General features: G+C 37.9%; 1 protein-coding gene and 3 long non-coding RNA genes across 11 annotated transcripts; 1 reads left to right on the top strand and 3 right to left on the bottom strand.

Moving 5' to 3' along the window:
- Positions 1 to 9099: 9099 nt before the first annotated feature.
- On the bottom strand, positions 9100 to 13830 carry LOC111942456 (uncharacterized). Its single transcript, XR_015289823.1, has 4 exons — positions 13598 to 13830; positions 12909 to 12976; positions 9641 to 9755; positions 9100 to 9254 (listed from the first exon to the last, which is right to left on the bottom strand). It is a non-coding gene; the product is annotated as an uncharacterized LOC111942456 (long non-coding RNA).
- A 41547-nt stretch (positions 13831 to 55377) lies between these two features.
- Positions 55378 to 94675, top strand: LOC111931003 (uncharacterized). 7 transcript variants are annotated; one of them, XR_015289818.1, is made up of 8 exons: positions 56119 to 56348; positions 56441 to 56548; positions 57283 to 57415; positions 60805 to 60966; positions 80094 to 80191; positions 88681 to 89375; positions 90705 to 90870; positions 92209 to 94675. It is a non-coding gene; the product is annotated as an uncharacterized LOC111931003 (long non-coding RNA). The 7 variants fall into 7 exon arrangements; XR_002865393.2 differs by lacking the exons at positions 56119 to 56348; positions 90705 to 90870; positions 92209 to 94675 and adding an exon at positions 55806 to 56055 and having other exon boundaries at positions 88681 to 89603; XR_015289821.1 differs by lacking the exons at positions 56119 to 56348; positions 80094 to 80191; positions 88681 to 89375; positions 90705 to 90870; positions 92209 to 94675 and adding exons at positions 55378 to 55645; positions 61178 to 65657.
- On the bottom strand, positions 58651 to 61689 carry LOC147651935 (uncharacterized). Its single transcript, XR_015289822.1, has 2 exons — positions 61400 to 61689; positions 58651 to 61312 (listed from the first exon to the last, which is right to left on the bottom strand). It is a non-coding gene; the product is annotated as an uncharacterized LOC147651935 (long non-coding RNA).
- On the bottom strand, positions 64270 to 110393 carry SH2D4B (SH2 domain containing 4B). Of its 2 annotated transcripts, none has more exons than XM_023929301.2 (8): positions 110061 to 110393; positions 105710 to 105869; positions 104493 to 104640; positions 96781 to 96925; positions 88797 to 89004; positions 87618 to 87745; positions 67660 to 67880; positions 64270 to 64446 (listed from the first exon to the last, which is right to left on the bottom strand). In XM_023929301.2, the coding sequence occupies exons 2-8, from the start codon at positions 105808 to 105810 to the stop codon at positions 64354 to 64356; spliced, it is 1044 nt and encodes a 347-aa protein (XP_023785069.2). In that variant the 5' UTR covers positions 105811 to 105869; positions 110061 to 110393; the 3' UTR covers positions 64270 to 64353. The 2 variants fall into 2 exon arrangements, with proteins under 2 accessions (XP_023785069.2, XP_086755961.1); XM_086899835.1 differs by having other exon boundaries at positions 109884 to 110214.
- Positions 110394 to 111212: the final 819 nt, after the last annotated feature.

The raw sequence follows: 111212 nt of genomic DNA, 5'->3' as shown, positions 1-111212 counted from the left end.
GTGATTATCACTATAAAAAATAATATAAACCCTATACTGAGGGTAGATCATGTTATGCTGGTGATTACTCCTATTTACACAAACTCAAGAGCTGTATGGGTCCCAACTCCTCTAGTATGGAAAGTTCAGCACCATTTTAGCAGTTCTTTTAATTTACCTATTATAGATCTGAGGATCCCTTTCAGGAAAAAGTATAAACAAAAAAGGAAAATTATAAAACTGGGGAGGGAGTAGGGGACAAAAATAGAAGGTTTTTTTTTAAAAAAGAGTGGTTTTCTTAGGGAAGAAAAAATAGGACAATTATTCTCTTCTTGTAGGAAACAATTTCCAATTATGAGCTATCAGCAGGAACCTCAATTTATGCCTTATTGCTATACAGTATTGAAAAGACCAGATTTACTACAACTGTCAATGGTTTGTTTTAACTAAGGTATAGTTCTCTCTACCTTTTAAAATGGACTTAAAATGAGGAAATAAATATCAGCTGTAGTGCATTGCTGACTGCAGTGTGTAGTTGAACCATCACAGTAAATATTTTAATGAAGACTTGAAAAACAAGCTGCAGTATTAGTTATGCAGTAATCATCTTCAGGTTGTCTGCATTTTTAACTCCAGCTTTCTTCACTCAGGGGACTTTTTCAGGAGGGTTTTGCTAAAATAATTTCCTGAGCCTACAGGAAACTCTTAATTACCTAACCTTGATTTTAACCATTGCTAAAAGATAATCAATTTCATCTTCCAAACAAAATAGGTTAATTTAGCTTATAGAATGTGTCTGAATATTAATTGTGTCTTATTTACATATTCTTCATAATTAGCAGGTATGTAATAAGGGAGAAAAAAATTTATAAAGCCCTTGATTGAATGGAGGAAGAAAAAGAAGGGAACAGAAAATCTTCCAAGGAATGGTTGAGGAAATGAGGTAGGTGAAATTGCAGTACTCCCTGCACAAACGTTTTGACCACAACTGCATACATTTGTTCTGTGTTTGCAAATATACTTATAAAAATACAATCCTGCATTTATGTAAAAAGATATCACTGCTGCTTCTGACAACAAAGGTTATCTCATTAGTCAAACCCCTGGCATTCCAGTCTCAGGCTGTCATCAAAAAGACATATATGAATCCATGGAACACACCATAAACACGTGCAATGGATCATGATTTTGTAACAAACCATGCCAAGAGCTCTAGTTTGTGTAAACATGTTTCATTTCTCTGTGGAAATATACATGTGTCTAATCTGATGGTTCAGACTTTCATGTTTACTTAGTCCCTGTTCAGTTTTCAGCCCAGATCTGGTGTTAATACAGTCACAATGGAACCCTGTTCAGAAGTTGTAACACTGCATTTTCTTATTGCAAGTTTAAGGGTGGAGCAATTTTTTCCATGGCAATTGGTTGAGCTGCTGCAAGTGTCTCGTTCATATCATCTCATTCACCACTTAGGGTTTGCAGCTTTCCCCAAAATTAGTGACTGTGACTAAACAAGTTTTATTTAGTTACACAACACATAAATTTCAGAGCATTAATGTGGCTTTGTATACTAACATATACACACACAAAATACAAAAGCTCTGATCTGCTGTGCTAAATATATTAAATACAAAGACATTCCTCTTCCTCAAAATCTTTGCAGTTTATTACAGATTTGGCTTTTGAGAGCTGAATATAACAAATGTTTTTTCATGACTGAGAATATCTATAAAAATTACTTTTTCCATAACCATTTCCCAGTTAACTATTCTGCTTAATAAACGAATAAATAGACTAGGACAGCTCAACTGGGTAGGACTATAAATTTCTTTTGCCTTTGGATTATATTTCATCTGGATGTAATGTTTCTCTCTCTCCCTTATTTCGCTTCTGTTGTAGAACTCAATTTTCAAGTTCCAATGACTTCACCACAGAAAATAATACAGCCTTGACAATAAGGTTTTATTAACCTTTATTGTTCTAAAGCCTACATCTGAGATGAAATCCCACAGCTTTAACTGTCAAAGGTTAAGTAAGTGATTGCTGCTTCTAATGGGTATCTGAAAGATACTCAGTTGTATTTTCCCTTAGACACACACTACTGAAGGAAAATACAGATTGCAATAACTGGAGATAGAAGACTTTTAAATATAAAATAAATCCCTGGCACAGTATTTTTTAGGAAACTGGACCTTAGTTTAAAGGGGAAACTCTTAAAGTTAAATAGTTTTGTCTTGCCTTCTCTTGCCTATTGTATCTAATTTTTTCTGCTAGTTTACTCAGCTAAAACCAAGGAGCAAACTTGCACTTTATTATGGGGGAGAGGTATTTCAGAAGGGATTTTTTTCCTGCATTATCACTGAACCACACTGAACTTTCATGGAAAGCATAGCACAGCCTCTTGTTTTAAAAAGAAGCAGCAGAATGGGTCTCTGCCTCAGGAAGGGAAAGATGTATACACATAATGATCATCAAACAGTTTGACCTTTTTCCTACTTATTTTGTTGCAAATTCTCAAGTGAAGCCATAGATAAAGCCTAAATGAGGGCTGAAAGAAGAGATTTTTTCCAACACAGAATCAGAGCATAGAATCCTCTTCTGAAAGTAAATTTCTCCCCCTACTTTTATAAAACCCAGACAGTAGGTGAAGCCTGCATTAAGGAGGCCAGGAGAGTTAATGAAGCCAGGGTGGGGCTTAGGGAGCTCTTTCTAGGAGGGAAACCTTGAGTCATACCTTCTGATTTCTTCAACTGAATTGTTTTCTGAAAGTGACCATTTAAAACAGGGCTATAATTAGAGGCTGTACAACAGTGCAAACCTTCTGCTCTGTGTTTTGCCACATATCACAGCAATTTACAAAACAGCACAAAAATTTAACTGGCTTTAGGTTGGGTATGCTAATCTTCCTATGACTGATAAGATACACGTGTAACTTTTGGGCATTTTAATCTGCAAATTGTTGTTGCCCTGGAGCAGAATAGAGGCAATCTTTGCAGTCAGAGAAAATGTGCTGCTGTCTGCACACAGGATGTGATCTGTCTACAACACATCACAGGATGCAAGGGGGGAAAGAAGAGTCTTGTTCCCAACCATCTGCAAAATTCCCAGTGATGGCAGCAGTGTCAACCTTCAGCTCAGCTAATGCAATAAAAGTTCTTACCCATTGATACAAGTAACATTTCATTAGACAAATCCTGAAGTGCACATTGATCATATTTTGATTTGAAAAATTTGATTTTTCATATTTTGAAAAATTCAGTCATCTTCATCACAGGTAACAGCCTGTAACTTTTATGTTTCTGTTCTCTTTATGAAAAGACTCAAAAACTATACGAAAGTGAACATACTTCCACGTGTAATTCCTTGTATGAGAATCAAAAATAAATAGATAAAGGTTCTTCTGCTCATTAACTTAGTTTCCTTTCCCAAATATTGGCTTGTGCTTCATAGGCTCAGTGAAGCAGTATATAAATGAGGCATGAAAAGAGAACTCCTTGCCCATCACAGTGTGGCACAGGTTGTGCTCTCCTGTAGAGTGCCAGGTTATGATACCTACACCAGAACCAGGCTGCCCAGCGCTGGATGAGCCACAAAACAGAAAAAGGCTCAGAGAGGATGACCACAGACACTTCTCTCCCTCATTTGCTATTTGGAGCAAATACAAGGGCAGGGCCTGCAGGCACAAACTGCTGGATGTTCCTTCTAAATACTCTGAAATTTAAAAAAGGCAACACATGGACTTTGGCCTGAAAACCCTTTGCCACAGAAAACAAGTACTGCACTCTTCTGTGATTCTGACATTTGATCTCTTTTGTGCTAGGAGCTCTGGGAGAAGCTCTGCTTTGTCCTGCTCCTTTAGTGATAAGAATGAGGGAAAAGGTATGTTCAGAACAAGACAGAGAAACGATCAACAAAGAGACTATATAATAACATGTGATTTCCCAGGGTAAGAGCTGCTAGAAAATTTAGACTGGAACATCAGAAATGTGAAGCAGTAGGAAATAAAAGGAGGAATTATATACATTGAGATGCCTAGATGCTATGCAAATTCAATAGTAAGGAAGAAGCTTAAAGGAGAAAACTATTTTTAAAGATCCAAGGAGAAGTTTTTCCCTTTAAAATTCCGTAAGACTTGAAATGGGTTAAACCATGCATCCATACAATTTCAGGCTGAGATAAAAAGTGAAGTTACTTAGAGCATCATTGTTTTTATTAGCACCATGCTCTGACCAGCTGAGTTAAGGCTTCTCATTTATGTCTATGCCTATGCATATACTTATATTTACATGTAAATCAAGGACAAGTTTCTGTTACAAGCAAACAAAAAAGAAACCTCATTCACAAATGCTTCTGGTACCTCTGGACAGCTATTTTTAAATCAGGTTAAAGGTTTCTGGATTAGATAATGTTCATAAAACAGGCAAGCATGAACTCAGCTGCCAGTCACAACAGGGAATAAGCAGATGGGTGATGCTGATGTAGTGGAATGGAGAAGTCCCTGTACAGCCTGATGTGTTCAGTGGGAGAGCAAGAGAGTGAGAGCACTGTTAGTCCCAGGAAGGGGCAATTCACAGTCAGTCAGTTTCAAACTAGAAGTTACACTGGGCAATTGCAATGATGTCTCCAGCATTTCAAACTATAAATAGACGAAGCACTCAGCATTCTGTTCAAGTTTCCTACTTTTTCTCTTAATTCCTTTTGATCTTTTTCTTTAAACTGCTACAACCAGTTGTTCAAGGCTCAAACACATACACATTTCTATGCCATTAAATTTATAGCTTGTGTTTTTCTTTCCATCCAATGCCAATCTGATGCAATTTTTTTTCTTTAGCCTTGATTTGTCAGCTCATGTTCCTTTTTAGGTGTATTTTTTATGTAAGCACATGAGCAAAGGTGTCTTTATCTACCTTTCATCATTTAAGCCATGCCTACACTATAAGCTTCTGATAAAACAAAAGCTGAAGTTCAGTAACTTTGAATCAAATGTTCCATTACTACAAGGCCTAAGAGGTTGGAGTCCTTTTAAATGTAGTACAAAGCTGTCTTGAGTAATTTGAACTTCTGCAAGAATTATTTCATTGTTTCAAATCCCCATTGTTGTTCCCATGCGTGATTAAAGTAAAGCAATGTTTCAATGATTTCTTATACCAGACTTACAGTGCTTTCACAACTAAAACAAAACAAATTCTGGAAGGGACAGGGAGTATTTTCTGAATTTCTAAACTCAACGATAGACATAGATTAAAAAAAGAAAAAACCCAACAACAACAAAAACCAATCAACCAAAAACATTCCCCCAAAGAACTTCAGCAAAAAAACCCCAACCACCCAACACTGGTGGGAAGACTGCCAGCATATCTAATAGAGCAAATGTTGACAAAGTTATGTTACCATCTATAAAATGATCAGAGGAGGTAAATACCCATTAAGCAGCATTGTCTGGTTGTCTAGTTCTAAGAGAAATAAGCAGTTGCCTAAGGCTGACAAGATATTCTGGTGTCATCAGTCCTTGCTCCCACAAGCCCTACATTTTCTTCTCCTTCTGCCAACATTAAAGCAGGTAGCAGTGACATGAGGCAACTGCTGCTACTGATATTAGTGTGTGCAATATGTGCATGGTGTGCACATGTGTGAGAAGAAATAATAAAGCCTTCATGAAAATTACAGCTTTTAAGCTTTTCTCAATCAAAACTGTCTTTAAAAAGAATAAAATATTTTCAGAGCCATACACTACTGTTTTCATCATCCTCTGCTTCTTAGCAATGTCCACTTGCCTCATAAAACTAATAATATAATTTACACACACCCATGGGTCAGACTGTAAGAGCATTCATGCACTGCAAAGTAGAAAGAATTGCCCAAAGAAGCAATTATAATAGTCTTTCTACAGAGATACAAACTGTGGGACAGTCAACCTCATTTTGAGCCAGTTAAACAGAGTTGAATTGAAATGCAAATATGTTGATTCCACAACTGTTTCTGTGGATACCTGTTAAAGAAATTTCCTCCAAAAGCTATTAAAGAGTACATTGGTTTTGCATCAAACCATACATGAGAACACAAAGGCTGTGTTAAATAAAGATAAAGGAGAGGAATAACCTTGTTAAAGTCATGACTGTATGAAACAAGGCTGTGCATTTACCACTACTTGACTGTAATTACTTGTAGAAAAACAGTATGTTCCTTGGGAATTAATACAGTGGCTGCTGGATTCTTTTATACTTGAAATCACTGTTCATTTTGCTTTTAACCATTTTTATTTCCATTTCAGAGTTTTGGAGGGCTTTATTTAATATATGGCAACATAAGTTCAATAAGCACATGCCAGCAAGAAGGAAATAACCAGGGTAGGTGTGTTATTTGAACTCTGGCTGTAAGGACAGCAGTGAACAGTGGAGATTTGGAAGTACTTGGGAGCACATCCAGACATTTTTTGGAACTTCATTTAAATCCAGTTTGCATACTCATTTCAACAGAGACAAATACAGGAAGAACCTCAATGAATTTCCACCGAGGCACAGCCTAACATTTTTTATTTGTAGTGGTGTCATGAAAGAATAACCAGAGCTATAATTAAGATCAGGTGGGAAATAGAGTGACATAGAACTCTGCCAAAATGGGGCAGTTGCAGAATTTATAGATCTCTTGATTATTTAACTCTTTCACCAAAATTCAGCCAGATAACCTGAATATGATAATGAACATGAGCAATTGAAAACCTCCAGACAGCACATCCATTTACAAAGAATCCTCTCCCTTTACATAATCCACTCTGTTCTTCATTAAACTGTGCTGACTGGCAAGGCCATCAGCTGCAGGTTTCTTAGCTAGCAAGGTCTCCTATGGGATGCTGACTGCTTTGTTTCCATGGGAGACTGAGGCTGAGATTGGAGTATCCTAACTGGACTCTCTCTATTTCTGTAGGACACACATTTTTTTGAGGGAGAGGCTCCTTCTTATTATACTTTCTTTCTTAAGTTTTGAAATCTTGATAGTAGGTGAGGCCCACAGATAGGTCTGAAAAATAATTATTGCCCTGGAATAAATTCCCAGTACCATTCTGTCCCAGGAAATGAGTTTTGCCCTGTGTGTTCCAAATACATCCTCATTCCTTTATCAATAAATGATTAAATAAATAAATATTGAGGATAGTACAATTTTCCAGCAGGAGTTTACAAAGATTTATGGTATAAATTAAGGTTTTTGAGTCCCTGACCTCCAGTTTAGTTGCTGTGTTATTTATATTGCTGAATTCCCAACGTTTATCACAATCAATATTGAAATGACATCACATTACTTTTCCTGATACAAATTAGACTTAAGTCAGAGCTTTTAGCTTCAAACCATTCTGAAAAGCCTGAGGATGTATTGATTGTCATAAGACACAAGGCATCAGGTTTTCACCTCTTCCAGACTGTTACTTAGAGAAGGAATTGTTTAAATGGCTTTAAAATGTAGATTGTAATCAAAATAAGTGATGCAAGATTACTAGATCCTTTCAGTTTGGGAAACAGATATAAATCTCCTTGGCTCTTGACATTTCTGTTTTCAAGACACAAGACACAAACTCAGCTAACCTCTCTCAGCAGCTATTTTACTCCAGTGGCTTCATAGCCATCTGTTTCTAGTGTCAGCAGTGTATCAGAATTGAAATTCAGACTCCATCCTGAACAGGGAGATGAGGCTTTGGAATAAATACCATCATCCAAAATATGTCCCACATCTCCAGAGCAATAATAGCAGGGAAGAAAAGAGTGGTGAGCTCTGAAAATGGGCCATTCATCCAGTTGCAATGATTCACAGTTTTGTCTTGAATACATTGCTCGCATCTGACATTGTCTTTGGACTGGCCTTGAATTTCAGTGCCTACAAAATATAAATTGCTTGTACATGTTCTGTTTACTCTGGAGCAAATTGCTATGGTTATAGTACAATCAGGAAGTACATAAAAAGCACAGAGCAAAAAATGGATCAGAGAAAGCTACCACATGGTCATAGAAAAAGTAATGATCAAAGTAAAGGAGGTTCGCTAACAAGAACAAAAACAGCAAGAAGAAAGAGTTGTTTCATTTCAGTAGTTACTGGGGCTCAAACTGTTACATTTGCAGATCTCTGTATACAAATTAAGCACTGTTTCAAACAGTATAATCAAGAACCACTCTGCGCTTTATAGCCTCTAGAGGAGTGTAACTAGAAATGTACACAGGGAAAAATGGCAGTTTCACTAAAAAAGTGAGATTTAAAAATACATATTCATTCAAACTGTAAGTGAAGACCGAAGTCTTCAGAACTCTTGAAGCAATAAGAAACCTTGTGTTTACATGGGATTGTTAATATCTAATACCAAAAATAAAGAACATAAAAATACATTTCAAAATGTTAAAATAGAGAATTTTGATGTTGTTTGAATATTCCAGTATTTACCCTAAGCAGAAGTTTAACCAAATCAGGTTTGGGTTTGGTTTTTTTTGTTTGTATTGGTGGTGGAATATTGCCCTCAACAAGACTCACCACATAGTTCAGCTGCAGGGCTAGAAGTGTTAATCTAAATGAAATTATTTTGACACATGCTATTCCCTTTTCATGGCTTTTAGCAAAAGGAACACCTGTAAGTCAATGAATATGTGTGGTAGAAGATAATCACCTCAAAAGGTCCATTCCAACCCAAACTATTCTATTAATCCATGATTGTGGAGATTCTGAACAAGAATTATAGATACACAGAATGCAGTACTGGATTACAGGTGTACATGTAATAGTAAAATCTATGTAACACCCCCTTGGCCCATGCAATGCCTAAAAGATGCTTTTCTCAGTTATCTATGTCCTGCTCAGATTACTATTTACTGTATTTACTCTTCTCCATAATGTCTGAGGAGATGTTGTAGCTCATGGAAACTTTTGCAGCTGTGATAGTTAGCTGTCATTGATCACATTTTTATAAAAGAAGAAAATTAGGAAATTGTATCTTTGTCAGTATTTGTTGCTGTGACAAATATCCTGTATCAACTGCAATTGCAGTATGAGGGTTGAAATAGTGTTTTGAGCTTTGTCCCTTGCATTACCATTTTTAGATGTATTATCTACCTCAGCTTTTAATACCTGCTGCAATCATGCACATACTCTGTGAACTTCAGTGGATTTACTTGTTAAAGATAAGCTACTTTGTATAGAAAAGACTTTATAATGAGCCCAGTGTTGGGCAGTGATGCATAGAGACCCACTGCACTAAATTTTCTGGAAGCTGATGAAGATAGCCTTTGGTCCCCATGGATTTTCTGTATTAAAAAAAAAAAAAAATCAAAGTAAAAAAGATTGTTCCTTTCCTCCTGGATTTTTAATGTAATTTACACTAAAATAAAAATTAGAAGCCAAACCCAACAGCCCACCTATACAGGTATATGAGTTTATAACAGAAAAAGACAAAGGACATATTGTAAAATCCATGTTACAGAGTAAGAAAGAGGTAGAAAGATATCAGCAGCTTTACCTAAAGTAAAACAAGAAATACACAGCAATAATAATGACTGGCCTCCAGAAGCCAGAAAGTTATCATTCCTGCTAGAATGCGTGAATCTTCTTTGGTACCGTAATCAAGTCTCTGTCAATGATATACACACTGCTGCAAAATGCCAGCCATGAAGGAAAAGGAAAAAGTACTTACCTTGTTCATTATTCCCTCTTCTGACAGGACTGGAAAGAGCAGTTTTCTTTAATACCAAGGTACTTCAATTACTTTTGTAGCACAAATACATTCCTCTTATTTTCTGCTTCTTTGGCTATAGAGGAAAGAAAGGATTGCTGTCCTGGATTGTGGAGACAATGACTATGTTTTGCTCTCCACAAGAATTTGGAGCCTATGTCTTTGCAGGTGCAATTTTTCAGTCTTCAACCAAAACACTGCAAATTACTTTCATCAAGTCCTGTAATACTTTTAGCTATAACATTGTCACAAGTGTTGAATGTACTTAGCCCTGTGCTAAACATGAGAAGTTTGCTCACTCCTACAGACTACTGACACTGCAAATAACACCTAAATTCTACTCTAGGTAGTGCAGTAAAGGCTTGGAGATAAAAAAATACAGAAATGGAATCTCTGTTCATCTATATATATATCCTTTAAAGTGCTCACTGCAGGTAAGTGAGGAAGAAAGCAATGTTCTCATGATTTCTACTTGTTCTTTCCTATTTACCATTTAACTTTTACATAGAAATAAACTTGTAAAACAAAAGTGCAAAGTTAACTTGACCTTAAACATCCTTCTCTGCTTTTGCTAAGCCAAAGGTGATTTAAGAGGAATTCAGAGGTAAAAAAACAACCTATTATATCACCATAACACATATGTCTGAACACATATGTAAGATTCAGTTTTGAAGCTCTTTCAAAATATCACTACAAAGCAGACACAGTAAAGATAGTACAGAGAGCAAATGTCCTTTCCAACAGAAAACAGTGTTCATTAATCCATGTAAGCAAAAGAATGCAGCATAATTCATCTTATCAACAGCTCAACAGTGAGCACAGTGCAAGACTTGAAGTGCCCCAACACACTGTAAAATATAAAATTTTATATATATTATAAAAAGATAAAAAGATAAAAAGATAAAAAGATAAAAAGATAAAAAGAAATATAAATAAATAAAAATATAAATATAAATATAAATATAAATATAAATATAAATATAAATATAAATATAAATATAAATATAAATATAAATATAAATAACAAATTGGGAACAATGTTATATAAGAGTTAGCATAATAATTATGAAGGGAGTCCTATATATGTATTTATTATCAAGGACACACAAAGCCACTTAGATCTATTGTTGATTTTTCAATATGGTTCTGTTCTATTAAGGGCAGAAAGATGAACTGTGCCAAAGGGCAGACAAGCATGGGCAAGTGCATGACAAAATTATGACAAGGGTGAAAATTACCAAAGCAGTCACATTTGTCTTTCAACATCTGAATTGACATTTTCAACACCAATGTTTCCATCCACCCACAGCTGAAAATTAACCAAAAGCTTTGAAAACCCTTACTGTAAATGTTTATTTTCAACTGCATAATATGTGGGTGCTCCCATGGTCCACCTTTGACAAAGGTGTCCTGAATAACACTCTCAATGACAGAAGTGCAAGAGTAAACAGTGTGAGTGACTGATATTACACAAAACTACCTGGGAGGACATTTGCCCCACATAGTTCATGTTACAGTGAAAGAGAATCATCAGCTGGATTAAATAATTGAGAAACTACAGAGACTTCTGAAACAAAGAAGCCAGCCTGAAAAGAATTCTTGAAGCACAAACTTGTAAGAGAGGGGAGACACAGAGGTGGCCAAAACATGTTTTGATGGTGCTACAAGTTGTCACAGAAGTGGCACAGCCTCTGTCAAGGCCTCACAGAGCATCTTCATCATCAGCCATGATGAGCAGTCACAACCCAACCGAGAGAGTGAGATCTTGGGGTGCACCAAGTGGGCACCCAGACCTGGAGGGGCGACACACATCACTCAGGGAGCTCCTGGGGGAAGGGGGTCTGAGCCCATCACCGAGGGTAGGATTAGTTACAAAGGTGTTTCAAATTTGTGGGCATTTGTTAACATTTTGTAAGTGTCTATTTTTGTGGTTTATCTGATATTGATTCTTAATATATAGTTTGCTGGTTGTTAATTATGTGTTGTTAAGTTTTCAATAAAGTGGTTTAATCCTGATTTTGGTTTAGAATATGTGATCTCAGCTCTGTGAAGTATAGTTTCACATATCTCAGTATTTCATTTCTTTTCTCCCTGACATACCAGCTGGACAGTTTATAGAAATGAATTCCTACCAGTAAAAAGAAAGAAAACAAAAAAAATTTCAGGTCAAAAGTATTCAGCTGAGGTAGGGGCACGTTTTGTGTACATGATACCACACACTTCACAAGAATACTTTGAAACCTGAGAACAAGAAATCCCTAAATTCCATCAGTTAGAAACAATCATATAACTAACTTTATACTTTTTTACAATTCCGTAAAAATTATTTAGCTATTGCTCCAAACACTTCCAGGGAAAAGTTAAATATCAGTAGTGTTAAGGAAACCTCTCTCTCTCTGACCATCCAGGAGCCATTCTTGCAGTCCAGCTCCCACAACCTGAGCTGGGACCAAAGCCCCTTTGCAGCTGCATGCCCACACTCAGTCAGAGCAGGTTTCCATACCCCAGGTTTCCCATAGCAGTCACAGACACGCAGATCCTTCAAATGGTTTAATCTTGGTGTAATAATTAAATCACAAAACAACAGCTTGAGCTGGTGCCTCCAAGGAGGGACCCCAAAAAAGGAACCCCTGAGCTTTTATTCCCTCACAGTCTAAGTGCACAAAAGTCTGGGATCTTCAGTTCCTGCTGTGCCCCTGAGTGGTCCCCACCAGGTCCCCAAAGCCTCTGTCATGCAAAAGACCAGCAAAGGACTCCTGTAGTGGGCTCCCACCACCCAGAGCTCAACCTGCAGCTCCCATTGCAGCTGCACCCTGAGCTGCCCACACCAAGTGTGTTCCTCCAGTTAGGAGCTCTATAGCAACTCAGAGCCTTTAAGTGAAGAATATTCCAAGTTCTTGAATGGGAACTAATTCTGGAGGCACATTATGTAATCCTTCTGAGAGAACTCTATCCCAGCTCAGTTTTAGGGATTTCTGTGAACTAATTTAGCTGCCATGATTCCAGTTTCCCCATCAATGAGGAGATGCAGTGACACCTGATTACCTTCAGCTCCAAAGGTAGAAACTTTTACCACCTTTAGTGGTCTTCAATGCAGAACAGCCCATGAATCTGCTGGTTCACTCATTTAATGACTGAGTAGATTAATCAGTTCACAGAACTTGTTAAAACTAGTCAAGAGAGAAGAGTAAATGGGGATAATTGGCTAAATTCTAGCTTTTGAAAATACCTTGGGCTCTGATTCATGACTGAGGAGCTTGCATTGAGGTGGCAATCCTGCAGTCCTGCCCCAGCTTCCTGTAAGGAAAGTGAAACTATTTCTGTGGCAGCTGCTGAATAACCACAAATTACAGCCTGGTGTATTTCAGAAACCCAGAGGGTGGTCTTGGTTTACCTCAGTACCCTGGGCCCTAAGACTGTGATATTTCAACTTTTGCTTGTTGTAGAAATACCCAAACAGCTCAGATCCACAGAGGGTAGAAGGTGCTACATCAATCTGCCTCTATTATGTGACCCTCATTTTTTGCAACTGTTATTGCAATAATAACTTAAGTGCATGAAAATTTCAAATATTTATAGACCTACTTATTTTTCAACTACTTAATTTCAAATTAATAGAATTTATTTATAGTTTCCTTCAGGTTATTTATTCATCAATCCCAGATTTGTCATATGCTGGCCCTTTGATTTTTATGCTACATATCTAGTATTTCCTGAGTCAGATGATTATTTTAATTGCAGTTATATACTAGTAACACATACTACTACTAAAACAGTGTATTTTCAAAGCTGAAAATTATTCCATCTATGGTGAGTCGTCAGTTACAATTGTTTCTCACACTACATCTTTTCATATAAATCTCATGAAATCAAAATGGGATTTACTACTAGAATTTTCCCACACATTTAGAAGCTTACCTCTTAATCCTACAATTACAGCCCAAAACACCACATTTGATTATTGCTGAAGACAGGACAGGTTCAATTATAACAGGTTTGATAAACCCATTGTGTTCTTCATGAATTCTCTCTCACACTGACACAGTTTTCACACAATGTCAGAGGTGAATTTCGAGACAGATCACACAGATGTCTCCCATGTCTACCTTCCTTAAACCAAGCAGAGAAAGGGGCCTGGAAACCTAAAGAGCTGTATGCAATTGCTCAGTCTCAGCTATTAGTACTGTCCTGTTGAAGGACAGTATGATGATCCCATTGTTACAGCAGAGCTTTCAGAAGTGTTTCCAAGATGAATATGAAATTCATAGAATGGGTATTGTGAATCTAAGGCAGTTTAGAAGTGCATGGCAACTGTGGTGTAGAACATGTCTATTTAATAGCACTTGCAAATCACTATCCACAAGTATTTATCCTCACAGCTCTGCAATGCAGTGCTGTGAGAAGGAAGCCTAGTGATTCCCTCAGTGTGGGAGCTCCATTAACAGCACATCAACAGGCTTAAATAGCGTGCAATATTCATAGCCAAATTCACCCAAGCAAGTTTTGAAAACAAAGCCTAGAATTTTATTTTTTTTTTCTGGCTCTAGCACATCCTAGTGCTAACCTTCAACAAAATTTTCAGTCTAAATTCTTTGAGTTAAAACTGAGTTTGACCAATACTGCAGTAGAGAGGGCAAGCACAATATTGCTAGGAACTGAATTTTACAGTACTGACTTATGGAAAAAAAATGGGGAGTCCTAAGTAATGGCAAGGGGTGGGGTGCAGGGATGTTTGGGGTTTTTTTAATTTTCATTTTCATTTGTGTTTTGTTTTGTTGTTGTTATTGTTTTCAGGGGGTTGTTTGCTTTTGCTTTTTTGTGGGATTGTTTTGGGGTTTTTTTGGCAGAAGAAGCAACAGAAACTTTTTAGAGGCTTTTAGCTACACTTTGTAGTTCCCACTGCTCTGAGTATTTAGTGTTCAGGCAGAAGATAATTTCAGATCTAAATAATATGATAGATGAAAGTAGGCACAGCAAATTTGAAACACCACTGGTCTTAGTTCTAACCCATTCTGTGTCTTGCAGTTTATGCTGTATCCCAGAAGTTTCAGCTACAGGTGCTGCTTCACCATTGAAATCAAAAAGTGAAAGCAATGCACATTATCCATCTGAAAAATCAACTTTTTTTCAAAACCTATTATCTTTACTGAAGGAAATTATGAATCAGGTGCAAAAATGTACTATGTTAAAATATCATAAATTAATGTAAAAAATAAGTTTGAATGAAAAAACTCTTCCATTGGACTGATTATGATTAGCTTTCCAAAGCAAAATAATCTGCAGCAGAAAATTGGAAGGAGGGAAATGAATATCTCATCACATTCCTTTCCTAAAGATATCATCAAAGCTGCTCAATAAAAACAGATTCTGAAAAAGTAAAAAGAGACAGTGGCAAGTCTATTTGCAAGTCAGTATTCACCTCTTCAGCAATGTCTCAGAGAAGAAACAATAATTGCTACTTGATTACTTCAAATTATTGACTTGCTCTACTGACTTGTTCTGTGTCTTCACCAGAAAATGGACAATAACTGATTTAAACCTAGGTTGTTAAGACCCATACTTTTCCTTACTGTCAGAGAAAGCAAATTAAAATTAAACCTTTTTTCCTCTCTGTTTTGCATGTAACAGTTATGGCAGTGGAAGGCATTATGATCTCAAGGAACATCCTAAACCATATAAGTATTGCCACCTGATAATAGCATCATAGTTACTATAACATATGGATTTTTAGACATATATTAACTTAGTGTCCTAGTGGTCCTTTGTGCAATTTCTATTTAAATGAGATTTTTTGCAAGGTTACTGAAGATAGTGGAATGTTCCCACAGGTCACAAAGGACAGACATAAGCACATAAGTGATACTGCTGAGGACTCAGGGTGGTATTCATCCCATGACATTGCATTTGGCTGATGATCTATAACTACAGGGATCCTTTGCCCCCACTTATAACTCATTCCAGCATTCCTCCTTTCTTCCTACTCTGCAAATGAAGCACTGTGAATTGCTGCTTCATCATCCTGACACCTTGCACCAGCTCACTGCATTGTCTGCCACAGCTACCCAAATTTGAAATACACTTCTGCTGCCTTGGGGCTCTATCAATACACATCAAGGTAAAAGGAAAGGAAGGAATAAGATTTTTTCACACATAGGTAATACATTGATTCTATGAACATAAATTCCATTTGTAAAACCCCTGTATTTGTTTCTGCATTTTTTCCAAAGGATTACCACCAAAAGGATTGCCAAGCACCACAGACTTTTTAAAACCCTGCCCAAAGTTCATTATGGTCTGTAAATGAAAATCACACCTCCCTGACAATTTCCACAGTACATCAGTCTCATTGCACCTACAAATATTCTGCCAGAAATTATTTTAATGGCTTTCCTCCTCCACATAAACATTCCCTTCTCACAAATTGTGTTTCTTACATAAATATCTGATTTGAGAAATAATCTGGTTTAGTCTAGGAAAATAAACAAAAAACTTCTTAAATCTTAGCTCAGTATTAAGAAGTGTGAGGCTTTTGGCTTTTTCTACGTATCATTCATAGTTAATTTGAAACGAAAGACTTTTCATACCAACACCTTTACCACTGAAAACCATGCATGGCATTGTAGATGTGGTGAGCAAGGATTAAGTTGATACAAGGAAGTCATTACTTTCTTATTAGACCACGCATACATTGATAGACCTAAATTCTTATACAAAATTCTGTATACAAATTACCACTTAGGCTGTGTCATACACACTGAGACCTGGCTGCTGTCATTTCAGGGGTCCCAAGCCAATGATCAAAGCTCTTTATTCATCCCCAAATTGGATAGAAACACGTTAGAGGAGAGTACCCAGTAGCCTGTGACAATGTGTAGCCACACTGACCTGGAGGCACCAGAGCTTTGTCTCTGCTTGGCCCTGGCTGCTGCTGCTGCAGGCACCAAGGAGCTGTGGCTGAACTTTGAGAAGGGAGCAGAGGTTATTTCCTCACAAGTAGGTACATGTTGCCACTCTAGGATAAAAAAATTACAAACTTGCCACTAATGAATGTCCCTTCTTAAATGATGTGATAAATTAGAGTCAGTGTTTTCTGTTGCATAGTAAATAGACACAAATAAAAATACTATTTTTGTGTATGCCACTTGCCACATTCTCCTACTTAACACTTAATTATCCCAACAATGTTTATTTTTTTCCTTCTCAGCAATGAAATCTGATTATTTAAGAGGAAATTAATTGAATTACACAGTTTCACTGATGCCCTGTTTTTTCATTCAGTTCAAAGTGTGTAATTTTTCATTTCCTTTTGGATAAAAAAAAGGCATCTGAGAGATCAGAAGTAGAAGGACCAGTAAAGTCTGATATATTCACACGTCCACACTTTAGGATACTCTGAGGGAACAAAATGGGATATGAAACTGCAGTCTTACTGAAGTAAGCAGTGAAATTACCATCTCCTCTTTCCAAGACTCTTCCAACTTCTGCTGCCACTTGGGCCTGGTTGTCTCATCTCTCCTTTTCATTGTCTGACACTGTCTGCTGGAGCTGCAGGCTTGCAGCTCCCTGCTGTAACTCTGTGTTCTCACATCTAGGTCTGGAGCCTCTTCTCCCCTGAGCAGGCTCAGAACTTGGTACAGAAACAATCTCTCCAGTCTTCTTGGAAGAGCATTGACTCCTTTGAGTCATTGACTCATTAATGAGACAACTGACTTATTGACAAAGAAATTATATTCATGCATATTTTAGCATGTAAACCCAGAGGAAACAGTGGATTTTGACAATATATGCTTCTGATAATTTCTTTTCATGAGTTTTTAAAACAAATACTTCCATCTGCTCATAATGTAACGCAAGGCAGACATAACACATTACAAAACAAGTAGACAGAGATTTGAATCAAAACACTCAAAGGAGAAAGAAAGCAGATCTTTCTAAGGAATTTCTTAAGTATGCTGGTCAGTCAAAAATATTTCATACAGCTAGTTCAATAAAGCAGTGCAATTAATGCAGTTTTAAAGGAACACTCAAATTCAGTCATGGCTCAAGCTGCTTCTACTGAACATGGCCATCAATGGGAAATAACAGAAAGGTTCTTGATTTCAATTAGCTTTGTATCTGAACCAAGATGTCATTAGTAAGTATAATGGATATTCTTAAAAATTTAGAGATGACATAAAGTCTGCCCTCATGTTTTACAATCTGTTGGAAACTTTCCTTTGAGGAAGGAAAAACAATATGTTGCATACAGCTTGTGGAATTGCCTCTTGCTGATGGTGTTGAATATCCTAATTGTCACCAGCACCCTGAGGCCCAAGGTGTTTCACTTTCACCTGAAACAGCTACAGAGGAGAACCAATCCTCTAAAAACTCACATTGAGAACACGCTATTTCGTATTTCCATTCTGCTCTCCTGGAATTCCTTCTCTGTTGCCAAGTGTTGTCTCATCCAGAGTTCCATTTCTTCTTGGAACCTGTGGTTGAGGACCTTTATTTTGTAATGTGACCAGATTGCACATATACACCAAGCAGAAAAAGAAGGATTGTAATTCTAGGCCAACATTTCTAGGTAGATTCAAGCCAAAGAGCAATGATTCATCTGATATAACTCTTCCCCAAGAGCTCAATTGAATAATGCTTCAACAGGTAATTAAAACATTTCTTTTAATTCCTTCTACAAAACATATCCTCTACTCACCAGAGAGTATTACAAAAACTAAGAACATTTGAGCTTGTTCTTACAGAAGCTGAGCTAGTCCAAACCAAAAATAGCTAAATGAAAGGATACACATAGCTGCACATACACGCCTCTCACCATAGCCCTGAGAAGGAGAATTTCAAAAGGGGTGTACAGAGGTATGAAAAAATTCTATGTGTGTGTCTCATACCACAGCTTACAATTTGGGCAAGCTATGGCACTGCAGAACAGGACGTCTGGTGTGTTTTTGAACAGGGTTTGTATCAGGCAAGAAAGGCAGTAAATTGGATATCCATTATTAGTCTAATTAAACATTCTTTTCTAATCAGCAGTGAAATTAAATTGTTTCTTCAGATCATGGAAAAATTAAGTGGTTTATTTCATGTGCACTGTCTTCATACTTCATACAAAAAACCCACTTTGATGGGAAATCCAGAAGAAAATACATTCTATTTTTGTTGGGTACTTTTTGCTGTTTTCTGCTAAAAAGAAGAAATATGTTTGGCTACGAAACCCTTTAAGAGTTGTTTTTCCTCTGTAAATGTAAATGGCAAAGTTGTAGAATTTCTAAATTTAAAATAAATCACAAAACTGCTAGATTTGTATAGGCAAAAATTGCATTAAACTTTATCATTACACACAGTTCAATCTGTCATCTTAAAACACATTCAATCCTATTTTCAGTATCCATGTAGAAGTCTTAGAATAGTAGAAAAATTAAACTCTTTTATTGCTTACATGTTTCACTGATTAGATAAGAATAAAATGAAGGCTGGTATTGGTATTTGTTGAAAAATAGCAAAGTCCTTTGATTTACAAATTTTGGAAAGTGAAGTTATGTCTACACATTCAACCCCTTGTCACCCTGGTGAACTCTGCCCTTTTTGACCTGGCTGGGAAATGATTACCAACGAGGGAAGCTCTTTCATGCTCTCAGTGGACCTCAAAAATACATCTGAAATCAAACAGGTACCATGGGTTTGACTGACATGGAGATTTGTTCATTGTGCAAAGCTTGCAACACATGAATTTACAAACAGATATCACTCTGGAACCTGATGACAATCTCTTCATTATACATGCTCCTTTGGTGATTTGGCTGCTGTATATTTTCACTAATGTATTCAGAGACATAGTTCATCTGCAAATGAGATGCCCTTTTCAATTACATTTCTGGGGAAAAAGGGTTGTCTAGAAAACTTTTTGACAGTACTTGGGAAAGAGTAAAAATAATAAATTCTTGAAAAAGTGAAAGAGGTTTTTTCAGGAGTGTTTATGGTTGTTTGTTGTTTTTTTCCTGCTGGTTAATTTAATTTTTGGTTACTGGATTAATAGTCTTCCCCCATATATTACATTCCTTCAGTATTCTTATTCAATATTCCTTCAACTACTTGAGTGATTTTGTAATTGACTGCCACAATGCTTGTAGCTATATAGAAAAAAATTTGCTGTGATTAAATCCAAATTAATTATTTCCACCCAAACACTAGTAGAGTAGAATTTGCTTGGGGGGGAAAAAATGCTTTACACTCCCTTAGCTGTCTCAAACAGAAAACTCATAACCCCTCCCAGAGAAAGGGTTTTTAAAAAGCCAACTGCAATGCAAAGAATTGAACATGGCTTAATCAGAATTTTGAATTATGTATGACGGGTCGAATCTGGTAAATTTGGCAACTCTGGAGCATGAGCCAAGGGAGGTTTCAAAGTAAACCTCTGTAACGTGATCATGAATGCCTGGTGATCACAGTGGGAACCCCTCTCAAACTACATAAAGGTGAGAAGGCAGGGAAAGCCATAAGGGCACAGCTTCAGCCAGAGAGAAGCATTAAGGACTCTAATTCCCTTTTTCCTGGGGCAGGGATCACACACTCGCTGGCAGGATCATGCCAGGACACCCTTTTGCTTTGGTAGTGTGGTAGAGGAGCTGGAGAGCAGCCATGGGCTGCTTTTGCTCCTGCACATATATCTTGCAAAGATATTTCTGGTTTCTAAGGAAATAATTCGTCTGGATTAGTGGCTACCACAATTTCACAGTGGGCATTTTAGCTGTCAGAAACTTCCATCAGCAAAGCCAACTTTCCTGCAGCCATGACCAGGAAACAGATCAAGGTGCACAGTCTGGGTTCCAGCTGGAAGACAACCCCCATGGTGTACTTTAAAGTAAAAAAAGCAAAACCTTGTGATAGACTGGTTCTGGAAAAGGACTTAAAAGTCTTCCCTTGTAATTTGTGCTTGGTAAGAGACATTTTTGTCACCATCTTTACAAGTGTCTGCATAGGGAAGCATAAAGAATTAATTTTGCAATAAGGGTTCTTACAATGGATTCTGACATTCTTAAGGCATGTTAGAAGATTCAGAAGTAGCAGCAGGCCAGCTGCACTTTCTGAATAAATAAATAATGTAAAAACAATTCTTGTTTTTCATAGACACTGCACAGTGTAGCACACAGTATTTATTTTTTCATTTTGCAGTGTGGATGTTCATGTTTACAATGGCATTTTGTCTAGGGAAGTGACAGTTATGACAACTGAGGACAATGTCTAGAGTGTGCTTCGCAATTATTGTGCTGCAATGGTAAAAAAGAGGAAAAAACAATGAAACCAATTAACTACATTAACTGCAGTGCCCCAGTCCAAACATTTCCCTCTGTATCCAAGCCTTCCTCTTGGAATCTACAGTCAAGGCTCCGGTATTTGAGCATCAAACTAAAACAAGCGACAGTGGTGCTCTTCATACCACTGACAGGAATAATCCTCTTCACTGAAATCTGCTCTCCTTAATCTGTTATTGATACAGTTGAAGCTTGTTTGAAATTCAATTTCACTGATTTGAAAGCAGGGTTTTTTCAGTGGTCTGCCAGAGGAATTGGTTAAATGTGAATACACAAACCAATTACAAACTTCTTTCCTTCCTGTGAAGCTTTTTAGCGCAAATGAGACTGGAGGGAGTAGAGGAAGGTACTTCCCTGAAAGTGTAAAGTGGGTCCATACTTGCCACTCATTTCTTATTTAAGAAGAATGTTGATTTTTATGCCAGAAGTGCTCTTTCTATTGGGTAGAAGCATTTTTATGCTAAATTCAAACACAGGGAAGCAAAATAAAAAACCAAACCACAGCAAAAGTTATTGCTGTATGCAGATTAGGAAGCCATATTCTGTAAACACAAATAATGCAGCCAACCAAATCAGGTCTTAAGGTCATAACAAGTCAGGCTTGTTCTGTATTACATCTTTACTGAAAGGTTTGATCTATGACATTTTCATAATGACATCTGAAAAAGACATCAGGAATGTAAGGCACAGGGAAGCAGTGAAAAGGATACATACAAACAACACATAAAAATACAATTTACCAGCATTTTGCAGATTGATAAGCAGATATTTTCTAGTCAACATTCCATCAAGAGGCATAGTAAATAATTAGAAAACCTTTTGCCCTCTTGAGCCTTGAGTTAAATTTAGTGATGTCACCACATAAAGGAAGTTCAACATATTTCTTTTGGATCTGAGGGAAAGTCATTCATATCACATGAAATGAAAGTGTGTGCAACTGTCAAAGAGTGAAATAGATTACAGCACAGGCTAGGACACCCAAAGTGGGAAATATGCTTGGATATAAACAGAAGTTGAGTGATGCAAAAAAGAGTGAAGTATCAAGACATGCAAACACAATGCAGTAGTTCTGAATCCCACTTCAGACAGCATTTTGGATTTTCTAATGCTCTGATGGGTTCTCTGATGTTTCCAAAACCTCAAAACCAAGTCATAGAAAAGGCTAAAAAGCTCCTGACATGAAGAAGTGGTGGGAGCAAAATATGTAATCTAACGTAAAAATGGGGTTAAAAAAAAAAAAGAAGTAGCTTTTCCCATGGATATATAAAGAGTGTGTTATTAGCTGCTCTTACTACAACTGTTTTTCATTCTCTGAAATCCAATTTCTGCATCAAAGAATTAAGTCAGAAACGGGACTTTTTCTTTTAAAACAAATAATTTTACTGAATGCCTACTCTATGAATTCTTCACAAGTGTTACGCTAGAAATGCACTGTTTCCTTCACTGAGGTTTCTGAAAAATTCTAAAATTCATTCCACCCTGTTCAACTTCTAAGTATTGAGTCAGGACTCTATAAATCGACTAAACTCATTGTAGTAATGCTAGTACTGAGTTGAAGGCAAATAAATTCTTAGCTAATCCACTAATACCTCTCTCAACCAACTCTCATGAGACAGACCCAGCCGGCAAACAATCAAACATTTCCCTGAATGCAGTAAGATTTTATCTAAAGTAGTGTAAATACATCATCATTACAAATTAAATCTCGGCCCTCTTGATCAGCCATAAGTAAGTTAAGAAAGATTTGATTCTCGCTAAGGATTTGAGGCATTTCTTCCTCCTCCCAGGCCTTCATGTTTAAACTTTAAAAATTAATACAAAAATTAATACTAATACTTTTTTTTGCTCTGTATTTTCCCACCAGTGAGGGATGAGATAACACACCACAAGGTATTATCTGATTTCTCTAAAGGTGACAAGAATGGTTTCAAGATAGGAAAGGTATTTCCAAGTAAACTGTGGTACAGAAGAATGCAGACTACCCACTAGCCTCATGTGATACAGTCATTGATTTCAACTTTAGAACTAAAAATATCTCAAATCATATTAGTCTTAGATTTTTTCTGGTTAAATAGAATTCGGTTTTAGTAATTATAATTAATTTTTAATTACCATTTATGAATGAATGATTGAAATGTGAGGTGAAATTGCTGAGGCTGAGGGCAGAATGAGGCCTAACTTTGTCTTTCCATGTTTACATACATCAGGTTCACCCCTTGAAAATTTCACAGACAACTCATCTCCAAAGTGCTCAGTACTTTAAATCATAGGAAAATTATGCTTGCTACCTTCTTTGCTTCTTTGTCACAGTATACAATTCTTATTCTATATGCTGCTATTGCTAGTGGACAAAGTGCCTAAATACATGTTAGACACCCCTTCCACCCTGGTTTTGTGAGTTAAAGTTACAGCCACACCCAGAGCTTTATTTACCATGGGCTTAACAGCAGGTGTGTCAGCAGTGCTAAAGCTCAAATCAGACTTGGGATTCATCTCATGTTAAAAAAATTAATTTTTATCTCATGGTCAATTATTCTATACTACATGAGCATTTCCACCCAGCATTAAGGTACTTGCATTTTAACGTGGGAAAAAATGTGCCAACTGAAAGGGAGTTTAGAAAATTTAATTTAGAATGCTTTTTGAGATTAGAGAATTTCATTTAGAATATTGTCAATAGCTTCATTTTCAGAAGCAGGAAGTCCTTTAGCATGACTTCATATTTCACAGTATTCTTAGAAAAGGATTAAATTTGTTATGGGCCAACACTGAAGTTCTATACATACAATTATGTACGTTGATAAATGCACGTGTTTAAATTTGCACTATAAACATAAATTAGCAGCACAAAGTCTCTAAATGCATTAAGGACAATAAAACCTCTCTCCCTCACAAGACTGAAATGGTTTCTATTCATTCATAGGAGTTGGATGGAAGGTAGGAACCCACTTATCAACCTCATGAAGGTTGGGGGTGGGTTGTTAGTCAAGCAGTTCAAGCAATTCAAAGGCTCTAACTGCCCCAGCCCTACCCCAAAGCTCTCCCTGCGGCACTCCAGGGTGCCAGGCACTCACAGCCATCTCTCTTATTCACATCCCCTCCACAGAAAACCCAGTGACAACACCCTGGGGACCCCAGCCAGCAGCTCCACAATGTCCAGCAGCCCCCAAACCCCCAGGAGAAAACCTGACCCTGAGTCAGATGTCTCATATACAGCGGGAACAGCAGAAATAAAACTACTCAGACAACCAACTTTTGGGAGATGGTACACAGAAGGTACAATTATTGGGAGGTTAAATTGACTCCCAAGTAAGAATATCTTGGCAAGTAACCTCGAATTAATCCCTCATAGCTTGCTGGAAGCTACTCCACCACAGTAAAAATTATTTGGTTTGGGGTTTTCTTCAGCTGAATTAATTCAGAAAGTTATTCTCAAGAGGCTGAGGTGGGATAGAAAGTGAGCCTAAAATCTGAATGAAAATGAAATGGAAAAAAAAAATGCTGAAAAAAAGCCCCAAACAGATTAATAACATTTTTTCAAAATCTATAATATAAAAAATAATTGAGTCCTGAATTATTAAAAAAATTGAATCTAGGGTTTCCCATGGATATACCCCGCCTAGACAAAGGAGCCTATCTCCAAAGAAACTGGGACAATAAAAAACCAGCAGGATCTGGGCCTTAGAAACCTGCATTATGTCAGTCCTGGAAAGAAAAAATAGTTTCTAAGAACACTTTTCTCAAAACAAGTACTGACAGGTTAAAGAAAACATTCTGTTTCTGCAGTTCCTTCCTAACAAAAGAAGTGCTCACATAAACACCCATACATTAAAGGCAGATAATCAAATCTGTGCCAGTTCTGTAAGTTTTTGACATTTCTTGTTTGACAAACATGCACAGCAATGCCACAGAGCGCTGGAAATTTTTCAAACTTCAGTGAGAAATTTAAGACATTCCTCCAAAATCTACTTTTTTCCCACTTTCTCACACATGCAAGTGTGCCACCTCTTTCTCTCCTTCCTCAACAAAATGATTACTTTTCAAGTAAGATTATTTCCATAGCTCTCTGAAGTTATGATGGAACAGACTGAGCTGCTGCTTCATTTTCTGCACATCCTCTGTGTGGACTCAGCATTCTGAGAAGAAACTGAGAAATGAGCAGTGACAGTCAGGGCCTGCCTCCTTGCCCTTGAAGGGTGATACCATACAGCCTAATGCAACACGACTTTCCCTAGTGCTTGCTTTGCTTGATATTAGAGAGAAGTGTCTGGTTTTGTCCAGAGCCTCCTGCATTCTTTTATGGCTTTGTGCCAGACCCTTATCCTCCAATGTACTTGATCTTGAAAATACTTGAACTTTGAAGCACGCCAATTAAAAAAAAAAGTCAATTAAAATGTCAATATAATGTCAATTAAAAAAAAAAAAATAAAGCTAGGCTTCAGGGTGACAGAGAACTCTCTAAAATACCAAAGGGTTTTAAATTATGAACAAAATAAATAGAAACGTGGATTTATTTTTTTGTTAAAAAATATTTCAAATGTTTGGGCCTACTATGATTTATCTAGGGGAACAGCAGCAGCTCTGCAGATACACCATAAATATTGCTAGCTGTCACACAGAAATAAGGAGGTGAGTTATTGCTCCTCAATCCCTTAACAAAGACATATAACATAGACTACACACTCTGACTTCAAGGAAGTTAATATAGGACTTTTTGTTCTTGAAACTGAGAAATACGAAGCTGTGTGAGGTTCTTTCAGGGTTGTTTTTCTTTTCTTGCTGTGAAATGTTTGCTTTCACTAATGCTACAGGGTAGCAATAATTGTTCATGTGTTAGCAGCAAACAATCAAATGATTTCACAGCTATGCTGCATAAATAAATATTTTCTTCAAATTACCCCACACAAGTTAAATACTGGTGTTAATGGTCTTCTAGAGCTACTGCCCTGCAAGAGTTTTGGTGACACGTGATGACAAGAAAATCTCTTTATAACACTTTTTAATTATATAAAGGTGGACATTTATGATTTTTGACAGGTTATCACGTAATTGCAGTGGAAGTCTGCGTTGTATTTACTTGAACACCTGAAGAATTTGACAGTATTGAAATTACTACAGTGATTCCACAGAAAACAGTTGGTCTGGTCTTCTATTGCTTAAGTATCTCAAGCTGATTTACACCAGTGAAGAGGAGGAGAAACAGACAGCACCTAGACAGATGAAAACACATCACTAAATCTTGAAAGTTTACCAATTGTCATCAAATTCTTACATTCCCTGAGCTTCTTTTTATTTCAATCTAGCTGTCACTCCTTTAGCTTTCTGTATCCTTGACTAAAAGTAAAAAGTACTAATTATGAAGAGAGACCTTTTATACTATTCAGTCCAATGTCTCTACTTTGCAGATGTCACTGCCACTTAGTCTGGGTGAATGGGAGGTTGTGAAATACAGCTTTTTACCAGTGATATCATCTTCTTTTCCACACAATTAGTCTATAAACAATTAACATGAGTCATCACCCTATTTAGAGGCTGGCATTGCTGAACTTCCATTCATACAGAATACACTTAGAGAAGGATGAACCTTCAAAGCATGTCCCTTCTTGCTACAGTAAAAAGGGCAAAAATGTTTGGAGAGAGGCATTAAAACCTGACAATATTGCACATTATGTACTCTACTACAAAGCAAAGAGAAGCAGGTAGTCAGTTTGTCACACATCCCAGGTTTGGTTGCTTAAATGGCATAGGGCAGGATATTAGAGTGAGAAACTTCAATATTCTGTGACCAGCATTATTTTGACCCTTAAGCCACTGGAGTGTGGGAAGCAAATCAATCTCTAGGGATCTGACACAGTGACAGGAAACCTAAACAGTGCCTAACAGGTAGAAGCCAGCCTTTAACATCCCTTGTTCTAGGCTATGAAAAACTGCATGGTTTCTTTGCTTCTCCTATACCAGATATCCCATAAAACTGAATCAATGACAACAAAGCAACCAGGAACTTTTGAGGAGACTTCCCTCACATACTCAAGGCAGTTTTTTACCCATATAATTGATGTTTTTATTAGGTGAATAAAAACCACAAAAACAACAACAACAGAAAGTTAATGTCTGGATCCTGTCAGAGTATTCTAAAGAGGGAGCTCAATATTTGTGCCTTTCTTATAAGTTACTTCAGCTGTCACTCAGCATTATCTGTTATGAAAACAAATTCTGCCTCTCACACCTGTACTGGTAGATTACAAGACCTAGAACATCTTTGTGCAATCATGCAAAACTCTGCACCTCAATTTATGCTTAAATAAAGCTACTTTTTTGCCACATTAATCAGTAAGTCAAGAAATCACAAATTTGAGACAAATCCAAGGAGAAGCTGTGGATAATTACCAGAGACACAGGCCATGGAGAACAGCAGACATAGGAAGGTGTTTTCCCAAACACAGTTCTTACAATGCAATAATATTGTACACAATAAGCTTTATACCATCTTGTAAAAAATATGTATAAAGCATTATTTTTCACCTTTTCAGATATGTTAAAAGCTTACATTTCAGATATGTTAATAGCTTACATTTTGTAGCCTTAATCATCAAAAATATTCACTTGAAAAGATTTATCTAAGTGAACTTTGCTCCCAAGGGATGAACAACAAAGTTGTTTTTGTCAGCACAAACTCTCCAAGAATCTTGAATAAAAGTTGTTCAAAGCATTATAACAGCAAACTAGATGAATATTAATCCTATTCTTCTTGAAATTTTGGGGATTTAAGCATTAATGGCACAAAGGACAATGATTTAGTCCTAAAACTAAATTGCATTTAGTATTTAAAATTAAGAGGAATCCAGAGAAAAATATAAAAGCATGAAGTGATTTATACTCTTCTAAATGAAAAATGTGTAGGTTGCTATGAATTTTTTGTTTAAATTTAGATCTTTCATTTCATTTCTCTATTGGATGGGTTATTTCTTTGAAGTGCCACCTAAGCAATTATGAAGAGTATAAAAACTCTTTTGGTTTTAACCACTAGACCCCTTTTTCTAGACAATGAGTTTTCTATCAAAGAAATCAAAACTTTGTTGCTGTACATAAGCACATCAATATAAATGGTTACAGCTTGGTACTAAATATTTGTCCTTCTCTCCAGTTTCCTTTAGGGTAACAGACTGAGGTAATAGCTTTTGAGCAAAAGGTCCAGATTAATGCAATTTGGGTAGATTAAAAAACAAGCCTCATAAATCAGTTTTCCAGTGATGTTTATTTTTGTCATTTTTCCTGATCCTTGTCATGCAAACATTAGTCTTGTAGGATGTGTCAGCCTTTGCTAAAGCCTTGATTTATTTCACATAAGAGAAAGGAACCTGTCATTGCATTAAAAGTTAATGGACTCTTTAAAAAATTGTTTTAGTTTGCTAAGCAATTTTCTAAAATTCAGGCCAGTAAGGGCCCAAATAACCATAGGTCTGTATTGCATTAACATTTTACATATATATAATTACATTCCCCAATAATTCATAGGTTTTTTTCTGTGTTGTTTCAAAGAGTTCAAATTAAACTAAAAAAAATTATTGGAAGGAAATTTGAAGGTGACACTGAATGTAGCTACCCCATAGATGAGGGACTAAAAAATGGAGAAAGAGGCTGGGTTTCACTGAGCTGAGTGGCAACAGAAAAATCTCTCAGGAGCCAAGCTTGCTGGTGACTGATGCTGCTGCAATTGGCAGCTGCTGTAATCAGTCTTAAACCCCACTTAGTTCAGCTTAACAGGAGCAGAAACAAGGCCCACTTCTCAGGGCAAGCAAACCTGATGGTGGGACCACTGGTGGTTCATTGCCAGGAGTCTGTTTCTGGCAGAGAACTGCCAGATGAACTGCTCTAGAACATGAATTCTTCAGACATCTCAGGGCAGGTGAAGCATAAACATATTTAGGGAAATATAATCTCCTTAAATGTGTTGGGCTTGAAATGGAACTATGGAGAAGGTTGGTCATGTAAGTCTCATTGTTCTTAGACCAATTGTGTCTTGTTCTTGTGCAGTGTTGGATACTCTTGTTTTTGCAGTGGTTCAGACAACAGCTTCTGCATGGCATTCTGCAGGGAAACCTGTGCCCTCAAGCAGGGAGGCCACTGACCCTCTGAAATGGGAATTTTTGGGGTATACATAAAAAAAAAACCCATCATGACAAATGGACAAGAGATGTGAATAGAATTAATTTCTAGTTCACTTCTTCCTGCTGAATTTATTATATCTCTAATACAAAAATACCATACAAGATTAAGTGATTTAAGTGAAGTTACCAGGCAAGATAGTGTCAGAAATAGGAAAACAGTGCCAAATTCCTAATCCCAGTTAACTGGATAAACTTCAAGATTAGTATAATTTTAGGTGTCTAGTATGTTAGGTCTCCTTATTCAACATCTAGATAAGCACATCTTACTCTGAGGAAACAGTATCAGATCACATGCAGTAGGGAGGAAAGGGTAAGTTCAAAGTTATATTTTTCAGCAAAATTAGGTCTCATCCATTGTGTTTACTGTTCCTTCTAAATATTTGCATGGATCACTAGAAGTGCACACTTCATAATTTACTTTGGTAACATTAATTTTGAGACCAACCATGCCAAAGGAATAATATGCAGAATGGTTTGTGGCCTCCAAGACTAAGCATACCCCTTCTGCATCTGGCTGTGCATGAATTGTTTATAAAACCTGACTTAAGTCTGTATTACAGTCCTTGCAAGGCTGTCATGTAAAAATACTGATGTTATTCTAAAATGCCATTAACCTGAGGGTGTCCCTGAGGGTGCATAATGCACAAAATTAAAAGGTCAATAATGACTTCCCAGCGACACCATCAGCCTGATTCTCTAGGGCTGTTAAATTTCTATGCTGGCATTAATCTGAGCCAAGAGGATACAGAATGTTACAATGGGCATCAGTGAGCAGGGAATACTCACTGGGTCATGGACCATGAACTCTTTTCCTGGATGAATTGCAGAGTCTTTGCGTGCAAGCACCCAAAGTGAAAGCCCTACTGCCTCTGATGGAGCAATTGCAGGGTGCCCACAATATTTCATTTTGCTTTCTGTCAATAATTGCACTATTAGCATTAGAAAGTAGTAATTGACTAGCTGTCTGATTACCCTGTATGTCTTGGACTCACACACCTGGGAAGCCCTAAAGAATATAAGGCCACTCATTTTGAAAGTTCAAAGGCTTCCTCCATAATGAAAAAGCAAACACAAGAGTAATTTCACTGGCTGTCATTCTTGTTGGATTACCTTATGCCTCGAAGCCTTGCATTACTCTGTTTAGACTGACAATGCAACTTGTGATTAGATAGTAAATTTACTGTTTGAATAGGATAAGCATCAGAACAGCAGAAAATGCCATTGACTGCAGTTTCAAATTCCAACAAAGTCTGGCACGCTCCACTGCCTATGAGCATCTCTGAAGTAAAGCACTGTAGTTAAGCTTTCACCTTGCATGCTGGTCTAGAATTCAAAGAAAGAAAGGAAAGAAATAATCACAAGAAGACCCAGCTGTTGTTCAGATTGTAACTGTTTTTCTTTTGGTGAGACAAAATATTTAGATACTTCTTGACTTTTTCACTCAGTTTCCCTCTTCTGACCCCACTCTTTTAAAGGCATTATCTTGTGCAGCCTATTAAACACAGTCCAGCATGGAAATTTGTGGAAGAGGTTCAGTGTCTTCCAAGGGAAAGGAGCATAGAGGAAAGCAATCAGAGCATACAAAACACCTTTATTGCAGCAGTTATAGAACAGTGAGACTCCCTAGATATAATTTAGGTGATTTATTATGCAGTGTTGGTAGTCACTGGAGAAGACAGTAATGTAGAAAGAAATATTTTATCGTGTTAAAATGCTAAGTAAGTGTGCATTCTTGTTCTTCACATTTTCATATCTGCTGGCATGGCAGAGTCTGCTGACCCTGTATCTTCTTCAGACTAATAAACAGTGTCTGTCGTTGTCCTCTGACTGACACAGAAACCTTGCTTCAGTTTCCATGCACAAACAAACCAGGAAGGCAGCAATCATTCCCTCCAAGCCTCAGCCCACTGATACTGTAACTTTACTGAATTACAGTGGAGGCTGAAATGAGCATAGGCTATATAAAGTCACTGACCATTAGGGTCAGATGGAAATATATCATTTTCTCAATTATACAAAAAAGGAGTTTACTGGTGGAAACATCTTGCCTGGTGGTCCACTAATCAGGCTGACCTCTTCTGTCTCTCTATGAATAATAGACTCCAATTCATCCACACAGTGATTTCTTTTCTTTTTCGCCCTGTCAGATTTTCAGCCTTCTTTTGAAGAGCATGAGTACAGCAACTTCACACAGAATTTCAGTATCACTCTTACCTGTGGCGAAGAGAGATGAAAGTCCTTCCCTTCTCGCCAATCTCCACTGTAAACAGCCAAGGACTTCCTTAAACCTCTTTCCATAGCTTTTTCTTGAAAGCTCCTTTTTGTTTATCCACCCTGACATCTGTGTTTCTTGTACCACACACCACTTTAGAGAAAACAGAAAGACTCATATGGAGTTTTAATTCTCGCCATCCATACCTAATAAACTGATCAAATAATTTTTCTGATCAGGGACAGTAATTTAGGTGATTACTGATAAAAAGGGCAGAAGTTGAAAGCTCTTATTAATCTCCAATAATTTCTCCTCAGTATCATAAAATACTCTTGGCAGTCATGTTTTACAAAAATCAACATGTTAATATGTCAGGGACAGGGAGAAATGAAGGAAATGCTTTATCATGTGGCTGCCAGAGAAATCTCTCCTACTTAAACCTCTGCCTATGTGATTTCCTTTTTCATAGTTTCTGGCCAAAACAGAATTTAACAGGTTTCTACAAAAAGAAGTGAGAACTAGGTTGTATTGAGCAGAAATGCTGTGCTACTAAAGAGAACTTGCATGAAGAAAACCACTTGGATGGCTTATTTATTTCCCATAGAACAAGGAGTAAAAATTAATACCATATATTTACACCATCATTTCTAAGTCTGTTGAAATAATCCAGAAAATTGTGAGATATTAAAAAACAAAATCAACTATCTTTTTGTATGTATTTCTTTTGTTCTGTATTCTTAAAACTAAAATAGCAAGAAATATGCAATGTTCCAGCCTCTTAAAAGTTCACGTAGGTGCCCCAAATCCATTACCTCTCTTACTTAATGTCTTTTAAATAAAGAAGCATAGCTGATCTCAACTTCATAATCTGTCACATGTTGGTGGCAGTGTTTCAAGAATTTAAACCTTAATTTGAGTCCAGGCTGAAATCCATTAATGTTTAAGCAGACCTGCCTAGTTAGGTACTACGAACCAGAGGAAGCAGCAGGGAAATAGATTTCATGCACAGTGCATGAAGTATAGAGGTTAAAATGACTGAAGCATGACAGCAACCTGAGAAACATTCTTCCTCATCCTCTCTTTTTCTAAGAGCACTTATTCTAAAAAGAACTCCAAGAAAACACAGTTTCTTTTCTGAAGCTGGCAAACACCTCAGCATGCACACACAAACTGCCAAATTCCTGAAGCACTGCAAATACAAACAGATTCTAGCACAATATTTTATTTAAGACATTTCTTTAAAGAATATTTAATAAGCCACCCTTCCCCAAAAAATAAACCAGATGACAAAACAAATGGCCATTACCATTTGTTTTGAATTACACTTTATTTATACTTTTTACAGGCTGCTTGCAAATTCACATGCAGCCAAAATAAAGATGACAAAAAGGGTGTTAACTGCTCAGGACTCCTCAAAACCAGAGAGCAAATACAACCGTGAGCCCTGAAGAAGCATTAGCAGGGCAGCTGCTCTGCTGGAAGCCTGACTGAAGGGGAATTGCGATTAATCAAGCACTATGCTTACAAGGAGGGTATCTTGCAATTGCAAGGTCAGCAGGAGACAAGTAAGAGTACAGGATGATCAAAACATGCAGTTTGAGATATTTTCATCCCACATCCAGCAAGCTGGGCTTGCCACATATCAGATGCAGTTTGCAACAAATGAAAGACAACTAGAAGAGGCTTGCTGCAATGGCAGTCTCCACAAGTAGAATAAAGTAAGCAAACCACTACATTCTTTACATGCCTACAGCATCACAAAAAATCTTATGTCCTTGCAACTATACACAGTAAGCTTGTATGGGCAGGGAAGATGTGTTTATGTACTTGTAGGTAAAGACACCCTGAATGACCTCCCCTCAGCAGCAAGGCTAATGTTTTTATAAAACAAAGAACAAAATAATTTGCATGCATCCAGATGGCAATGTCATGTAAGCAATTCTCCAGAGCAGAGACTAAGCTCCACAGGGTACAAGATACACAGCTGTGCATTATGAGAGTGCTGATGTTGTTCCATGCTGTGTTGGGAAACATTTTTGTCTAGAGGCATCATATGTCCTTTGAGCAACAAAGGTTTGGAGACACATCCCTGAAACATGTCATGTTTCATACCTCTGGGCACTGTCTCTGCAGTTTGATCATTTCTTATTGGTCTTAAGAGAGGATAAATTCTGGTATTCTAGTAGCATCTCACCCATGATGAGTCATATCAGATGTTGCAGAAACATCTGCTCTAAAATGCCTTTGAATCTCCAGTTAGATGGAATACCTGCCTGGAAAGCTGCTAGTGTCTCAGAAGTGATGAGTAAAGAAACACACTCTTTTTCACTAATTTCTGGATGGTTTCTGAAGAAAATATCAAGATCCTTACAACAAACAGACAGTTATTCTAGCTGTTCATAATATATTTTTAATGTATCATGGCCACACCCAGGTTTTCAAGCAGCTTAGGACAGACCACAGTCAGAATTGCATGGACCATGCCTTAGTCACTTTTCACTTCTTACTTGCCTATGTAAAGAAAACTGAACACATAGGATACAATGTTCTTGCTCAATGTAATTGTGAATAGGAATATAGTTTTTAAAATGGCATTAAAAATAATGATTATGACATCCCAATATAGAGAACCATAAAATTGTTTACATTAAAAAACCCGTGAAGATCCTTGAGTCCAACCATTAACCCAGCATTGCCACATCCACCACTAAACTGTGTCCTTAAGTACCATGTCTTTTAAATACCTCAGGGGCTGGTGACACCATCACTTCCCTGGGCAGCCTGTTCTAGTACTTGGTTACTCTTATGATAAAGAAATATTTATTTTTTTTTAATCATCCAATCTAAATCTTCCCTTGTGGAACTTGAGGCCATTTCCTCTCATCTTGTCACTTGATACCTGGTAGGAGACTGACCCTCAGCTTGCCACAACAAAGGCCAATGGCACCTGGCCTGCATCAGGAATAGTGTGGCCAGCAGGACCAGGACAGTGACTGTCCCCCTGTTCTTGGCACTGATGAGGACACACCTTGTGTGCAGTGCTCAGATTTGGGTCCCTCACTACAAGAACAACACTGAGGTGCTGCAGCAGTGCAGAGAATGGTGATGAAGTTGGTTAAAGGTCTGGAGCACACAAGCTGTGAGGAGTAGCTGAGGGAGCTGGGTGTGTTTAGCCTGGAGATAAGGTGATTCAGTGGGGGAACTATATTGCTCCCTACAACTTCTTGAAAGGGATTTGTAGTAAGGTGAGAATCAGTTTCTTCTCCAAAGTATCAAGTGACAGGATGAGAGGAAGTGACCTCAAATTGCACAGCAGAAGGTTTAGTCTGGATATTAGAACACATCCAAGCCACAAATAGCCATTTTGTCCAGGAAAATGCTGTGGGAAATGTAATGAATGTGTGTTAAAAGCCTTACTGAAGTCAAGGCAGACATCCATAGCTGTTCTGTTATCCACTAAACATGTCACCTTGCTGTAGATCAGGATGGTCAAGCAGGACCTGCCTTTCTTAAAACCAAGTTAGCTGGGTGTGGTCCCCTGGGTGTCCTGCACATGCCACGTGATGACACTCAAGAGAATCTACTCCACGATATTCCTCAGCACTGAGGTCAGGCTGTGGTCAGGCTGAGGTCAGGCCTGTAGCTCCCTCAGTTCTCCTTCCAACTCTTTTTGTAGATGGGCATCACTTTTCCTGACTTCCAGCCAACTGGGGCTTCCCTGGTTAGGCAGGACTGCTGGTAAATGGCAGAAAATATCTCAGTGAGCATTTCTACCAGCTCCCTTGGATAGGTCTCAGCTGCCCCCATGGACTTGTATGTGTGTCCAAGTGGTTCAGCAGGACACTGACCATTTCCCCTGGATCATGGGGCTTCATTCTGCTCTCCATCCCTGTATTCCAGCTCAGGGGGCTGGGTATCCAAAGAACCAATGCTTGTGCTATTAAAAACTGAGGCAAAGAACACATTATGCATAGGAATAACCTGATCATATCTGTGTTGTTGTTGTGTGTTGTCTTATAGGAGTTTATCCCAGACTGGGTGTGATCAACATTAAAAAAAAGACTGGAAATAACCCCTTGGTGTGTTAAACAGACACATTTAATTGTGTTGTTGAATCTATTTTTTACTTGTCAACCGTTAACACATAAATGAGGAACTATGAAGGATGCTATTATTTACCTGCTAAGGATACTACATTCCAGTTGTAAGCATTTTTAAGTCACAGTCTGCCTTCTTTCTTTTTCCTCTTGAATCAATGTAGAGTATCTCCTACAAACTACACAGAGAAAGGGTTTGCAGGGGTATTTATTCTTAGTTGTTATTCCTGATTCTTCTTATTCATCTTCTGTCATTGGTGCTGCTCTTTTGAAGTAAAAAAAAGTACACAACTCTGAATTAGCATACATTTAAATGGAAGAATGTAATTCAGACAGCAGCTATACAAGAATGAATCAGGAATTGTTATCTCCTTTAAACACAAACCCTTCTGTAATACAAATCAACTTTAGCAGATTAGACCTTCATTATGTTCAGTTTTACATCAATGACAATCCTAAGATCTCATAGCTTGGGAAACAGCAGGGGTGAAATGTGAGCATTCAGCCACTGGAAACTGGTTTGACAGGTGCAGGGAAGTTAAAAAGTGCAGCTGCAGTAACCATAATATTCCTATTCTTAAAGGTATTTCATACATTAATACTTCTGCAGGATGACACTGGTAATGCCAGCTGGATGCTTGGTAGGTAATTCCCGACAAGGCTGGAGCCAGCTTTTATAAAGATCCCTGCCACAGGATTTCAATCTGATGCATCTGGTGCACAGGTCAGGATGCTGGGAGGACTGAACCATCCTAAATTCTGTCCATAAGCCGTTTGCTGTGCCATTGTATATTTTGTCAATATGCACGCAATTTCTTGCAACCAAGGAATAAAATTAGTCTTTAAAAACATGGTACAAGTAGGCGCTACTCAGAATCAGAACAGGTTTTATCGTGGTTGCAGAAAGAAATGGACTTTCAGCAGGAACTAAGTGCAAAACCTTGTTCCTCGTTGTACAGGGTTTTTGCTGCCCTCTGCATTTAAAGTGGTACAACACCACCCTGCCATGACTTGCAGTTTGAGACACATGCGGAAGACATCACCACGATATTAGAAGAAAATAATTCATTAAAAACCGAGGGGGAGGGAGGGATGTGGCGAGGAAGCCGCTGTGCCAAGCTGGTCAGCTCAAGAGCGCCACCTGCTGAGGAGGAGCTCCGGCTCCGGCCCACAGCAGCTCCCCGGCAGCGCTCCGGGCCGGACCTGGCACCGCGCGGCCTTGTCCCACACACACGGGAAAGCTTTCCTCGCCCATTCCCCTTCAGGGATGGACAAACACACTCGGGGACAGCTGGAGAGAAATCAGGCTCGGCCTAAGTGCAAATGAACTGTGGATTTAGAAGGTGAATATTACCCATCCGTCTCTTCTTCAGATTACAACAGTAGGTTTAAAGGATCCACCTTCAAATCTTTCCGAATTTCTTCTTAATATGGTCTCTTTCCTTAGCTTAATAAGACTTTTTTCATCCTGTATTAATAAATGCTGGTAGTTTATGCAATAGGAGCTCTTTTCCTTTGTTACAGCTGGGACAAGATCTCTGAGAGAGATAAAACCACAGTGTGTATGAAGGAAGGACAGGAAGAAGACAAAATATAGTTTCTACTGTCAAGCTCATAAAACTGAAGAAACTACAGGTCTTCTTCTGTAAGTGAATGCTTTTATTTTCACATCAAAAAATCTCAGTCTGTGTCAACACTGCTCAGCTTCTACATCAGGTAGCACAACCTTCCTATTAGACCTCAAAACTAAATTCTCACAAACAGGGTCAGGTACAGAGATATTGAGATGAAGGTGTAAATCCTCTTTGGGGCTGGATTTATTTCACCATAGTGGCATAGCCACTCAGAAAACAGGGGAAGGGATGTCCTCAAGCACCTGAAAGGAGTCCAAGCAACAGAAAACTTGCACCTCCAGGAGAATTTTGTTTGTAAGACATAGCTGCTATCCCTCTATGCATATACTCAGCATTACCATTCACATATAAGTCCTGAAATAAAGGGAAAATTCAGGAAACTGAAGAACATGAGCTTGGTTTTTCTTCCTCGCAACATCTCATGGCAGAGTAAAATGAGGGGGAAAACCACAAACCACACATCATCATCCAAAGTAATGGAAGCATCAAGAAGGAAAAGGCTACAGGCTGATCTGTTTCATGGCTCGCAAACTGTATTTCCTAGAATGTGGAAATGAAGCCTACATGAATAAGCTGTTAACAAGTATAATTCAGAGTGTTCTGAAGAGAAAAATCCAGTAATCAAGTGCAGCTCTCAGAGTTTGTAGCACACAGCCTCCAGAGATACAGCAAGGAAGGGTATCTTCATGACCCACACATTTAAAGTGAAACTGGTAAACTCAGTCAAACTGCCAAGATCTGTCATGCAAAACACACCCATAGAAAGCACCCAGTTTCCACTGCACTGAAGCCCTAATATCAGATCTAAGAATTCTCCCTTAAGTCTTCGTGGGCACTTGAGGAAAATAAATGAAGGGCAGGAAGACAGAGAGAAAATTCGCATGCTTCAGGCTTGTCACTCATATTTCATTACAAAAGGTATTAATTGGACCCCATGAAAGAAATCTGTCATAATTTTAAAAAATCATAAAAGTACAAAATTAAGTGTTTTGATCCACAGTATTTTGTTTTATTTGAATTTTCTGTTCTAATCCACATGGTCTATTAGTAAATGAAAACTGACCACTGCACCAGGCCTTCTCATAAAGGCACTTCTGTGGAGTTGTGGTGTTTTTTTCTTTCATGTGCTGTGTTCAGAGAAATCATATCACCAAAACTGCTTGGTCCCCTTGCCCACCATGGCATTTTTAAATGGACATAGTTTACTCCCCCATTCAAAGTAGTTATTTCACATAAATATTCAGTTCTGAAGTGGCAGTGATATCCACTGATAATGCATGAGATTCCTTACATGAGTGGAAGCTGCTCTAGACTTGGCCATCTCTTCACTTTTCAAAATCTTCCGGGGGCTGGGGGGAAAAGAGGGAGTTCTCTTTTTGGCTATGATGAAAAATGAATTACAGTCTGAATAGCAAATAACAACAGTGTGTGAACTATTTATATCAACTTACAGGCAGCCTACCATTGAGCATCACAGTATTATCCCAGTCTCCTTTCCATTTTTATTGCTTTGTGTAACTGTGACATGAACTCTGAGGGTACACACAGAAACACATGGTATGTGAAAGCTTGCATATGTGACATGCAGAACTATTTTCATAAGTATTTTGAATTTTTTTGTCTCTAGTAGGCCATACAAAACATCCTGTTCTACAAGAAAATTTTTCCAAAGGAGAAAAAGGTCCTGGTTTACCATGGGTTTCCTGATTTCTTTCACAATATACTAGCAAATGCAATGCTATTTTTGAGAAAGATTAATCTGTTTGTCAGGTGGATTTACTTAATTTTCCTAGACGTGTTTCAATCTGCACTAATTCTACCCTGATGATTATTCTGCCAAAATATAATTTTCCCTTTAGTTTCAAATGATGAGAAGATTTTCTTAAAGTTATAAGCAGGATGACAGTGTTGGTTGATTTTAATCTTGCTTGTGTAAAAGTGAATATGGAATATATGCATTGAGGTGACCAGCTAGGCAGATAACCACTAATGTCAGTGGAGTAACTTCTCTAAGATGTTATCTTAAATAATAAACCAATATATCCATTCAGTTTCACATAGAGGTGGCTAGAACAAACTAGTGAATTCAATCCTGCATAAGTTGTTTGGTGGGAAGGTAAAGGGAGAAGCCGTTTTCCTGGTATTTAATACATATAAGCAAGCCTGGAATATGTAAAGTTTCCTGACTTACATCCTACCTTAAGGCTGTAAGGCAGCTGTATACCTGAGACAGTGGAATTGTGGCATTATCAGTTTAACTAAACTTGGTTTTTTATTCACTTTATAAGACCTTCAGACTTAATATTATTCAGCCAGAAATGAAGGAGAGGGAAAAGCGAGTCATATCCAAAACAATGAGGATAGAATATCTTTAAACAGATAATCATCTAAAACAATTCCTTAATAATCTCTTTTATTCATGACCTTGTTTTTCTTTATACTTCTAAAGGGGACAGTATCAATTTGAGTTCAGACTCATTAAAACTTCAGATCTCATTAACTGCTGAAACAATATCAGAGCGAATGTTTAAAATCTCTTCGTTTTGGAAAGATGTTTCTGCTGAGGGGAATTTATGCAAAATTTTGCAAAGAAAAGCCTCACTCATTTTTCAGAATAACTTTTTTCTGCCTCTGGATGGTGCTGGCAGAGGGAATGAAAGCTTCTCTCTAAGGAATTTCAGTGCTCTGTCTTGGTGAGGCATGTGAGCAGCCTGATGCACAGTCAAAGGATGCCAGGGCTATTCACAGAACAACATCACAATGAAAAGCAGATAATGTTCTAATGCAGAGCAGCACTCCCAGTCACGGCAGCAGCCAGGACTGTGCAGGGGTGGGACCCAGAGCAGACTCAGCATCAGCTTCTCTGGCCTTTCACAGCATGTGCTGCCACCTGGTAGCATTACTCCCACTCTACAAACAGAGGCAAGCCACAGAACCCAGGTAACCTGACAGAGGTACCAAACCTTTGATAAGGCTGACCTTACTAAATTAGAATCCAGATAGATTTCATCACCTCAGTTCTCACACAATGCCTGTGCAAAGAAAAGCAAATAGACCTGTAATGTATGACTAGATAGCAAGCTAATACACGTTTTGTTTGGTAATAACAGCTTTCAAATGTGAGGTTTCCCTGTAGAACTTAGATGGAAACCTGTTTTCCTATTAAAATGTTGTTTGCCTTGTCCTTGGGATTTTATCTGAAACATTTATTCTTGTTGTAACATTCTATATGAACCTTAATAAATTTTCTCTAAGACCTCAGGCACTAGCCTTATGCTGTGTTTGTTACACCACAATGAATGTTGCACACTGTGTCACAGGAAAATTTCCTGAATAATATTAGACTAGAAAATAACTTTTAAAACCATGTAGGATAAATTAAATTAATATTTGATTGGAAAAAGCCAGGATGCTTTCAGAAGAGCACATTAAGGATGGGAGCCTACACACTGTGTGTAGGAAATTGGCATGAATAGTAGCAAAGATGTGGAGGAGTGAGCCAGGATAAGAGCACCATGATCTGTAGCCAGAATGACTCAGTGCTTTTAGTTATGCATTTACACCAAGGGGACAAGCAGTAATAAAGTTCTTGTCTTTATAGATCAAGATCTTCAAAAGAACCTGACCAGGAATATGACCAGGAATTTCACGTGCATTCAACACACAACATCCCACAGCTCTTGGCAGTCAAGTACTTCTGCTATAATCTGATTCCACATCAGTGCTGCTTCCACAAATTCCACCTGTGTAATCTATTTTTTTGACAGACCTGCAATTTACCTGCAATTTACCCAAATTTACAAACTTGTGACTTGCCCAACACTGCTCAACAACTTTGTTGTACAACTGCTTTGGCACCGACCACTGCTATGCTATGTTGCAGAAAATTATGGAACTCCTGCGAAGACTAGAAAGGAACTGGAAACAGTTTGAAATCACAACTACAGACTGTGATGCCTGTCCAGGCAGGGACATGAGGGTCAAAGGTCACCATCACAAAGTGGATTGTCCTTCATATAACTAGATGTGAGAAAGAGTTCAATATATCAGAAATATCTGATACAGTACAAGGTATAACCTTGTAAGCTATTGATGAGTCTGCATTTGGCATTTCTCCTTTTTTTTTTTTTTTTTTTTTTGAGTTTTCCCATACACCATCAGTCTTCCAAGCTTCTTTGGAAATATTTTTTTTCTAAATTTGGAGTCAAACTATCATGAATTTTTGGGCTTTTCCCCATGTATGAGTAATAGTAATAGGCATATTTTCATTTTTTGCCATATCTTTTTCTAAGATTGTCATTTTGTTCTTGATGAGTTGCTAAAATAAACTGCATTGTCTTACAGCTCTTCAGACTGGATTTTGCTGTGTGCCTACAAAATGTCTACTGACGTACAACACCGATTACCTGAAATGCACCAAAATTTACCTGATTTGTTTTCAGTTCTCCTGACTTTGTTTTGCGGGGTGCCAACAGAAATGCTTGATGGTCATAGAAGCAGGCAAGAGATTGCAAGAATTCTCTATGGAAGGGCTCAGAGCAGCATGAAATCAGACATGCAGGACTCCCAGAGAATTGATTAAGGGTCCTGACCCTTAACCATGGGGTATCAGAGCCAGATGAAACAGAGAAAAGCAGCTTTATTACTCCACTCAGGCTCTAGTCACAGCAGAAGCAGCATGAAGCTCTCTCCCTACATGGCAACTCTGACACTGTACTATGAAATTTGTTAATAGTTACTTGTAAGCACATGCTCCAAAAGCAGGGGAATGGAAATACCCAGGTTCCACTACAACTATTTCAAGTATCAACAGCTGCATGGCACCAGGAACTTCCTGGAAATTTACAATTCATAATGACTTTAGTATATTAAAAAATAGAGTGATTCCATAAGGTATCTTTCTAAATCATGTACAGTTTCATTCCAGGTTTTAATGTCAACTGAGCTAGCAAAATTTATTTTTTTTCACTAGTTACATAGTACATCTCTCCAACTTCCCAATTTTTCAACCAAAAAATTCACCAAAGAGTTCTTAAATGTTATTATTCTACAGGCATCATTCTGAATACATTTTTAGCGAGATGTAAGTAAGGAAATTATCTAGCCTTGTTAGACTAATTTAAAGTAGGGAACTTCTATTTTATTACTATGGGGACTGTTGCACATACACTGTTTCCTCTCTGTATTAGCTACTAACACCTTTTTTGGACATTCTCCCCCATTTGATTTTATGATTAAGAGTAATAATTTCATATGTGTGTCTCAAACACATGCCACAGTTGTCACTGCTGTTTTATATATATATATATATATATATATATATATTTACATACATGTTGTGCAAGTATGTGTGTGCCTAAGTCTAGAAATAATAAAAAAAGAAAGGGTGGTAACAGAAAATTTTGATGTTCCATCAAATCACAAGAGATAGAGAGTTTATCTATTTAGCTAAATGTGCTCAATATGGTCTTCTCTGAGACAATGTCTTTCCTTTTTAAGCTGCTATTTGTGGTTTAAAGCAACTCAAAACTACAGCAAAAGGAAAAAGTTACTTTGCATTAATGGAAAATTTGTAGACAATTTGCTGCAAGATGGAAAATTTTATATCACTTTTTATGAATGTCTCCTTTTTCTTACCTTCTGCATCCCAGGCACATATAAAAATCAAAAGCAATTCTTGATTGAAAAACATTGTCCCACAAGGCTTTTGTTGAATTCATCAAATACCTTAGAGGACATGTGGCACCAGTATTCATTTAGGGATAGATATATTCATAGTCATGAAAAATGAATGAACAACTCAAATGTTCATAAAAGTAACAGCTTTTACTATGATATCATTAAGAATTTTTGAAGTCCTTTTATAGTCCCAGGCCATCAAATCAGGCCTTATAACACACGGATAGCATATAATTAAAATTAATGAAAGGACTCTTGAGAATTTGGCTGATTCAGACACAGATACTGTAAAAAAACAGCACCAGAACTTTTCAGGTCTCACTCTCCATATTCTTACAAGGAAGAAAGTCATGCTGTGAAGCTGAAGACATGAAGTTCCAGTAGGAATTTAGAAGCCATAAAGGATGCATATACAAGGCTTTCTGTCCCACATCTCCAACGTGAAGGAGGTCCCTTAGAGAACATGGGGAAATTAATTATCATGTTGATCTACTATCACTAAAGCCATGCCAATGTTTTATTAAACAGCAGCTTTTGACTTAACTGGAAAAAATAAACATATTCAACTTGTAACTCTCAATGTTACTAAAACAAAGCAAACAAACAAAGGCGTTTTGTCTTCATTACGACTCTTGCTTTTATCGAGGCAAATCTTAGTAGAAGCACATTCAGTTAACAAGAAATTTTAATTTCAAGGCCTAATGCACATGATGAAGTCTCAGGCAATAAAATGTATCACAGCTTGAATGTGTCATTCTTCCCTTTCAACACATAAAAAGATGTTTGCTCCTTAGATATCAGACACACAAACCCCCATGGGTCAGAAAAAACAGTTATTGCAACTGTAGGCTTTTATTCTATTAAAGACTTTCTGAAATGTTGGAAAGACTTTTCTCAAAGTTATCAGTGTGATGAAAGACCACATATTGGGCAAGTGGAATCAGTTTTGGCGCTGGAGTTGAAAATACAGAAGCTTAGGAAAAAGATATTCAATCCTCAAAACATTCTCTACTCACTACTAAAAGCAGAAATGGGGTCTTTGATGTAGAAATCAGTATTTACAATTTAAATAATTATCTTACTTTCATTAATTCAATCCTTTTGACTTCTTTCTGAAAGAAAAATAACGACACAGTGTATCTGAACTACTAGTGAAAGGCATGATTATCCACTTTTAACTTTGCTTTAGTTGCTATTTAATGTTCATAAATTATTTTAATGTTTAAAAGACTTTTTCTTCTCTTCAGTGCTAGAACTCAATTCCCAGATAAACTGTAGCTCCCAGAAAGAAAACCCAACATGCCAATTTCATCTTAGTGTTGATACTTGTGTTGTTACAGCTCCATGAGAGAAAGTCTCAGCTGCTGTACGTGGCTACAGTTCAACTGATCCCATGGAAGCTGGGCAGCCTGCACTGAGGGTTTGATATTTGATTATGAGAATTTTCAAAAATATGAGATGCAGAGTCCAGTTCAGAAGAGAGTATTGACAACTTCTAGCTGTCTTCCTCTAAGTGGTTAATTGATGACTAATTAGTCATTTAGATTTACCTCAAAATAAAACCTGCTCAAAGAGTATTTTCCCTAACCTCAGCCTCCAACAAAGATCCCATCAAAAGTGATGCAGTTCCCAGAAATATCTCAGAAAAAAAACCCCACATGGATAAAGGTCTGCTCCATTCCCTTATAAACCAACATGTTTCACCTGCAAAATTCAAACCACAGCGTTATCATCAGAGCTCATCAAGGGCACACATTCTCACCATTCTAACATAACAGCACTCTTTATAATTTGAGCATATTAAAGAAAAGCTCCTGAATTCCAGCTCATCACTAAGCTGAACTTTATCAGTACACAGAAAAACCTCAGGAACAGCACTTTGACACCATTCAGCCAGGGTTGCCATCCAGTGCAGTCCTTCCCTAAGTTCCCATGCAGGAGCTCTACTTTGTAGTGTCCTTGCAAGGAATTCTGAGATGAGCTTTATGTACCAGTGCCATACACTTAACACTTTTGCCCTGACAAACCCCGAGGACTTACATGTGATCTAATCAATTTCTCCAAACAATTGCAGCAGGCTAAAATATACTGAATGGAGTTCTTTTATGCTTTTGCTCTCACTTTATTTGCTTGCACATGTCCAGTGACAACACCCAGGCTCTAACAGTGCAGGCACTATTGTTTCAATTCCTTAATAAAAATTAGCAAATAACCACCCATGCAACAGTGTTGATCCGTTGTTAAACTGAAAATTATGGAGCAATGATAGCTTTTATAACTTGCATAATTCATGCTTTATTATTTAGCTACCATTTTCCACCATCTCATTCAATTGGATATTTCCTGTAACATACATTTCACTAAAAACATTTTAATTTACCCATTGCCTTGTAACTTACAATTAAAGTAAATGCATATACGATGTGTGATAACTAATAAAAATACAGGCACGTCTGTGCCCTTGCCCTCTCCCTACCCCTCCATTACAGAACAGGACAATTTTGTGGGGATTATGGGGTATGTTTGCCATTCCAAACTAATTTATACAAACTGGCTGAGTTTTGCTTAATAGCAAAAAACCCTTCCAGAATTCAGGCTGGGACTATGGCTTTCCTATACTAACAGCTTTCAATATTGTCTCCAAGCCCTAACTCAGAGAAAGAGCACTGCCTATCTGGTAGTCACAGCAATAACTCCCACTTTTCTGAGACACTTCTGTTAATTTCCTTCATAGGTTTAGGATGTGGAAATAAAGAAAATAATTATCCAATGTTCAGTATTTTTCATGTACATCTATGTATAACGTGGAACCTTGGCAAGTACCACACCCATTTTACAGCATACAAATTAACTTCCATCTTTGAAAACATTCCTTTATGTATATTTTAATCCTAACAGTGATATTGTGAGATAGGTTTTGAAAAATCTCTATGGTTCTGTGGGCTCTAGCCTGCTTTTTCTGAACTCATTTCTTTCATACAAAGACTTCTGGGAGTGCCTGAATACATGCATGCGTGCAGAGAGTGACAGCAGTGAAATGCAGTGAGCCTACAAGATGAATAAAATCACAGCTGGAAGGAGCTCCCCCAGAAACACAGTACCTACATTTGTGTTTTGAGATCAGAAACTGATCCTGATATGGAGTGAAAAGTATGACTGAGATGGCAAAAGCAGAGGGAGAAAAGCAAACCTATTTTTAAAAGTGTAAAGAAGTACCTGAGAATCAGAGATCACCCAGCTGAATGAGGTATTGGGAAGCTCCTGGAAGATTTGCAGCATTCTGAGAATAGTGATAAATAAATAAAATAATCTTCTTCATGATGTGAACAAAACATTTCATTAGAGCAAGTGAATTTCCTTCTAGCTGGCTTAGTGAACAAGGTTAAGCAAAAGATGTGTCACCTCTCAGATTTAGTGAGGCATTTGACACTGACATTACAATAAACTGGAAACATTTGGCCAGTGAAATAATCTCAAAAATTAGCAGTTTATGATCTTTCAGACTGGGAGACTTTGAGATCTTTCAGAAGTCTGCCCTATGATCACTTTTTTTAACTATTTGAGCCAAAATATCTATAAATTGAGTAATTAAATAAAACAGAAAATTCACACATCACAATATACTGGGATAATTTAAAAGCATACTGAAGGAAAACACTAAGATTCATAATAACCCTGGTAAACCAGAAAAATTATTTAAAGACAGTAAGATAAATTCAATTAGGACCAGAGCAAAGCACTGTCCATAGTAAAGAGAAATAAAGAGCTTAAATACAAAGGGAAACAAACTATCAGATTATACCAGGGAAAATTCTGGTTGTTAAGATTAAACCTGAATAAGAGCCAGCTTAGTCTAAACTGTATAAACAGGAATATTGTAAATCTGAAATGGAGAAACTTGCTCTGCTTTTCATCATCCTAGTGAGAGCCTAGCTAGAACCCTGACTGTAGTTTGGGCTGTCTGCCTAAGGCAGACAAAAGCAAATTACCAAATCCTGATGAGAACATTAGGAGTCAAAGGTTTAAAAATGTAAACTAAAAGGAAATGCTGCACAAATTCAGCAGGGTTAGTCTAGAGAAGAGGGGTCTGACAACAGTTCTATAATATGAAAGCAGGTAAAAGTGCTACAGCAATAAAATTTTCTCCAGTTTCACAGGGAAGAGGAAGAAGAGAAACAAACTTCGGCTGCTGAAGAGATTTCAGATGGAGTCTGAAAAATAAATGTCTCATTCACAGTGTTTCTGTGTCTCTCATTAGTGTCCAAGGAAGTTGTGTCACTGCTTAGACAATAAAGGACAAAACAACTGTCATTAACGCTCTCACTGAAAGAAGACAAGCTGGATAAAAAGGTCCCTTTCTAGTGCTACACTTCTAAGATTTGTAAGCATTCTTTTGCTAGAAGACACTAAACAAAATACTGCAAAATATTGTACAGCGCTGGTATTTGCAGTTTCACAGTAAACATGTCAAGCTGGTTTTTCTCCATCTTAAAATAACTGAAAGCCCAGATGGTCCCTGAAGTGCTTAAATTGCACTGATCATCACCTGTTCTGCATAGTACATTCTTTTGTACATTCAAGCTGTGAGCACTGTACACATTCATGCAGTTTACAGCAAGAATGATAGGTAATAGTAACTTTTCCCAAGCTTATGTGTATGCCACCCCTGAATAGAACATTTTACCATTGTTCATTTTTTAAGCTTATTTTTAAGTCATTGAAAGAGTTTGAGTAACAGCTAAGTTATTTTCTGCTATTCAAAACAAGTATTTTAAATCTGCCTAGTGTTTTGTAGAAATTGTGTAAAAGCAACATGAAGTAATCACAGTAGACACATTCTTTTTTAAATCCCAGTTCACAATGTCCATTGCTATCATGTCTGAAGCCCATGGAATATGTGCTGGTGCTGTTACTTCCCTTAATTAAACTCACATTATGAGGAAAGCAACACTGGTTTTAATGCTGATTTCTCAAGAAAAATTCAATAATTTAAATTTCTCTCTAATGATATTTGGGGGGGGAAAGGAGCAGCATTTTGTGTTTTGGCAACACATCCCCATATCTTCTCAAAAAGATGGTGTGGAACAGATAGGACCCAAACACTCTCTTAATTAGGCTGGGTTACAGCATTGCATCTGTGTACTATATTTAACACATGTAAAAAGTATTCAGCAATTGAGCATTCTTGTTGATAACCATATTCCAGACCCTTAATTTTCTTAGAAGTTCTAATCACTAACTGTTGAGAAGGATTTTTATCAAATAACATTGAAAGAAAGATTGTTCAAAAATGATTGATTTTGGATGCGTCAATTTTTTGCCCATTTGGAAAGAATTGTTTTGCAGAGCACTAGCAAATACGGAACCTTATAAAATGTCTCTAACAGAACATGACAATGCAAAATTATTCATCATGCTTGAAAAGTTGGGCTGTAGTATGTTCCCAATCAAGATTATGCTTGAAACTGAGATATAAATATATGAACTGCAGAGTTCAAAGTGCTGCCAAAATGACCAGCCCTGTCTGCTATATTTCTTGGAAGAGCATACAATCATCCTGGTCCATAAACAGCTACTGTTTCTAAAAACAAGTCAATTTTTGTCTTGCTCTCTGGCTTTCATTTTAAAAGCATAACTCCACATGCAAGCCAAAGAACCAAATACTATTAAAATATTTATTTTTATAGAAGGTGCTGTCTGCTTGTCTCCTAACCAGAAGTGTGATGAGACAGTGAATTCACTGACATTTCAGAAATCAGGCCTTTTGCAGTAACAGGGACACACCAGTTAAGGAGGATTTTATGCCTGTTCCAATTTTATTGTGATCTGAAATGTTCTAAATTGGCTGTGTCTGCCAAACCCTAAGAAAAGTTTAATTGTGAATGTCCAGACAAGAACAAGAATACAACCTACTTGAGTCCATGCCTGTCAGAACTACCCTTATTATACATATATGATGAGTTATGAACCCTTGTAAAATCCTGCAGAATACTGCAGCAGGAGGTTCTCTATCTTACAGGAAGAAAGGTTCTCTTCCAGTATAAATAAATATATAACATATTTTTTTAAAGCCAACTACAAGGAGATGTTACCAGATAGTCAAACATCTATTATACCTAGAGGAAATGGGAAAGAAATTGATTTGGCTTTCCTCCTTCAGCTTTGGCCCATCAGAAGTTTCCTGACTGCAACACTATGAGTTATAGATGATCATCCAGTGGAGCCCCCAAACTCATGAGCTGGGTTGAACAGAGCTTGTCAGAGCTGAGTTAATATACACTCCCTTGCTTCAGGGTTTGCAGCTTGCCTCAACACTGCGCTCACTGACTTCAGATCTCCGAGCACAAGTGGAACACTTCCATGTCTGCTTGCAGCAGGAATATGCAAAGCATAAGATTTCATTCACATCTGTGTGAATAACAGTATTTAGACTATATTCTCATTCTCAGATTCTGTACTCTAGGTTCAAAAGGAAAGAAATTAGTTATTCTGAACCTCTTAGACAGTCAGTTTTTCAAAGCACTTCCCTTTAGAACAGTTTTAATGAGGTTTTAATTGCACTTTTCTTCCTTAGGCAGCACATACCTTTTCACAAACTGTTTGTGTAGCATTAAATATACCCTCCCAGCAAGCAAACATTTGGTACCTAACATTTTGCATTAAAGTATTTAGTGTTTGACTTGAAGTTCTTCCATCATTACCTTATTGCTATGGTAGTCCTTCACTGGAATTCAGCCCACCATGTAGCAAAAAATCTTTCCAATTATGTCTCCACCCCACATCCAACTGCCTTGTTCTACAGGTTGTGGAAACAGTGTTCATGGCAAGGCATTACAGTTTTCCCAGGATACAAAGTCACCCTACACAGCTGACTGGAAGCTCCAAAACAGTACTAAGATGTGCATTGGCTGTGTGCCGGTGTTTTAAAAGGATTTTTCTCTGGTAGGACAAGAGGATTAGGCAATGTGAAGGGGAGAAAATCAGCTAAAATCCCATGTGGGGAGTGAATTGAAGCTGAAGATTATATTCTCTAGAATCAAAACACCAAAGGTATAAACCAGACCACGGAAAAGGCTTGCACTTACTTGTTTTTACCTCGGAAAACCTGTTGCGATGATCACCAAACCTTAGAGCCCCATTTTTACATCTAAAAGCTCTACTTTCTACATCTTGAAGCGTGTCTAGATTATCCTCTGGAGCTTGCATATTCCATCCTTTACAATGTTGATAATCAAGTAAATTCAGGCCTAGTTGTTTCCAGCTCAAGTGTTAGATGAGGGATAATCTATACAACAATCTAATAATCTTATCTGGAGCCCTGGCAGAAAGCATTTTGAGATTCAGGTACCCAATCCATTGTCAGCATTGCTGACTGCTCAATTACAAACCATCACTGAGAGATCAGAAGGAAGAAGAAGCTGGAGAAAGAATCATACATGACTTTCAGGAACCACAAGAAAAGCTGTGTGGACAGCTCAGGCTTTAGCAAAGTCAACCAGAGGTCTACAAACTTTTCTAATGAGCATTTGAATAACATGTTTTAAAAAGAAATATATGTATTTGAAACTCAGCTACCATTCACGAATTTGATTCAAAATTTGTTTTGAGAAAAACTTTTTCTCACACACATTTGTGGCACCATTTTACTCAGACTGGATTATTTCTGGAAGTCAAATCTAGCTAGTTTTTATTCAAACACTTGATAATTTTTTCCTTTCAAAAACATCTATATTTGGAGACCTTGTACTGCATGTCACTGAAAGCATGTTTGCTGGTAAGCAACCGCATGTAACATTTTACATATGCATTTTACAAGATTATTTTCCTAGTTATTCTATTAGCAAATATTTTAGAGATCCATTTATCTCGTGGAAAACGTTTTTTTTTTCCTTAATGAGTTACATTTTACAAGCTTCCTAATACTTCACACGTGTTTGACTGGCCAGCAGATTGCAATAAGATACCTAGACTTGCCCTTGGGAGTCATTTATTCAAGGACAACTCAGTTCAGGCTGCTCACTTACAGATGTTAATGTAAGATGAGCTGTGTTACATTAATGGGTAAACAGCTACCTAATTAGCAGTCAGAAAACCTCAGTAGGTAAGTCAAAAGTACAGAATAAAATTCCAGCCATAAAATCTAGAGGAACAAGATGAATTTGCAGGAACATGGTGCTGAATGCCCAGCACTATGGTTAAACAAGCTTGCACTCTACAATCCAACACCAATGCATATCACTGTGCCCACACTTTTTGCCTTCAGCATCTCCACATTCTCTCTGACAGTATAAAATTTTCATACTATTTTTCCACCGACTTGTTTCATTTTTTCTCTGCTTCTTATACAGGTCTAACTCTTCTGCCAATTAAGGCAATGAGATTTTTACAGTTGACCTACATCGAAGAAATACTGGCTTTCGACCTATTGAGTTACAATTTCCACACAAGTAACACTAGAGAGGTGTTTTTTTCACTTTACACATGATAAAGAGCTTTTAAGGAATATGAGTGAATGGATAAAGTAACTAAACATAAGGCAGAGATCAAAAACCTCAAAAAGATTAATTAACATTTAATTAACAATTAAAGCTTCTGTTGTGAGCAATGTAGTTTCATAAACAATAATGACTCTTATCCAGAAAATGAATGGTGTCTGAACACATACTAAAAGGATTTTATGTATGTTACACTGATGAAAGATGATGACTTAAAAACAACTTTAAGTGGTTTCATTTAAAACACTATTAAAATCAAAGTCCTTTGTCCAGCAGGATTTTCTAAAACCTTTACTCCAGTTCATTAGACAAGCAAAAACCCCAAAGACCCCTCTTGCATTAAACTGTATTTTGCTTGGTGCTGGTGAGTCTGCTACAAGATAAAAGGCTTGTGAGGATATGGATTTGAAGTATTACAAATTACTTTTTAACTTCATATCAGTGCCATTTTATTGATAATGAGGGATTTGCTGACTATTTACTACTGACATTTTGAGAAGTTGTTCTGTAATCCAAAATGATCTCCTATTTTACAGCATTCATTTTTAAGCTAGGATCCAGAGGGAAAAAAGTAGGCATTTGGCACAATATGACATTTTGATGTATTCTGAAGAGTTTTTAAAGGACTTACCATCCAAAATATCAGGAAAGATTAAAAAATACATAAGGACATTTTCATTAGAGATTAGCTCTTCTCAAAAAGTTCAGATGCTTTTATATGAAGCACAGGAGTTCAAAGCCTCATCTGAAAGTGTTTCATGGAATTGAGGTCTTTGGGATGCATCAAGGTGGTCTTTTGAGACTTCCCATTCTTCATATAGCTTCTTGTAACAGACATTTAACGAGTTGTAAAAGGAAGATAAAGGCAAACTTGCATGGAGTTTCAGGACTTTTCGATCAAGGAGGCACTCACAGAGCATCCTTTTAGCACTCAGATCAAAACTAGTAAGAACCAGGAACTTTATGAGGCCCTAAAGGGAGACTGGAAGTGGAGACACTGAACTATTCTTAATCTTCAAGAGAGTTCTGTTACGGTTACCTATAAAACTGGAATGAATTCGGCTTGCCTGAAATTGTTTTGTTTTTTCTTTAACTAAATTGTTTATCCAAGATTTTCTTCTATTTCTACAGTAACTTTTCTACAAAGGTCTGGCACCTTTGCCAAAGGAATGCGTTAAGCACAGTTTAATGATGCACAACAAAAAGTGAAAACTTACTGGCAAGCACTAAATTGCAACAAACAAAAAAAATAGGAGAAAAGAGAAAGGCAGGAGGTGGAAATCAAGAAGGGGAAGATGTCTGTGTTTGAAAGAATCAAAGTCGCAGAAGATCCTGGACCTGTAAAACTGAGCAACAAGAAAAATGAAGTAAATGAAGTAAAAATCATACTCAGCACTGGTGAGGCCGCACCTCGAGTGCTGTGTCCAGTTCTGGCCCCTCAGTTTAGGATGGATGTTGAGATGCTTGAGCACATCCAGAGGAGGCAACAAGGCTGGTGAGGGGCTGGGAACACAAGGGAAACATGGGTTGGATATTAGGAAAAAGTTTTTACAGAGAGGGTGATAAAGTACTGGAATGGTCTGTCCAGGGAAGTGGTGGTGTCACCATCCCTGGGTGTCTTTAAAAAAACACTGGATGTGGCATTTGGTGCCATGGTCTAGTTTTTGGTGTTAGGGCAGAGGTTGGATTCAGTGATCTTGGAGGTCTCTTCCAACCTAGTGATTCTGTTGAATTCAGTTGAAATGTAATAAAGAAATAGTGAGACAGTTCACAAGCTAAGTTGTGCTACAATTATTAGCTGTTTACTGTCCTAGAAAACATGATCCATTCCTCTTATAGCCTTATGATTAATATTGACAAGAACTCATAATCTGTCTAAATACATTGACAGGAGCTGCCAGAATTTTCTATGCCTCAACATGGACTCAAAATTTATTTTCACATCTATATTGAATCACAGTTTTTCCAATATGTGAAACATATATTGTACATATAAAGACTCATAGAATAACTGAGACTTCTCAGTTTGTCCATTTCTATTGTAGTGCCAAAATGTGAATTTTGGAGCCTAGCTCTGGACAGGCAAGTAAGCCCTTTGGTTTTGAGTTGTATTTTCTTTAACATAGTATTGTGTAGTAATGTGCCACTTTATAAAGACAAAGAATACAGGAAAACAAATAACCAAGTTGTTGATTCCCACCACAGATTCCCTGCCTGAAAGGAAAGCTCTCCATAAAGGAAGTTAATAACCCTGGTCTGCCTGCCTTCCTGAGACAGGACATCACTCAGATGCTGGTACAAATTCATTGGCTATACATATATCTCTTGCAATATTTATTCATTTTCCTGCTGTCAGTAGTGACAAATTGTTTCCTTGCATTCTTGGGTTAGAAATGGGCTGCTTTATTTTTTTTTTCTTATGTACCTCCCAACACCTTAGTCACTTCCATAGCAGTTACAGAACTCAGAGCAACAGCATTTTATTAAACATGTAGCAACAAAAATCACTGTAAAATATCAAGGCTAAAGAAGAATCTTCATGAAGCCTTTAACAAATCCGCTCATATCCCATCACATAGGTTTTTTTTAAAATAAAACAAAATCAAAACCAATGATAACAAGCTCAACAAAACAACAAAACCAACAACTCCCCCATTGTTCTATGACTATACATAAAGAATTTTAATAGTGCAAAAATAAAACATGGGCAAGAATAGTTTTCAGCCTTTTCAATAGAACTTTTTCTGATATTCACACATAACAAAGTCCAGCATCAAAATTGTAGTTTAAAACTAAAAGTTAAAGAACAAAACAAAGAAAGTGTACAGCAAAAGCTCTACTGAACAATGAGCTCCAGAAATGACAGCCTGAAAGACATTCATAAAAATAAAAGGGCAGATCCGTTAGTTGGACCAATAAATTAGTCAGCTATGGTCCTCCAGAGCATTCAGTGACAAGGAAAAAGCGAAATTCTGGATGCTGAAAGATCAAAGAAAATTAAGTAAATTCCACACAAATCCAGGAGACTATCTTAAAATTTTAGTACAAACATGACTCCCAAGGGCCCATTAAAGCCCCAAATTATTCTAAGATTCTACAATTCCACCATGCTGAGTCAAAAGCATCTTCCTTTCATATCATAAAGCAGTTCTTTGCCTGAGTTTTGTGCACTGTAGAATGAGGGCAGGTGAGTCTTCACCTTTTATTTGCTGCATGTCATCAACTACAACTACAGTGCTGTAAATCCACATTTTATTTTCTCTGTTGGACTCATTGGTTTTTTAAAAACTAAACTACCATGAAAAATACTCACAAAATATTAAATAAGCATGAACATTTCAACTGAACTACTTGAGAAAGTATTAACTTTTAGATGTTCTCTAGCTTGTTCTGTAGGAAAAGGATCCATAGAGATTACTTAAGACAAAGAAATCAAAACAGAATAATTTCATTGTGAAAACCAGGAAACATTGCATTCTTGATAGCCACTCTCCTTTTTATGCAAAAGCTTTATTGCATTACATTTCTGAGCATTATTTCAGTATGTTTTAAATAGTTTTTCAGAGTTTATAGACTGTATCAAAGCATATCAAATCAACCAGAACATAGATGTTTGCCATTCTACTCTCTAGCACAATCCTATTTTGAACATTTCATATTTTGCCATTTCTAAGTCTTCAGACAGTTTTCCCTCTCCTGTATCTGAAATTGTGTTTAGTGCTGTCTGGAGCAAGGTGGTAGTGATAATATTAAATTTTACAGTTTCACAGACTGATACACTTTACTTCACCAAATAGAAACAGTTCCATTAAGGGAAACACAAACCGCACTAATAATGTGTGCCCCAGCTGTGACTGTGAAGGTGAGAAGGCAGATTTATTTTCTTTTGCATTCAAGGCTTGACGCAAGTCCCATTTGAAAAATTCGAAAATATTCAAACTTTTGTGAACATCCTTGATACTTAACTAATATGTGATTTGTGTTCAGCGGTTCATGGAGATACAAACATGTTGGAATTTTTTTCCTTTAGATTTGTTCTACATCACTCAAACTTTGGGCTTGGTTAACAAACTGGGGCAGCGAATGCTGACCTCCTTAGCAATCACTGTGGGTGATTTTCCCATTTCATCGATCAGCTGGTACCTTTCCTGTATTCCATCACTGTAACACCTGCAGCTTCCTTCCTTGGAGACTTCCCATCTCTGCTGTCCAGCCGCAAGGAGCACTAAGTTCTCTTCAGGAGGTGAAGAGTCCTTAAACCAGGACAAAAACCAGGACAGTTTGGCACCTCCTGCCAGTTTCATCTTGTCGATCTGTAAATTATCTGTTCCGTACAGCCTGAGAGGAATCAACCCATGGGGCCCGACTTTATCAGGCCTGTATTTCGGGAGCTGGTTTGGGCAGGGCTGGGGAAACAGGAGGCTTTAGGTAGAGGAAAATCACTGCAGCAAAGCTGCGAGATTGGGCCCTCAGTCCCCGAGCCCTCCCCGCCCCCGGCACCGCGGCAGAGCCACAGCATGAGACCCGGGCCCTCACAGGCCACGGCACGGGCCGGCCTGGCAGAAGGTTCCAGGAGCTCCCAGAGGCTGAGGGAGGCTCCGCAGCCCTCACGGCGCCAGGGCGGGCCCTGCTCCTCCCTCCATGTGCCCACAGCGCCCGGGAAGCGGCCGGAGCGGGGGGGAGGGGAGCCCACCCGAACCGGAGACATTAAGCAAAGCCGCACAGCGAATCCTGATCGGTTCACGTTGGGTTCAAATCAATGAAGTTTACCCCAGGAAAAGCGAGGTGTGCTGTCTGGCCGATACTTGTCTCGAATATTCTCTGAGGGGGGCCACGGGCGGCCTCAGCGCTGCCCGTCCCTGCTCGCAGACCCGGCGGCTTTGCCCTCAGAGTGATGAGTAGGACTATTCTGACAACAGTGCATCGAGAGGGGAGCTCAATTCGTGACCTTGTACTTCCCTGTGCCTGGTTAATTACTGCATTACCCTGGAGATTTTTAAACCATTTCAGATTCTCCCTGAATCACCAGATCCAGGAGTTAATGCATTCCCTACTACACCGCTGCAGCATTTGTAAGGGTCTGGCTATCAGCTTCAAACCCCACGTTTTCCCATTGTCTCTAACAGCACAGTAAAACCAAGTTCATTAATGCCTTCAATCTTTATTACAGCTGATTGCATAGATTCCACCATTCTGCAGAAACAAAGTTATCATAGAAAAAAATCTGAAAAACTATTATCTGTTGAGCCTTTGAGAACTTCACTTGATATTGAAACAGGTAAAGTAACGTAATTCAGTCTCAAGTAGGCTTTCTATTCCATTAAAATTTCATTGATTTGCTGCTGATAGAAAATGAACCACAAGAGACATTGATGAAAAAGCTTTATAAAGGGATATGGCAAGTGATCATCAATTACTGAAGTGTAACTTGAATTGAACTTTAGCACTGTGGGCAGGTGCAGACCCAGGATTACACAGTATTAGCCAGCAGGCAGTTTTCTCCTTTGTTGTTTTGAATTTGCTTCATTATTAATAGGTCTGGGGTATGAAGAGAGATTAAAAAAAAGATCCCCGATGCCTGTTAATTTATCACCTTTATCTGTGGCCCAAAGTAAAAGCATCCGAGACTTTTCAAAGTACCTGGACTCTCTCCTTGACAGACTAAGTATTTTTAGCCCACTGGATGTGAGCTGTTCTGAGAACAGATGGGTTAGCACTCCAAGCACTTCATGACTGTATGTGCACTGCTGTAGAACAGAATGAATAAAAAATGACCCGGCTGTGAAATCCTTATTCCCCACTTCGGTCTCATTGACTTCAACAAATTGTGTACATGTCTCCTCCTCAACCGGAAAACAACGTCTGCCAGTTTCACAATGCCTCCTTGTTTCCCCATTACAAACAGATTCTTATCTAGGGTGGGGAAGGGGAAGTGGGTGTTTTTTTTCTTTTCATAGTAATATTTCAAGGTTTCACAGGTTTTCTCACTCTCTCCCAATCCTGCCTCCTCAGATAAACACTGACCTGGAACTCTGAGGTGCCTGTTTCTAGTCCAGCCTGAGGAGAACAACTGGAATCCAAGCTACTCGTTTTCGCTACAGCGCAACAGCTGTTCTGTGGGATGTTTCACCTTTGCAAGGAGCTGGTACATTGCAAAAGTTTCATTTCGTATTTGAATGTGTAGTCTGAATGTTGTATTTCTTAATCACATCCAGGAGATTTCTATTGTGATTGATCACAATGTCAACTTGGAAAATTAGATCCCTTTTTTCTACCAAAGTCCATGAATAGGCTTGGTCTTTTACATAACCATTGAAAGAATTAGCCTTTTTCAGAGAAGCTGGAACAGTAGGTCTAATTTCCTTTATGTTATTTATTATTCCATTTAAATTAATTACTTTTTGATCTTTAGACTTTTTAGTAGTGTATAAATGTAGATCATACTCTGAGTATCCAAGCATGTAACACAATATATTCAAAATTGTGGACAAGATGCATCCATTCTTTTTTTTCTGAACTCACTTTCCTAGCTTGATTTTTTTTTTTTCTGGAGAAAATTATCTGGGGTCTTATTTAAGCCTTCACAAATGTATTTCAGTCATCAAATCAGATATTTAATGGGCTTGACATTTTGAGTAACTGCTCCCTGGGTATTTTCATTCTCCCTTAAAAGGAAGCTAGCATTAAGAGAGAGAATGGATACCTAATGAAATGTCAAAAACATTGAATATCTGCATTGAATTTGGAGCATAATGTAGCACATTTTCTTGTAGAGATTAATAAAAATATATATTTTTTCTGTGTTGAGTACATCTTTCATATTTTCTGCAATTAAAAATACCTTTAAATAATTTTTTTCTTTTTTTTTATTTTTTACTCCAAGGAATTGAAACAATTTTGTGAAGCTTGGCATTTTGAAAACAGAACATTTCCCCATTAAATAGTGTCAATGGAAGATTTTAGAGTAGCTCTGGGGAAAGTGAAAAGTGATTTTAACAGTCAGCCCTAATAAAAGATTTTCATATTTATCAACTAAGGATTGCTACATGAACTCCAGCAAATGTTGTGGGAGCTCGGCATTGGAATTCAGTGAGCATTTTTTGTCCCACAGAACAGTTTGCTTGCATACACCTGTCTCTGCTGTTTTCTGGTTTAAAAAATCAGACAGATTCCCATATAGCAGATAGACCACTGAAATTCAAAATAAATTAAGTAGCATGATGTGAGTACAGCACATTATAGGTAACAAAATATTGTCTAGAAGGCAAACCAGAACTTTTGCATTGCTGTTAGAATATTTTTATTTTTTTTTTCCTGGGATTCCTTGAGAGAAAATGTCTACAGTAAAAATGATAATGCCCTTCTCCACACTTCATTACATTGGGTTTGAATGACTTCCTAAAAGCATATTTCACTTTAGCATCAGGCTATCACAAGCAAAAAGACTTTGAGAATCAAGAACAGGTTGGCTGTCTTACTAATTGCAGTGCAGAGTTCACTGTACAGCTCTCAGAAATGACTTGCTGTAGTCCATTATTAGATTAAATTCCTGGATGGGAAGATATTTTCTTGTTTACAATGCTGACATTTCCTACAGGAGAGCAGAATAACCAGGGGTACCTTTATTCTGCACTGGGTTTTAAGGTGCTGTAAAAATTTCACTGACAAACTCATCGTACTTTATGTGGTAAGCAGTGCGTAGTTTCTACATTTGTAAATCAGGATATGCATTCTACATTTTACAGTTTTCTGCCCCAAATAACTTACAAGAATACTTAGTAACTTTTGTCTAAGACAACTATGTCTGATTTTCCTTTCAGGCAATCCATGCTCTACCAATTTGTGGAATAGAAGGTGCATTACAGTTGGCCACATCTTCACATGCATTGACCATTAATGACAAAATCAAGCAATTAAAAGAATTAACTCCTACCAAGCAAGAATTTGCAATCGCTCCCAGTCTACACAAAACCCATACACAAAATATGTCTTTACTGTGTTCTTGATCCACACTCCTTCTGTATCATTCCTGGGGCACAGTAATGTTACTTACTCAACAACTTTTGGGCTATTTCCTCACCCACTAGGAATTTCTTCCTATTGCTGTTGTGTGAGGGAAAAGTAGTGACCACACTACATTGAATGCTAAGCAGGAAAACCAGTGCATCACAGGAAGTACTTGATCCAAGCTTTGCTTGCTGTTACATGGAAATTTATATGGAATAAACCAGTGCTGCCTCCTTTCTTTTCTCTCCATGGCTTTTGGACCTTATGACTTTCTCCCACCCACAGTTCTCATTAAAACTGAGAATGGGGAAAAATGTCAGCTAAACTTTAAAGGAGTCATTAACATGCCAAGTGTTTTCTTTGTAGATACTTTGTGAGGACACATATAGGACCAAACTAAATGTCCAGCCTCTTTTGAAGTTATTTCTCTTCCACAAGAAAAGTCAGTTATTGATGTATAATAAAGATACCATAAAATGTTAACTTCATTTAAAACTACTGGAAGAAATTCCAAGAGAGAAGAAACCAAACCCATTGAAGGCTCCAGCCTAGTAGAAAATTTGCATTAGCTACGGGCCATCGTGTAAATATACAAGCTACAGGATTAATCACTAGCAGTAAACAAATATTTGAAGAGAAGCTTTCACACAGCACTTGCATGGCAAGAAATTAGCTATAAAAATCAATTATGCATCATTATCATCTGACAGTATGTATCCAGGAGATTCATCTCAGGCAACACAAAGCAAAGCATCTGGTCAAGTACAAACACCTCTTTCTGCAATTGATAGCCTGACCAGGGACACACTTCACAGAAGTCACTTACCCCAACCTCTTGGGAAGGGAAAAAAGAATCTTAAAACAAAGCCACAGTAAGACAGAAGAGAAAGCCATCCCTTGAAAATCATTAAAAAATAAGTTCTGTAAATTATGAAAACAAATTTATTCATAGAGAAAAGCTTCTCTCCCTGTAAACTGCCACGGTCTACCTGAGACCAGGTTTGTGTTGTGGTAAATGGTAAATTGTGGTTTAATTCCATTAATGCTCAATATTCAGGTTTCTGGTGTTTCAAGGGAAGACTGAGCAGAAGTGGATTCCTAGTTCATACAAAACTAAAGTATTTTACTGTAGTCAGTGTATTAATACTACCTCACCTCAGGCAAGAAATAGGTTTGTTTAATTTGAATCAAGGTAACTGAAATCTAGTGGAAATTCTCACTGTGAATCTGGTTTATGGAAAGAGTTTCTGCTCAGCCTGAAAATAAATCTCTGTTATAAAAACAATTTTTAGGTATCTCATTCTTGAGAGAGGTGGTATTTTACTTAGCTTACCATTTGTTCAGCACAATAGGGATTTCTTAAAAGAATAATCCAGGACATCTATTATAAAACCGATATGCAAAAACTCATGCTACATCATTATTCCATTAATTACAAGAGTTAATAGACTGGCATCTATGTTTTCTGAGTAGCCTTGGAAATCTCATCCATTACTGCTGTCAATTTCCTTGCTTGTTCTTTTTTAGAGAGGAGGGCAGTATAAAATTGGAGATGTCTGTGTACAAGAACAGATGGATCCATAGGTCTAGGAAGAAGAGCAAGAATAAATCCTCAAGAGATGCTTCTTTCAAAGATACCTGCAAACAAGCTTGGGACCTTGTGTGCCATATTTTATTGGTGTGAAACAGGTATGAGAAAAGTTCCATTTATTTTAAAGTTTAGAAGTTTACCTTACTGCTGTGGCATTTTTCTTTATGAAAATTACCTTTATTTCATCTTTATGACAATTACCATAGCAGGCCTCTCAGTGAATTCCTGGTAGTCTCATCAGCAAGAAATATTGACAGGGAGTTTTATAAGGAAATTCCATAACATGACCCTCTTACAACTCACCAACAGTTACCACTAGAAAAACAGGTCAGGAAGCAAGACTGGAAGGTCCCAGGGGGATGAGCTGAAGTTAGGCCTGACATCCAAGGAGATGGCAGCACCATGACGATTTTTTCACCCAGTGATGAGCAGCTGCAGCCAGCACTACATGGAGAGGCAGACAGAGGGAAGCATTCAAGGCTGAAGTGATGACCAGCCCAGCTCTTACAGATTCAAGAGTGTCAAATCTACCTCCAAAGTAGATTAAGCTCAAAGCTGAAATCTTCCAGACTTGCAGAGAGAAAAAGAGGTAGCAGTGCCTGGTCTTCCTCCCAGAGCAGCAAAAATCTGAAATGCTTTCCAAATAACAGGCTAAGCACATTCTGCCCATTCTTATTTTCTTAATTTTCCATATTTACTCGTTCACTGCTCTTCTATTCTTCCTACTAACTGGGCTACCTTTTCATGGTCCCATTATTGTCTTGTTGCCCCCTTACGCAACAAGAAGCACCTGTTAACTTAGACCTAACATCTCCAAGCTTGTATTTCACTCAAGTATATTGGCAACAGCTGCACATCTCTACCAAGGAAAGTTTCTGTTCTTCTTAGTTTCTGCTAGCTATGTTCTCCTTTTCTTTCCTTCAAAATTTATCTTCAGCCGAGTACACCATATTTCAATGCTGCTGCTTCTGGTTATATATTGTTTAGATTTCTTTCTTGGTAACTCTGTGAACTGGCTGGCTTTTTTCATTATTTCTGTGGGGCTATGGGGAGAAAAACCAAGCAATTCCTTTACTTGAGAATTTTGCCATTTATTAAGATAGTAAAACTCTCAGCAGAAATTGCAATTTTCCAAGTAATATCATTTGCAGGGGAACTTACAAGAGCTTTATTTTAAAGCTAGATAAAACTTAGAGTGAGAAATGGGTGGAATTCAGACAAAAAATTAGAAAATTAGAATTAGGAAATGTGCTCTGAAGTGAAAATTATGTTAATTACATTGCAAAAGGCCACATAAACTAAAGAACTATTATTTCCAGGCCTTCTTAATGGCTAAACAAAACAGAAGCAGTTGCTGGGAACTGTGTCACTAAAAACAAATAGCTGTATTGCTATCAGCATCTGAATGTGAATTGCATGTGGAACAAGTTCTTCAATATTCTGTCTATAACCATTCACAGTATCGTGTTGAGTAATCTTCTAAAAACTTTGGAATTTGTATGTCTTCTAGCATGCCTGGCACCTTTTCCAGAGAAAAGGTAGCATTTCATGGTTTTGTTTTGGTGAGTTTTTGGGGTTTTTATTTCTGTTTTGGTTTTTGTTGGTTTGGTTTTGGGGTTCTTTTTTGTTAATTTTGGGTTTTTTGTGTTTTCTATTGTTGTTGGTTTTGTTGTTGTTCTTGGTTTTTTGGTGGGATTTCTTCAGTGCATAAAGGCAAAAGACTGGTCTTATACAGTCACCTACCACTTTCTGACCTCAGAGATAAGTCTGTGGATACTTTCCTTTTTTCATAATTTCAGAGGTCCCCTTCCCTTCTCCTTTAAGTATAGGTCCAGTTGCTCCATGAAAGAATTGCAGCTGTGAATAACCTGAGGCTGAGGTGGTTCTTGAGATGCCTCTGAAGGAGGGAGAAAGTGCAAAGCTGGTTTCTCAGAGAAAGCAGATCTTTCTTGCTTTTTGCTTATTTGCTGTGTCCTGACTTGCTCTGTTCTGAGGTGCTAACAGTAACTATTTAAAACCTCCTGAGCCAGTGTGCCAAGTAGTACAGAAACTGCCTGGCTGTCTCTGTAGGAAGTTCAATAGAATTTTCTCCTCATGGGTCACAAACATTGATGGATTAAATCACACAAAACCCAGTGTTAACAGAAGAAAAAGTCCCTGACCAAGAATGAAGCTGCAAAAATCTGTACTTTAATATGAGCTAGCCATTAAGTTAAATATAAAAATATTGCTATTACTACCACAAGTATTTACTGTTGTAGCACCTTAAATGTTTAGTGTGCTTTATTGGCTTGGACATGACAAGTTTGTTTTCCTGGTTGATTTTACCATCTAGATCAGACAGAGTACAGAAGGTAACAGTGAGTCAAGGGTCAAATGACTGTTTGAGGAGAAAGGGATTTACAGGAGGTTCCCAGGAAGAGAACCCCACAGGACTGTCCAAAGCAGTAGCTTGCAGAAATATGCTCAGTGTACCTTTCCTGTGTGTACTATGATGAGATTTTATTATTTTTCTAGTCCAAGCACTAAGCAACTGCTCTACAGATCTAGGCTTCTGGTCTGTTTTCATGGGGTTAATATTTATAGCAAATGGATCAGGAACACGTTGTGTGCATCTTGTTTTTACCCATAAAATAGCATGATGATAATGTAATTAGATGTACCTTTTCTATGTATATATATATACTATCTCCACCCTCTCTTATAACTCAGATAAGGAAAATACCCAGTCCTATAGCAAAGTAAAGCTAGCAATAACCACTGTGTCTCTTGCACATCTAAAAGTGGAAAGCATGACACAGCCAATGAGAGAATTGTAGCAAATCAGTTTCCTTTAGAATAAACTGACCACTTACTGTACAGGAGTAAAGTTCCTTCCAAGGCTGTTAGGCTTCATGAAAATGTAAATAAAATGTGTATGACCTTATCCTGTGGAGAACTTTGTAGGCCTGAATTCAAAAGCATAATGGCAAGTTTCAAGCTACACCTAATTACATACACACAAACTTCATAGGGATGTTTGAAGGCTGCTTCTCCTGTTACCAAAGTGCACCACTGGGTAGTGAAATTACCAACAGAAACTGTCAAACCTTCCTTTGGAACACAGAATCTGTTCACCAACATTGATACTACATACAGTACTCTATGAATAGCTCCTGCCCATGCTTCTTGCAGTATAAAACATGAGAAAATTAAGACAGGAACTTAGTATTCAGTGCAATTGGCTACAACCCCTTGAAATTTTCTTGGAAGTAGTCCTCTTTTGCAATTTGCTGGTAATTTCTTACCTTTCAAGTGCTAGCAATATGAATAATGATGATGATAATTCAGATGCAAATCAGAATTATTTTAGGCCTCCTAATGAGGATATTTTTTGGCCACAAGACCAGTGGCTTTGAAAGTGGGTTAACTACTTCCATTGTTTATTTTTGTAACTATCTATTACTACAGCTATCCAGAATGCATTCCTGTTGGTCCTGGATCAGTTATTCAAATAAAGGACTGTAGTCTGGTGGATTCTTCTGCTGTCCACATGGCTCCAGGAGTAGCTCCCCACCTGAGGACGTGATGATTTCTTCCTGGAATGATAAAACCAATTAAAATATAAAATATCTAAGCTACATCTACATTCTGAGAATAGCAATGAAGGCCACCACTGTACTGTAACTGGCAAGCAACTATGAATAAGCACTTGATAAAATAATTACGGACCAGAAAAAGGTTTTTATCAATCATTTTCTTCATGCTTTATCTCTTATTTATGCTGGTAGCAACTTGTGCTACTATCAAAAAGTGAAATCAGTGCACATAGGAGACTCTGATTTGGACTACTTATAAGTTGCTGCACTACTTAGGGAGTCAGCTACAGAAACTTACACAGGCTGTTCTCCTGGGTTAATTGAACAGAGAGATGCCAGTCTTACCATGCTGCTACCCACAGGCACACTGAGCAAGAGCTCAGTTGAGTATTGAGTGCCCACACACATGAGTAACAGTTTTCTGACTGATGACAGCAAGGTGAAAGGCATTGCCCTTGCTAAGTAAAGGCAGTCTCTACTCACAGCACCTATTCTCATTAAATATTCACATGCCAAGAGTGTCATTCCAGTGACTGATTACCAAGACAACTACTGAAAAAGTGGAGAACTTGGTCTCTGAAGTTATTCCTACAATAATGATAGTTCATTTCTGTTTTTGTAGAAGTTTAAGACTGATAGATGCACCAAAATGAGCTGGAATCCAGAACTATGTTGACTAAAATAGCAATCCTTCATCTGAAAGTTTAGAGCCAAGATATGGATCTATATATGGACCTAATGTTTTCAAAACCTATCCAGTTTCTACTGAAATTCAATGCAAATTTGGTGTTTGATTTCCTCAGAACACATGCAGGCTCCCAGTTGTTGCCTCGCAATCACTACACCAGACTGAGAATCAGTTCAGGAAGTTCCTACCCAAATTAAATTATTTTCAGAATCAAAGAATCACAGAATCATTAAGGCTGAAATAGACCTCTAAGATCATTGAGTTCAAACTTTTGGCCAATCACCACCTTGTCTACTACACAAGAGGGTTATAAGGAAGTAAATACAAATATTTAACAATGATCTTAGATCTCTTGTTGCTGCTTTCCACACAGTGTTTAAATGCAAATAATGAAAAAGGAAGATGCACAGTCATATGAAATTCTGTAAGGTTTGTTCTTTCACCTAATGGTTACTACCACCTTGTGTCTGCCACCTGAGTTTCCTGAGTGACCTCTCAATTTTTTAATCAAAATAAAACAAAATTAAGTTAATAGGTATAAGCAAGCAAAAAATTTGTTATGCCAGCCCTCCAAAAAAGTCCATGCAACCTTTGGGATGGGGAAGTATACTCTTGCCAAAAATAGTCATGAGGAAAGCAGCACCTTCTCAAAAAAATATAGCTGCAAGGGAAAATGTGCCCATGGCACAGCCAGTCACATATGGATTGCTTGGGGTTACCAGGGGGCTATGGGACAATTGACAGTGTACTTCACCAGAGAGGGCAGGCAGAAAAGCCTTTAAGAAAACCACATGACAGGCAGGATAAAATGCCTCCTGAAGTGATTGCCAAAGGAATCAGTTTTAATGTAACAGGGAAAATAGAATTGTGTGCTGGCATTAAAGCTGAACCAGTTTCCCTCATAGGCTTCCTACAGGGTCAGCTATTAACTTTTACCATGGGACACCTAAGCAAGCTTTTTTCCTTTTTTTTAAGTGGCAGGAACTAAAAGCCATTCTGCTTCTGACAAGTTCTTTACTGCTGTCTGTGTTCCTAATACAGTGATTGCCTAACATGAGCTGTGATGAAAATATAGGAACATAGCTGGAGCAGAGATGGCTGGAATTGGTTGTCACCATCACCAGGAGCAGAGGGGAGCCCAGGGTTCTACATTCAACACCTGATAATCTGTATTTGAGGTGTTGCATGTCAGCTTTTCTTTCCCTGACAAGGCCCTGGTTAGACTCTTTCCAGGTGCACTGGGGCTGGCTTGGATGGAGCTTCACAACTGCCTGTGCTCCATTGTGACCTTGTGCTTTGAATTTGTGGCTAGAACACTGTTGATAACACACTACAGTTTTGGCTATTGTTGATCAGTGCTTGCACAGCACAAAGGCTTTCTCTTTTTCCCACTGCTGGCAGAGTAGGCTGGGAATAGGGAGAACTAGGAGGGGACATAGCCCAGTTGGTTAACCGAAACTGACCAACAGGACATTCTGTACAAGAAGGGTGTCAGAGATTTGAGCTTCCAAGGTGGCCATTGAGAAAGGATTTATTTAAATCAGGGGAGGATAAATATTTTAGTCAAATGTAACACCTACCATCTCCCCATGTAGAAATAAAATTTCTGGATATTTAATGTCATAGTGATCTCTGAGGGGTCACTAAGGCAACACTAAAGAGATGCTGCAAAACAAGTGAGATAAAAGCAAGATTTAAAAGATAGGGAGTTAAGAAGAAAAATTACCTGAGAGCGAATACTTAAAAAACTAAAAGCTGTGAAGAAAAGGAGAAGCAAAAAATTTGTAGAATTACTCTGAGACAAGAGTGAGAAAAGGATAAAATAGGAAGGGGAACTAGAAAAGAGGGGGTGAAGAGGAATTAAAAGGGTTGCTAAGAAAAAAGAATTAAAACTGATGAAGATAGGGAGTGATATGTAAGACAAAAACAATTTATGCTTTCAGAAACAGTGCTACTGTTTAGTTACAGTCTGGCAACAAGAAACAGAATCTAGAGGTAAAGTAATTCAAACCCATCTAAAGTCGAATAGTAAATTCCTCTTGCAAGATTGTTTTGGATAATAAGGAGTGACCCTTAATGCATCCCTAAAAGAGAACCCCTCCATGTTCCCTTCTTTAGTGCAGGGTCACACTCTCTTGCTTTTGTACATTACAGACCTCACTTCAAAGGTAGAAAAATGCTGAAATTTCATTGAAAAACCTTTCTATGGTATTTCCAATCCAATTTTCCACAGCAAAAAGGCTCAGAAAGTGTTACATCTGTCAGCCCTTATTAGGCCATTCGTAGCCAAGGAGAGTACACAGTGTATAAGGGGACACAAGTACTTACTGGAGCATTTGAAAGAAGAGGAAAAGCCTTCTGATTCACTGCAACAGAAGTATGAATGTTACAGCTGGGCTTAGTGTACAATATTCTTTCCCACTATGGTCATTCCTATTTTCCAGTGTGGTTTCAAACTACATGGCTCCTCATTAAATTATTAATCCATTCCACTCAGCTATTGATCTCCACCTAGCAAGTGTTACCTTGTGAAAATCAATCAGATCTGTGAGTGTTGGGTGTCGGTTTGGATCTACCCCCAGGAAGCTGTAGAAATCCCCCGAAGCATCAACCAGGAAGTGCTTGAAGCCGTTTTGCTGGCGATAGGACAATGCGTAGCCCCAGATTTTCTCACTGACTCGCACCAGGAATGCACCTTCAGATTTATTCATCAACAACTCCTCTGCCTCCTGACGGCTGATAATGCCTGGAAAGAAAAATACCCATGGTTGTGCAGGTAACAGCTCTGCCAGAGGCAATCGAATGCAGCAAATACTGAACAGAAGTGAAATCACAATGGTGTAACTTCTGAAGACTGTAATGCTTCTAGCTAGGAGGAGATGGGGACAATGTATATACTGTTTACCTCTGTAGGATAGCTTTAAGAGTTTTGATGGAGTCTGAGGGAATATGCTCTTTAATTTGATAAGACTTGCTTTTTTCCATCCTTACTGCTTTTTCAAAGGAGTGCATAAATGCAACTGGCCTATCAAACCAGCGAATTCTGGACAAGCCATGGTTTAAGCAGACTAGCACAGCTCGGCATTGCAGTTTGAATTTGCAATACATTGCTGATATTTGCAATTGGGCTGCAAGACTGTTGACTTACAACTGCTTTGTAGGTCCTACAGAAGAAACATAAATCAAGTCCCAGGAGAAAAAGCATTTCTCTGCTTTTGTACATCCACACACACACTCATCCATAGATGTATATAGGTAAATTGGAGAAAAATGTTTAATGGGAGTAGAGGTTCAAGAACTTTTCCATTTTATTCTTTCATCTTTCTTTTGACTTCCGATTCTAGGGCACAATCCTAGAGTTGCTGTACTTCTGCTTGCATAGAGGTTATAACAGATAAAACCAATTCTGATCCCAGCCTACAACAAAGGTGTGATCAGAATTGCACCTGGCACTGAACCAGGTCTTACCATCCACTCAGAGAGCCTGGTTCCAGTCTGTCTGGTCAGCCTAGAGGACAGTCTGCTCATGTCTCAGTTACCTGTGAAACACCAGATGCTCACTCTCATCAGGAGCAGATGTTGAATTAGGCCATTCTGAATGTGAACATGGCACATACGTCAGTAAATAATGTATGTACACGTTCCAAAGTTACTCTCTGTGGGGATAACTTTCTCCAAACAATACATGTAATGTTTAATGGAACTGCTTGTCATCATTGAATCCAACACATGTCCTAGTGAGAGTTCCATGGAGTCCAAGTACTGAAAAACCACATTGTTTTAGTAATAATAAACAGTTCAGGGATTATCAGTTTGCATTTGTGAATCTCATGGAGGAGGGCACAGCATCCAGAGCCCACAGAAGATGAAGATGCTCATGAGTAGCCAATACAAGCTAAGATGAAAACTGAAGCTGAGGAACTAAAATTTAGAATAGTTCTGACCTTTTTGAGATCCCATAATAAGGTGAGATAGTAAAGGCTTGAAACACTCAAATCTGTGACACTAGCAGCCATCTCTGGTCTGGGAGAAGATGAAAAAAACAGCTCTGTCAGCTATTCAGAAAGACCAAAAGCATAAAAGCAGGGAAGATGAAGTAATGGCTTCTGGCAGTAGAAGAGCTAGAGCAGCTATGGTTTATACTCTCAAAGAAAAGCATCACTCAAAGCAAGTTTCCTCAGGTCGACTCTTGCAATTCTCTCCCACAAGTGCAAGTCTCTACAGGGACTCTTAAACTGACTGAACATAGTTCTGGTTGTTCATTGGGAAGGACACAATTAATCTACAGCAGGGTGATGTCTAGACTGAATACGTCATCCTTGAGACTGCCAATGTCACACAGAATTTAAAGAACGCTGTTATCAATGTATGGACTATGCTGCAACTGAAATAGTCAAAAAATAACAAAGGGTCTAAAGTACCACATAATATTAATGTCTATATAAAAAGATGATTCAGCCTTTAATGATAAATATATATCAATAAAAGGCATACATTGTCATTTCTCTGGCATTTCCAGCAGGAGTAGCATGCGCAAGTAAAGACGTGCAAATATTTGCAGCAATAGGATCTTACAGTGTACAGCTGTTAAAGAGGTTTCACCCTCTCCTTCCTTTTAGTCACAATACTTTTTTGAATAACGCTACGAAACAAAGAAGAGATCAATAGTATTGTGTGAGAAAAGCTATAGCTGAGAGGTAACAATAGCTCTGCCTCTGCTATTTCAGAACAGGAGCAATAAAGACTAAAAAGCAAAGCAAGGGAGTAAATCAAAGACATCTGGTAATAGAAACAAAGCTGTTGAAGCTATTCACCATCTGCTGTTAAGGCAGAACAAACTCACATGGGACTAGATCTTCAAAAGAGTTCTGTTTCCATTTAGACATTGAAATAAATGGCCAGGCTTAGAGGAAAAAATAAAATAACAAAACAACAAAAATTCAATAAAAACCCAAACAAGAAACCAGCACAATGACTGGTAGCTTTTGGGTTTTGGGGGGGGAATTGTGTTTTTTTGTTGTTTTGTTTGTTTGTTTTCCAAACTGGCCAGAAGTGTCATGGCAAGATCCCAAGAGCCAAGGGGTGCTGAATTCCAATGTAATGCTTCTGCTATTTACAGCTTGTGAGAATGCAGATATTTCATGGTGTGCTGCAGGTTGATAATCTAGTCCTAGTAACTAGTAATATTTATGGATACTAATAATAAGAAAAATATATGCAATAGGTCACAAAAAGCAAAACCTAAAATATGTATAAATAAAACCTTCCTGTCTCTGCAGAACTGGAGAGACAAAGCTGAGTTGTATTTAGAAATCAACAGGTAAACACATTTGAAATATACTCACAGATGAGTTATGTCAGTACTCAGGGGCCAGTGTGGTACCAGCCTTCTCTGAGCTACACAGGCATAGCTTAGGGAGCCTCTGGACAATTCTGCACAATTTCAGGAGTCGAGCATGCAGTAGCATACCTCAGATGGAGATAAATCTGTGCTGGGGACAGGTGAGCAGGAGCCCATTAGCCATTCTTCACCTTTCCTCTCCTTCGTAACCATCCTGGCACATTTTAAGCATATGCAGAATTGGGAAACAACAGCTCAGTGAGACTCAGCCATCTCCCCAGTGTGCCTTGCTCAGTACAGGAACTATGCCCTGGGCTACACACAGACATGTATAGGATACCAAGGCCCAAAGGAATAATGTATTTCTGATGGCAGGAGATCCCTTTAGGCAAGGATGAGGCACACTGATAATCTATCACGTCCTAAATGAGCTCTCCTTGAAGACTTACTTGGTGCAGGGGACTATCTTGAGTCTCTATACACAGAAGAAAATCAAGGAAAAGTATCACAGGTAAAAATATATAGGTCTCATTTTGTTTGGGTGGGGTTTTTGAAGGTTTTTTTTGTAAGGTTTTTTTCTGATTGGTTGCTTTGGATTTTTTTTGGTTTTTTTTAATGTGTATTCATCTCTCTGTTTTGTCAGGGTACAACAGTTCTTAGAATAAAGCAAACTCAGTCTTTGGAAGATTTCTTAATTCCCTAAGAATCAGATTCTCTAAAGCAATTAAAAACCTACTGAAATTCTGAAAGGAATGGGTGCCTTACTCCTCTGGGAATCTTAAAAAATCCCATCTAAATGAATAATGCAGAAACAACAGGTATTTTTCTTCAGGTTTACAGAAAATCAGGTGTGTTACATCCATTGTTGCCAGTGCGGCTCACAGTTAATTCCCTATGCACTCTGCAGAAAATATACCTCTTAATTGTCTCCTTCAGAGTTCATTCTACATCCAACTATCAAATACTCTAAAAACCCTTTATACCCACTGTCAAAACATTTACACCTTATTCACCAGCAAGCAGCACAGCACATAAAAGATAGGTGTTGGCATTACTTGTCTGAATATACCACTGTATAATAGAGCCGTAAATTTTTTCTGTTAATATCTCCTCAAAGCCTAGTGTTGGTTTCTTTTCTTCCTTCTTTTCAGAACAGCCTATAGAATGCATTAGCTGGGAAGAAAACAATTTAACCTCTCTCTTCTCTTTTTGCATTATTGTCATGTATCAGAAGAAAAAATATAGCATAAAATACCTTTAACCTTTTATCTCATATATATATAATTTTTTTCTTGAGATAGAGGCTCTTCTGATCTGAAATCCCTGCATTAAATCTCTCCTACTACCCTTTAATTTTTGAGTGTTTTCTCTTCTTGTCTAAATAGCTTCTGATAAGAAACTTATGCTAAAAGATGTACAAGTTAAGCATTCCATTATCAGTGGCTTATAAAACTGAATTTCTGTGTGTAGTTTACTATATATGATCAGTAAATTGTCCGAAGTTATGTGTCAAGAATATTTCATTTTGTACTGTTTTCACTGTTGGAACACAGCTGTGTTTCAAAGTCAGAAGCCTCAATGTTCTGGTGAACTCAATGGAAGATTAACAACAAACAGGAACATTGGGATTCTGGTTTTGCTTTTGTTTGGTTGGGTTTTTAAATGAGTAAATACTACCAGACCTATATAAACATTCTAGATTCTGTTACAGATACCTGACATTTCCTGCAAGTAGCATGGAAAATAAATGTACACATGAAGGTGTCTTCAAACTTGAGAAAATATCAGTACACTAATCCAAGTAAGGAATTTTGTTACAAATATTATTCCTGTAGGATTTATTCACCTCCTTACAATACAGATGAGATTTAATTTTTATTTCTATTATGTACAAAAAAGATAGCAAGCTATACAGACCATCAGTAAACTTTTGTGATAAGTGCATGATGTGACACATGCAGTAGATATTAAGATCTTCCTGTATCTACTGAAATATGAAAATATGCTTAATCAGTAAAGCACACAGAAATATCTCACTAAAGCCTGACAGGGCTAGAAATTGTAAGTAGGGTAATAAACACAGAGCAAAGAAACAGATTTATGCTCTGATCCTGGCTCAGCAAACTGAAACATCTCTGTCCTGGTACAATAGTCACTGATAATGTGTTTTGTGTGCAAAGGGAAAAGTGTAGCAGTTTTTTTAGAAGGTTAGTGGGCAGTATTCATCATCCTTTCTCCAGGAAGACAAAATGTTTGCATTCATTCAGTCTTGGTCTTGCAAGCAAGAAATGGGAAATTCTAGTTTGTGGGCAACTTTTGCAAGCATTTCATTTGTTTACATTACTCACCTTGTTACTGCTCATCTAAATTCTCAAACTTTACTGAATTTGAAAATGAGAGAGAAACACCTTCTATTACATCTAAATCAAGGAAAAATATGAGAAAGCTGATATGTGCAAGGAGAAGAAGAGACAGGAAAAGCCCTCCTGGGATCTATTTATGTTTTTGTAACTCCAGCCATCATTAGGCTCTTGTTTCTCCTAAATACTTCTGAGGGAAACACAGACATGAACAAACATGGAAGACTGAGCTTTTACCAAACCAATTGCACAAAACAAAACAAAACCCACAGTGAGATTCTTGTTTACTTTGGATTTCTGCGAAAATGCAAAGAAAAAGAATTCAAGTAGGTTCTTAGAAGAACCTTCCTGGCTTTGTGCAACTCATTCCAAGGCAACACTGCCAGGTGACACTCCAGGGGCATCACATGGACCAAAGGCACGAACTGTGCATGGAACAGCACTGCTGCTAAATAGCCTTGGCTGGGATGGCCTTCCTGCCGAGATCTCAAAGAGCCCATGGCCCTGGGACGTGGGAGGTACCCTTCTGAGCACACAGAGACTGAGGAAAGTTTGTGAAGCTGGGGGGAAATCTTTCTGGAATCAAGGGCTCCTTTAAAAAATAATTTAAAGAAATATATAAAAGCAGAAATTATTTGCAATTCAAAATCAGCAGCCACTGAACACTTCACCCTCTGAAGGCATCACAGTGAGAACTGAATGCCAGTTCCCTGACTTGCTGTGCAAGCTGCATTTGGAACTCGACCCACTGCTCAGTGCGTGGAAATGTTACCATTTCCCACTTCCTGCAAGTGGAAGACAAGGGTGAAAAACTGCAGGCGTTAAAACTACTGTCAGTCTCAGGGATTGTTTTGGAAAAAAAACATGTCTCCTTAGATTTTTATTTACTTGCAGCATTTTCCTGCTCTCAAGTCTATATGCAAATTTAACCACCAGGATTTTCTTTTAAAAACAGTGTCAGAAGAAATACTTGTACTTGCAAATCTATAGGTGTTTAATCTCAACAAGACAAATCAAGCACAAAACTTTAACTGTGCATTCTTTTAAAACAGCTACATATTTTACAATTTCTGAAATAAGCATTATTGACTGAAGTGTGGAATACTTTACAGGACATGTAAATACATAATCACTATTTAAAAAATTAAATGCTAATATATATATATACATATATATTTACTTATTTTAGCACCAGGTTCTGCTTCTGCACTACACATTTAATATATTGATGTTTCTTAGTAAGTAAGATGCTTCTTTTTGTCCTCAAATAATTTTGACATAAGAAAAATACTATACAGTAACACCAAGTATATATATATATTCACTCACAGTGTTCCAGTATTGATACATAAATTAGTTTTGATGCTCCTGAATTGTGAATACCTGGCCACTTAAGCACACAAACATTTAAGTTTGGAATGCAGACTGGCTCCTTTGTGTAACCTGTCCTAAAAACATGGCCACATTTACAGAGGTATAGAAGAGACAGTAAATAATGAACATTCATTTAAAAAGGCTGCTATGGGCTAAGAAAAAATGATCTCCATCCCAGCCAAAAGCAAGACATTACCACACCATTTGCATGGTCTATCATGAATATACCACTTGTAGAGGAAAACAGGATTTAATTCAGTTCCCATGGATTTCATAATATCTACACTGATTGATATTACACTGAATAAATGTTATAATAAATCAGCATAAACTCTTGCAAAACAGTTAGAGCCTGATTAAATTATACCTTGTATATTGTGCAGCCATTTATTCTGAGGCAGTTTTTGACCCATTATACCCATTTTTCCATCATATAATTAAGCACAGAAAGTACAGAAGAATTAAAAAATCAGGACCCTGTCCACACAGACTGGACTGAGACAATCAGCTGCCAAAAAGCTTTCTAATAATAATAGCAATAAATTACTTTGAATTGTAACATGCTCTGATTTTCTATCAAAATGAATAAAATAGCAACATTAAGTCCTAGTACAGTTCCCTGTGCCACTATTGCCAGAGCTATAAATGGCTAGGAAAGAGAGTAACTGTATTTACCAGATGCAGAAAAGGAATTAATTGCTTAGGTAATAGGAAGCTACTGGCAAATTTCATCAGCCAAGTGAAAAGCAGCAAAATGGACAAGAATATTCTGAAATCATGGTGGCCACATGACACAAACTATAAAAAGCCAAACAAAAGCAAAGCAGATGTGTCTATGGAACTACATTTTATGGGAATCCCTTCTTTTATCAGATCATCTCCACAAATCATTAAAAAACACACCAAAACAAAACAAAAACCCACCCACACAAACACACACAAAAAGTAAAAACAAAAGAAACAACAACCAAAAACTGGAGGGAAAAACAGTACATTCAGTCATGAGCAAAATTATAAAAAGCCTGCAATTCTTAGTGGCTAAAACCTCAGAGAAAAACAACAGTGCCACTTTCTCTCTCTAGAAAAATAGGAAAATAATTTTAGAAAAAGGTAATTCTCAGGCATTCTTTTCTTCATATTATATAAAAACATGAAGTTATAAATCTTTTCAATATGTCTTGTATAAAAGCAATGGAATGTTTTCATTATAAAAGCAAAGAATGTTTAAGAATGTTTTCAATACATATTCCAGATTTTCATTATTTTGTTGAATTAAAACAAATTCCAACACTTCAAATTTGGACTTAGAAACTGAACTCACTGTGTTTATTAGAGGTTTCACATGTTTTACTTGGATGTAACAACACAACCAAAATATAGACTATAGCTTCAGGCAAACAGGAAATATATCCTAGTTCTATTTAGGAAAAAATCTTAAAAAATAAATGAAATGTACTGAATGAAAGCACGTTTTAGAACACTGAAGAACAATCATCGTGTTAGTGTTTATAAAAAGGAAGACAACTGCATTGGCTTTAGACTAGCAGATGTATTCAAATAATTTTCTGTGTGATGCATCTCTGAATGAATACTTAAATTACTTTCCATAAAGGCAATTAATCTGCAGTTCTACCTAAAACAAACAAGCTTCACAATAACTTCAATGAAAGAGCAAAGTAAAATGATGACATAAGTGATGACTTAGGTATTCAAAATCTGTTTGTGTGTAAACTGAAACCCAAAGCTCTCCACAGACACACATGCCTAATAAGGTTTATTCAAATGTCAAATTGCTGTGAACAAATGTCTTGAATAGTGTAACACAAAATACACATGAGTGTAAGAAAGGTTTTGGTTACCAATTGAGAGATGATATAGATATATATATGATATAGAGGCTGGTCATGTTTTGAGCATTATGAATGTTTAGAGCCTTCTTTGGGAACCTTCCTGCTACACTTCTAGTTTAAATGGCTTTATTTATGCTAATATTGATTTGTTATTCAGTACACAGGGAATGCATTATGAATAAAACTTCATTAATTTAGTGGTCTTACTGTAAAAGCATTTGCCCAATGAACAGACACTGAAATGTCTAGAAGATAATCAAGTTACATGGTAGTAAACAAAATATTACACTACAGCCTCTGACAAGCTGCTATTTTGCTAGAGTTGCTAATGTTTTCCACTGGCCTTTACATATTGATACTTGATGCACCTATGCTTTTTTATCTGACTACATGGAAGTTAGGTTTTGTTTCTTCCTTACATCTGACAAGATTCTTTAGACCTCTAGTTTGACTTCCAGCAGCAAGGGTTGGCTTTTAGATCCTGGGGCTTTTCTCTATTTGCTGTGTTTCTGTGTGCCTTATGACACAGCTGAGGGTTGCTGCATGCTCCCAGGTGAAACTCTTAATTTCAGAAAGAACCTAGACTGGTTTTAGTCTAGTTCCACAGATTTGGCCCACAGTTTATAGCCTTTCATTAATACCCTGAGTAGATACCAGCTGATAAAGGCAGTCATATGGTGGAACTGGCTCTGCAATCTCCACAGCAATGTGTGAGTACAAGGCAAGGAAGCTTTCCAGGAGGACTGATAGCGTTCTTGGCCATGAATTAGACAGAAGAAAAGCAATGGAATGCATTCTCAGTTTGCTTTTACCTAATAAGGAAGCCTTGATTTTTTAACAAAAGATACAGCCCACAATCAAAAATTACTGATGAACGCTTCTCCTTTCTATAATTAAATTAATAGAGCCAAAAAGTACGAAAACCTGACTGTATAAACACATACACATGCTCACAATGATATTTAAAAGCACGTATATCTTACAGCTCACCTAGAAAGCTACAATCTCATGGGTGTTGAAGAAGCTGTCAAGACACATTTTCCATAAACCTAAATGACAAGTGTACTAGTAAATCACAGTGTCAGCAGAGCTCACTCAAAAGGAGGAGAAAAACAAAAGCCACAGTTGACATGGAGCCCTGGAAAATTCAAATTTTACAGCTGAATGTTTCAACAGATAACTAGGCAGAAAATATACTGTGTTCTCTGCTTTTCATGCTATTCTCTTAGGTGAAAGAAAATGTGGGTTTTTTTCCTTAAATAGTTCCCTTTGTGTAAAGTTTAAGAATGCATTTATTTTTTAGGTACATTAGCAATCTGAAATCTGAAATATATTTTTATCTGTGAGAAGCTTCCAGATGACATCACTGAGCTCAGAAGAAATCTTTCTACATGTTTTTTAAATCAAGTAATTATTAGAACTTTTATTGCTAAAAGGAGTAAAAATATGAATTGTAGTATATCTGGAGTAATTTCCTATATTCAACTTAAAACAGCAGTTCCAGATAGATTTCTTCAAAGCACTTTCAGTAGATACAGATCTACTGAAAAACTGTACTTCTTTATCTAGTGCAAAGAAAAGTAAATCTAGGGATACTATTGATAACTAATTTTTCTTCTCACTTTCTCTTCTCACTTGGCTAGATTTTGGAACTTCAGGCTGTCTTTGTTAATTGCAGTGCTTTCTAGCTGCTTGCAGCACTCTTGCACATTGATTTCGTGCACTGTTCCTCAGGGGGAAAAGTTACCTTTAATCGCTCAATAAAGTGAACCAGACACTGAAGCACTGTTGAAAGTCAAATGAGAACAACATTGGGATAGTAAAAACTTAACACCTAATGAGTGGCAGTGTAGTAACCATGTGCAGCTCTGACAGTGACCCAGTTCTGGACATCCCCTGGGGCCTGACATAGTTCTCAGCTCACCAAAAACCAGGCACTAAATTGCCTCATTTCCTACCAGCAGTGGAACTAAGGTGAGCAAGCTAGCAGCTAGGCTCAAACTCACAGCAGGGTAATCCGAATGAGCGGTTTGAAGCCACTACTCAGAAACAGAAATTGCTTCAATGGAGGAACCGACTTCATCTCAAGTTCCGAAAAAGTTATAAACAGAAGCGGGCACAGATTTTTACTTAATTTTTGAATACAAAGTCTGGAATTAAGAGTCTTTCATTTATGCTAAATTTTGTTAATGAAACCTGAGAAAAGGAACTGAGCACATACAGCAACTATGCAGAATAATTTGTTCCTACCACCATCTTAGTTCTTAAAGCTGCTGTCCCCACGTGTAAACAGTAGCATGGTTAAGAGAGAAAATAGGAGAGGGAGTTCTGTCCCATGGCTAATGAAATATTTCTTTCTTGTACTTTGGATTGAATATCTATAAATGTTTATAGCACGCTTCAAGTGGAAAAGATTCCTTTTATCAAGCATATTGGAATGAATTTATAATAGCCACATGCACTCATGAAGGGTCCATGCTGTGTTTAATTGTGAGAAGCAGTGGTAACAGCAGTGGCAGAATGGTCTATGCAATTACATATAATTTAGATCTCAGTCCTCTACACTGTGGATTAAGAACTCTTGTGTATTTTATTGTGGGTGTTAATCTTGGATAGAAAGCTAGAGTTTGAAGCAGTCAGAGCCAATGCCAACCTGCATGGCTGTTTTGGAGCTTTTCCTCTTCAAAAGAGTCGTGAGTTTGTGATTTGACAATTCCATTCACTGACAGGCCATGAGAAGAAGAAAGAACTGACCTTTCTGAAATTGAAAAGGGAAGGAAGCTGTCATTCCCTTAATGTCTGCAAGGGAAAGGCAAATTTCTGTCTCCCTCACTCCGCCCCATTCTGCCTCCATTCAGCAGCACACGTTGCTGTGACACACACAGGTTAGTTGCCTGCAGTCACAGAGATCTCTTCCCTTTGTTTCTCTACCATCTCCTACTGTTTACCTCCTGTGGGGAAAGCAGTTCAAGTGTCATGATCTGCTTCTAACTGGGTGAACTGGAATTAAGCTAAACCAGCAACTTATTTTCACCCCAACCCTACGCTTTCCCCCCTGCATGACTACACACAATACCTGCTGGTACCCTGCTTGAGAGAGTTGTCTTTGCTTAGCAGGAAAATAGTATTACTTCAGAGGAGCTGTCAAACTAATAACTTGTAATCTTTTCCCTTGGGGCTGGATCAATAGGACTGCAGGTTTCAATGCTTAGCAGAGCAAGAAGAAGGACCAATAAGGCATCCAGCTGCTGGGAAATCAGGGAAATTTACTGACCTCGGGTCTGCAAGTGTTTTCTGGGCTTTAAATAGATAAAATAATAAATATAACTCAGTCTATCATAATCTGATGAAAATATATACAGAATCCTGTGAAAGGTAAAGCACATTCTTGTAAGTGTGCATGCAAAGGAAGAAGAGCTGCAGGCATGGCTGATAAACACTTAGATATGGACTAACAATAAGCAGGATATGAGCAATTCATCCAGGACTAACAAGGTTCTGCACAGGATAGCTGCGGTATGCTAGAGGGGGTGATCAGGAAACAAACAGACACAGCATTTAAAGGAGCACAGCATGAGCTGAATGTCTTGTGCTGGTGGATATTAGACTGATATCTAAAAGTGCCTTGTGCATGGATAAACTCCTGACACATCCACAATGCCACTGGAAGGAGAAAGCATGGTCCAGCAGGTAAAGAGCAGACTACAGTACCTGTAAAAGGATAGCACTGCTCAGACTCAGGCTGCTGGGCAGATGAGTAAGGCTTTCTGCATTTGCTCTGGTCACCATCAAATCATCATAATTCCTTCCAGTCCTACTATAAGCAACCTTTGTAGATGTCTGGGCTTTTTACTTGCATGTAATACATTTTGTATAAAATGTGACTTTTATGTCTTTACATATGATTTCTTCCAAATAACTCTTGCTCTTATATCACACGGTTTTTGTAAATTAAGAATTTTATACAAATCCTTCATATCTAAGCGCTAACAGCAGAGCTTTCTGTCCAGACACATCTCTTGGTTTTGTTTTAGGTAATGTGATAAAGCCTGAAGGAACAGAAATAATAGAAAAATGTACTCACACACAGACCAGTTCAAAATGGAGACAGAACTGCAGTGAAAAATTACAGGTAAATACTGTAAACTACCATGATGGCTTACTAAGCAAAATCATAATTGCTCACAGTGGCAAGTTCTAAGACTAGCAGATGGAGAAGAAAATCTTAAAAGTGTTTTAAGTGAAAGGGGAAGATGTCTTCAAAATGTAAAGGAATTTGATTTTCAAAATTTTTTCAATAAATTCACCTGGGAGTAAACTCTGTGAAAAAAATTCTGAATAGTCTTCATTTATGCAAAGAACTGCCTGATACAAACTTGAAAAGCCTCTTTTTTTATGTTGCCATTTTTAGCTAACCCTGCACTGTCTGGGCTCTGTATCTGACCTGTTTGTGTCGATGAAACTGTTAACACACCACACCCGTTTCCCCTTTGTGCTCACGTGTTCTTTATTTTGTCTCATTTTAAATGTCTGCCATACCTGCTAAGAAAAATTGCTGCCTTCTATCTTCAGAATGTGCCAAATCTTTAGTATATAGCTTCCAGTTAAAAAGCAGTCAAGAAGGACAATGTATTGTAAAAGAATAAGAAAGCTCATTTCACATTAGCAATTAGCCTATTTACATTAATTATTCATCTGCCTCATTCTACAATTTCCCTGCTGTTCTTTTGTGCTTCCTTTCTCCTTGCAGTGTGTTACAGCTCACATTACCTCACTCTGATACTTTGCTCCTTTCCAAGAGGAGCCACGAGTCTAAAACATTTATTTTGTTTGCTAATAACCTGTCTGCTTAGACACTTTGGAACTCTAATGGCGTGAGAAAAATAATTCCAAAGCCTTCAAAAGAACTGATGGGCTGAAACAATCATTATGACCTAAGTGGAATGAATTAGTGTGTGATCATCTTATTTCTCAGAAAACAGAAAAAAACCCTCTCATTTCTTAAAAAAGAAGTTGAGAGCTGAATTGAAGCTGAGGAAGCATTTGGGTTCTGTTATGTTAAGGCTCTGGCTTAAGACAAAAACAATCAAGTACCAGAATCCACCACAGGACCTCAACACTTAACTCCAAATACTGTGTGATCTTTGAAAAATATTATCAGAACATCCAGTAAATTTTTGATCAGAATATGTTCAGGAAATATAGAAAAATAATGTTCCATCTCACGGGAAGTAAAGAGATTACCATGACTCTAATAACAGCTCTCATGCTTATATCCACCCATCTAAAGAATATATATAAAACTGCAAGGACAGACTGGTTCATGTTTGGTGCCGCATTAAAACCTCTTTGTGTAGGTTATAAAAACTACTGCTTTATAATAAAGTTACAATAGTGTTACTATTTAAATGCAATGGTACAAACCTATTTGTTTGAGCCTGTCCTCAGCCATTCAAGTTCTAGACAGACTTTCCAGCCTCACAGAGGGTTTGGCAATCCCTCTGTATAATACACCAGGGGGATCTCATTCATCCTGCAGCACCATGGTGACAGGAGTGTCATCATTCTGTGCCTCAATTCAGCAGGGAGGGAAAGCACAGAACTGAACAGCCTTGGAAACTTCTGTTCTCTGTGCAACCACAGGATGGGGACAGCAGAGGTGACAGCTGAGCATGCCTTCCCACTCAGGCCTGACTGCATTTCTCAACTCTTTTCCTAATGTAGGCTTATGTGATGAGAGTGCAATATGGTCTCCAAACTTATTCCATATCCTTTCTTCCTGCCAAGATTCCCAACAAAGGTAACACCCATTCCTACCAAAGTTTTCTGAGAAAACCACACCACTGGGGATTGTGATTGATACTAATTGACTGTGGCATTACTTGTTTTGCACAAAATCAACCAGGTGGCAATATCTGGCAGCCTGTGTTGACCTGGGTGTATCCCTGCAGCAGCCACAAGCCACAAAGCCTACAGATATTTGAATTGCTGATCACAATTGTGTTCATCCTCTCTGAGAACTGACTAGCAGAGAACAGAGAATTCTAACTTTCTAATAAAGGAAGTAAGACATAATCTCTTCTAAATCATCTCAAAAATATCTTTTTAAGACTTTCCCAGACAAGGGTTCAAAATAAATTTTGATATTCTGTAACACTTTTTTTTAATCTCACTTTCCCTTCTTCATTACTTGTATAAATTAGAGAACTGGACCTGTCCTGCAAATGTGTGCAACAGATACACTGATATTCACAATTTCCATTTGAGTCAGGAATTTGTCAGGAATTCTCTGATTCCATTCCAGATGTTTCCCAGACACAGAACATTTTAGATACCAAGACGTGCATATAGCTGGTTTTTTGCATTCTTTAAGTCCTGTGGAACACAGTGAAAAGCTCTCAATGAATTCAGGAGATTTTTAACAAACTTTGTATCTTTTTTACCATCAGCTAAAACTCTAGAAAAGGAAAAAAATCCCAGACCCCTAGGGCTCACTTTCTCAAATAGATTTAGAACCTAGATAATGATAAAGCAGTGAATTAGAAAACTGATCATTAATATCAAGAAGGGTGTACTTCTGATGGATTTACAACACTTGATTTACATCTTTCTAAAAGCATTTATTGAAAAACTGGAAGGTTCCTCTTCAAGAGCAGAAGAAAAAGCATGTTTTTGTGCTCAAAGCAGCAAACTTTATTCCTTGTTAGATATTTTTCAAACAGACCACTGCCATTTCTGTATCCTTTTAAAAAATATTACAATACAAGCTATATGTTATATTTCCCACAGTTCTGCTGTATGAATATGCCCAGTGCCCTCATTGCTGTTCAAGGACTCATAATTAATAGACTTTCAGAAATACTTCCTTTGCTGAGAACACTTGATTTGCAGAACCATTATCACTCTTTTGGTGTGTGAGACTTTCCTCTTGAAAACAAGTTTCTTCCTGAAAACGGCATTAGCCATCTGAGGATAAACCTTGATCTATAAACATTTGCAACACATTCCTGTTAAACTGAAAATTTTCTTCCCTGGCTCCCCTGACCTCAGAGATTATTCAGCTCCTGCATCTCTTAGAATTCTTTCAATCAGCTCTGATCAGCTCCCCACTCCCTTAACTCCCTTAACTGCACCACCACTCTGACTTCCCCTGCTGGAATGGGTCTCCACAATAGCAGCCATGCTGCTGCAATTACATTTTAAAGGTACAGCCTTCAGGGCAACTACCTCATGTTTCCAGATCTGTGATATCAGCCTCTGAACTTTCCTTTCAACCTGAAGGCAAGTGGAGATCTGATAGTGCTGCAGCAGATGCACACAGCCACCCACAGACAGGCAATAAATAAGTTCTGTACTATGCTCACTGCACACCTGAGAGATCCCTGTTATATTGTGTATAAACAGCAACAACCATAAAACATCGCTCTCAACTAAAGCTGAAAATTTTTTAAAGCTGGAAATATTTTGAGAGCAACACCCTCTACAAAGTCCAGCACTCCCATATTCTGAATGGAAAATAACCAAATGCAGAACAGAGTACATGAGGGTGAACAATCTAATATCTGAAGTTAAAAATATCAAAACTTTCAAAATTAACAGCTGACAAACTAATTGTAATGGGAAAAAAAAAATGCTGAAACAGATTGCAAGCACAAGAGAAAGGCTAAAGGACAAATGAAAGAGCAAACATGGAAACAATACACATTTCAGCCACCAGCAACTTATTGTTAAATACTTAGGGGAGGAAGGGTCTTTAGTTTTGTTGCCATATGGAATTCTATCCCAAGTGTCTTATGCCTGCAATTAACTGAAAACTATGATTTGCTAATATCTGTGATAGCTTGGCAAAACTCTTCAACAAATAGGGAAGAGTGATAACTTTCCCTTTACTCAGCATGGGTCCCAATCCAGTTCAAAGCTAAACTTGGCAGAAACATGGAATGTGTCCTCCTTTCCAGCCTATTTGAGAGACAGCTCTCCAATCCTAAACACCAGCTTACCTCCCTGCTTCCAAAGCATATCAGCAATTGGGATCTTGGCAAAGAATGCTCTTAATTCAAGTTACCAAAAACCTTTCATACAACTTGATACAACATTAGGATGCCCATATAAGTTTGATTTATATGCTTATACTCATCAATTAGCAGGTAGGAAATCAGAATACAATTATTAACTTTCTGGTTATCAGATTGTACAGAATTCACCTTTAATTTAGACCAATTTCCTAGTTTTCATAGTCAAAAAAAAAATGAATATTTCTTTTCACTCAAACCTAAGGCAACTATTAGACAATACAAAAAAAATAAACACTGATTATATTAAATCCCAAGATAGGCCCGGTGACACCTTAATCACTGGCTCTGATTCTTCTTTGTTTTAACAGTTTGAGAACTGAGTATAATTGCACTGCAGCCATAAAGTGGGCATAAGCTATTTTAAAAAAAGGTTCATTGCTTCACAACCCAAATGAAGTGAAGATCATATTATAATTTTATTATTTAGGGCAAGATTAAAGTTGGGTTTAATTTATAAAAAACATTTGAAAATAGGCATGTAATATTTTTCTTTGCAAACTTAAAAAACATCATTCTAGATTGGAAGGGCAAATGAACTGGGTTTTGGCAGGGATCTATTATTCCAACAGAGCAAAAATAACTGAATTTATATCCAGAATTCAGCTGTATGTTACAGTTTGTATCTTTAACATGTCATTTTTTTAAATGAAGGAAACAGGAAAGCCTATTTCAAATGAGGTAAAAACATCTGCTGGAATTTAGATAACTGATGATAATTTCAAGAGACAAATAGAGATGGATGAAGTTGAAGCTGATATTCATTTAAGAAGTAACTTTTTGTGAATAAAGAAAGATATTTTCTGATTTGAAAGACTTTTTGTTACTACGGATTTTGCTACCCTGCTTCAAATGAAACATTTTGTAGTGATTCTTCAAATGAAGACAAAAGGAAAACTTCAGGTACATTAAGCAGGCCGTATGTTACCCTGTTTCATGTACCATGAAAATGCCTCAGACAATCTGTATTTTTAAATGGAAGCCAGGTTGGTTTGATGACTTAAAGTGGAAAATAAGCCAAATATATGAGCATAAAGACATTCGCATTATTATTTGTACTTTGCTACTTTAGCTACATACATCTGTCTCAAGGCTCCATCTCTGTATAACTAGAATGAGTTATATATCCATACTACAGTTTGAAGACAGTGAATCAGATAATTCTTAACTTCAGCAGAAAAGCTGAACTGCCTGACAGTCAGAGCAGGCAAGCCAAGCTCTACTGACCCTGGTAAAAACATGTAATTCTGTAATAAACTGGTATCTACTTTTTCAGTACTGCTGCAATAGCACTCTTAGACCATCGCATTCAAAAAACCCTTAACGTGAGGCAGAATATTAAGCTGCCATTTTATGGTCCAAAACTGAGATATAAGAAAATACAGAAGTTGCTCAAGGATGTGAAGGACCTGATTATTGCTGTTGTGAGAGGTGCTTGAGGTGCCCCAGTGGCTCAAGTTGTCAGCTGTAATTCTAGGCTTTGCAGAATGGCTTTCATTTGTGCTGCAATTTTCTTATACAAGTCAAATGTATTCTGCTATAATTTTGTTCATAGACAAAAATCATTAAAAATCATACATAATTTCCTGGTTCCCTGAATAAAATACAAAATAACAGGAGGGCCAGGAGTCAGACTCGATAATCCTTGTGGGTCTCTTCTAACTCAGCATAATCTGTGATTCTGTTTGGTTTTCCTCAGAGTTTGTGTCCATTACAAGCTGTAACACAGACACCAGATAACCATACCAAACACTAATTACTGCACCTGTAATAACCTCTTTGGATTCCACCATTGCAGAAGAGTTACAAGGCAGCTGAGTTGTTCACAATTTACAATTGTAACAATTAATCTGATCAGACCTGCAGAAGCCATAACTCATGCAGCAAATAGGTACTAAAGCAGCACTCTCAGGGGTCCCTGCAAAGAAAACCACGGAGCTTTAGGCTTGGAGTGTATCTTAACTATCTTTGTCAGGCTCTTTGAGTGAGAGAAGGAAACATTAGGCATTTTGCTCACTTTTATAAGTCATTACATTCAGTTTCACAAGATATGAAGAGCAAGACCTGAGAAATTAAAGAGTTATCATGAATGTCTCAGTTCTTTCAGAGATTAACAGGGTAATCCAAAAGCCACCCAAATTAGTATAAAGATTGCACAGGCATTGGCTCAAGCCCAGATACCTCCTTCACTTTAAGCATAAATTATGTTCATAACTTCTCACAGCAATTTGATTTATCACAAATTTATCACAGCATGGAAACTCCCCACACAGGGAAAACGTTTATCATTGGATCGTATTGAAAGATCCTGGTTGGAAGAACTTTTGGCAAATACCCACAAATGAAATTTTAATGTTTGTCTCTCAGAAAGCAACCATACCAAATTTCTTCTCTAAGAAAACAAACAACACTGTCTGCATCATTGCTCATACGAAATGAAAGTATTTAGCATTTACAAGCTATATATGACTGACTTCAGTGTCTTTGACTAATTAAGCCAAAGAAAATAGCAGCTTGTTGATGTCTTCTAACACATGAGGATTTGTGTATCATAAACAGAAATATGAAATATATGAAACACTAAACTTATTCAGAAATCTTCCTTCAGAACTTCAGAACGCCCACACATCTTCATCTTAGGCTTAGAGACTCATGAATCAGATCAGGGTCAGCTTAGTGAACAAAGAAATAGACTCATCAAAAGCAGAAATGGAAAAAAAATTGAGATTTAACTTTAAAGTCATTCTAGTCCCTCAATTATGTCAGCTGTTAAGCCTTTTTTTTTATGTCTAAGAATACTGAACACAAAGATCATTGCTAATACCTAGAAAAATGTCTTACCTGTGAATTTGATAACAAAGATTCAGCTGCATAGCAAATGCTACGCAAAAAAAGCAAAAGTGTCAGAGATGGGACTCATATCACCAAAGTTTTTTACAGGAAAATTGCCAAAAATTATACACCATCAATTATTTTTCAGGAAAAAAAAATGTTTGCAAAAGAAAGCAAGAAATAAAAAATGCTGCCCTGATTTATAAATTATAACAAAGATTAAAAATATATGAGTTCAAGTCATTCTTGCAAATCAGGTAAATCAAAAACTTGAGTGGCAGTCATCCACATACCATATCTCTGCACTATTTGCCACTAAATTTTGGAGTACTTCTCACCCTATCTTGCTCTCAGTACTCATGGGTAGGTTACCATTTTACAGCAAGTATATTTTGGTTGAAATATTCCTGAAAAAAACTTTGTTGATATGAGTCCCAAATTAACCTACTCAATTAGTAAAAAGAAAATGGGAAAATAATATGCTAAGAGTAGAAAAAATGCAAAAGTCTTTTTTTAACAGGATTGTTTGACCATGACAGTAGGCTTTGCTTTTTGAGGTGAAAGCTGGCAAGTTTAATTTCCCAAGCAGATGCTCGCAGTTATTTTCAGAGTTAAGCTTTCTGTTATACACGAAATGAGGGATCAGGGAATTACCATGGAACCACTGAGCAATCCTGTTGGTGTTCCTCTCAAAGCCAGCCCGCCGAGGGATCTGCTCCTCCTTGAACCAGCGAATGATGATGTCTCGGGAGAAGGGCCGAGAAGGGCGCTCCCAGATGTTACTGAACGGAAAGACAGAGCATCAGCAGCGTATGAAAGCAAGGGACAATATAAATATTTATCTTTTCCTACATATTTACAAAACCCACAGCTGAAAAATGGTCAGCATAACTTCTGTTCAGTACAACTCGCTGGAAAACTTTAACTTTTTAAAATTTGTTAAAATTACTGTGTTTTTTTACAGAAATCATAGCGGTGTGATTTTTACATTTGCAATAGCACTGTAAACATTTCCTTACTGAACTTAAACTGAAAAACAATTTATCACAATGGGTGTTTCAGTCAGCTTTCCTTTTCCACCTCATTTTTATTCCAATATAAATATTGACAAGAAATTATTTTTTCCTGAGTATATTCCTTTCTACTGGCAAAAAACTGTAAATCAGTATCATCTATAATACACGGTGTCTCCAAACAGAAACCACTAAGCACAATAGAGGGAATGTTTTGTTTAAACTTTAATGTTTCCTTTGTATTCTCTACTTGACAGCTTGCCTTACACCTTCTTCTACTTTCTATGTGTTTTAGCTAGTAGGAATAATCTTCCAGTTTGGATTCTTCTCCTCTACTGCAATTAATTGTGCTCCCAAAATAGTCAAATGAAAGATTAATAAATACCAAAGACACTTAGTTTTGCCTGAAAAAAAGCCACAAAAAACTAAAAGCCTCTGAAATGTAGGACAGCTCTCTAAAAAAAAAAAAAAAAAAAAAAAAGCTGTTAAGCAGCAGGCAGTTTTAGACTTGAGGCTTAAGACTTGCCTAATAATTTGTCCATTTGACTTCCCTATATCACAGCCTCGCACACTGATCTCATACTGTCTTTTCAAGGAGTCATCTCTGTGTGAATCCTAAGAAATCTGCCTGAAGATAAATGGCATTTAGTTTGCATTAAATCTGTTTTTCTATTCCTTTAAACATCCTTTTTTCTGATCACCAGGAAACAGCAAGACTGAGGACTCCCAAAACCTGAAGAATAGCTTGTTGCGACAGTGGGGATTGGAGAGGAGCGACCCAAGAGAAAACTGTTTCAAAACCGCTTCAGCACAAACCAACCTGGACGCTGCAGGAGACAGCAAAGGGGTCGCACTGTTGTTGTTCACTTTGATCTCCTGATCATTGCCCAGGTTTGTCCCCTGGAACAAATGACTCAGGCCAGCCACTCTTCCCTTCTGGATGGCGCGCAGGGACTGCCGTCGGTATTCGTCCCGCGCCCTGCGCGCTTTGTGGCTCCTCTCCTCGTCAGCAGCCTTGGAGCGGCGCACTGGACGGAGTGGACAGGAGGAGAGATTTAGAAAGACAAACAGCCACCTGCCCCTCTGCTTACAGAGCAGATTAATGCTTGTATTCCTATATGAGCTGATTTTAAGAATGTATAAATTGCGACACGTTACTGAAGGCAGATAACTGGATGACTTCCCTGACGCTTCAAACACAGGCCCACCTCTAGAAGAAGCCTCAAATTATCAATGATCTGACCACTACTGGCAATAACTGAGCCTCTACATATTGTGATTAAATCTGACACTTCTTTTGGCTGTAGTAAGAGACATTCTGCTTGGGGACATCTTTTCTCCTGGAAGTGCACCAAGTTCTATGTTTCAAGAAGGGATGTTAATTACTGCTTAAAATTAAGTATGTGTCCAACAGTGTTCTTTTCCACTATGAACATAACTAGAATTGAAGGTTCAACTCCCAAAATTTACCATTGTAAAAACTGGCATGTAGGTTGCACTTTGTCAGTGCTGTTTCCTTTCTGAAAGGCATATGCTATTTTTGTCATTGTACTTATAGTCACAGATATCTCCAATTTGAAATTCACAGTCTAAAAATGGTTTCAGTAAAAATGGATAAATTAATAGCCATTGGAAAGGGCGTGTTGATGCAATTGTTGGGGTTACCTCACACTTTAGTCTTTGAAATCTTATATGGAGAACCAGAATTTGTACTGGAAGACAGAATACACACCTAAAAGTGGCACTGACCAGGGAGTTACCCATTTCTGTAACCTGAAATGGGACTGCTGCTCTGGCCAGGGCAGCTCAGGCATCTGTCACTAAAGCTTCTTCATTTTAAAATTAATGTTCCAACAATCCTGTCTTTGACATGGTATAACTTAAATGCACTGAGAATTCTACTGCAAATATTCATCATCTATCAGCTCTTTTCTGGTGCCTTAGGCCCCATTTGGATGATTTTTTTGAGTCACAAATAACTGCAGGCAGGCAAATTATTCCAGTGCAAAACAAACCTTTAACATGCAGTGAAGCAAATATTAAAGAAGCTAGCTATGGCCTCCAGTAGCAATTATCAATCCTGCCATGACCATCCTGGCTTAGATCATACCCGGTCCATAAAGGGAACACTCCATTTCCTACTCCCTGTCACTGTACCTGTGACTAGCAATGCATGATATAATACCAGACAACTTCATTTTATTTGTCTTCTTGCTTGCCTCTGGTTTACAATCCCAGTTAAAAGCAAGCAGAAGTATAACTGGATTTAACTTCCAAATTCTAAGAAGGTTTAATGGAATCAAGAAATAAAAACACTCAAAGCCAAATGAAATTAAATAAAACCTTGTGGGCAAATGAGGGAAATGGAAAATACCTTTAAGCTTAGAATTATATAATATTATCATAAGCAGAAAGATATGCAGGACTAAAAGCTCATCAAGATAGCATAATAAACGAGTCATAGATGCTTCATATGCATACAACTGGCAGGATTTCAGTTTCACTTAACCACATACCCTGCAGTTTTGGCTAAACACAATAATAAACAAATGCACAGCACAGGAAACATAAATAATATACTTCACTATTTATCTTACAGATTATTATTTTTAAGGGTAGATAATATCATTTACATATACTGCTTCAATAGCTCCAGTATTTCTGTGATTTATCCCTTATAAAGCCACTCAGTAATGGTCACTTTTAAAGATGAACTTTTTGCTTGCAGCACTATGAGAGACTGCAAGGAAGATGACTGATGCAACTTTGCAAGACATCTAGAAACCCTCAACTGTTTGTCACCATCACAATATTCAGATTGAGGGTGGGCTGCCTGGAGCTTTCTGAGACTCTTTTCTACCGATGATTGGCTGCCTGGAAATGAGAAAGGCAAGGTATCTTCATGCCCCACTTTCCTCAATAATTGGCAGTCTTTTCAATAGATATTCCTATTGTATTTTTGCTAGCCAAATCCGGTACAAATCTGTACCATCAGAAGTCAGTGACCCAGACTACATTTTCCCAAACTTTAGTACTTCTTATCACAGAAGTATGAGGTGAGGTTGCATAGTTTGCAGTCGTTAATATCAATATTCAGAAGATCTTTTGGAAGTATGACATGCAGCACTCCCTATGCATACATACACATGTATGTATATGTGTTTACATTTATGTACATACCCATATGCATGTATATGTGTCTGTGTATACACAAGGATAGGGAAAGCTGCATACAGAGATTGTATATACAGAATCATCTCTTTCTCATTAGGAAGAATTTTTATTGAAATTTCCCAGTGGAAGTATCTGAATTGTCCATTCATGTATCATTGACCATAGGGATGCATGGGATCTCTTAATCCATTTTTTCTCATTGCTGGACCCCTGATTTTCTCCCTATCTCCCTCCACGTAGTTAATCCCAAAAACATCTTTCTCTTTCCTCTACCTTTAGAAGTTGTCTAGTACAGCTTCAACTGGGGACCTGTGTTTCTAGGTGATCCTAAGTTTCTTTTAATCTCTGATTGGTCAAGGAGCTTTTTGAGCAAATAATCAAAGTCACTGGCATCAATAACCATGTTTGGTGTCTGGAAATAGTACTGGGGAAAAAGCCATCACAGTCAGGAATCTACATAAAGGTTTTTCACTATAGCCCAGACAAAATGATATTTACCACATGAACCATCCTCCCATAATGACACTTCCCACAAATTTATCTATCTTGAGAAAGTCACTCGAAGTCTGAAGGTAAATCTGGATGTATTTTTGTAGAAGGTTTTTCTTACAATAGAATTTCATGACTATTCATGTTTCTCTGTATGGCTTTCAACCATCTCACTAGGAGGGAGAACTTTATATCTGGATCAAGTCTAGCACAAATATTTTAAAATAGAAGAAGCCAAAATTCTACGTTCCTTGTATTTCAAGACACATCGTAATCTTTCTGGTAACAAGAAAGAAAAAGTTGTCAGGACTTCTAGTACTGAGTTAAGTAGAAACAGATTATTTTTCTTAGCTGGCTGTCCTTCTACAGTAAATTTACTTCTGGCATGACCCCTGTGAAAAACACTAGTAGTGTAGTCAGTCAATATTCTCAGTGGGGAAATTAGATATCTGAAAAAAACCCTAAAAGCTCTGAACCACCATCACAGATCCATATTTCTAGCATAAATAATTACAAATAACAATTTATGAACTCTTACATCTTTCTTTTATTTCATGGAATAATGTAAGGATGGACAAGATGGGGAAATGAGGAATTTGTCAAGCCCATGGGAGATCTACAGTTCAGCCAAGTCCTGTAAGACCAGCTCCAAGACCAGTTTTCTCTTGTGGTGTTGGTGATGCCAAGAACAGGTGCTCATAAAATGAAGAAATTTCTGCCCTGATGGAACTGGAGTTTGTGTAGAAATGTCTGAGCTGCTCAGAGAGATGGGTACCACTGTGACTGCAGCCTCAGCACAGCAGGCCAAAGAGAGGTGACCAAACCCTCCTGGAAACTGGTAAATACATCCAAGACAGGTCCATGCTGCCATCATTATCTGATTGGCATTGCTAGAAATGAATAGTTGAAAGCCAGCTCAGACATATCTCTGTGACACAGTGTGAACATCCTCCTAACAGCAAGGAGCAAACCCCAAAGCTGGGTGTGCAGGGCTTCTTTGGCTCCTAGAGGGGCTGTTTTCCATGTTTGGAAAACATTGTTTTCCATGAAGAGTTTATGAGAATCTGTTCTTTCTCTATGCTAACCTAAGGTGCCTCTTCTATATTTTCTTAGGATTGAGAAATCCCTATTTGCAGTCCTGGCGAAGTTCTAATACCAAATCTTTTGATATAGATGAGGATTAATTCATACTGCACTGCAGCTGAACTTGATCAAAAAATTTTTGAAAAACTAGGACTTATCCATTTCCTATAATCTATTTTGTGCTTTTGAAGAGCACAAAGAAACTTTTTGATTTACAGTCAGATGTGTGAAAAGTGAAAAAAACCCAAACATATGCTTTGAGCATGCATTGGAATTTTAAAATGATTTTGTTTTAGTTTTCCCCTTATTAAAATTTTTTGGAAGCTTATGAGCTATTGAAAATTACTCATAGATAAAATTCAATCTTCAGATTTTCTGAGTGCACATACAAATCACACAGTGGTTTTATCCTTTCCTAAGTGGAAAATATTACTTCTCCTGCAATATGGCTTCAGCATTCAGCAATCTTATCTATAAGCATGTGAATAATCCCATTCCTATTCAACAATGCACTGTGAGATCTATTGGAGTTCAGAGGGCACATATATGTAAGGTTGAGCACTTGCTTAGTTAATGCATAGCTAAACTGGGGACCACTCACTTTGAAAGTCACCATTTTATCAATGCTCCTGCCAGTAAACTCACTTGAATTTTTGGGGAACATAAATACCCAATTAATCCCTTTAAAAGTCAGGCAAAAATAAATTCATAGATGCATTTGTAGAAGAACATAAATATACAACAATATAAAAGAAGCTATAATGAGTCAGCCTGATATCTTTCTTCCAAGAGAGACCAAAAGTAGGTGCTCAGGGAAAAGCAAAAGAACAGATCATCTCACTCATCTCTGTCTACATTTTTACTGGAATAATTTTTTTTCTGGAGATGAATAAAGCTGATCAGATGGTATCTGAGCACTTCCCTGCCTGATGCAGTTTGCAGGGCTTTGTAAGTGTATTAACAGAATGCCTTTTACAATATTCAATCAGATGAATATTCATGCTACAGCTTTTCCTATCATGTTTCACAGATTCTTTTTTTACTTTCACAAAGAGAGGTCACACTTAAATAAACTAGAAACCTAAAAATGGGACAGCGCACAAAAATGTCCAAAACTAATGAGAATACATACCCTCTGCTATCCAAGTTTAGTTTTGCTTCTCAGCTTCAAAAATAAGAGTTTGAACAGTAGACTCTCTGAATAAGTCTTGCACTATTCATCTTTTCACTTGCCAACCAATATCCCTGCTCGACTTATTAACTTACAGCTGCCCTCTAAAATATCCCAATATATATCTTTTATATGAAATCAAAGTGTGTAATTGCTCTTACAAAATCATTTTCCCCTTCTAGCACCAATTTCCCAAGTTATTCTACATTTGTTATTTAGTATAATTAAAAGCCCTAAAATCATGTATTTCAATTAACACAGTAGTTCTATGGGCCATTATTGTTCTTTGGCAAACAGCAGAAGCAAACTGAACCGAACAACAGAAAATAATATTGGCACCACTTTGCTTATTGCCTTGGCAATAAACAGCTGAGGGATAATGTGAGAGGAGAGATGAATCCCCATCACGTGCTGAATTCCATCTACTAAACAAATTAGTAGTGTCATCAATACCACTGCTACATTTCTCTCCCCAGCACCTGCTCCAGCACTGCTGTTCCCCAGCAGCACTGTGCAACACTGGGCAGGGCTCACTTCAAGGAGGCAAGACCCAAAGGAGCCTGGCCTTGTTCCTAATAGTCAATATGATCTCCACTGCAGGTTTGTGGAGGCAAAAAATGTAAATATTACATCTGCTTGTAATTCTCTTATGCATTCATGCATTTATTTATTACTTAGAAAAGCTGACTTGTGGACAGCTTTACCTAACTTCACTAAATTTTCTCTCAGTGCCCCACAGGAATACTTGCAGACAAAATGGAAGGATTACCAAAAAAAGAAAATAATATCTGGAACTGAAATAAGAAATGAGAAATCTGGTGAACCTGAGGTACTAATTAATTTCATAGCAATTTCAGAAGTCCCCACTTCCAAATATTTGTTACTGACTATCTGCTGCACATTTTGGCTCCTGCACTAAAGTTAAGGAAATGGAAGATGTTAAAATGCCTGAGGAAACTCAGTGCAAAGTTTGATAGCATAGTCTAAACCATCCAGCAACTGGTCTCAGATAAGGCACTAAACACTGCATCTTCCTATCTTCAGTTGTTACACCCATTTGCTAATGGAGCACGGCTCTGAGCCCTCAAACCAACAGGGATAAATTGACACACCGAGATAAGCATAAGAGGATAAACAAGGATATGGTACACTCTAGTCATTAGTCTGCAGTTAGTTTAATGCTAAATCAATTACTGCTAACAGCATAACTCTGGCAGCACAGAATTTACAGCAGGCTGCAAACCCAGCAGCGAGAGAGGAGGTGCTGAGCTTTTGCTCTGCCCCGGCAGCTACTTCTGGTGACCAGGATCAGCAGCTCTGAGCACCTGAGCTGCTCTTGGTCACCCTCAGGGTGAGGGAACAGAGCTGCAGGTACTGAGGCACACAGGCTGGAGGTGACAGAATTCCTCCAGAGCATACACAATACCCCAGGAGCTTTCACCAAAAAATTTCTGGTGGCAGACTACTCCCACCAGCATGTGATGCAGTCACAAGGGTTTAATAGACCAAAAACGCCATTCCAGAACTCATGGTCAAAACCTTTCATAGCTTATTCCTTTTTCTCCCTCCCTTCTCCATAATTATTCTATTGCATTTTTGATGTCTATCCCTGCACAAACAGCATTCCTCAAGAAAATAGAGGCAACAATTTAAAACATCAGTTACCTCATTAATGCAATAGTAAGAAAATGATACCTGGTTTTAGTAGTATTTGTAGTATTTTGTTTTATTTCAGTTTCTTTTTTGTCTAACAACATGATTGAAATGAGTTTTCTTTCCTTATATAGCATCAAAGAAATCCTGAAGTACACAATACCATCCTCTATGCTGTGTTGCCAGCTGATGCTGATTTTCTGCAGAATTAAAGGGCTAATTTTTCACCAACTCGTTCTGCTCTCACATACCCAAAATAAAGAAAGATAGTTTTTCTTTCCATATGAGTATGTATGCCTGGATTTAGATAATTCTCCAGAAAATTACTTTATCTTTATTGACAGTGTAATATACAGAGGTTTTATTGATCAAAATTAACATACCCTGTTATGAGCTTGGAAAATGGCAGCAGTGTATCATATAGATTTAATTCATCTTGTACAGAATGATTCATTATCAGATCAATTCCAGGTAATAGCTCTTCAGTAATTAGTCCTCAGGAATTAATGAAGTGATGACTAAATCCATAAAATAAACTAATTGTGTATTTTGAAAGTTATTGCTAATGTGGACCTTTATTTATCTACAGTATTAATGTATACATCTATACAATAATATAGTTGTTCTGTTCCTTATAGGCTTTTAAAAATCACCAAAAGAAGAGTGGAAATTAATCACAATTATGATATTCATAAAGAATTTCAGGCTATCTAAAAAGGAACAGTACTTCCACAGAGTGAGATCATCAACATCATCATCATCAGGTGTTTTTTTTAGAGCAACAATCTAAGTATGATTTATTGGAATCTTTTGGAATGAAGTGAGTTTCAGCATTGATATCATAGCTTCACCCCACTACCATATGGAAGCAATTAAAATACTGATGAAGACAGATTTTATCTCTTCAGAGATAGCTGAGGACAAGCTGTCAAAATAGCTGTGCCCCGAGTTATTATTACTAAGCCAAAACTGTTAATTAAGTACATTAGACAGAATTTAATGATCTCAGTCATTGTACACAAAAAAAATTCAATAAGGCATCGACTCAGATTCAGAAAGAAATCCAAAACTTCTGTTTGTAATTTTAAGCTGGTAATTTCCACCAGAATAATACAGCACTTTGCATTGCTCTGGGTAGAAGAGGATTTTTTTTGGCCACACCTTCTCCATTCTGCAAGTGTCCTTTTATCTGCTTTCAGAAATACACTAATGCTGTGAAGGTAGTTTTACTCACACTGTTCTTCCCACTCCTGGTCATCGTCGCTGTGCTGACTGTGCTGCTGAGCTTGCTTCAGGCTCAGGTACAGCTCCTTTGCCCGGATTTCTTCCTGCTGCCTGATAAGTTCCTCACCTTTCTGTCTTTCCTCTTCTTCTCTTTTCTAGAGAAAATGAAGTAAGCCAGAAGTGACTAAAGAGGAAGAATGTGCCAGAAGCTGAGACACTGCTTCAGTTGCTTCCTATCACAGAGAAGCTGCATTACCTTGAGTAAATCACTGTCTCTTCTAACTTTGGGCTTCTTACCTCTCAAAATTTTCTCACTGAATTTTTCCCACCTTAGGAATTCCTAAGGAGGAGGGCACATTTTGAGAGCACAGGTGTCACAGGAATGAGGAACATGTAAGCATCTAAGATCTGAAAACTATACAGAAAATATTTTCTCACGTGGCACCAAAGCCTGTGATATCCCTCAGGCCATAAGCAAAGCTTGGTTTAAGTCCATGAGTACCCCCACCAAAGTTACTGTGGGGGTACTCATGGACTTAAACCAAGGTACAAAGTGCTGCCTTCTAGCACTACACACATCATCCACAGAACCTTAAAAGCCAGGAACTGATGTATTGCTGTTCTTGCTTTAGTAACTGTCCCAATGTATCATAACCAAAACAGGGAATATTATTTTCCAAAAACTAATATCACTGCATTCTGGAGGAAAAGGCAGATCCTTCAGCACACAACAGTCACTTTGCAAAATGTTGCTAAGAATAACATGCCAAAAAAGTTCCCTTCCAAGAAAGCCTTAAAAGAGACAGAAATCTGAGAAAGACTGCTTCTGCAGCTGGCCTCCTTCATATTATCAATAACACAGGAGCTCAATAAATGCAGAACTAGGAATCTGTATCTGTTTTCCAATGAATTTTCCCAAATCCCTTAGGCAGTAAAGAAGCAGATTTAAATCATACAGTTTAACTGAAGCCCACAAAAAACTCAAAACTGAACTTCATTAAGTGTTATTCATATTATTGAAATAACTTGAATTACAAATAAAACCAGTTTTTATTTAATTTTATAATGGGACCAACACTATACACTTATGGGTAACAAACCTACAGGTAAGAATTTTTTATGAGTAAAAAAATGAGTGAAATCACCCTGAATTACTGTACTAGCTACCTGACCTAAACTATAAGTAAGGGAAACCCAAAGTAGATTGGTGCAAAATGTTAATCCTATGACATTTATAGGATTAAGATTAAGGGTCCAACCCTTATGTGATTCTATGAACAATATATTAGGCTGCTCTTATTATTTCTGAGAAAGAAAAGCCTAGTATTGTTCTTCAGTCAATGCTAATGCTACTATCTTGGATCATTTCTAACATTGTTCTTCCATTGTTATTTCCTAGCTCCTAAAAACATGAGCTGAGTGGACAATTCATTATTTTTGAATAGTCAATGCTTTTAGATAATGCTAATTTCAAAGCCAAGCAGCTTCCTCAGGAAAAAAATTATCATTTTTAATATCTCTGTAGAATTAGGGACTGCACATTTTAGCTGCTAAAAAATGGCTCAATTCTCTTCTTGAGAAAAATATGAGATCAACTGTTCTTTATTCTTATGAGGAGAATATTTATTCACTTATCTTCACTACCTAAAAAAATTCAATATAACCAGTCTATCCTTCAGGAAGATGGACAGACACAGAAGCAATCCTGGGTTATCAGAATATTTTGTATTCAACATCTTAAACCACAAGGTAAACTGAAAAATAGAGGAGGGGGAGGAAAAAAAAATCAATCTCACTGCAGTTTCCCTGAATCACACAAGACTTTTGTTGTAGGTTTGGGCTTGTTTTTTAATGTAGCTGTGGCTGAAACATTTCTAGTAAAAAGATGAAAGGGTCTAAGAAAAACAAAAAGCCCACACACATACACACACACACACCAAAGACTAGAATTCAGGTAGAGTTTGAATTCTTAATGGAAGGCAACAATACCAACTAAGAAAATCCTACCTTTTTAACTGAGAAGGAGATTTAAGTCAAGGAAGAGACAACAACAAAAACTTAACACAGGTACTTGATCCTGAATTCACTATAACTTTTTCTCATAATCTTTCTTTTTACAGAAAGGAGAGATTTAACTTCTATTTATTAAATTAGTGCATAGATGTGCAGGTATATTGCCTAAGGTGTGAGTGAGAAGAAACAATCCTTGCTGGTATGACACAGGAAAGAACAGTCATCCTTTTGTCAATATGACTAAACAACGCGTGCTTGTATTTAAAATGAACAGCAATTGAACTTTTCACATTTACTCCACTGCAAGAATACAGCAAACAGTTTGTCTGCTTCTCCCCAGGAATCCAATCCTTCACATCAGAGCTGAGAGTGAACAGCTGTAATACATAAAAACATCTTCTGCCTGAAAGTTGAGAGAGATCGTACTCTGTGCCTGACCCTTTCCGCTCTGCCAAAATAATTAGGAAGGTGACAATTCAGTACAGAGCTGCAAATTGTTGAGAAATACCAAGCTGCTGAAACAAATCACACTGGCAATTCAACAGGCAGCAGTAATCCTCTCCAGCCTTTACTCCACTGGAGAATTTGAATATGTGAAATGATCTTATCTATCCTCTGGCAGCCAAGAATTTACCACAAACTTGTTTCTGTCTATGTGTGTCTCGCCTTGTTTGACAGCTTTACTATGGGCAGCTCTACATAATATTTCATATTAGCCATAGTTGAGTTTTAATGTTTCAGTCCAAGGCAAATGAAAGGAGATTAGGTAATCACTGCCGCAGAAAGATTTAAAAAATACACTGAGGAAAAGGCCAAAGAAAAAAGTGGTGTTTTTTAGAGAGGAAAACTGGGCTTCTGGCTGCCACAGCTCTTGGGGTCTTTCTGGGGAGTCTTATAGGATGCAGGGCAGCTGAATGACCAACATCCTGCTCAGGGCAAAACCCACAAGGTATACTTGTTACAACAGCCCTCTCTGAAGCAAATACTGCCTGGGGTTCTCTCAGTGCTTCAGGCTGGCACAAAGTGTCTTTGGCACCCTGAAAGCTGCAGCCAGCTGGCTGCACCACAGCTGCAGCAAACCTCCTGAGCCCACTCAGCAACCACCTGGCCAGGCAAGACATTCAGGCCACCTAAAACACAGCTGAGAGCTCTCAGGGACTCCCTGCTCTGAGGAAGGAAATCTGGAAACCCCAGGGTCCCCGGCTGCAGGACAGGCTGCTCTCAGCAAGGCTGAGTTCAGAGATCAGCCTTCTCTCCAGACCCACCTGACAGGTGCCAACAGAGCTCTGAGTAACAGCAGAAATATATCCAACTCCTTCCCAGCCTTTTTCTGAGAAAATACTCGCACTTGCAGAAAAGAAAGTGTTTGCAGAGGCATTATTTTCTTCTCTACTACCAGCTTCTCAAAAGGAACACAGGCTTTGCATCACTTCACTGTGCATGTATTTGCACAGCCAAAAATGTACGAAATGCATTCATGCTTTATGCAGAAGCTACGAGATTTCTGCCATGGATGTGTCCCAGGACATGCTATTCACACATCTCATACAAGGAGGTACCAACTTACTTCGATTCACAAAGACCCTGTGTTCCATAAGCTGGAAAATAAAGCTAAGGACCGTTCCTGGTTGGGAGAGAGCTGGCATTTACTGCTGGAACAGGCTCTGCTCAAGTAATTTATCATAGATCCAGTGACCATCTACTTAAAGTTTGTCTCTGGACCTTAGAGACTCTTCACAGCATGAATTCCAAACATGTAAGCTACCCTCATTAGTGGCTCAGATTTTCCAATTTACCCATGGATAACACTGAGCTTTGCTAGTTTCTACCAGCAATCCAGACTGAAGACATTATCTTCAGAAGTGCAGTCATTACTGATGTCACTGAGGAAGAGATTGTTCTTTAAAATTAATGGCAGTTATAAGTAGGATAAAGACCAGTTCCCAAGCAAAAAGAACATTCACAACATTGTTCAAGGGACAACAGCATAGAAAATAAAAGGATTACTGAACTGTGGACACCCAAAAGGAAACAAAATGAGGTATTACTGAATTATTGTAATTGTCATTGAAATAACCCAACTCAGGCCCTTTCAGCATGAATTGGGTGCTGAACCCCAGCAAGAAGCTGTTGTCATATTCCTATATATGCTGTCTTTGGGAAAGAGTTCAATGTTTTCTTGGCACAGCGAAGCACAGAGCTGAACTTACAGCTTATTTGCACTTGGAGATAACAGTCCCACTCAAGTGCTTGACGTTTACTTGGAGACAAGAGTTTTTTTCAGATCAAGACAGAATGCTCACTGCTCCATCATAAGAAGCCCACAGTACTCCAAATGGCAATGGTGACAGTTCACTGTATTCCTAAACTCTACATCTGGCAGCAATTTTCTGAAGAATCAGGTCCACAGCACTTGGGGGCACAGTAAAGCATTCAGACATGTGTTGAAAGCTCATCCAAGCTCAATAGAAATTGTATTCTTTCTACTGAGCATAAGGTTAATTAGATATTTCCTGAACAGAAGCACTAATTGTTCTGTGCTCTGAAGGTTGATTCTCAACCCATCTTCTTTGATGAGACACATTTCATCTCCCAGGGAATTTTTAAGGAGCAATCTAGTTCTGCTGTCAACTCTGCTTATATTATTAAATTTGGCAGGTATCTGATGTTGTCATAAGGACAGTACTTTGCTATTAATATTCTCTTGCTTTATGTAGACCACATGAAGACTGAACTGAGAGAAGAGCTCTTTTATTTCTAAATGTAGCTGAAAGATACCCACCCCTGGCTGGATGACACTCACATCTTTAATTTGCCTTAGTTCTGCACATTGTTCAGACTCTTAATGACAGCTACTGATAACCACAGAAAATTATGCCTATGACCTCATAGCCTTTGTGAATTAGCAAAAGATTAATAATAGTGATTGGCTTTCTTATTTATGCTTTGCAATAGGTGCATAAAAGAATAGCTGTCCTTAAACTGCAAAACTAGAGTAGTCAAAATTTATATTCTAGCATCATAAATTAAAGGCAATTCTGCTTAAGAAACACCAAGGAAACCAATACTTTTCAAATAGTGTTGGAAAAGGAAATAGGGATCATCATTCACTTTGATATGTAAGATATCATTTATCTAGTGCAGACAGCCCTAACATGCCATGATAGGTCAGGAGGAATAAAAGCATCTTAAAAAGGAGTGTTTAGAAATTAAACATGCCAGCAGAAACAAGACAGTTTCAATTTACCAAGTCAAACTGTTTCAAGAGGATGAAGCATTAGCAGAGACTGAACTTTCCATATCTCAGTCTGGAGACTTCTTTAAACATGTCTGGTCATCATCACAGGATGATTACCAGTGCATTAAATATTTTAAAGCTGTTGAAGCAAGCTTGCCCTACAGATCTGCATCAAATTCCACATCCTTTTCTTCATTCTATCAATTACCTCTGTCATACATCAGTAGATGCATTAATTCATCTTTTTCCATGTACCTTAGCTGTAGTTCCTTCTTGCAGTTGAATGTGGATGCCAAAACACAACTTCCTTTTCCTGTCTAGATACACACAATGTACAAGACCTGATCTTTCAAGAGCAAGTAACAGATAAAGCTGCTTTTCTGAGCAGCAAAGGAGCAGTGTCAAAGCACCAGGACTCAACCCTGCATTTGGATCTCTGCTGGTCAGTCCAAGTCTCTCCTGACAGATCTCAAATTATAGACCTAATTGAAGAGCCAATGCTGAAAGTGGAATTAAGACTCTCTTGTTGGATTAATACAGGAAATGCTGGGAGAACACTTGACAAAGGGTATTTTAAAAAACAATCACTGCATCATATCTTGTTTCCAGACTAATTCCTTAAGCCAAAGTGTTCCTTTCAGCTGGGTCTTGTTTTGAAAACTTTGTTCCATTTATTTAATTTTTTTTCAAATTCTGTCTTCAAATGCTTTATTTAAGAAAAAACATTGAGAAAGAAGGGGTTTCTACTTCCTTAGTAGAATAAATGTTTGAAACTTTAGGTAGAGAGATACAGAAATCCTGGCCAAAGTTAAGTACTTGAAATTCAAAGTAGAAACTGAAACAATTTCAACCCACTTCCAGCAGTGTTCCTTGCTCCTACCAGGCACACAGCTGGATGGAGGCCACCTGCTCATGTCCTGGGAAACTGGAAACACAGATCACTCTGACATTAGCCTTCCATCAACATGAAAATGAGCAGAATTTGATGCCATTCCTTGTAATTGTATCAACAACTGAACAACTAGTTTTCCTTAGTAGAAAGCTATGAATACTGGCCACTGAAAGTCTTAGAAGTTGTTCACTCTGCTCTTTGAAAAAGTCTCATTGAAACAGAACAGTAACAGTGAGCTTGTGGACATTTTCCCCATCAAGTGTCCTGTAAATCAGCCACAGAGATATAAGTGAACACTCTGCCAGCCTTTGTTCAAGAGGGTTTTGCTTTCCAGAGAGCAAAGAGTGTTTAATTAGGTAGTAATTTAGTGTAAAATAATGCTCTGCTCATTATTCATATATTAATAAAGCACTTAAAAGGTATACTTTCATTACTCATTGACATCAATTTTCAAAGGCCCCGTTCTCTCCTGTGAATTCAAATTAATTGTGCAAAGGTAAATCAGGAACTCAGTGCAGCCTTCTCTGCAGGAACCACCCTGGTTTGAGCTCCACAACACCTCAAATCCCAGGCCCACAGTCTGCAGAGTGACAAGAAATTTGCTGTTTGCAATCAAACCACATAAACTTAACACTGAGTTTTCAGCATTCCTCCCATCACAAAGGGACAATGGGAAAAGTCTATCCCTGCTCTCCACACCTTAAATCACTGTACCAGGAAAGGAGGAAGAGACACAGCGAGCTGTCAGCAGGGGAGAGGAGCATAGATGGAAGTTGCTGGATGCTGGGAGTCAGATTTTCTCCAGGCTTTCTCCATGGAAACTCTGCCTCACCAATGGTGTGCAGTGCCAGCCTGCACATCCTGCCCTCAGAGGACTTCTCTGCACACTGAACCCATTATATTTTACTTTCTCATTTTTAAACATGCTCTTCTCTTTATCAAGTAATATGAAAAGGGCGGACAGAGGCATTTCCTATTTAGTTTTGAAATTGCTATTTTCAACTAGAAAATGTGAAAAAAAATATTATTTCCAACAAACATTAAAATACTGTAACTGAGTTCACAGAAAGTTCACTATGAAGTCAATAAAAATCAGGCAAATGAATTTCTCCCAGCAAAGCCAATTGGACTTTTCCCATATTTTGAGTGGGGGAAGGATCCACCCCTTATTATTTTGAAGGAAGTAGTGACACAGTTTTGAAGTTCATTATATGAACAAACTCATCCAAAATACACAGAATACATTCAAGCAAACTAACTTAAAATGAGATCTTTCCCAATTGTACATTTTTTTTCCCCAGGATGATTCACCCAGCACAGCTGACTGAACAATTCTGTTAATGTGTGAGCTGAATAACCAGTTTGATTGTTCTGGCACTTCTGAATGAGACCTGTAATTTTTTCTCATCGCTCACCCAGCTGTTCTGCTGAACACCATGTAGCTATCTGTATATTCCAGAATGAAAAATTACAGCTCTGGATTTTAAAGTTTATTAATAAGCATGCACTGAAGGTGACAAGAACTATGAATCTATATGAAAATACTATTAAAAAAAAAACTAAATTGCTCTATGCAAACCTTCAGTTCCTCCTGAATTTTTTCTTCCTCCAGTTTGGCTGCTTTCCGATCCTCCATTTCTATTTTCCATTTTTCTGCCACTATTCTGGCTTTTTCTTGAGCCATAGCATCACGGAATTTCTTTGTTATTTCAGCTTCCTTTTGTCTCCTTCAGAAAGGATGTGAAAATAGAAATTTAATGCACTAATTTTCTTAAATTGAAGATCAATACTTTCTCACTTTTTGCAATAAATAATTAGCATAAGACTTCACAGAAAGATGCAAGAAAAGAATTAAAATGTATTTAACAAGAGAACTACCACAAATCGTATTTGAAGAAAGCAGATAATTTACAATTTTTGATAAATTATTAATTAAAATGGCACTTCTAACTTAGACAAGCACTTCTTGGATGTCTTTAATTCATACCTCATATTTTTCTATTAGTCTAGCAAAGCATGGTTGGGAATTTATTGTCTTACAAATAGCAATACAAAATTCTCCCAAATTTTAATGCTAGATTATTTACTAGTACTGACAACAAAAAGGGAATTCAGAGCACAGGTTGAAGGTTTCAATCCCTGCTTAAATATGCAAGCACTCAAAGCAAGAATAATCTAGGATAAAAGAATAACCAGATATTTAAACAGTCACTTTTCAGTGCTGCACTACAAGGGAAATGTGTGGGGCAGGTGGCCTAATTCCTAACAATATCAAGCATCAAAACACTTTTGAATCTCCCCCAAACCCGGAAAAGGCCCTGCTAGAAACAGCCACATGGCACTTTATATAATGAGTTTTTGAACTGCTGGAATAAGAATTAATACTAGCAAAATGCAAATAAAACCAATTTTGAAAGGATTTTATGTACCAAACCCCCATTGTGGTCTCAGAACTGTGATATAACAAACATATCTAATTTAATCATCTCAAAACCAGGCTGCTTCATTTTTCTTTATTTACAGGCTGGTCAATGGTCTAGCTAAATTTCCAAAGAGAGGAAAAAGTTGGCACCACTGTTTTTTTGAAACGAGGGGTTTTGGCTTTCGATATTCAGTAAAAACAATATTCAATAAAAAGGACATTTTTAACACACTGAAAGCCTGACAAAACAAGTGAAAGCAAACATTCACAAAACACACTTACCAGCTTTACCCACCATTACCTGCCACCTTTCTACAGGGTCAAGTCTCCCATTATGCCAAGTGGGCCCTGAACTCAGATTCTTAAATCCTCACCATAATTCTTCTGCCTCCTTCTGTGCCTGCTGCCTGGCCCGCTCTGCTATGAGCTCCTCCGAGATCTGCTCGTAGGGTTTGTCCCCCGGGGCTTCTCCCATCACCCAGACCCAGACCTCACCGTCCTTGCCCCGCAGCCAGTGCACGTGTTTGCCGTTACCTGCAACAGCCACCAAGAGCAAAACATCAACACTGCCTCCAATCCTACACAAACACACATGGAAACATGGAAAGCCTGTAGTTTTGAAGACATTAAGCTTGCAATTTACATTTCAGAAGAAAACGTTGCTCAGAGGTCCAATGAAATCTTTGATCGGAACTGGTCATATGCTGGGGCAAAAAATTAAAAAGGTTTTTATGCTGCAGATTATGCGTTCTTTAAAAACTCACTGTCCCCCTTAAAAAATATTCATTCAGTCATGCATTTCCCAGAATTCCAGTATTATAATCCCTTTTTAATTGCTATATTTTCTTGCTTCACTCAACGAGGGATGAATGAAAAGCGTGGAAAAAGAGATGGGGCAAAAGCAATAACCAGTGACATTATGTGACTAAAAATGCTCTGTGCACAGAGAATTTGAGTGTTGAACAGGTAAGGAGACTTCATGGGAACACCTTCAAAGAATCCAGGAATTTCCTGTTCCCACTGTGTGAAGCAGGAGTTTCAGGGAGTCTGCATACTCCACTCAGTGCTGCAGAGCCTATTCTGCTCACATAAGCAGTTGAAAGGGATTAAATTTCTGGTTCAATTTTCATGATACAAACGACACAAAAATCTATGGTTACTGTGTTGACAGAGTTATTTTAATAACACCAAAAAGAAAGCCTGAGTGCTCTTTACAAAACAGAATGCATTTGGTGAACCATCGGGTACAAGAAGCAACTATAGGACTACAAAGGGCACTGGATAAGATCCTACCTGAATACATTTTAATAGCTATTTACACTACTTGACTTAGTGTGGTTTGGTCTCCTCCTTCTGCTTTTATACATACAACTGTCAAATATTATAAGCATTTTAGAGCTTCATAAAAGGAATTTTTAGAAACACCTCTTAAGCATCAATTTTTATGTTTTATTTCTTGCAAATTTGTTGAAACTGTCCTCCAGAAAAGGAGATTCTTCTACAAAGATCATTACCAAGATGGACAGTGGATTTATTTTAAAGAATTCAGCCTGCAAGGCCATAAAGGGTCAGCAGTTTGCGTCATTTTCTGTATCGCACAGTCCCCTAGATTTTATCCTCTCACCAAGGCATCGATATGAGAAAATTGTGCGTCACAACATATCTTCTAAAAATATCTTGTTTCATTTGAAAACATAAAGAAATGGACTACTTTTCCTAAGTAGTTTTTCTCCAGTGTTCCCCTGAGAGTTAAAAGAAACCTGTCCTACTTGAACAGGCAGGCTTTGCTTCCACTTTTCCTCCATCTCTCTCTACTAGAATCAGCTTCGCTACTCTCACCTTCAGCTACCACTTGTTCTGTGCGAGGACATATCCATTTAACCAGATTAAGTTTCCCAATGCACAATCAATGAAGTGTTTCTGACATCCCAGGCTGAAGGCAGAAAGCTGCAGGAGGCAGTGGAGTGGGGCTGTTGACAGCAGCAGTGTCAGCGCCAGCCCACACTCACAAGTGTTGACAATCCAGACTGAAGGCAATGAACGGATCGGATCTCGCCATGAAAGCCAATATTCTATATCAAATTTGAAAATGTAATTTATACGAATCCCCAGCGTTGGCCTAACGCTACGAACTTCAAAGAGGGGTGGAAATTTAAGCTAATAGTGTTTTCCTTCAATAACTCTCAAAAGCATTTGCTCTTTCACAGTCTATCAGATTATGTCTCAGGTTATAAATGTGAATGTATTTCATTGTGGTTCTTATTCTGTACATTTCTGTGTTCCTGTCAACACAACATTTATGTTGTATTTTTTGGACACAGCATTAGAACACCATCTGCTGAGACCTGACTGGCCATATCAATACTTGCCTGCAAGGTTTTCACCTACTGCATTTCATGGTAAAGTATCTTGAGAAGTATGGAATGATTTCCCAGGAGTACTGATTCCATATAAGCAAAGGGAGATTTTGTTTTAAAAGCACAGCATGTCTTCTTTCTTGTGAGGAATTTGAATATCCTAGTTGCTCTCTTTTATTTAGTACTTCAAAGCAAACATTGCAAACACCACACCTTGTATTAATGGATCTGTACCATAGCTGGTGGATACAAAATGCTACTCCAGTTGTGAGACAATTTCACTATTTCTGTTCATTTATGAGCTTACCAGAGGGAACCAGGGGAAAAAAAACCAAAAAAAAAACCCCAAACTTTTCAGGTAAGCAGACAAATTTTATCTTTGCTTCTCTCAAGGTTTTCTGTGCCAAAGGTTTATTAATGTGTTTCTCAGAGGCACAGCTTACCCATTGCAACCCATCCCGAAAAAACAAACAGCTGATTTGTAGACATGTCTTGAGAAATTGTTCTCTTTCTTTTAAAACAATAGATCTTTTTTATAAAGTTCTAGCCAGTAGATGTACAAACTCCTTTGAAACCATCTGTATAATGTATTGTTGGTTCAGCACTACACACAGTACAGAACTCTACTGTATATGCAAAAAGTACATGGTCTAGTATAGTTCAAGCTGAAAGATTTGTGTATTAAACAATCTGGCAATTTTAGCCTTTAGCATTAAACAGATAGACCCCCATATATGTAATTTTAAAACAATTCAACTTGAGCACATATGCCTTAATTCAGATTTTTCTCTAGAAGAAAAGAAGGCCTTTTCACATCCAAACGCTGAATTTACTTCAAGAAATGACTCCCATGCAAACCTTCCCTTAAACCTCTGCTCCCATAAAGCTGCAGCTGGGCTTTACTGTACAATCTGATCATAAAACTCAGTAGTTTCTTAGCACAAAATAACATCAAAATTGAATGTGCAGAAAAAAAATATGAGCACCTCAGGAAGAAAATCTGGCACCATGAAAACAGAATTCCTGCCATACAAAAAGCCTCTGCAGCCTGCAGAATTACATTCACAGTGAGAGGGTCAGCTCTTCTAGGCTAATATTTTAAACCCCAGAACCTATGGCAAGATCAAGAGAGTCCAGAAAATTATTTTCCCTAATACTTGTAGGAAACTAGTGTTGTCTGCTTTGCAAGCACAGAATTACCACAGTTGAGGGCTGATTCTAACAAAATAACTCTTTTATGTTTAAAGGAAATTAAAAAAAATGCTTTGAAATGCCTCTCAAGTATTAAATATTTTCTGCCAAGTAAGATGTTTTGTTAATACACTTTATTTCCAAATGAAAGAGAAATACACAAAAAAAAGAAAAATTCAACTAAATATAAAAGGAAGAGACAGGTCCTGACTAAGCAAATTTGAAATGTAGATGAGAAGGAGGCGAGAGAACCTCGTGTTTCCTGCTCAGCAGCAGGCTTCTGAGCCCAGCCACAAAGCCTAATGCAGAGTCAGGAAACAAAAATTAAATTGTTTGAGCCCTGGTCTTGTGCTCTGACCACAAAAGGACCTTTTTCTTCTCAGAGAGACTGTGGCAGGCTGCAAATAATAACCCTTAGGGAGCAGTGAACAGCAAAGTTAGTCTGGATTGGAGAGTAGAAATGGAAGTATTTTAGAAACAAGCACTGCTTTATCAAGAAAACTTACTGAATAATTTAACAGGTTTTCCCCATCCCTACTCTTCAGATCAACGACTTATCAGCTTTAATATTCCACCATTTTTCACCTGAAACAACTTTGTAACACCAGAAGAAGACAACATAAACTTTTGAAGTTCTTTTTAGCTGAAGCTCATCCATGAATTAGTATCTCACATGGAGCTCCTCTAAACCTACACCCACACTGCCTTGAGACCAATAAACTGGCTTCTGGCTCCTTACTCCAGACAAATGCCAGGTCAGAAAATGCAAAATCAGCTCTCTCAAATTGGCAGTACAAAGGGATCACATCAAAAACTTTCTTGGAGATCTAAAGCTCGAGCCAACAGGAACTCAAGTTTGTACATATAAACACACACCATCAAAAATAAGAGCAAATCACGTTCTCTATTTGTCTGTTATTTGCACAGTGAATCCTATAACAGCAATGAAAGTGTAAAACAATGCCCTAGAGAGCAACAGGAAAGTGGAGCTGTCACCTACAAGAACGAGGAGGCTGTGCCAGCAGCACTCGCGGCCTGTACACGGAGGGGTGAGTGCTACCAGGAGCGGAGCCATGGGGCACCACCGGCTGCTCTCGGCCTGTGTGCTGCCCAGGACTGTCACCTCACCCCTGCCATGGCCAAAGGCTGCCAGGGAACACCCACACTGCCTGGATACCTGGGGACACAGAGAAGCACCACAGCTGATGGGGAATCACGGCTGTGTGCGGAGCTCAGGCCGCCCTGCCTTCCAATCCTGCCAGCTCAGACCTCCAGGTTGTGTCTGAGGCTTGTAACAAACAGAGACATGGGCCTCACAGAGGAGCTGAGCCACTCACTCACTGGGTTCAAGAGTTTTATGGGTTCTTAGGCTCCTTTTTCACAACTCCAAACAAAAGCTGGAGCTTCGGAAATAATGAAATTTGGAAAAATTAGAGCAAATAGAATACTGCTGGAGTCAGCTTCCTTTCTCCAAGCTTGGTCAGCATTGCTTTAACAGTCAGAGAGCCCCCAGCAGCCCCTGTTTGTGATCCATCCCATGCTCACACAGGAACTATTCCAAGGAGCTAGAGGCCTGGTTTGGTGTCAGGATTCCCAGCTGTGCCATCACCCAGCCTGCCTGCTTAGTCCAGCAAAATGACAGAGAGCACCAAGCACCCTCCTGCCTTTCCATGGTAGGGAATACCACAGGCTGGAAATGCAGAAAATTATGTGATCACTGATTTATCATCTCAGAACCACAGGACAGCATTCAAATTCTGCTGGATGTTTTACTAAGGAATCTGCTATTTCCATGAACAGCCTTTTTTCTCTGGGCTTCACACCATAATTTTCCTGCCTGGAAGCTACAGATCTCTGCAACAGCAATTGACTGTCCTTCCTCACCCGCTGGGAAGTTTTGTACTCACATAAGTATCTTTTGACTCTCTACAGAAAACATCTCTATTCTTTTCTCTCTCTGGGCTAGAAAAAAACTTTTGAAATTTATTATGCATTTGAAATAGGCTGCATGTGCACTAAAAGCTGATCAGCCTGATATATGTTTGCCATGGAGAGCTGAACCATAGCTCACAGAGTTTTCTGTGTTTGTAGGGTTGTGTTTTTTTGTTCTTCTGCAATTCAAATATCTGGTACACTCTGGTCTAAGCACAATGTCCTTTACTTGAGATTTCTTGGCTTTCCAAGCAAATTATTTTTATGACTCCTTTAAAGTAGAGGCTTGAGCTTTGTTAGTCTGCAGGGTAGATGAGGTTTCATTCAGAGTTTCATTAGCTAGAGGGCATGTGTTAGAAGTGCATTGATTAGGATGAAAATGAGGATGTGAGCTTTA

Source organism: Cyanistes caeruleus, chromosome 8 (genome assembly GCF_971803275.1).
Source record: "Cyanistes caeruleus chromosome 8, bCyaCae1.hap1.1, whole genome shotgun sequence".
Classification (NCBI taxonomy): domain Eukaryota; kingdom Metazoa; phylum Chordata; class Aves; order Passeriformes; family Paridae; genus Cyanistes; species Cyanistes caeruleus.
The sequence above is the reverse complement of the archived record's forward strand: the minus strand, read 5'-3'. Positions and strand labels throughout refer to the sequence as shown.

Coding starts and splice junctions, on each gene's coding strand:
- SH2D4B (XM_023929301.2), bottom strand. CDS start 105,810: ATGGGAGAAGCCCCGGGGGACAAACCCTACGAGCAGATCTCGGAGGAG. Junction 96,926..104,492: donor AAATTCAGGAGGAACTGAAG/GTTTGCATAGAG, acceptor CATTTTCTCTAG/AAAAGAGAAGAAGAGGAAAG. Junction 87,746..88,796: donor CTGTCTCCTGCAGCGTCCAG/GTTGGTTTGTGC, acceptor CTTTCCGTTCAG/TAACATCTGGGAGCGCCCTT.